Source organism: Haliotis cracherodii, unplaced genomic scaffold (assembly GCF_022045235.1).
Source record: "Haliotis cracherodii isolate W230 unplaced genomic scaffold, xgHalCrac1.p SCAF_1, whole genome shotgun sequence".
Taxonomy (NCBI): domain Eukaryota; kingdom Metazoa; phylum Mollusca; class Gastropoda; order Lepetellida; family Haliotidae; genus Haliotis; species Haliotis cracherodii.
In genome coordinates this window covers 26272400-26416578 of record NW_027266264.1, presented here as the reverse complement: position 1 = coordinate 26416578, position 144179 = coordinate 26272400, and the positions used below count along the sequence as shown (strand labels likewise).

Here is a 144179-nt window from a genome sequence, read left to right as displayed (position 1 = left end):
ATCATTAAACATATTTAATCCTTAATGAAGGAACAGTATTGATCATGCGACCATTGCGGGTTGTCACACTTCAGAATATTGTTGCCCAAACGCTGCATGTTTCTCAATCCGTCATCAACAGATTGTCGGACCAATACCAACAAACACGTAACGCATAACGTCGATGATCGACGCCGCTCTGGAAGTGCAAGGGCAACAACTCCAGCCCAAGACGGATTAGTCAGAACGAAAGCATTACGATTTCGGTTGCAAGCAGCCCTTCAGACAAGGGACCAGTTGCAACAGACAACTGGTGTTAGAATGCATGTCCACTCGGTGCGAAATGGTCTTACAGATGGCATTTGCGTGCACGACGTCCACGTGTCATCCCACAACTTTTATGCACGTCATTTGAATCAGAGGCGGCAGTGGAGACTTCCTTGTGAGCCTTTATATGAACGTTAACGTCATGGCCGAACTGCGCTCCATCTTGTTCATGGCAGGTTAACAGGTCAATGTTTTCCCGACAACATCATTGTATCCCTCGTGGTGCCATTTGGACAACATTTTGGGCATCTTACAAGATGCCATGACCTTCACCCAGTCCTGACCTTTTCCCTTTTGAACACGTCTTGGACGTCATTGGCAGACGTGTACGTCAACGCTAAAATCCTACCACTCTCAATATACTTGGTGTTGGTTTAACCGATGAGGAGGCACGGGTGGCCCAGTCGTCTAAGGCGCCGCTACTCGCTGTGCAGTGTTGCGTCCCTTGGGCACGCCAGAAACCTATAATTGTGGGTTCGAATCCCAGTTCGCCCCGATTATGTTTCTAGGTTTGTCAGCACCATACCCGTGCTCGTGGGTTTCTTCGAAGTGTTAAACGTCTGAGACCTGCATCACTTCGGGCTTTCCTCCCACATTAAACTGACACGCCGCGATATAACTGGAATAATGTTAAAAGCGGCGTTTAACCCAACTTACTCACTCTAACCGATGAGTGGAGTCAAACTAAAATCGGTCCACTCATCAGAAGCATGCCTCGAAGAATTCGTGTATGTCTGGTCAACTAGGGTGATTTTACCTGATATTGGCTGCAAAATGCAAATTTCGAATTTGACCCCGACCTCTTTAACGCTAAAGTGCACCACAATCTCTTCACACCTACCATTAGAACTCATTAGAATCTTATCGCCTACTCCCCAGCAGATATGATCATATCATTTCCATTTGCCAATACAATATAGAAGATATGTCTTGATGGATATGATTCCCACTATCCCCTGCTTTTTTGGCATTGTATATTCACCAGTATTAATGTAGTATTGGTTTGTCGACAAGCGTAAGATTATTCTCCGTGTTGAATACAGGAGGGAGGCGAGGTGACACGGCCTTTTCTTGCTTTGGAATGAAGTACTCTTATAAATCATGTTTTAGATATTAATTGGGGTCTAAGCAAATTTATGTTTCTTTTAAAAATTCTTACATATTCACGATTTGAGCCAATACACGATCACAGCGCAAAGACATACAAACTAAGAAATATAAAGTTAAAAATGAATGATTGACTGAGTGAGTATGGTTTCACGCAGCATTTATGAGTATTACAGCAATATTCCAGCAAGGAGGGGCACAGGAACACCATAACACATTGTACCTGTGTGGGAAATCGAACTCGGGTCTTCGTCGCGACGAGCGAAGGCTTTATCCTCTAAGACTAAACCAAAACCCTTTACACAATGAAATATACACCATGAAATCAACCACACAGTGTTTCTCTGTGAATGGCTGCAAGATTGCCGATGCGGTGTACTGCAATACTCACTCACTAAAACTATGGAATGTTATAATATCCGCATTTTCAGAATCACATAAGTCCTTTTCTTTGTTATCTTTAAGTGTACTGAGGTTAAAGTAACCTTAAGACTGCACACATTGGATTGCCACAGATTTACACGGTCAAGCACTGAAATGTACTGTAATTATATATAATATTATTTCGCACGTATACAGGTTTTGCATTATCGGCTTTTGACAACGAATTTCATCATTGTTAGCATAGTCTTGTAGAGGTTAGGTGAGGTGAGGTGAAATTGGGTTTAACGTCGTGTCCAAGATTATTGCACTTATGAAGCGACATGGATGTATTTAGACTTACATAATATAAAAATAGTCTACACGGGCAGGTCTTGTACACTGATCACATGTTCCTACATGTGTATATTTGTTTGTTTGTTTGTTGTTTAACGCCGCACTCAGCAATATTCCAGCAGCATGACTGCGGTCTGTAAATAATAGAGTCTGGACCAGACAATCTAGTGATTGACATCATGAGCATCGATCCAAGCAATTGGGATACAATACCAAGTCAGCGAGTCTGACCACTAGATCCCGTTAGTCGCCTACATGGACAACATGGTCGCCTTTCACGGCAAGCATGGGTGGCTAAAGACCTATTCTATCCCGGATCTTCACGGGTGACATGTTTATAAGTATTACAGGATTATAACAGTAATGTCAGTATATGATAATCACACCAATATGTTTCACGCTACACATGGAATATCTTTTTTATTATATACTTTTTGTGTATCATATTTTCATACAAATGTAAAGCATTGAATCGTCTAAAACTTTAATCGACTCGTGTTGATTTGTTTGAAATCAAAAACACGAGGGTGAGAATCCTTATTTGAACGGTAGGCTTTGCGGCTTGTAAGTGATCTGCTATATGGGGTCGAATAGCCTGGACTCGGGTTAACCTTGTAATTAAATTCTGTCAGGTTGACCGGTTCTGGGACCCGTCCCTCTCGGCCATCGTACCCATCGGGCACACGTGCACTTTGCTGTGCAAGAATAGACACGGGGGAAGACACATATGTCAATGTTTATATGTTAAGAGTGTAAAGAGTCGATATCGATTTTCATCAATTGTGAGATTCATATTTAAGCAGTGTTACATGTAGTTAAGGTAGTTTTATACATGCAAATATTTTTCCCTCAGAACATGTATTCATGTATTGGGAATTGTATCAATTTGGTCAAACAGTGCGAATCTCGGTATCTACATGTACATTATCTCTACCCATGCATATGATGTTAACCTGGCAAAGAGTGAGTGAGTGAGTGAGTTTTGTTTTACGCCGCTTTTACCACGACTGTAGCAATATCAAGTCGGAAGACACCGAGGAAGGGCTTCACACATTGTACCCATGTGTGTAATCCAACACTGGTCTTCCGTGTAACGTGCGAACACTTTAACCACTATACTACCCCACCGCCCCTTCTGGCGTAGAACTCGCCCATTTGCAAAGCGTGGTAATCTTTTGAATCCGAACCGTATATGCGGTTGTGTCGCTCGATTTCTGAAGGTTTGTCGTGGGAAACAAAAACAGAGGAACCAAAGAAACTATACCTTGTTGATTTTATCATACGCTTCACTTTCAATTGAAAACCCCTTAAGTAAGCGGTATTATATCCAAAAATAAACTGTACTGGCGCACTTGTCAGCACTCAAAAATACATCTAAATGGTTATATTTTTATCTTGATTAAAATATTTTAGTGATATTTTTCTTATACTACCCAGCTGCTGATGGTATCCAGGATACATCTTATCTTTGAAAATCAATAAATTTGCTTTTTTCGGCACAAATTTACAACATTTCAATCATTGTGATGATTATGTGAATGCAAGTTCATATCTTACTTTTGTCTTCATTAAATCCATTTCTTTTTACAAACTGTTGGCGGAATGTGAGATTGTTAAATAAACTTCATCAAATGTAACAATAGTTCTTTCAATAATCAATTCCATAAAACCGGTATACTTTCTTTGTTCCCAAAGTTTAGGATTATGCCCCATGGATCAGGAACAGTAAACACCTCAGGACGAATGAGTAGGGGATTTTCTTAAGCTTCACGCCCGTAGCCTATTGACACGTAACGGCGCACATTGATTGTACTAAGTTAGAAAGTACGCTGATATACCCGTGTGCGTACATGCCTGGTGTGTTTGACCTTATTCAGGTCACGATAGCTGCGGATTCGTAGTTGTAAGTTAATTGTAATGTTAATGAAGTATTGTGTTGTGACTTGGAAGTCCGCATTAATCTGTGCCAATAGACGTCGGCAGCGGTTTTTACGTTTATACCATATGCGCAAACATATATTTAGGAGATAAACTAAAGACATCTAAATTATAGTACATTTGCATGGAGGCTTCGGAGATTTTATAATATGTATGAGAGCCTAAAACAATTAGGAGATAAACATACTATGTTTTAAATGTAGAGCTAGGTTATCTGTAGATTTAACCGCGTTAAATTTAATTTGGAACCGAACGCGCAGCGTGAGGTTTCAAATACTAAATTTTGCGTATACTCACGTGCAAATAATCGGAACTACGAGGGCTGGTCAAAACGTTCTGAGCCAAACAAACACAACCAACAATTGTGATAGTGTTTGTAGTTTCAGTTATCACTTTATCTCCCTGCTTTTCAATACACGATAGCGAAGCTTTTCAATTCCAGTCAGGAAGAAGTTTTCTAAGGCTACCCTGAAAAACTCATTCTCGGCAGCTTTGAGATCATCGTTGTCGTCATAGCGCTTTCCACGAAGGTGTTCTTTCAGATTAGGAAATGGGCGGAAATCACTTGGTGCCAGGTCTGGCGAGTATGGAGGGTGAGGAAGCTCTTCAAACCCACATTGTCGCACAGAAACCTTTGCAAGTCGAGAGGTGTGAGAAGAGGCATTGTCGTGAATGAGTAGAACTCCAGCAGTCAGTAATCCTGGCCGTTTTTACTTTGATAGAATCTCTCAGGCGTTGAACCAAAGCAGCTTAGTATGCACCGGAAAACGTCTTTTGACTTTCCATGTATCAACAAGGATCACAACCTTTGCATCCCAGAATACAGTGGCCATAACTGTCTTCGCTGATCTTGAAGGCTTGAATTTCTTCTGTGCCTGAGAAGGGGAATGGTGCCGTTCCATAGATTGACGTTTTGACTCGAGATCATAGTGGTAGACCCATGTTTCATTATCAGATGCCAATGTCGTTTTGAATTTGACGAAATCCTCCTTAATTAAATCTAAATTGTCTCTAGCAATGCCATTCTTTTTTCACTTATGATCAGAATTTAGAAACTTTGGCATCAAACGAGTAGTAATATTATTCATCTGTTAATGTTCATGAATAATAGTTTCAATGGATCCATGGCTTAGGCCCGTGTCTTCCTCAAGTTCAGCAATGGTAATACGTTTATCTGACAGTATACTAGTATGTTTTTCTAACTCCTTGATTTAATCTTCATTGATGGAGGTTGAGGGACGTTCTCCCAGCCTTAAACATAGCTGCCCAACGTTTATCAGTGGAATAGCTAGGGCACGTATCCTTATACACTTGTGACATGCGGCCATGAATTTCTTGGGGAGTACTTTTCTCTAACGTCAAAAACTTGATGGCTGCTCGGTTCTCGTTCTTTTCCATTTCTGTTTCCATTTGGACCCCTATCACGTTCAGCTGGCTGTCACCAACCTGTGAACAGACCAAATACACTTGCAATAAACCTCAAACAATGTACTACAACCACTAGTTCACTTTGTTATGGCCTATAGTTGAAAGTTAGTCATGCTTTGAACTTTTTGACCATCCCTCGTCTTATTGCGTGTTACATGCACGAGTAATTGTGGATTACATATCCTCAATGAAGGTAAAGAGTGCGTTTCACTTGGGACATATAATCCAGAATTGCGAGTGTCGAGTATTTGTTATCATTATCCAAATATACATGGCCTATGTGGACATCTGAAGCCATGTCAGAATCGTCAACTTCAAATAAAAGCGACAAAATGTTTTCCATAATCAGAAGAAATATCTGCTAAACCCCCCACCCAGGAAGAAGGTATACAGAAAGTCTGAGGGGAGACTGCTGCGTCTGAAGGAGAGGTTATATGCACTTGTCAGAAGACTTCTTGAATATTTGGATGAAGTTGGACATTTGCTAAAGCTGGGTTGAGCGATATGAGTTTGGTTCTCTGTCATTTGTGTAGGGCTGTTCCGCTTTACCCTGAGGTAAACAGCTAACGATCACAAGTGCACTTAATCAAACCTAATCCCGGTATAAGTCCGTCTGACAATTGAGAGGTTACAGGTCTGTGTACTGTTGGACATTGAAGTGTATATGACTGGATTATGTCATGATGACTATGTGTACACTGTGCGGGCAATTAGACTGTCGTCTCTATTTGAGTGGATAGTGCATTGCAGTGCTCGATTTGACTTTTATACCTTGCAACAGTGCAATCTGTTATTGAAAGGTGTAACTTGATAATAATATCTACATGCACTATGTGCATGCCGAGGGAATTCAAATACTTACTTTTCCACACAACAACCTGGTGCAACGAAGTTTTCATATTACCATGCGCCTGGTGCAAGTTAAATCAAGCTCCTTAAATCGACCCCTGTATTGAACTGTATGACTTCGATACCACTACCTGAGACTTGACTGCAATTGATGTGCATACAGGTAAGTGTATGTATGCAGTGTTTAATATGTATCTAGTCTTACCTGTCATATTTGTTTGCACATATACTGAATGAGCAATCTGACTATAGTCCATGTGATTGGATGATGGAATGTTATATATTGATGGCGCACTTCACTGGATAGTGTATGGTTACTGATTGTATGAGTAGGCAACAAGACTGTGGTTTACTTGAATGAATTGTGAATTGAAGTGTTTGATGCTGATACTGGAACCTTATATTGAGTGAAAGATAAGACTGCAACTGATATGTATACAAACAGGTGAATGTAAGTAGCATATAGATGTATATGTGGCATGGCCTTTCTTGCATGCACGTATACTGTAGGAACAGTCTGATTACGGTCCATATGATTTGAAGATATACAGCAGGACATTGACGTGTGTATGACTTGATTTAGTAATGATGGCTATATGAATACTATTGCTTTGATGTACATTGTGCGGAAGATTTCACAGGTTTATTGGAATGGATGATGTATCAGACTGTATGATTCAGACACAAAAACCAAATATAGAGTAAAAGATATGACTGAGGCTAAAATGTCAGCAAATAGGTGTATTTATGTGTGTGGTATGTACATGCATATCTATATGCCAGTGTCTTACATGTGTGTACGTATACTGTTAGAATAATCCGATCACGGCCCATATGATTGGATGATGGTTACGTTAAAATGTGCACAGCCCGGGCTTATAGACTGTGGTTTATTTGGAGATGATGTAACGATTTGTATGACTTTGTTCATAAATTTGTATCATGTACAAGCAGCTTGTAAAAAGGTTGGTCGTAACAGGGATTGGCTCTGTGACTTAGCTGATTATATGACGTGCTGCTGGCACCCAGGTGACGCAGCGTTCGGCAACCTGTTTTTCCTAGATCTAATCTTACAAATTCCTGATCCGAAGTTTTAACTGTTCTTCGCACAAGCTGTTGTACAAATAACGTTTCTGTAAAGTTGAGATTCGCGAACATGGTCTCAGATGGGCAAAAGGATCTTTTCATACATACAACTGTTGAAATAATCATATCAGGAACAGGTTCTATAGCCTGAATAATGCGAGCCATGTTTTCCCACCTCATCTCCAGACGTGTAATGTCGTTGGCAAACGGGAGTTAGTGGGTAAGTGAGTGATTGAAAGTTGTTTTACGCCGGACTTGAAACCATTCCAGCTATGTCACTGGAGTGAGTGTGTAAGAGACCTGATACCTACATATTCAAGCCATATAATAGCCGGGAGGATGGGGCGATATGAGGGTGTGGGTGCACTAGAAATTGGCATCACGCATTGTACCCATGTGGGCAATCGAACCCTGGTCTTCGGCGTGACGAGTCATTGCTTGAAGCACTAGGCTACTTTATCGCCCCTAACAGTTGCTATTACTGATGCTTGTATGTGTTACTACAGATGTATGGGCATGACGACACGCGGGCATTAGTCGGTGCAGCAAAACACATGGTGCGAATTACCGTTAGCAGAACGGACGTCCTACAACACATAAAATGTGTCAGATATAAGGATGACAGAGAAATCAAATGACGAAGCTTCTATTTTAAACGAGAACGACACTGTAACAACCTTAACGATCAATCAAAGTAGTGTTGGTATTAAACCGATATAACCGATATAACCTTGGTTAGAAGGAAGGAATAATCCATAACATCTACGCGCATTATTTATTAAGACGGTTTATCTTTGTAAAATGAGGCGTGCAGAGTTAACTGTTTCTCTACATCGCCTAGCGCAGGGAATTAGTGTCGTAAGCCTATCGACTACAATAGACCGTTGTTGAGTATCCATGACTTAGGAAACTCATATCGGATAAACGTTTCACCCTTTAAACGTGTGCATGGTCCTTTGGCAGTGAATGAGAAGGCAGAGATACAATGGCAACCTCGAAGACTGAATCTGAAGAAACATGACATAAAGGTACAGATCCTGGCAAGTTAATTGTGAGAATATCTAGTTTCTGCTTTTACATCCAAAAAGTCATCAAATATACATCGTTTCGGGAGTTAAAGATCATCAATGAATTCACCAATTGCACTCCTCTTCTTGCTGATCTGTTTCTTTATGCATATGAATCAGACTTTCTGATCCGACTGGCAAAATAGAAACAAGATAATTGGCCAAGAAGTGTAACTTAATTTCAGGTATATTGATGATCTAATAATAACCATCAAATAGACACCGAAACTAGAAACAAAGGGGACCAGTGACACCGCTTTATTTGTTTCCTATTTAGATCATCTATGCATAAAGATTCAGAGTGACAAAACACTCTCCACAAGATTGTTTGACAAGGGGGGATGACTTTAAACATTTCCAATAGACAACTTTCCCTTTATGTCGAGCAATATTCCCGTAGCTCCAGCTCTTGGTGTCTGCATTGCACAACATTTGAGGTACAATCGAGCATGCTCTTTCTACCAAGATTTCAAAGTGCGCCACGCAACTCTTACTCAGAAGTTGTTTGATCAAGTTTACAACATTCATGGCCTCAGTTAAGCTTCAAAACGTTTCATAGTAGACATGTGGAGGACATTTCCAAAGACTTTACACATCAGTGACAAGAATGATGTCCAATGGAATACCCTACTTCGACTTGTACCAATGTTCCCGTGTTTATAGGTGAACAATTGCCTTGCCTTTGAATGTGTTTGTGACGGTTGCCACCGGTGGGGCAAGATGCTCTCATCTTTTCGCGAACTCCTGATATCATCACAATTTGATAATAATTCATAAACACATGCTCATATAGTAGGAATCATACAATCGACTCAGTGATTTCTTAAAATATGGTTTTGTCGCTTTTATTGTTCAGCGTCATTCGACTCACGCTAAAATGTTATTTGATCAGTTTCATCATCCATGGCCTTAGTAAGGATTTCAAAACGTCTTATGGTGGTCACGTGGAGAGCATTTCCAAATTTAACGCATCAGTGACCCCAATGGAGTCAGATGCAATTCCCTATTTTGACTTGTATTTGTGACGTGTGCCACAGAAGGAACAGGCGATACTCACCTTACTGGTAGTTATACGTGAACACATGCTCATGATATAGTTTGAATCGTTAAACAGACTCTTCTGATTTATGGAAAGGTTTTTGTCGGCTTTACTGTCAATGTATTTCCTTGAATTTAATGGACAGTCATCATTCCCAATTACTAAGCTAACATATCAATAAAACTTTGAAGTCATGTAGTATGCTGATTAATTTGTATAGAGAGAATTAATTTTAAATGCACTCTGGTTCGTTGACCTGAGTGAAAGTGCCATTGACTTTGAGCATAGTCCTCCCCTATTCACGTTATAGTTAGTGAGTGAGTATGGTTTTACGCCGTTTTTAGCAATAGTCCAGCAATATCACGGTGGGGAATACCAGAAATGGGCTTCACACATTGTACCCATGTCGGGAATTGAACCCGGGTCTTTGGCGTGACGAGCGAACGCTTTAACCAGTAGGCTACCCGATCGCCCCTATTCACGTTATGAGTTACACATTATTCATATCTTTGTCTATATCACAGTATTAAGTTTAAAACCCGATGTGTCCCTGCCGCCTTAGCTGGTTGCTCAGATTCTCGATTGTCAGTTGCTGGATGAGTGATGTCAAGTCCAGTTAATGCTGACCTCCCTTTACCGCGGCAGTCCGACGTACCGAATAGTCTCATAGTAGGTACATTTACGCTTATGATTTGTGAAGGCATTTTAACCGGCCATTGTTTTAGTGCACTTCTAATTATACAACTTGTTGTTTACAGGAACACCATAGCACAAGTAACTGGGCCGCCACGACAACATGGACCGCGATGTCGTAAGGATAAGAGAGGTATAATAAGTACACAATATATATAAATAAATAAATTAATACATGCATATTTATATTGCGTCTTGTCCATGGGCCGCCACGACAACATGGACCACGATGTCGTAACGATAAGAGAGGTATAATAAGTACACAATATATATAAATAAATTAATTAAGACATGCATATTTATACTGCGCCTTGTCCATGCCCTAATCATGGCCCCACGGAATCTTTACCTCCAGTCAATGGATCAATAGTCACTCAAACTAATTCTCAGCTCCCTGGGGAGTACACAAAATTGACAATGTATGTGAACAACGCTAACCTATGATGATGCCGTATTTCAAATTGCCATTCAATGTATGCTCGGGTACAAAACAATTTGTGATCATTTCAAAATATTTCGAACAAGCACAATGTGAACAACGGAGATAGTTCTATGGATATATTTTTTTTATTGCAATGAAGTACGTTTCAGTGTAGATACAAACACCGTTATCACTTGCTTGTTAACGTGTTAGTATCTACACCATAACGTCGCATTTATTGCAATAAAGAAGTTGAATATTAATAGAACTATCTCCCTTGTCCATCACACAAACTTGTAAATACCACTTGGACAAGTTAATCATAATGTGATTGATAGGAAGGTAAACTAAGTTAGTTTTGTAAATAGTTAAAGCATGTTCACCCTACGGCTGAAAGAAGGAACCGTTGTGCGATATTAATACTGTTTACTGGCGCTCAAGACTTCAGGGAGCGGATGGAGTGACAGAATAAAGCCGTGTTTGGGACGGTAGTGTACCGCGAGGGGAGCCAGCATGCAGTCGTCCTAAAGCCTAAAAGCATTGATATTTCAATGGGAACTTTCATGAATTATTGTCATAACGTGACTTTTCTTTTGCGTACAGTATTTAATCTAATGTACTGTCTGTTTGTGACTGCTCCAAAGCAATGGTGACTTGACTACCCAATCAAGTGCTTCCTCTCATTCTATCCACAATAGTATATAACAGTTTGTGCAACAATATGGAGAAACATAAAATGTTCATTCAACTACTTTTCAGTAATGCCAGTGGAATATCAGACATTTACAAAAATGAAATATGTTTTATATATCGAAAGTCGATACTTCAAAACATACACGGAAGTTCGCGATATATATGGATACAGAAGGTGGATCGCGTCACCCTTTTCTTGGTGTATACATATTTGTGACGTGTAAATAATAAATAGAGCATTTGTCCCAATGATTAAGACTTCCTATATGCATCACTTTCTATCTGTGTGTGTTTTAGGAGCCTCAGCTGGACCCTGAGGCATTGTACAGACGGTATGTTATTGACAGTAAGTAGATGTCATCTGATATTAATTGGGGCAGTATCCGTAATAAAGTAACATATTAGCAAACAAAGTGCAACCGAAATGTAAAAAAGTAGGGGTTATATACTGGTAACTAGTTTCGAATATGGAGATAATCAATATTATTTGATCTGAAAATAATTATTGATAGTTCGCTTTCAAGGATATATGTGTGTGTGTTTCAGAGGTGAAGGCCGGGCTGTGTCTGGCAGTACGCAACGGCCACATCCGCATCACGGCCGACAACATCTCCCCTCTCCTCAGCCTTTTCAGCATCAACACCTGTGACAAAGACGTCCTTGACCTCATCAGAGATGCTCTCATTGACAGTAAGATGTAACACTTAGCGACTTGAAGTTGGATGTGCCAATGTCCAAGTGGCAATTCGTTGTGCAGAGATTCTATCCGATTATTATCCGTTGTCAGTCACCACGCATAAGCTAACACGTGTCTTCAGGCATAGATGTATCCGCATGAAGCTTACCCGTGTGTGTCTTCAGGCATAGATATGTCCGCATGAAGCTTACCCGTGGGTTTCTTCAGGCATAGATATGTCCGCATGAAGCTTACCCGTGGGTTTCTTCAGGCATAGATATGTCGCACCTAGCTAAACCGTGGGTCTCTTCAGGCATTGATATGTCCGCATGAAGCTTACCCGTGGGTTTCTTCAGGCATAGATGTGTCCGCATGAAGCTTACCCGTGGGTTTCTTCAGGCATTGATGTATCCGCATGAAGCTTACCCGTGGGTTTCTTCAGGCATAGATATGTCCGCATGAAGCTTACCCCTATGTCTTTAGGTGTAGATGTCCCCACATGAAGCTTACCTGTGTTTCAGGCATAGATATGTCCGCATGAAGCTTACCCGTGGGTTTCTTCAGGCATAGATGTGTCCGCATGAAGCTTACCCGTTGGTTTCTTCAGGCATAGATGTGTCCACATGAAGCTTACCCGTGGGTTTCTTCAGGCATAGATGTGTCCGTATGAAGCTTACCCGTGGGTTTCTTCAGGCATAGATGTGTCCGCACGAAGCTTAACCGTGGGTCTCTTCAGGCATAGATATGTCCACACCTAGCTTAACCGTGGGTCTCTTCAGGCATTGATGTGTCCGCATGAAGCTTACCCGTGGGTTTCTTTAGGCATAGATGTGTACGCGTGAAGCTTACCCCTATGTCTTTAGGTGTAGATGTCTCCACATGAAGCTTACCTGTGTGTTTCAGGCATAGATATGTCCGCATGAAGCTTACCCGTGGGTTTCTTCAGGCATAGATGTGTCCGCATGAAGCTTACCCGTGGGTTTCTTCAGGCAAAGATGTGTCCGCATGAAGCTTACCCGTGGGTTTCTTCAGGCATAGATGTGTCCGCATGAAGCTTACCCGTGGGTTTCTTCAGGTAAAGATGTGTCCGCATGAAGCTTACCTGAGTGTCTTTAGGCAAAGATGTGTCCGCATGAAGCTCACCTGAGTGTCTTTAGGCAAAGATGTGTCCGCATGAAGCTCACCTGTGTGTCTTTAGGCAAAGATGTGTCCGCATGAAGCTTACCCCTGTGTCTTTAGGCAAAGATGTGTCCGCATGAAGCTCACCAGTGTGTCTTTAGGCATAGGTGTGTCCGTATGAAGCTCACCAGTGTGTCTTTAGGCAAAGATGTGTCCGCATGAAGCTCACCTGAGTGTCTTTAGGCAAAGATGTGTCCGCATGAAGCTCACCTGTGTGTCTTTAGGCAAAGATGTGTCCGCATGAAGCTCACCTGTGTGTCTTTAGGCATAGGTGTGTCCGTATGAAGCTTACCCCTGTGTCTTTAGGCAAAGATGTGTCCGCATGAAGCTCACCTGTGTGTCTTTAGGCATAGGTGTGTCCGTATGAAGCTTACCCCTGTGTCTTTAGGCAAAGATGTGTCCGCATGAAGCTCACCTGTGTGTCTTTAGGCATAGGTGTGTCCGTATGAAGCTTACCCCTGTGTCTTTAGGCAAAGATGTGTCCACATGAAGCTCACCTGTGTGTCTTTAGGCATAGGTGTGTCCGTATGAAGCTCACCAGTGTGTCTTTAGGCAAAGATGTGTCCGCATGAAGCTCACCTGTGTGTCTTTAGGCAAAGATGTGTCCGCATGAAGCTCACCTGTGTGTCTTTAGGCAAAGATGTGTCCGCATGAAGCTCACCTGTGTGTCTTTAGGCATAGGTGTGTCCGTATGAAGCTTACCCCTGTGTCTTTAGGTGTAGATGTCTTCTCATGAAACTTATCTGTTTGTTTCCTCGGGCATAGATGTGACCGCATCGCATGACGCTTATCCGTGTGTGTCTTAAGGTATAAATGTGTCTACATGAAGCTTACCTGACAGTGTGTGTTTCATCAGGCATAGATGCATTCGCATGAAGCCTGTGTCTTCAGGCGTAATATTTTAGTGTCTTTAGGAGCAATTTAGCAATAACATCTTGTGCAATAATATTTTTGTAATCAACACTTCATCAATGCTTTACCAACTAATCTGTACATGATCTATCTATGGTCCTGCTTCAGCTGGAGGAGAAATTAAGACAGAAGATTTTGAAAAGGTTGTTCTTGAACGAATCATTACGAATGAAGAGGAGGAAGAGAAGGCGATAGAAGATGCCTACCGTATCGTAGATGTGGACGGTGATGGAATCATTACCGCTGCTGACATCTACCGGTTGATGTTGAACATGGGGGAGGTAATCAGTGATGAGGAACTCCGGCAAATGCTTAAGATGGTTGACAGTGATGGAGACGGACGAATCACATTTGAAGGTAATATCCTTTCGATATTTGAGCCTCTCAAACGGCTGATGTAAGAACTTATAAATGTTAATAAATAACGTGTGACGTGTAAGGTTAGTTTGTCCTTGATAATATTGTGCATGAAAATATAGAAACATTGAAAATTTGTGAATGAAATAAACGTTACAATCCTGTCAGGTTCGCTTCTGACTCGTAACGGTTCTCCACTTTTGCCTATATCAAGAAAAAAAGGGTAATTTTCAATATAGCATACTTTATTTCTTTCAAGAGTTCAGGAAATTCATTCTTGGCGTGGAGGACCCTGATAAGCCAAGTGAAGAACTGGAAAGCACAGATAACGCCGAACCAGAAGAACCTCTAGCTCAATCGCCTATCATCTATAAGCCGCCCCCTGAACACAAGAGGAGGAGGAGTCTGTTCACATATGGTAACATGATTACTAAACAGTTGTCCGTTGTTGCACAGATGAAGAACCTTGTGAGTTCAGGTGACCATCAGACAACAGACGAAGGCACTAACGACACTAAGACAGACGATGAGAAAACAACAGACGAATACGTTAAAGACACTTCGACAGAGGAAACAGACGTAGGCACTGAACACATCAACGTAAAGAATGGCGAAAGGGGTGTGGTAAGAGACTCTGGTGAGGTCCCAGTTGACACACTAAGTATTGACACCAACAGGCATTTGCATAACTATAATGATAACAAGGATTGTCAAATTAAGACAGATATGTGCATGGCATCTGTCGTCACGGAAGACACACGTACAACCAAAGAAGAATATTTCTCCGAGGAAAGAGAAAAGCAAAACGACAATAATATAGATCTGGACGAGAAGGCTAAATTGGGGAGCACCAGAATAAACATACTCTTTGGTGGATGTTCTGAAGCGTTTATGGCATCATTAGAAAAGCAGCCTATAACAAAGGAATATTCGAAAAATACGGGAAAAGACGACAACAATCGTACTATGCTACCAACTCAGTGTGCTCCTGGAGAAGAGGTGACAGAAGAGGCGATACAACATATAGAGCATTGCCAAACTCCAGTTGTGTCTGTGAAGAAGGAATGTCCACCGACGCGTTATAGTGAAAAGAGTCCATATTATGGTCGTATAAGGCCTATAGTTTTCAGCATGTACCCTTTACCTGAAATAGACAATAGTGGGTCTCAGAGAAAGGAATCGTTCTGCAGCAGCACCACTGAAAATACTGAAAGCGATATAACACCAGTCGATCATTCAAATGGAAGTAGAGTTGTCATCATGGTTGATAAACAAATGCAGACAACAGAACAATTTGATGAGAATATAGCAGAGTTTGTTCAGACGTTTAGTGTGATTGTGAACACCAAGGATGACATTGAATCACGGCTTGATGACACTCCATCGGGTACCTTGCCCCTCAGGCGTGACAGTGCTACCATAACAGACGTCCATGGAATACCAAAGCGGCTGCGGAAGATGAAATGTTTGGAGAATGCTATTCTGAAGCGTAGAAATACAAGTTCTGAAATGTTGAGAACACTGTCAGAGGACAGAGTGCAACATCGATTGTCTTCAAAGCCTCTTCTGAAAAGAAGCCCTACAATCCATCATTTACAGAGGCAATCTTCATCATGCGGGTTAGTTAAACAGCTGATAGACCGTTCTCCTCGACAGGCTGTGGCCTTTGCTGAAAGACACCCTTGCCATATTGAAAACAGAGAAGAAACACTTTTGACACCAAGTTCTCCAAAGACAGGATTCAGACGTTTCCGTATATCAACATCTCCGTCAGACAGCATGCATGATATTGATGATTCAACTAATTTCAAAGGCATTAGTATCATTGATGTTTCCCAAAACATAAATGACGAAAACCTGTATGAACCTGATGTGAAGCGTTCAGAAAAGCATCACGGGTTCAAAAGTATACGACCATTAGCAAGGGTTATAATGGCCTTAAAGTCAACTTACGATGCGAAAAAGGCGCCATCAGAAGACGTTACTTCTATATCCAGGTTTCTGGAGGAGAATGGAACTCCCTATGCAAGGACAAGTCCTACGTTTGAGCGTAAGGCTACTGTCATGAAACATAAAACACTGTCACGATCTAATACCCTCCTAAACCTCGAGCTACCCATGGAGAAAGCTTTCAGGCCAAAGTTAAAGAAAGCATCAACTTTGACACGTATTCCTGTTGATAATGGGGACAAACATAATCTTCCTCTGTTCTTGGGATAATTTCATTGGAATAACGTACCTAAATACTTTGTTAATTAATTGAGAAATTGTACTGCCTGACCTTACTTGTATTGCTCTTTGAAAATACAGCATTTGACTTAAGGTCAATGTATCATCAGCCATTTATGAGTGAGTTTGGTCATACGCCACCGTTAGCAATATTTCAGTAATATCCGGGAGGGGAAACCAGAAATGACATCAGCCGTGAAGATATGAAAAAAATACGAGTTTTGTAAATAAAAGCTGGAACAATATACATGGGACAGAAAAGCCTTATAGTCAAAGTTTATAATATTCTGATATGGTGTGACTTATGGTCATGTATCGTGTGTTTGCATGTGTACATGATAAAGTTGTATAGATATTGACTCAGTGTCCCGGTACTTAACCCTATCTTAAAAGATGGATCAATCTGTAAAACAAGTAAGTCCATATCATCCAAGTTATAACTGAACATGACACATGTACATTTTGAGAATTGCTGGTAATAAAATTGGGCATTAAAAGTTATCGCCGCAGTAAAGACTTTTGTTGAACGTCACCGCTTCAGTTATATCGCGGCGTGTCGGGTTGATGTAGGGAAAAGCCTGAAATGATGCATGGTCTCCGACGTCCACCACTTTGATGACAAACAGCGAAACATAAGCAGGGCGTACCGGAGTTCGAAACCACGATGCTGGATTTTGGAACGCCTAAGATATGCAGCTATGTACAGCGAATAGCGGCCCCTTAGTCGAGTGGGTCATTCATTCCCCTTCCGCCAAATGGCATTGATTTGTGTTACAACAATACTATTAATCACAAGATATATTTAAACGTTACCAACGTTAAATAAAGAAATATCGAAATAAACTTTGTTCACTTTGTTTATGCTGGTGGTATATGTCAGAGAGTGAGTGAATAATGCTTCACGCACTGTTGTCTTAGCCAGGACAACCAGTGGTCGATAACATGAGCCCCGATCTACGCCGTCTGAGGAAGATGACACACAGCAGGGTCACAAGCAAGGAGGCCTATTATACACTTGTGTCTTCATGCTGATGTCTTTAAGATCGGATATTTTTCACAGGGTTATAGGAGACAACGTACTGTCCAGGTTTCTTCGCGAATGATCCTCAACCGTGTCGTTTCAAGTATCTATCATATATTTGCAAAGAAATACAAAGAAACGACCATCCGTACATCAGCGACCTGAACGTCGAAGGGGAAACGTCGAGATGTGAATACTTTGATAATGAAAGAGCCAAAAAGATCTACAGCAAACAAACCCTATCTTTTGAATTTATGTCTGAACACACTTATTCACATGAAAAGCTGCACAAGTTGTCACAACTTATAGATTTGCATGTATGCATGTATTTACAATTTATACATTGATTGAGAGAAGAAAAATTGAGAAACGTCTTTATTTTACCAATGCTCACTCGAACCTTTCTTTGATCATTCTTTGGCCCAAGAGGCAACTAAACGTGGTGACCATAGAGATAGTTACATCCTTATCTTAAAAGGTTCAGGACAATTTGAGGAAAATGAAAACACTAGTCATCTGAAGTTTACTGGGAAAACACTAGGTGAAATGCTGGACATCCTCATTGATAATATACTTGTAACATTTGGGGACAGAATATTTAAGCAAGAGGTAGGCTTCCTAGTTATAGACTCCCCCATTGCTGATCTGTTTATTTATGCATATGAATCGGAATTTCTGCTCTGATCGGCAAACTTAAAACATAGGAATTTCGCCATGAAGTTTAACTTAAATTTCAGTTATAACGATAATCTGATATCCTTCAATACTGGTCATATAACCAATTCTCTTTCACTGATTTATCCCACTGAACTCAAAATAAAAAATACCAGCGAAAAAGCCTGTTCCATTTTTTTATCTGTGCATAACGATTCAAGTCTGTATGATAAGTGGGATGACCTAAACTTTCAAAAAGTCAACTTTCATTTTATGTCGAACGGTCGAAAGATTTCAAAGATCGTCATATGACTCTTGCTCAAAAGTTGTTTGATCAGGATTACGTACTTTTGCGAACATCTGGTAACACAAACACAATCTGGTGAGATGGTATGAATCGTACGATGGATTCTGCTTTCAGCAGAATCTTTCAGAGATTTCTTCTGACTATGGAAATGGTGTTATTTACATATGTATAAGGTGTTTTCTTTGTTATGAATATGTGATACTGCATTGCCAACTAGTATCAGAACAGACGTATTTCATTTTTAACTAGTGAACTATTAACTCTGGATAATTCAAAAACTATAAAAATAAAATGAGGTTTTACATGGTTTGCCCAATCGGCAATTTTTAAAATAAATTTCTAAATAAACATTTTCTAATTACATGTACATGTAATTTCATTTAGTGCTTCTCACTAATGTATTCGTGTGTGATGCAGGTTCTTGTGGGCTACAAATGTAAATACTTACTTAATCGCCAAGTAATCATTAACATTATCAGGACCCTGCTCTTCAGCGGGAATATGTTCAGTCCCTCTGCTTCTCAGCGGATGGGAACCTTTTGGCTTAACTTAATTCATGTCTGCTTTTTTCAGCAGAAACTTAGTATTTTGCCGCTGGCAACATAGTTGCCCCTTGCTGCTGCTGCTACTGCTTGCTGCTTGCTGGTAACTCAAGTTGCCAAATATACTAGTAACTCATCATAATAATAGCTTAGGGCAGCCCACAAGTCCTGCCACACCTATGACCTTGAACCCAACATACGCCTTTCTTAGTGCTCTTGCCTTGTCAACTTTGACAAGGCAGGTTACTTTGCATGGGGTGTTTCAATAAATCATACTATATTTAAAAGGCACTATCACCATAACTTCTATAATCTTATTTCTGAGACCATATGAGAAATAGGGTGGAAATGAACCAAACGTTCTGTGAATAGAAGCGACAAAACCCTTTCCATATTCATAAGATATCTCCCGATTGTACGATTCCGAGTAATCATGAGCATGTGTTCATGAATCACTATCAAATAGTGATGATACCAGGTGTTTGCAAGAAGGTGAGCACATCCTGCCCTGCTGGTGTCACCCAGCACAAACACATGCAAAGGCAAGTCAATTATCTACCTGAAAAACAACAACACAGGAACACATGATATATGTAAAAACAGGGAACTGCATCCGACATCAGTTTTGTCACTGATGTGTCAAATTTGGTAATGTCCTCTACATATCAACGACAACACTTGTTGGAAGCTTTAGTGAGGCCATGAATGCTGTAATCTTGATCAAACACGTTCCGAGAAAGAGTCGTATGACGCTCTTTGACATTTCGGTAGAAAGAGCATGCTCGATTGTACCCCAAAAGTTGAAGTGTAAACACCAAAGGTTGGAGCTGCTGGAATATTGCTCGACATGAAGGGATAGTTGACTACTGGGAAGTTAAAGTCATCCCTCTTGTCATACAGCCTTGTGGAGAGTGTTTTGTCATGTATAGATCTAAATATGAAACAGATGAGGCGGTCTCACTGATCTCCTTTATTTCTAGTTCAGTTGGGTAAATCAGTGGAAGGGAATTAGATATTTGATGGTTATTGAACGATACCAGATCATCGATATACCTGAAGCTTAAGTTAAACTTCTTGGCCACATTACCTTGTTTTGCCTTTGCTAATCCGAGCAGAAATTCCGATTTATGTGCATAAAGAAACAGATCCGCAAGAATGGCGACACAACTGGTGCCTATGGGGATGTCTTCTTCTCACCTAAATGTCTTACCCCCAAATTTTACAAAGGTGTTATCCATGAGGAAGTTCAGCATTTCACATATTGTTTATTCAATAAACTTCAGATGTCATTTGCTTCATCCTGAACCTCTGAATATACTGTATCTGTAGTCATTACGTTTTGTACCAAAAGCCCCATTGATCAAGGGATGAAGTTTTTCCTTAAGTTTGTCATGTGAGATAGTGGTTTACAAGGCAAACCTTTTGAGTTATAGAGAATCCACATGGTATTAATTCCACTTGTCTCAAATACTTTCTGTGAATATAAAGAAAGTCCTTCCTTGTTTGTATTACAGAAGGGGATATAAATTGGTGCCTACATCTTGCCTAATGCCTTAACCCCAAATTTGACGTAGAAGTTATCAATATTGCTTTCTCAGTAAACTTCAGATGACATTTGCAATAATTTTTGACATATTGTCCTGAAGCGTTGAAGAGAGAAACGTAACAGTATTTGTGGTCCCCACGTTTTGTAACAAAAGCCCCATGGATAAAACAATAGCACGAATATTGGTACTCGGCAACATACTTTACACTCATGAAAGAGTGAATGAATTGAAATTAAAGTGTCAAATGTTCTTAAAGTGAAACACAACACTAGTCTCTGAGAAAACGGCATCACAAGTCGTTAATTCGTGTGTGCGCCATGTGCACGTCGATACATGGAATGGATGAGGCGGTTGATGAAGGCCATAGGCACTTGAGCCCACACTCTGAGGAACGCCTGACGCAGTTCAGCTGCAGTTGTCGGCCTTGATCGGACGTCATTCATCCGTCTTTGAATCTCGTCCCACGGGTGCTCAATGGGATCTAAATTGGGACTGAGGGCAGGCCACTGGATGGTTCTGATGCCATTCTGCTGGAGGAAGTCTCTTGTTGTTCTCGCAGTTATTATGCTGAAACTCGTGGTTGCGGCGACGTCAAATGAGGTGTGGCGTGTGGTCCCAAGACTTGATCAATATACCGAGCTGCTGTGACACCACTGCCTCTCCCTGAACCAATGTTCTGGAAGACCACAAGGCCGACCCTCTGTGCAAGACCAATTCGAGCAGTTTCCGCAGCAGTAACAAAGCGATCTTGAAGATGCTCTCGAACAATCTGACGATCCTGACGTCGGGTGGTGACCCTTGGTCTTCCACTACGTGGTCGGTCATCTGTAGTGTTGGTGGTCTGGTATCGTTGCTGGGGCCTGCATATGGTCCTTACGTGGACGTGAAATGCATTGGCTTCTTGCCGGGCGGTTGGCCCAACTTGCAATCGTCAAATGGCTTCGTGTCGCTGATTTCTTTTCAGTCTTGGCATGTGGTAGCAATTCAATAAAGAATGAATGTTATTCGATCTGTGTGGATTTTTATAGGGCAAGAACTGGGGGAACGCATGTGCATTTCAATTTGCACGGAACTCACGCGCATCGGGTTACCATGGCCGTTGTCGTGATGCATTTGGGCGATCGGTTTTATTGTCATCTGCTTTGGGTTTTTTAATCATCAAATTTCATATTCCGGACAAGGTAATGTCAAATTTTAGAAACTAAACTGACAATTTTTCATGCAATGTTACTTGGGGTGACGTTTTTTGCGGTTCAGTATATGATAACTATCCAGATTAGAGTACTTTTTGACATTCATAATTACTTCATAAAGACAAGGAGTGCTATAGATAACAACTTCCTTGATATACATATATATGTACAACGCTTCAGCGACACTTCTTGTCCCTTTATCTGATGAATGACAATGAAAATAAATATAAGGCATGACACATTTTATTTGACGTTTAAAAGATATGAAAAGGTACGTCAGAGTGCAATTAATTCAAAATACGAATTAGATTTCCTAGGATTAAGAATGTGAGAGTTGGAGACCTTGATATACACCATGTCTCCTGCGTTCAGTATCTCATGGACTGTAATATCGCTGTATCCATCACAAGGCCAGTCGTGACAAGGGGAGGCTGATACAGTAGTTGACTGCAGGATGGTCTCCGTCTGTGATGTCGCGTCGTATCTGACGACGTGGTGGGAAGCCTGGGTTCCGGAACTGACCCGTGGGATGCTGTAGTCCAGGTGACTCCTGATGCGGTAACGACCTGGGCTGGAGATTACCAGATGCCCAGAACCATCATAGTCCACGTTCTCTAGGAAGGTGAGGCTGCTCTCTTCATCCCAGTGTCGTAGTGTGCGAGGACCCATTTCTGAAACACAAGGCTCATTCTGTGTTTGCTCTTTAAAGGAAAACTATTTTATTTTGATGGTCTGTTACCTTATTGTCACTGTTCGGATGGTTTTTATTTATTTCACGGTTACATTAATTTGTGGCAGAGTTCAATGTCGGAATACACCTAATCTGGCCAGAAGAGGACTCATAATGTCACGTTCACTTGAAAGATTAGAACTATCGATTGTAAATAAAATTACTAAATTAATAAAAAGTCCATTGTACGATTCCAACCTTATCATGACCATGTGTTCATGAATAACTATCAAATAGAGTTATCACCAGGTGTTCGCGATCGGTGGCACCTGTCACAAACACATGCAAAGTCGATTGTTCACCTTTTTTGTCAGGATGTGGCGCCCGTCACAGACACATGCAAAGGCAAGTCAACTATGCACCTTAACCAGACAGGGTGCAAGTCAAAACGAGCAATCTAATTTCAATATTATACAGACCCTTCTTCTCATTCACTCGTTTTAGTCCAGACAAATGAGCCCCAATGAATGCATCCTGGAAAGAAGGGCCTTCTGAAACATGAAACAAACTATTAAGAACTGTCTAATAGTTGATTTAAAATTTGAACTTAAAAGCTGAACTTGGTACCAAATGTCTCCATCGGGGAAGCCCAGAGAGTACTATCGTCAAACTGTTTCAAGCTTACCTCTTGTGCAAGTCTCTGCCTGTTCGTGGACGGACGCCATTACTCCTATGTCAGCCTGTTTGGAAGAAAACAATGATCAATGATAAAGGTGTTAATCTATGACTTAACCATCATGTATGTATTTGTTATTTAAACACACAAAACATGTATCGTGAGGTATAAACTGAGGATGTATGTATTGCTGTATCTCTGTGTTGCTCAATATAAACGATTTTAATGTTGACTTATCGCTACACAGAATTGGGGACTGTCCCATACTGTTTTCCTAATAGATTTCCGATCCAAATCTGCTTCACGCTTTTTCTACTTGGTAAAGGGCATGCGTCCTGATCTATCGACAAAGTTAACAAGAGTCACCTTCTGAGACATTCGCTTGAAACAGGAATACTTATATTTCAGATCGTGCAGCAATATATTTACTTTGAAGCTGGACACGTAAAAATTATTTATGGTGATGGCGGCAATAATTTTCCCGCCCGATAAGGACATAAAAAATTGCACGATCAAAAATATATGTACGCATATTTGAAGGCAAGTGATTTAAGACGCGAATCGTGTTGCAATTTTCGTGGGATTACTATTTATGTATGTTATGGCAGTGGGGTTAGTGCGGTATGTTCCGAATCGGGTATCCGTTTGGGCACTCCGAAGCTCTGTGTAGTCAATATAGAAACATTTTATTGGGAGCAGGACAGAGATACGTTTATCGCAGCTACCTCGCAAAAGTAATATGTACGTATAGATATACGTCTTTATATATTTACTAACGACATATAACATTTGATCGTTATTGAACGTCTATGGAAATTGCTGTTATAAGTTGTAGCTGCCTAAAAAACACATATACCCCGAGTGATATTGATACAGCGAATCTATTTTACCGATAAGTTTCAATCTGCCATTGTAAAAGAATTAACCTAATTCAAAATTGATTGAAAACGCGCTTCGATTGAGCAGAAGTTAACTTGTGCTGTGTCACGCGGTGATATTGACTCGTAAATAACGATTGGAACGTTTTCTTTGCTTCGTTGGGGTTTGAGGGATTTATTCTCCCACTCAGAAATTGATTTCACTTTCAGGCGAAATATATAGCATTTTATCCCGATCACGTGAACCTATCAGATCACAAGACGTAATATACTCATCATTGTACAATTGCTGGATATGTGCCAACTGATGTATTTGTCACCCTATTCTGTTATCGTTTTAACGACCTTACTTAGATTAGACATAGTTCGGGGACCGACAATCACGGACAGACTATGAACGCGTGAAGGATGGGTACACCTTACCAAGACACCTTGTAATCCCGTAAGTAATTAGTGTCATTTAGCCCTACATATGTAATACTATTCATATGAATAACGACGAATGGTTGATGATTTGCTATCTGTTGTACCATTTGGCATGTGTAAACATGTTTGTTAGAAACGAGGTGATACATATATACTTCATCAATATGAATGACTGCACGGGCGCTGTCGTATATCGTGACATATCTTAATTTTTAATCTTATCCATTAATGAAAAATATAATTCTTAACTCTTTTTTCGCGAAAAACATAATTGGCTAATTACAAAGTGTTAACTGTCAGTCCAGTTAAAATAACTAACAATCATCTAAACCTTTTGAAATATCTGACTATAGAGAGGACATGGATAAGAACACCTATATCACACCATGTCATAGTGAGTCATAAACACATGCTCATGATATAGTCGGAATTGTACAATGCAGATTTCTTATGATAATCGAAATGTTTTTTGTCTCTTTGACTTTTAGACACTACCTACTGGCATGACTGACTCATTCGACGATTCCTTACGTTTAACTTTGTACAAGTGGTTAGTTAGTGACTGAGTGAGTAAAAATTTAACGTCGCAACATTATGTCAGACATATTGCGACGACTACAAGTTTCAATGCACGATCATGTGTAAAAGCGAAAGTGCTCGTCGTGTACAGATTAAAAGGTGGGATAATTTCTCGTTGACTCAAGGATATTGGAATAATTTTATGAAATTGTGACCACTATAGTCGGGTTGCGGGTTTTATAACAATACTCTTTCACCCTTAGCATATAATTCAATCATATTGAAGCAGTAGCAGATATCCACCAATGTACATTTTGTACCACTGATCGCAGCTGTTGCACCCAGCCTTTTTAGAGTCAACCTAAAGATATTAATAAGCATATTTAGCTTTACTTTGGGAGAGTATTACTTTGATATAGATATGACTTACTATTATGTGTGATGGCAGAAGGATCAGATATAGAGGAAGGGAACGAGCGCCCATTGTTCACTCAAAATGGCGGCACTCGATTCACAAAATGCATGTATACAGCTTCAGCCTGAAGCTATCCTCTTTTTTGTCAACAAAGCACCATGATGATTTGGTTGAAATAATATGCTTTTAATTCATTTGAAATGAAAAATAGCTTTATTTTCCTCCTTCAGTGTCGCGTCACGTTGGTTCGAGATATTAGGAAGGCGTGTTCGAGGAAATGACGTCACAAAATATAATTATGTACACATGAACAATATAGTACTCGCAAACTGGACAAGACCTTGCCATCACGGAGTAAAGGTCTTATATTTACCTTTTTCTTTTGTTTGATGATTCAGATTTGACAGGCGGTTTTATAAAATTACGACAGTGTACAATTACATTAATTGCTAGAACAACTGGAAATGACGATGTCGTCTTTCAAAGTATCTACTAATTCATTAGATTAACATATATTCTTAAAGTCTAGAATATTGACAGTTGATTCCCGGTACTTGCTGAGTGTGTTGAATCATGATCCGAGGTCTTTCTGCTGTCCTGACGTTGATGCCAGATGGCGCTGGAGGTTGTATATGAACGGTTGTTGTTTGGGGCAAGATGCAGCGTTGTGGGGTGTCTTCTAATGTTAATGCTCGGCGAGTTAAATGACCTTCTTGACATGGGCTGGTTTCATTTGAGTGTTGTCATATTGAAGTTCTGCTCATTTTAGACCTTATAATAATTTCTCTGTGGACTTGACAGACGTGTCACGTTGCACATGTGCTGGTCTAGATAATATTCTCGTCGACTATTTCTATCATACGTAGTGTCTTTGTCAGCTTTCACGCCGCTTTTAGCAATATTCCAGCAACATCACGGCGGGGGACACCAGAAATGGGCTTCACAAATTGTACCCATGTCGGGAATCGAACCCGGGTCTTCGGTGTGACGGGCGAACGCTTTAACCACTAGGCTACCCGACCGCCCCATGTAGTGTCTAAGGGAATATTGCAATCTCATTAGTTCCCCAGGGTAAAGGTGGTGTAATGATTGTTGTGATTGTCAAAGAACGCCTCGGGTCAATAGGCTCAGGCTAGTGGGCAATATCTGTAGTCTAATTGTTGAAATGGACACTTTGAAGTCCGATATGCGCCATTGGAGTTTGGGTGCCCTTACCTACTTATACCATGGTCAATATTCATTGAAGCTAGGCACCTCACATGTTTAAACACCATTGTTTTGATAACCCTATTTGAACGATATTCACGAACATGTTCACAAGAACAATGTGCGAGTCCCCACTCAATACACGTGAAATATGTTCCTTGTGTCTTTCGCTATTGCACTTCTGTGGTTCTGAAATTATGCCCGTTCTTGTGCAAGTATAATGATCGGTTATATTTACAAAGGTGTGTAGGCCAGCTTCCCATATCGCATAGTGTTACAATAGAAAGACAGTGTTATTTTGTCCTATTTCTGCAGTTTCCTAGTTGTGTTGACTTATATACATGCTTATTTAAAATATCTTCGTTTTTACAGGACACGGGCGTATTTCTTTTATTTATAGAAGGATTGACACATAATGTTGATGGTATATAACAATTCCTGGTGGAACAAGGATATAATGGTACTCATCTTTAAGATACAATTTCTTACACAGTAAACATACTGTCTCACTTCTTGTCTGTCTTGCAGTATCTTCCGGTTTCAATTCTTGACTGATGGGAACTGCATCTAAGTTTTGAAAGACAATTTCTTAGATATATTTACAGTAAACTACGGTTGTAACGAACACGCTTATAACGAACTGATGGATATAACGAACTTACTTTTTGGTCCCGACTATTTGCTGTAGTTATGCTGTATATATGCTTATAACGAACTACGGTTACAACGAACTAAAATTAGTAGTCCCTTTGAGTTCGTTATAACCGTACTTTACTGTATTATATTCAGATACATTTCTAAACCAAATGACGTTCATACAAAGAACAATCTCAATAAAATCAGATCTTAGTTCTCGCTACCGCTAAACAAAGATTTGAGGTCATCACATTTTGGGTCACGTCAGAACGACCTTACATCCAACCAATCAGAGCGTCGCTTACCAGATCATGAAAGTGACAGTCAGAATGTGATTTCTAATCATGCAACCTCGAAAACTTCAAGACGGGTAATCCGAACGATAATTACGGGCTTAACGACTGAATCCATTCAATCTAGACTATCTATTAGTCATTCCAGAATGTTCTTTTGTTCAGGTTTCAAATTTTAATCGAGAATTGTCAAACTATGTTTCGAAGCGTACTCGCCAATTTGAAATTAGTGCCGTAAAGCACGAGAAAGCAGCCTTCTGATCGGCTAATGTTGACTTCTTGTCAGCCATTTCATTGGTCGGTCAAAGTTCTCGCAAGGTCTGTCTGACATGACCCGTAATGGGGGTGTCCTCAGATCTTTGTTTAGCGATAGCGAGAACTAAGATCTTATTTTAATGAGATTGATACAAAGAATAACTACACGCTTTTTGAGTTTTAGAGGCGCCATGCCAATGTAGTTTGTTGGAAGACTTAAATAGAAATATAAATTCTTAAATGACTGAGAATGTAAGGACACATTGGTGTTCCCAAATATAACCAAAGCCATTGCAGTAGAGCAGATGATTATATTCATTGGAATTCAATGCGGACTTCCCTAACCACTTTGGGTGGTGTGAATCAACATGGTATTAATTCCACTTGTCTCCAATAATGTCTGTTAATAAAAGAAAGTCCTTCCTGGATTGTATTACGGATTGTGGTTGATCTTTGGGGCAGGGATTTTGTGGTACATTTGCTGGACCCAGCAATATATCGATCTTTGTACGGATTTAATGGAGGCTTTAGAATCCAGTACAAAAGGGGAATGGACAGGTTTTTAAGTTAAGTCAAACGTTGATGGGCAGATTTCTTCCTCAGTTAACATACTGGGCCTTGTATGCGGCATTACTCGATATGTCATGTTTGTTTGTTGTCTAACGCCTCCCTCAGCAAATATTCCAGCTATTCCATGGCCTGTCAGCTTATTGTGGGAGGAAAGCCCGAAGTGATGTAAGCCTTAGACGTTTACCACTTCGGTGAAACCAAGGAGTACATGTTTTGTGCTGACAACCCTAGAGACGTAATAGGGGCGAACCGGGATTCGAACTCAGAATCATAGTTTTCTAGCGTGCCCAAGGGACGCAACTATGCACAGCGCATTAAGGCGCCTCAGACGACAGGACCACTCGTGCCCCCTCCTGTCCGAGGACATTGTGATGTGACGGAATAGTGGTTTAATCTTGACACACAGAGAACACTATTATTATACAAGAAAATAATAAGGACGGCGGATGGCACATGACAATCTCACAAATCATAAACGTTATAATGTTTTGTTTGTTGTTTAACGCCGCACTCAGCAATATTCCAGCCATATGACGTCGGTCTGTAAAAAATCGAGTCTGGACCAGACAGTCCAGTGATTGATATCATGATCATCAATCAACACAATTGGGATACGATGACATGCATCAACCAAGTCAGCGAGCCTGACTACCCGATCCCGTTAGTCGCCTCTTAGGACAAGCATAGTCGCCATTTACGGCAAGCATGAGTTGCTGAAGACCCATTCTACCCCGGAACTACTAACGCTATAATGAACAAAAGCAACACGAAACGATATAGCAATATATTTTTATCTCCATCTCCCCGATGGCATGCCCTGTGATATTGGAACGTATGCTAATGCTTGAATGCTATATATACAACTGATGAACATGTTGCAAAACTTTTTGTCTGACAAACACAAATATATGCCACACTGCACGAAGCAATACCACATGGTACAAAAATATAAATACAAGCAATGCATGTTGCAATGGCAAGGTATTGAGCTGTGTCCCTCAAATGACAAGATTCAGCACTTTGATTCTATATGATAGATACATTTCATTATCTGGTTCATAATGCTGTAAGAGTTGTATCTGGATGAACAGTGCCATCTTATGGTGTGTGGTAATGTTTGTTTGTTGTTTAAGGCACGCACTCAGCAATATCACAGCTATATAACGGTGGTCTGTACTGAGTGAGTTGGGTTTAACGCTACTTGAACAGTATTCCAGTTATATGGCAGCGGGTCAGCTTAATGTAGGAGGAAACCCCGAAGTGATGCAGGTCTCAGACGTTTACCACTAAGGTGAAACCCACGAGCACGGGTATGGTGCTGACAAACCTAGAAACATAATCTGGGCGAACAGGGATTCGAACCCACAATCATAGGTTTCTGGCGTGCCCAAGTGACGCAACTCTGCACGGCGAATCGCGGCGCCTAAGACGACTAAGGCACCCGTGCCCCTAAAAGGTGGTCTGTAAGTAATCGAGTCTGGACCAGGCAATCCAGTGATTGATATCATAAGCATCGATGCCCCAATTGTGATACGTGCATCAACCAAGTCAGCGAGCCTGACCACACGAACTTGTTAGTCGCCTCTAACAACAAGCATAGTCGCCTGCTATTGTAAGCATGGGTTGCTGAAGGCCTATTCTAACCCTATGTGGTAATGACTGTGATAAGATGCTACATACAAAGTGTAGATCTGCTGTATAGTATAGAGGACTAGTCTGCTGGACCAAACCAATGGATGTTTTGTACTTGGATTTGTGCTTCGCAATTCTATACAGCATGGATGTTTCTGCATGAAATCCTAATAGACCAGTTGGTTATCGGTTATCTTGTGTCTTGCACTCTTGGAAATTATGACTGCTTTATTAACTATAGGCCAAGTGAGTGAGTGAGTATGGTTTTACGCCGCTTTTAGCAATATTCCAGCAATATCACTGCGGGCTTCACACATTGTACCCATGTCGGGAATCGAACCCAGGTCTGCGGCGTGACGAGTGAACGCTTTAACCACTAGGCTACCCTATAGGCCAAGAAGATAGGAGCATGTGCCTCTCTTGATGAACGTGCCTCACTTCCATTATTTGTGAGGGAGTTTTACGCTGCTTTTAGCAATATTCCAGCAATATCAGGCAGGGGAGACACCAGAAATGGGCTTCACACATTGTACCCATGTGGGAAATCAACACCAGCATGGGTGGGGGAGCAAACGCTTTAACCACTAGGCTACCCCACGCCCTCGATTCATTATTTGTTATTAAAAGTGTAAATTGATTTGTTTCTTATTTAATGCAATAAAGCAAAATTATTTTCGTGAGAGATCTCTTCTAAAAGGCAAGTCCAGTGTTCACTTGACTTAATGCCGAGTGCCAGGAGGGTAACAAGAGGTACCATCATTTACGCTGCCGTTGTTCCAATCCCAGACCTTCTGCTCTACCACTAGAGTGAGTGAGTGAGTATGGTTTTATGCTGCTTTTAGCAATATCACAGCGGGGGACACCAGAAATGGGCTTCACACATTGTACCCATGTAGGGAATCGAACTGGGTCTTTGGCGTGACGAGCCATGCTTTAACCACTAGGCTACCCGACCACCCCTCTACCACTAGACCATAGAGGCAGTCCATATATGAATGAAATAAATAGATTGCTTTGAATGTATCCCAATACTAATAACACAAGAACCAGAACTCTTCCATTATTGCAGCTAAGTATGTTCACCAAAGCATTCCCTCATCCTGCATAATCCAGTGCATCATATCTCTATTTCATCTTCATAAACACCCTGGGTCCATTTACCACAATAGCCTCATAACAGAAGTAACATCACTTCCTCCAGAGATCTTATCTCTGGTACAAACCAAAGCTTTCCATGCCAACAAATGGTTCCAGGGTATTTATCATGGGAAACTTGAGACACAAGATACTGCATAACAGAGGAGAGCATTCCGACAAAGAAATTGTTAGCAATTACACAGAGCAATGGGCACGACATTACCTTCACATAGAGCCTGAAGCTGAGGATATATATTCATGCATCAGTACTTTACATTCTGATGACAGTAGAAATCTGAATGTGGTTGCTGTAAATAACAGTGAGTTGCTGCAATCTATCAATCAGTTCACACACAATTTCACTGAAACTATTGTAAACAATGTTCAGGAAAATTTTGAATAAAATCAGTAAAATAGATTACAGATATAGTCCAGTCCAGATAGTCCAGATATACAATGAACACTTTGTTGATATGGTATTTCCATTGTCACATGCGCACTTTGCCTTTGGGTAAAAAACCCATCGAGACTCACTTTGGCATGCACATCCCTCAATAAAGCTGTATATTTTGGAAAAAAAGTGTGTACTAAACTCAAGAAAATAGGTACTTTCCCCTAGTGTCTCCTTAAAGCAGCACCAAGTACCATCTTGTTCATGAAATGCGTGTGCAGTACACACAGGCGTGTAGCCAACAGTAGCATGAGCAGACGCGACAGGCATATCAGGATATACATCCAATGTACTCTGAAAGGCGATCCCTCATTGACCAGAAACATGTACCTGTGTTTTCATGCAGAAATATATAACACAAACACAGTCTTGATTATCCCTGGAAAAACGATTCCATTGGACTTATAAGGTAAAATACAGGTGAAAATTAGATGAATGGATCACTGAAAATTAGTGATGACAAAATGGATCACTGAAGATCAATGATGACAAAATGGATCACTGAAAATCAGTGATGACAGAAATGGATCACTGAAAATAAGTGGTGACAAAATGGATCACTGAAAATCAGTGATGACGACTGGTGTTGACGAAGAGCAAGTGCAACTCACACAATTAGGAATGATTGGGATCTTATAAAGTTAATATCTGAAATTCAAACAGAACATCAAACAGACTAATGTTATTACAGATATAACCTGATAAGGAAGATGTGGTTGTCAAATAATGATATACAACCAGGAGTTAACATATATCGCACCAGTAACATTCGTTGTACTTGTTCTAGGATTCGTACATACAGCAATATCACAATGTTTGTATGCAAGAAAAGGCTCTAAAAGTAAGTACATTGGCGTTCTTTACACTGAAACATGAACAGGACAACACTCCTACAAGATATCTTGAAGCAACAAAATGTAGTTTAGGTTTCTGTTGACTGATTCCTCACTGAAGGCAAAATGTATATAATTTCATTAAAATCAGATCTTATATTAGTTCTCGCTACCACTAAACAAAGATCTAAGGACATTACATTATAGGTCATGTAGGAACGACCTTTAGAACCTAGATCCAACCCATAAATGACCAACAAGAAGTCGCCATTAGCCAATCAGAAAGCAGTTTTTCAAGCTCTGTGGCACTCGTTTCAAACTGGCAAGTGTGCATGGAAAATATTTTGTTCTCTATGCAAAATTTGAAAACTGAACAAAAGAACATTCTGGTTTGTCTAATAAATGTCCGAGAATGTAAGGCAGTACTTCCCACGGGCAATGCAAAGTCTCTTCCGTTCAAGTGTTTATACCATTAAAGCGAGGTCCACAATGATTTTGACGGATTCAGGTGTAAAGCCCGAAACTGTCATTAGCAGTACCCTGTGCTAAACTTTTCAAGGTTGCATGATTAGAAAACACATTCCGTCTGTCACTTTTCTGATCTCAAGCTCTGCTTAGCCGGATGAAAGGTCGTTCTGAGGTGACCCATACTGGGATGTCCTGAGATCTTTGTTTAGCAGCACTGAGAACTAAGATCTGATCTGAGATTGAACGTGACCATGCTGACTCTTCGATGGAACTCACCAGTACCAACACTTCACAAGTCATGACCAGATAGGCAACTGTCGGTCACTTTCCAGGCTCTTCTCTGAGCAAGAGCTAAACTAGGAACATTTACCATTTTCCAAATGAACAAAAACACAAACACAACAGAAAGTAACAGCAAATACTGGCAAGCATATGTCATCTGAATGTTCATGGAATGGTATAAAATATAAATTTAGATGGTCGTAATCTTCAGCAGCATACAATCAACATGATGTCCAAGTCCTTGGCACTGCCAAAAATGGCCAGCTCCAAAAGGGATAGCTCACAGCAGTATGTGTGGCCAGTCATGACTTAAATCGCATGTTGAGTATTATTTGTGGTTTCAGTCTTCATCCAGAGATCCTTTGATCCTTGTACGTATTGATTCTGCACATAAACAGTCAAAAGCCAATTTTATTGTCTTTCAGGGCGATGTCATGATCTGATATTTATTTGTGACTCCACACTTCTGTTTCAAAAGGTCACATAAACATCAGATTCGTCTTCTTAATAAACCGCAGTGCGCATCCTTGAACATGAGTCATCTCCCCTTGCTTCGTCTTATTACACATCTTCATCTGACACTTTCTGCACTTCATATTTCCGATTTCCAGTCGTTGTTACAGTTATGATGGGATTTGTATTGTGGTTCTTTTGTATGGGTGAAGGAATGTCATCGCCTCGATTCAGAGGTTCAAATCGTGTTGGTAGCCGTGGTGATGAGGGCTTACATGTAGGTCTGTACAGTTTGGTGGGGTCGGTTACTGGTGTGACTAGAGAGGACTTGAGTATTGGTGTAATGACTGGCTTGTCTAGGACGATGCTGGCAGAGTGGGGTTCGGCTGCCGGAGTACCGAAGGAGCCTCGTCTCCCATCAGCCATCTTGTCTGCAGGCCTCATGGGCCCGCTGTAGCTGTGAGCACGCGGTCGCCACTTTTGAATGTTGGGAATAGCTACCATAGAACTGGGCTGTATCACATACCTGGGGAAGCCAGAAAAAAAGAAAGATGCAGTTAATACAACAGAATTAGAGAAGAGGTGAATGGGGTTTAACGTCATGTTCAAGATTGTCACACTCATAAAGTGCCATCCATGCATGTATAGATGTGGCTGCTTGTACTATTTGGTGCTGGTCCACTGAGATACCATGGATACACTACTCAGACACAGCATACTGATTCCATACCAACCAGTCCATGTTTTATCCCCATAGTGCTGAGTGCCATGCAGGGTAGCCACTAGTACCATCTCTTAATGTCATTTGGTATAATCTGGCCAGGAGATTGAAAAAACAATTTTCCGTTCTCTGAGAGGATTCAGCTCTACCAACTTGACCACAGAGGCGGTCAACGGAATGGGAGGTTGACTAGTGACCTGCCAAGGGATCACAACACATGCGATCACACCAAGGATAAATTGTAACACTACTGGCAACCTTTAGGAAAAAAGTTAGCGATGGTGTAGGAGGTCATACACTATATCCCCTACTTTGAGGCGGCGTTTAAGGGAAGGGTTAGTGATGGTGTAGGAGGTCATACTCACACTATATCCCCTACTTTGAGTCGGCTTTTAAGGGAAGGGTTAGCGATGGTGTAGGAGGTCATACTCACACTATATACCCTACTTTGAGTCGGCGTTTAGGGGAAGGGTTAGCGATGGTGCAGGAGGTCATACTCACACTATATCCCCTACTTTTAGGCGGCATTTAAGGGAAGGGTTAGTGATGGTGTAGGAGGTCATACTCACACTATATCCACTACTTTGAGTCGGCTTTTAAGGGAAGGGTTAGCGATGATGCAGGAGGTCATACTCACACTATATCCCCTACTTTGAGGCGGCGTTTATGGGAAGGGTTAGCGATGGTGCAGGAGGTCATACTCACACTATATCCCCTACCTTGAGTCGGCGTTTAGGGGAGGGGTTAGCGATGGTGTAGGAGGTCATACTCACACTATATCCCCTACTTTGAGTCGGCGTTTAGGGGAAGTGTTAGCGATGGTGTAGGAGGCCATACTCCCACTATATCCCCTACTTTGAATCGGCGTTTAGGGGAGGGGTTAGCGATGGTGTAGGAGGCCATACTCACACTATATCCCCTACTTTGAATCGGCGTTTAAGGGAAGGGTTAGCGATGGTGTAGGAGGTCATACTCACACTATATCCCCTACTTTGAGTTGGCATTTAGGAGAGGGGTTTGCGATGGTGTAGGAGGTCATACTCACACTATATCCCCTACTTTGAGTTGGCGCTTAGGGGAAGGGTTAACGATGGTGTAGGAGGTCATACTCACACTATATCCCCTACTTTGAATCGGCGTTTAGGGGAGGGGTTAGCGATGGTGTAGGAGGTCATACTCACACTATATCCCCTACTTTGAGTCGGCGTTTAGGGGAAGTGTTAGCGATGGTGTAGGAGGCCATACTCACACTATATCCCCTACTTTGAATCGGCGTTTAGGGGAGGGGTTAGCGATGGTGAAGGAGGTCATACTCACACTATATCCCCTACTTTGAGTCGGCGTTTAGGGGAGGGGTTAGCGATGGTGAAGGAGGTCATACTCACACTATATCTCCTACTTTGAGTCGGCGTTTAGGGGAGGGGTTAGCGATGGTGTAGGAGGTCATACTCACACTATATCCCCTACTTTGAGTCGGCGTTTAGGGGAAGTGTTAGCGATGGTGTAGGAGGCCATACTCCCACTATATCCCCTACTTTGAATCGGCGTTTAGGGGAGGGGTTAGCGATGGTGTAGGAGGCCATACTCACACTATATCCCCTACTTTGAATCGGCGTTTAAGGGAAGGGTTAGCGATGGTGTAGGAGGTCATACTCACACTATATCCCCTACTTTGAGTTGGCATTTAGGAGAGGGGTTTGCGATGGTGTAGGAGGTCATACTCACACTATATCCCCTACTTTGAGTTGGCGCTTAGGGGAAGGGTTAACGATGGTGTAGGAGGTCATACTCACACTATATCCCCTACTTTGAATCGGCGTTTAGGGGAGGGGTTAGCGATGGTGTAGGAGGTCATACTCACACTATATCCCCTACTTTGAGTCGGCGTTTAGGGGAAGTGTTAGCGATGGTGTAGGAGGCCATACTCACACTATATCCCCTACTTTGAATCGGCGTTTAGGGGAGGGGTTAGCGATGGTGAAGGAGGTCATACTCACACTATATCCCCTACTTTGAGTCGGCGTTTAGGGGAGGGGTTAGCGATGGTGAAGGAGGTCATACTCACACTATATCTCCTACTTTGAGTCGGCGTTTAGGGGAGGGGTTAGCGATGGTGTAGGAGATCATGGAGGTGGATCTGATGCTTCTCTCACAGTAATCATCTTGACTGAGGTCAAGACTCTTCAGCCGATTCCTGATGACATCAGCAAGGTTCAAGTGGTCTGAGTGTTGGAATCCAACAAAGGGATTCTTGTGGCTTGAATGACTCAACTTTCTTGTGCAACTGTTTGAGCTAGTCTGAAAGACAGAAAGATTTCAGATTTACATGTAGTTTGGAGGAATCAAACATGACAGCAACTGAAATACACTTCCCTTCTCTACTTGTGTATAGGTTTGTTCTTATTCTCTTCTCAGGGCCGACCCGTGAAGATCCGGGTTAGAATTGGTCTTCAGCAACCAATGCTTGCTGTAAGAGGCGACTATGTTTGTCGTAAGATGCGACTAATGGGATCGGGTGGTCAGGCTTGCTGACTTGGTTAATGCATGTCATCGTCTCCTTGCGTGGATTGATGCTCATGATATCAATCACTGGATTGTCTGGTCCAGACTCGATTATTCATATAGCAGAAATATTGTTGAGTGTGGCGTTAAACAACAAACAACAGTTATCCATCATAAGTCTGCAAAATATTAAGTGCAATCATTTAATCAATGTAAAAAGATATGTGGCTTCCAGTATCAATGTAACTTACGTCCGAAATGTCATCCTTTGTCTTCTGTCTCTCTGTTCTATAAATAGCAATGGGGATTTCCCCTGTGGCTGTACACAAGCCTTGGTATAATTCTCCATATGTTGGGAACCGTGTCACAGTGGTGTGCCGAACTCGAATCTGAAATTATCAGTTCATTATCAGTAACATACAAAATTTAGAGAAAGGTTTTCATCAAAATACTTCAATAAGAACTGGATTTGTAGCAACAATAATTTGTATATGTATTATTCATGATAAATGGCACCTTGGAAACTGAGGCTTGTTAGTTATGACATTGAACAAGTAAAAGAATAAAGTGAGTGAGTGTGTGAGTGAGTGAGTATGGTATTGCGCCACTTTTGGCAATATTTCAGCAATATCATGGCAGGACATGTTTCACGTACCACACTCAAAAAATTTTTTTTCTTGTGGAGTCTCCTAAACAGGAGACAAAGGCTGTTGTATTCTAGAGGTAGAGTTTAAGCCAAAAAGAAATAATTTATGATCCAGAAATAATGCTTTTGAATATTGATCATATGAGAGATATGAGCCTCTTAGAAAGATGAAACATTCAATATCAAACTCACGCTAGAGAGATGTCCGGAGTTCTCCTCTGCATCGATGCCCAGCAACAATCTCACAAATGTGATCAGGTAGCCTTTCACGAAGGTCTGAAAATGCAATAAAAAAGGTTACATTTCCTATGGACAAAGACAGGTCGGCATATTCTTTTATACCATGGCTGTAATGTTCATATATATCAAAACCAAATTTACCGTATTCGACGTAATAAGCGCCCAGGGCGCTCACAAAATTAGAAATAGGGTGAAAAAAAAAAAGAGTTGAAAGATAATAAATTTCATGATTTATGTTGACAGCCTGAAATGATACATAAGAAAAGTGTACACGACAGATATATTTTTCCAGAATTTAATTGCCCCTAATAATGGGTGCATATAACACACAAGTGCGTATTATACACGAATAAATAAGTTTTGTGTACATTTATCAATTGGAAGGGGTGCTAATTGGGATTGTTCACAAGCCAATATATTAGCATATGTCGCCGTTGGCGCTTTTTACGTCATATACGGTAATTCCACTTGTCATACAAATACAGGGGAACATAAGGGTAGATAACTGACAGCTGAAGGGGAAGGTCACATTACTTAACCCAATTCCAATTGCTCTAACCTGAGTGAGTGAGTGAGTGAGTGAGTGAGTGAGTGAGTGAGTGAGTGAGTGAGTGCCATCAGTCAGCTATAGCACAACAGCCTGTAAATAACTCTGGACCATGTTAACCAATGACCAAAAACATCAGCAACGATCCTTGCCATCAGGGCATGACATCTGCCAAGTCACATCCATATTAGTCAATTCTTACTAAAAAACAATTGTACCCCAAGGAGTGCCTTGTGCATGTTGCAGAGATCTTGCCAGAAATGTATAAATGAGAGGAGGTCCCTACTCTGAGTTCTAGAAAGGGGAGATTTCCATTCATAGTCATAGCGAAGATCATAGATGTGTTTTTTTTAACATACTGTCAGTACATACTGACATTGATTCTGGTTATAAGCAGATTGATGTTTCTAAATATATTGCAGGAATTTCCTTGAAATCATTCACTTTCGTTTTAGTAGTGAAAATAACATTTGTGAGAATCAAACTAGACTTCACAATTACTTTACTAAAGACAAACTACTTTGTGATTCATTTACTTGCACTAATATACTCTGCAAAAAACATAATGCAAAAGTAGTAAAATCGTAAATATCTGACAGAGTGTTGCCGACATCCTTACAAAATTGATACCAAAAATGAATTGGTTACTTCTGCATGGATTGGGATTGATTTGTGTTGATGTGAATACAACAGAAATGAGGTACGGCAGAAATTTGGTGAAAAGATGGAAAAATCGCAAAAACACAATCATGTGAGAGCCTGGTGCCGAAACACACTAACATGACATGCATGTGCAATATGATTTGTGGGGCTATAAAAGCTTTGGGTATTCTTTTTTTATGCTATTACAATCTGACATCAAGTGAACAGCGAAAACATGCCACGACTGACGGAAGTCCAATGGAACAGCTGACTGCAAACTGGAGAATCATCTTAAGCAACAGCTGATTACCATCTGTTGATAATTGATATGATGAATAACATATACATCGAAAATCACTTTTGCGTTTCTTGTTTTGCAGAGTATAGTTCCAGTATATAAAAATATTGTGCACTGTGAAATGTGACTTAGATTATTTTTCTTCGCGATTTTACACACACAACTTGTGATTATAATTAAGTTAGGATGCATCCCACAGTCTCGGGCCTGGCATTATCTCTGGAGTTGGGTATACCTGGTATAGCAATGTGTCCAACATACTGGCACTGAACACCTGCCCAGCAGCAAACGGAAGTCGGAAGATGTGGCTCATGTTCGACCCCATCGTCTGCTTCAGCTTCTGTAATAACAAGAACAGGTTTCAAGCTGTGGTCATCGTCCAGCATCTTCAGGCATGTCAATCAAACAGCATGCACATTGGCTGCATAACTGATCCCTCTGGACATAGTGAGTGAGTGAGTATAGTTTTATGCCGCTTTTAGCAATATTCCAGTAATATCATGGCGGGGGACACCAGAAATGGGCTTCACACGTTGTACCCATGTCGGGCATCAAACACGGGTCTTTGGCGTGACGAGCAAACGCCTTAACCACTAGGCTATCCGATGGCCCCCCATCAGGACAGTTGTTGGTCCATCGTCTTCAGTCAATCACAAGGATATTGGGCAATGTATGCAACGGATACAATCCAAGTGACCTCACCAAACCTCAAACAGCAATTGAAAATTGACTTGACCTGCTTGTTTGCTGTAAGGCCTATGACTTCTGAAACTGGTCAGTAATTATAAGCAAGATTGTCTACATCACTTCCCCACCTCCAGTGGAATATTTCCCACACCACCTACCTGTTCAAGACGTGAGACTCTCTGGGAGTATATATCATGGGCACGGAACTGCATGAACCTCATATTATTGGCTTGATTCAGCTCAGTAATAATGTTGGCATTTGGAAATAGCCTATAAAAGGAGAAGAGTACATATTATCATTACAATCTCAGCATAATTAGGAGGAAGACATACTGAGTTTTCACTGAAGAGCTTGGTTTTGTGTAGATTTAACCACTCTAACTTTCAACAATGTTATGGCTGTCAAATCAGGTGTTCCAATCAGAGGCGGTTATTGTAAATTTTACAATAAATTGTATATTTATATACTTATCCTATCTCACACTATGCATTTCTTCTTTCCATCCGATGTGGAAATCTGCCTGAACAAAGTTTCCAGCTTCTTAAAAACAGTTCACCCGAACACCACCTAGCATCCCCATGGTCACGGCCCAAACAAATAGGTCACGTACTGTAATCCCATGCATAGCGACCTACACGACCTGATCACGTGATTACCCCTGCCACATCTCTATCACAGAGCTAACAGTCTAGAGGAGCTGTGATACGGGGATAGTCGAGAGAGCATAAAGCATGTGAGATAGGATAAGTATTCAAATATTGCATTGAATATGTATTGTTAAATGTATGTTTTTTATAAATAATCCTATCTCACAGTATGCATTTATCCCACGGTTGGATGGTGGGGTGCTGATGCCCTAGCCTGTAAGAGACTACAGCCATGAGACATACATGAGGGAGATGGTGTTAATCAGCGAACTAAAGGTTCTATAACACTGCCCCGACAAGAACGTGCGAGCGGGAACACACACCATAACAAGTGATACAATCTCTGTATGCTAGTCGGACATAACAGCATGAAATACTTAGGAGTCAAGACAATGAAAACAGAGACTGATAAAAGTGCCATTATCTGACGATGTCTCTGTTTTACTTTTGTGGATGGTCTCCATACCTGAATATTGTCTGCACAGCCACAATGGTCTGAGCATCACACAGAGTTTCCTCCCCTTCCTTCTGGTTGGGAGTTCTGTTCACAACCACCAGGTGGCTGGCTTTGTTGATACCAGCTTGCAGCAAGTCATCAACACTGAAACAATTTGGAAAATATGTCTTGTTCTATGAATTTTGCTCAAACATGTGAAACAGGTATCACTGTGTATCAGATGACTTGTGGAGGTTAGATGGGGTTTAATGTCACTTTCAGGATTATGGTACTTTTATAGAGATGTAGTCTAGACTAATACCAGGTTTATAGAGCTAACCCACTGAGATACCATGCCTCAAGCACAGCATACTGACTCTGAGCAAGCTGGTGCTGTTTTATCCCCTTAATAATGCCGAGTACCAGTGGCTGGGATTGGAATCACTGGCCTTCCGCTCTCCAGCCAGATGCTTTAATCCAGTAAACCATGGAAATGTTTGTGGCAAAATATAAGAATGGTTTTTAGACTAGTTTGCGTGGAATTGACAAAAATATAAATGTTGTAATAAGGGATGAGTACAAGTGATGCCCTTGTTTGACTTTTGTGCAAAAATTTGATCACATCAGCACAACGATACATACCTTGTAATCCGTCCCTTCATCCAGTACACTAACGGAAATTTTGATATTGTCTCAAGAAATATTTTGCTGGGTCTGAAATAAACATCATCACATACATTATGCCAAAGTCAATATTAATTTGAGTGAGTGAGTTGTGTTTAAACTCTGGTTTGAAATTTAAAAAAAATTAAATCACAGCATCTAAGATTGTTGTGGGTGGAAAGCATGAAGTGATGCAAGTCTTAGACATGTGCCACTTTGGTGAAACCCACAAGCATGTGTAAGGTGCAGACACAAAGAAACCTACCAGTAAATACACGCACCCACCAAACACAGCCTAGAAACATAATCCACAAACACAGGATTCTGGCACACCTAAGGGACGCAACTCTCCTTAGACGACTGTGCCACCTGTGTCCCCTAATATTTATTTCTCAACAGCCAATGCTTTTAGCTGTTAAGGTTGAACCCACATATTGGATGACTGACGATAAGATCTGACACAATCAAATGAAAGACAGTAGCTTGTACAAAAACAACAATATTGGAGGTCTGAAATCACTGGCATTATAAAATGCTTTTAATGCCAAATCAATAATCTGGCTGCAATGGCATAAAACACACAACATATACACCAAATTCCATTCTGTTCGACTTATTTTAGAATGAGTCACAAATTGGACAAAAAATATAGATACCATATGGTGGCCATATTGAAAATTGGATTTGAAGTTTGTGAGCAAATTGAGGTGCCATCATTAGTATCAGTGTCAGTTTCAATGGTCCAGTGGGTTCTGAGAATATGTTTACAGCCATGACATAAGCTCATTTGACTCTCAGTCATGCGAGCTAGATATACAATAACAGCTCAGGATAGACTTGTCTGTAAATAGAATGGTCTAATCTTTCTTTACAGGGGCGGTCAGGTAGCCTAGTGGTTAAAGCATTCGCTCGTCATGCCGAAGACCCGGGTTCGATTCCCAACGACCCGGGTTCGATTCCCAACATGGGTACAATGTGTGAAGCCCCTTTCTGGTGTCCCCCGCCTTGATATTGCTGGAATATTGCTAAAAGCGGCGTAAAAACGTACTCACTCACTCTTTCTTTACAAGTATCTTGTATTTCACCTAGAGTTGGAGGGCAATCTACTTACTCTTCTTCAACAAGGAGGATGATGGGGCTAAGGCCATTCATGCTGATGAAGTTGGATCGCAGCGGGACGATGAAGTGGTAGATGCCGCTACTCGCCTGCTCTGCAGCCAGGATGATCAGTTGATTGTGCCAGCGATCGTCATTGGCCGTCTTGTAGCTACAGTGCTCACACGACTGAAACAGCACAGATGCGTTGGAATATTTACAATTTCCAGTCACGTAAGTTTTGTACCCATGTGGAGAAGAGAACATAGGCTTGAAGCAGAAATGTGTGAAGACACTAGGAAGTGGCAGCTGAAGGTGGGAAGAAATGATGCCTTAAGCCATAGTTAGCAATATTCCAATATTGTTAACATCCTGGTCAGGCAAACCAGTGGTTGACAGTATGAGCAATAAGTCATACAATGAGGGGATACAATGACACTGACTGACTGAATATGGTTTTACGCCGCTTTTAGCAATATTACAGCAATATCACGGCGGGGGACACCAGAAATGGGCTTCACACATTGTACCCATGTGAGGAATCGAACCCGGGTCTTCGGCGTGACGAACGAACGCTTTAACCACTAGGCTACCCGACCGCCCCGATACAATGACAAATATTCTGCCAGGACACACAGTGAAAACAGATCCTCAAATTAGGTCTCTTTTACAAGCATGGGTCTGATGTGGACCTATTCTCTCTTTAAAAATACTGATGGACACTGTCTGTCATGGGCCTACAACTGAGCCTGAACAGTGTAATCATGAACAAACAGCTGGAGGATCAGTGATCAGTCTTTGGGTTTGTGAAAGGATGGGGTTGTTATAGAGGTTAAAGGATGGGGTTGTTATAGAGGTGGGTTTGTTAAAGGATGGGGTTGTTATGGAGGTGGGTTTGTTAAAGGAAGGGTTTGTTATAGAGGTGGGTTTGTAAAAGGATGGGGTTGTTACAGAGGTGGGTTTGTTAAAGGATGGGGTTGTTATGGAGGTGGGTTTGTTAAAGGATGGGGTTGTTATGGAGGTGGGTTTGTTAAAGGATGGGGTTGTTATAGAGGTGGGTTTGTAAAAGGATGGGGTTGTTACAGAGGTGGGTTTGTTAAAGGATGGGGTTGTTATGGAGGTGGGTTTGTTAAAGGATGGGGTTGTTATAGAGGTGGGTTTGTTAAAGGATGGGGTTGTTGTAGAGGTGGGTTTGTTAAAGGATGGGGTTGTTACAGAGGTGGGTTTGTTAAAGGATGGGGTTGTTGTAGAGGTGGGTTTGTTAAAGGATGGGGTTGTTATAGAGGTGGGTTTGTTAAAGGATGGGGCTGTTACAGAGGTGGGTTTGTAAAAGGATGGGGTTGTTATAGAGGTGGGTTTGTTAAAGGATGGGGTTGTTATAGAGGTGGGTTTGTTATAGAGGTGGGTTTGTTAAAGGATGGGGTTGTTGTAGAGGTGGGTTTGTAAAAGGATGGGGTTGTTACAGAGGTGGGTTTGTTAAAGGATGGGGTTGTTACAGAGGTGGGTTTGTTAAAGGATGGGGTTGTTATAGAGGTGGGTTTGTTAAAGGATGGGGTTGTTACAGAGGTGGGTTTGTAAAAGGATGGGGTTATTATAGAGGTCGGTTTGTTAAAGGGTGGCTTCCACACAGAGGTCGGTTTGCTAAAGAATGGGTTTTATATCATGTTATGGAGCAAATGAAAGAAACTCACAGTTCCCCACTTGAGGCAGCAGAATGGCCTTGACCCCTCAACAATATGACACAGTGTTCGCCGAGACCCAACGTACATCGTAATAGGAGGAACACCTATTGTAAACCTGGAACAGACTTTATTGAGTCAGAATAATGTGAACAAAATATGCAAGGAACGATTACCAAAAAAACCTCCTGTATGTGTGCTCAACTGGTGGTATGTGTTGCAGCCATCATCATGTGTCTGTTGATCACCCTTATAAGGACTGATAGGTTGGTCTGTGTTTATATACAACATCCCTACAACCTTTGAAAACTACGAGTCCACTAGCCAGAAACTACTAGTCCACTAGCCAGAAACTACTAGTCCACTAGCCAGAAACTACTAGTCCACTAGCCAGAAACTACTAGTCCACCAGCCAGAAACTTCTAGTCCACTAGCCAGAAACTACTAAGCTGTGCTGAGGACAAGGAAAAATCCAGTAATGCTAGTCAGCATCTGAGGCTTTAATTCTGAACCTTTTCTCAATTCTTTAATTTGTAACAAAATTGAACTGAAAAAAAGTGCATGGAAAATGTAAACATAGTGAACATTTTTGTCTTGTTCAAGCAGGACTGGCTACAGATGGAGGACTAGTGAGGACAATCGTTCTAAATCCATAATGTGTATCAAAGTTCCAGTCTGGACACTAGCTAAGTTCAGTATCAATCATCAGCATACAAACTTTGTAAATTCAGTTGGTCGATTTCAAAATTAAGCTGATACCAAATAAGTACAATGTTGATGTTTTTATTAATTTAGGTGAATAGTATACATAAACTATAACATCATAAAGTAGACACAATTAATGGATAACAACTTCAAACTAATCAGTCCTGCTTGACAACAGTATAAGGATCTATACCTAAATGTCGCCTCTACGGTATTAAAGAAGTTGTTATCCATAAATTGTGTCTACTTTGTCATCCGCCAACTTCTAAGTAATGCCTATCAAACAATATAACATCATACTTAACAGACAGATGCATATTGACCTAATCAACTTACTGTTGATTACATAATGACTACAAACATATTTCTTGCAGTTTTACAGCTGATGTCATATCCTTTGCTCTGTAGTTAACCTTTCTTGAAATGATTGTTATTTTCTGGCTCCCACAGGAGATATCTGTTTGGTGAGAACAAGCGATATCTACACTGTAGATATTGCTGCAATGAAATTACATCACAATGTTTTGCAGACCATTGTGACATCACTGGTTACCATGACGTCACAATCAAATGACATCACTAATGGCTCTGCTACTGAAGCTGTAAGCAGTACTTTTTACACTGAAGACACTGCTAATTATTGTCTACAAATTGAAAAAGTTGGAAGAATGATGTTGGATGATAAATAAAATCTCACCCTCATGTCTTTTGATATGAAATATATCAACACTCGTTGATATAAGTGGCAAAAATCCTTGGCAAGCCTCAGAATGTTTTATCAACTTGTGTTGATATATTTGATATCAAAAGACACTTCTGCCAAGTCTGTTGGTGTTGAAGCTCACCTCTCCTGCCCCATGTCACTGTAGAACTGCAGCACCTTGCCGGATCCTGTCCGGTGGGACACGCCATCCAGTGTATCCTGTGGTGTTTCATTGATGTTAATAACATCAGGAGTCTTCTCCACATTTATAAAGTCATCACTGCTTTCATTGTTGTTTTTGTTCTCTTTCTTATTTTGAATGAGTTTTGTTATCTCCTGGCCCATTAGGCTGGTGATGGTGTCGAACACACTCTCACCATCGTCATCCTCTTCCTCCTCCTTCTGGTACTTCTGTAGGGCCAGTGCTATTTGTTCTGTTGATGGAGGATTGAATTTGTCAAGATTCAAGATTATCTACCTCATTCAGGGGCATAATCCCAGAGAGTGAGTGAGTGAGCTGGATTGAACGTCACTAACAGAATCTCAGTAATGTCAGGCACAGTAGCTTAATGTGGAAGAATAGTAGAGTTGTGTTTAACGCTGCTTTGAACGGTATCATAATTTATCACAGCATGTCAGCTTAATGTGGGAAGAAAGTGATGCAGGTCTTAAGTGTTCACAATTCTTATGAACGATCAGAATGGTGCTTACAAACCGAGAATCTTAGTCAAGGCAATTCCAGGAGTCCAACCCATGATTCTAGAATTTTAGCCTGCCTAAGGGATGCAACTTTACACAGGGAACTGTGGTGTCTTAGACAAGTGGGCCACCTTTACTACCTAAGAACAATTTCAAGACCAGTTCACCCCCAGACTGATCTGTATAGCAAGTTTCATCTAGAAAAATTCAACAGTTTTGGAGTACTGCTCCGGAGACATCATGTAATCATGAAAAAAATAGAACAAAAATATAAAAAAATCACAAATCATCAAAAGGCACCAGTTCACCAATAGACTGATCTATATAGAAAGTTTCAACAAGATATATTTAACAGTTTTGGAGTTCAGAAAACGGACAGCTAACAGGCAGGCAGACATGATGATCGCCATATCCCAACGTTTTTCTATCTGGGTGGATAAAAACGACATTCACATATTCACAAGGACTATCTGAGAAGTGTATGTAAGTACCCAGGTTCTTGGCAACTCTCTCTGACTTGGGCACCTCTTGTTCCACGGCCTCTGGGTTGATACGGGAGTACTCCTCCTTGGTGACGCTCATGTAGAAGCAGTAGTCCGTCTTCTTCAGGATGTGCTTGGGGCCTGGGTTCAGCAACAGCTTGGGCTCCTTCTCTGTCGGGTCCAGGACGGCCAGCAGAGCCACACCGAACCTGAGAGACAAAGGCCAACTTATATAGAATATGAAAAGTAATCTCTAAAAGACACTGAATGGCAAGTGTCTAATGTCCTTGTTGGTACCATGCTGCTGGGGGCTTGATTCCTAACATGTGTTGGTATCGTCCCATTGCTGGTGTCCTGCTCATCAGATATTTGGCCATTGATAGAACACTAAGAGTGAGTGAGTGAGTTGTGTTTAACACCACTTTGAGCAATTTTCCAGTTACCGGTATATCACAGCATGTCAGCTTAATGTGGGAGGAAAGCCTGAAGTGAGGCAGGTCTCAGACATTTACCACATTGGTGAAACCCCATAGCACAGGTATGGTGCTGACAAACCAAGAAACATAGTCGGGGCAAACCAACAATCATAGGTTTCTGGCGGGCCAAAGGGACGCAACTCTGCACAGTGAATTGAGGCGCCTTAGACGACTGGGCCACCCGTGCCCCCGATAGAACACTAAGAAATGTGTCCAGTTTGCAATTACGGATAAGAGGAAAAATTCCACTTTCTTTTGAATTGTTTATATTATGAAGATCTTAGGAAATTTATCTGCTGGAAAGTTTCTCAAAATATCCTAGCTTAAATACCCTTAAGTCAACTTTGGGGCACTAACAATAAACATTCATTAAAAGATTTATCACATTACTTAGAATATGCTTATGAAAAATGACAATCAGTTGTAATGAACTAACAGAGTCCTTGTGAGTATGTATTTATGTATTTGTGTATCCATGCATTGTATCACCTACTTGCTCTGGGTATATGGTTCTGTATAAGGGATCAAGTCCTTCATGCCAAACTTTTTCTTCTTCTACTAATCAAATCAATTACACTTATGGTAGACTGGATTGAAACTAAACAAGAGTACTGAGCAGATTATAGTGGTTTCATCATGAGGGTTTTATAATATGAGAAATATCACCCTAGGATCAGTTAACTGGTATTTACCAAGTCTTTAGTAAGGCAAATACCAATTAACAGGATAAGGTTGAAATCACATATTAAAAATATTATTTTGAATCAAATACACAGAATTTCTGAATCTTACGATACATTACGTGTACAGATACACTGATGCCTTAGCCCTGTGAAGCGACACAATTGATTCTATAACTTCCTTTGGAAAATAGCATAAATTAGTATGAGTCAGGATATGGTAAAATAATAAATTCCTGAAACTATTTGATAAAACATAACTGAACAATGTGTTGCAGCACATGCTGAAAGTGTGTGCTGATGTAAAAACTGCTTGTTATTACTTTCGGTAATAAATTAGTTATAGGCATGTCGCCTGCAGACTATCTGTGACAGTTAACTTTAAAGTTGACAACATCAATCTGAACCCTCCAATGTCAAAGTGAAGTGAAGTGAAATGGGGTTTACATCGTGGTCAAGATTTTTTCACTTATATAACCATGTGTGTGCGTGTGTGCTGCTGGTACTAGTCCGGACTGATGCTGATTAATAGTGCTAGTCCACTGAGATACCATGCCACAGTTTAACACGAATACCCCACTGAGACACAGTATACTGACTCCGATGCCGACCAGTCCTTGTTTTCGCCCCTTAATGCCGAGTGCTAAACAGGGTAACAACAAGTACCATCTTTTAACGTCTATTGGTATGACTCGGCTGGGGATCGAACCTGCTCTCTGGGCGGACACTCTTCCACAACACCACTGAGGCGGTCACAATGTCAAAGGTATCCATGTTGTTCAATTGGTTGCTTTGGGTAGACAAGTGGTTTCAGAATTAGATTAGATTCCTGGCATGGCTACAATATGCAAAGCACATTCTAGGTGTCCCAGCCATGATATTGCCAGACTACAGCTATAAGCAGCTTAAATTAACAGACCATCCATTTCTCATTTCTGTATTAGGAAACTGACCTCTGGTGTGCATCAGCGGAGGCCTCAGTGAACTTCGTCCCGCTGTACTGACTGAAGAAGATGCTCTTCTGCACCTGGATGTGGTAGATCTCGTTACCTGCATGACGCCCGTACACCTGCTGCCACGTCTCCGAGGCGATGTCCCCCTCGCTGCAACACAAGCAACATCATCAACTGCTTCATCTTCCCCACAACGTATTCCGAAATCTTTCTAACCCTGTAAATACTATCAGGGATTTATCTAGACTTACACAGGGGTTGATATTTGGCCCCAAGTCAGTGGCAAAAAATATCCATAAAAATGACCAAATTGGAATTTAACCTTTCCCTGTTCATGTTAATACAGTATACCTAAAGTTATGGCTTTGTAGAGGTGATCTGCACTGAATGCAGTGCGAAGTAAATGTTAAAATACTTTGGAATTAAAAAGCAATATTGATCCAATTGTAGACAAATAAATGTTTTGCCAATTTGCTTGCCAAGGGCATTATGAATTAGTTTAGAATCCTAGTAAGTTATTTCCTTGAAAAAACAAGCATGAAATACTCCTATCCCCTGCCAATATGACATATCTGGTGGTGTGCAAGGCAAGAAATATCGTCAGTTTTCAAGATCTGATCCGGATTTGAGCACATCCGCCATTTTCAGTCAGTCATTGCTATGGTAACTCAAAAAGTAATTCTTTTACAAAAATCCTGAACAATCAAAAGGCACCAGTTTACACTAGACCTATCTTTGAGCCAAATTTGGTGAAGAAATATTGTATGGTTTTCAAGATGTGATGAGCACTTCCACCATTTTCAGTTTGAGTAAAAGTCATTGCCTCTGAAACTCAAAAAATAATTTTTTCACAAATCCTGAACTATCAAAAGGCACCAGTTCTCCACTAGACCTATCTATGTGCCAAGTTTGTTTAAGATATGATTTTTGAGTTCTGCTCCGGAAACGAAACGTGACGGACGGACAGCACCATTCCTAAAGTCCCTTTCCCCTAGGTGGAAGAATGCCTACAATGCAACCCCTGTTGCTGTGTGACGTGGGAGTATGTAGGGGACTCACATGCCACTGGAGGTATGCACCAGGAGTGAGACCAGGGTGGACAGGCCAGGGTACAGACAGTTGTTGGCTAGGAGGGCGTACTTGAACTCATCCTCACACACTAAGTGCTCTGAAACAATCATACAGTGTACCGTAAATCTTGAAATAAACGTGAGCATAAATTAAATGCGAAAAATGCTAGCGGTCTTTGCTCGCATTAATAACTTCACATTTATGTCCCCAAATGACTATCAACAATAAGATGGCTTCACTGCACACTTTGGATAGTGGAAATACCAATTTGAATATAAACACAAACACTGTTTAATGAACAGTAACAAGTATATAACAATGTCATTCAAAGAATAGGAATTACACAATGGGCATCCGGTGAGTTATCACTGCTGGGGTCAAGAGTTCTACCAACTTCTCCGCATACCAATCAGTGAACTGTTGTTGATTCAATTATTTTATTACCTTTTGAGCTTCCTTAATGTCAGTCAACAGAGTAAATATATAAACTGTGTGTTGTTTTTAGGAAAACGCTGTTTATTGTTTTTACGGAAGTGCTCTACTTAGCGCTAATAAGCGATGCTATTTGCTGTTTGACTGGATTAAGGTAACGATATGTATCATTCCACTTGGGATGGGGTGGGGGGAGTCGCATTGATATTGAGTCACATTTTTGGCTAGGGGTCACCAGTCATATTAATTTGGAGACTCATTAATTTCAAGATTAACAGTATAGATAGTAGGGCTGGGACTGGTAACTCAGGTACTTGGGCCCGGTGGGTACAAAGTAGGATCTGGGGATCGAACCCTTGACTTCTGCTCTCCGGCGGACACTCTACCATTAGACCACGGAGGCGGTACAAAGTTGATCAAGTAAATCTACACACCTCTACTTCTAATATTAGAATGAACCCACCAGCAAACTTGACATGCATCTTGTTCTTGGCTTTGAAGAGCTGGATGTACTGTTTACAGTTGGGTGCAAAGTCTTTAACTGCCCATGACCGGAGAATTGTGTGTTGATCCTGAAGGTTGACAAAACATTTCATAGGCACGGAACATGTAGTCCATGTACAAGATGTATTCATCCACATAAAGCAACATGTCGGACAACTGGGGGTAGTGTATTATCCAACTCTATTGCAATATTATACAGTCAAGTCCCATCAATCCGACATTGTTGGTTGCATATGATGATGTCTGATTAGTGAGTATGTCCGATAAACGAAATTATTTAGTATCAACATTCGTGATCGATAGATAACAATTCAAACATGTTGTAATAAAAAAATAAAATATTCATATTGTTGTGTTACATTGTTAGCAGAATATGTTTTCTAATCATGCAAACTCTAAAGTTTAACACAAAAGTACTTTACGGACTGTATGACTGATTCAAAATACTTTTTAAAGCATAGTCTGGAATGGAAGTTACCAATTTGAAACTAGTGTCGCAATGCCTAAGAAAGCTGCTTTCGTAATGGATAATATCGACTTGATGTTAGTAATTTCATTGGTCGATGAAATTGGTCAAAGTTCGCGAAAGGTCATTCTGACGTGACCTATAATGGGATGTCCTCAGTGGTAGTGAGAACGTGTATCCGATATCAATGATATTGAGGTAATCTAGGCATGTGATTAATCCTGTTTTGTTTATTTAAAGCAGTAATTGTTTATTGTTAAGCAGGTTTATCTGCAGCCGTTGAAATATGCAGCTACTCGTCAACTCGTCTCTCATCAAAACACAGGGCTGTGTAATCGCGGGCAGATGACCACGGAGTACGCTGATCACTGTGTTAGATTAACGAGACTGATTAATGAGTGATTTCAGCAATTTTTTGCAAATTAGGTGTGTCGGAGTCGGAGTGCGAGAAGGTCGGATTAACGGATCTAAATAGCACTGATTTAATCGGTTCCCATCATTTGTGTCGGATAAAGCCAATTGTTGAATTAACGAGACTTGACTGTATATGTATTAATAGTATATTATCCAACTCTGTCGCAATATTATATATTGCCAGTAGCTTCACCTTCAGTAATGGCCAAGAAGGTTGTGAATATCAGCTTTCTATTATCTCTGTTGAAACTATTGATAATCTAATGTGATAATGATCTTAAAACTCATTGATGTAATGCCACAGTTCAAAACAATTCCAATTTAACATTGTTTTACATGCTCAATGCATCTTAATGTGCACAGTCAAATTAATAGAGTGTCACAACGGTCTCTCTCAGTGGTGTGACTATATTGAATGTATACTGACATATGATGATGATGATGATGATGATGATGATGATGATGATGATGATGATAAAACTTCTTTGTTCTAATTTATCATAAGAAATGTACAAAATCTGATGAAACTACCATTTAAAGTACAATCAGTATTTCTTTGCTAAAATTATCAACATACCGCTTTGGCTTTGTTGACGGCAGATCTTGGAGCCAGGAAAAAACAGGCATCAGCTTGATGGATCCTAAAACAAATTTTCAAAAGCATGAAAAATGTGAAATATTTTCAAATTATAAAAGTAGATACATCTTGAGTCCTGTGCACGTTTATGATAGGAGCTCCGGTGACTTCTCCATCTTGAGGTAAATAAAATTTGTTCAAATGCAACCTTTGACCTGGGAATGATGTTCAAAATCTGGTCAAGATGTCCCCTTGACATGTTATCATATATATTTTTATTTCATAATCCAAGATCTGACCTTAAATTTCAGCCTGTGAGTGTTTGTTGTTTAACACTGCACTCAACAAAATTCCAGCTATATGCCGATGGCCTGTAAATAGTACAAGATATGATACAATAACTACCAAGTCACTGAGTCCGACCACCTAATACATTAAGTCACTCTTACATCCAGCATAGGTTGCTGGAGACAGTTCTACCCCGGAATCCCAACAGGGCCTTAAATCTGTAAGTAAGTTTTGTGGGAAACTGTGTCGGATCACTACCAACAAAACGATATGTTCTGTTTGTCAATGCAGTTCCTGCCGACTAAAACGTTACCGGCATCTTTTGAGATCCAAGTCTTTGAGTGGACTGCCCCTCATGTAGATGACCCTGTGGGTCCACTTGGGGTCCTTCAGTATAACCTGCATGCTGTTGTCCAGCTCCCTAGGGCTCAGCAGTATCACCATGTGTTCCTGTGACAGAGAGTTATCTCCCTTAGTTCAACTCCTTCAAGAATTTAAAACCAAAACCTTATGCAGCAAAATAGTTGGGATTTCAACCCTCATTCGTAACATCACAAATAGAACAACTGAATTTACAAGATAAATAACACTGTGTCATAGTTTTAAAGTTACTTAGTGTCACACAAAGTTACCTCCCTTGATGTGCCCAGGCACTAGGGTCCTATTGGCAGATCAACTGGTTAATATTACAGATATCCTCCAAAAGAAAGAATATTAAAATTGCAGAACTTCTGTAACAGTATTTCAGACATACGATATAAGACTTAGAAACTACAGTTTTGAGGGAGAAGTCAGTAATTACATATTCTGAAGAAAAGAAATGTCGCACTTCCTTTAACATGTGGAAATCTGCTTTCATCAATTATACACTAAATTTGAATTTTGTTTAATCTCTCATATTACAGAAGATGCTCAGCTCAGTTCCGTATAAACAACCATCCCACATCAAGTACATACTGCTCTCTCCTTCATAGCAGTGATTTTAACTCTACATTCTGCCCTACCCTGTAATTCATGGTGTGCTGCACCTACATACCCAAAGATGTCACAGGTACAAATGTGAATGACCACAAACCTTACTTATTAAGTGAGTGAGTGAGTGAGTGAGTGAGTGAGTGAGTGAGAATGGTTTTATGCCGCTTTTAGCAATATTCCAGCAAGATCACGTCAGGGGACACCAAAATTGGGCTTCACATGTTGTACCCACGTGAGGAATCGAACCCGGGTTTTTGGCATGACGAGCGAACACTTTAACCTCTAGACTACCCAAATACCCAAACTGCCCCTCAAGTCTGATGAAGTGTGCTTATTTTCATGAGATTTTCTGTGGTTTGGTATCTATTACATATAGGACATAACACAAGACTGACTTCCTGCTTGAACAATGTATTGCTTTTGCTCTTTCATTTGTGATGGGTCTCATTCCAAAAGTCATTCTCAGCATTAAGACTGTTGTAAGTCTGTGTTTAAGCATAGACTTAAGACAGTTGCAGCACTAAGATCGTGTCATGGTACATGGTACATGGCCCAAACTAAATAAATTATACCTTTAATTTCCTCTTAAAATCCATGTTGACATAAATATGAGCATCTGATCTGCCACATACATTCACTGACCAAAATTAATTAATATCTCAAGGAAAAAACGTCATGAGACAGTGTTTTATCTTAAGCAGCAATATTGTTAAACATTTAAATTAAGAAGCTCACAACATGAGAAGAATTTTAATAAAACACAAAAACTAACACAACATTGTATGCACTATGCAGCCTACGTAGCACTAGGTCCTCTGTACATGCCTGTCTAATATATATGCAGTAATAGTAATAAAAACAGATAATTACTGAAGTTTGAATATCACTGCACATTATTCTATATATGAAAACTACAGCATTACAGGGGTCTATCTTGAACTGCTAAGAGGCCGATATTTGGCCCCAAGTCTGCAGCAATTGTCATTGAAATTTCTAATTCATGTTAATATAGCTACAACAAATATATGGCCTTGTATTTCACTGATACTAGGACCAATAAAGAAGAAGAGTCATTATTGAATTAAATGTAAATACACATATCGAATGTTAAAGTAAAGAACAATAACTTTTAGAAAATCCAATTTTGCACAATTTGCTTGGAATTGGTTTGGAATCCTAGATACACCCCTGTACAACATTTACATGCAGTGTAATATATGGATGAATTGCAGGCCAAGGCATTTACACACAATCATGCATATAATGTACTCCAGAAGAACTGTGAGAAAGTGCATACATATGGAAAAACATGGCTGACAGCTGCCAACAGAGAACTGTAATTAAGAGACTTCATGCATTTAACGACAAAAGAATCTTCACTTTCTTTATCCTAAATTGGTGCAGTTAATGTGGTGTAATTGTGAGGGGGTGAGGGGAACAAATAGGGGTTGATGCTGCAGTGCACATGTGGGTGGGTGAGCTGATGTTGCAAATACTTCCCAAATTGACATGTTTTACAGTGAGACATGGGTGTGTTGGATGGAGTGGAGTGGAGTGGAGTGGAGTGGAGCGGAGTGGAGCGGAGTGGAGCGGAGTGGAGTGGAGTGGAGTGGAGCAGTGTGTGGTGGAGTGGAGTGAGGCAAAGTGGAGTGGAATGGAGCGGTGTGGGGCAGAGTGTAGTGGAATGGAGCAGAGACATGTGGAGCTGAGTGGAGCAGGCAGAGTGGAGTGGAGCGGAGTGGAGTGGAGCGGAGCGGAGTGGAGTGGAGTGGAGTGGAGTGGAGCAGTGTGTGGTGGAGTGGAGTGAGGCAAAGTGGAGTGGAATGGAGCGGTGTGGGGCAGAGTGTAGTGGAATGGAGCAGAGACATGTGGAGCTGAGTGGAGCAGGCAGAGTGGAGTGGAGTGGAGTGGAGTGGAGCGGAGTGGAGCGGAGCGGAGTGGAGTGGAGCGGAGTGGAGCGGAGTGGAGTGGAGTGGAGTGGAGTGGAGAGGGCGGGGCCGAGCGGAGTGGAATGGAGGAGGGTTGCGGATGCAAGCAGTTCTTTAATCCATGCAGGACATAGACCATCATACTTTAACCAAAGGAAAGGACTATGCATCATTAAAGCCAATGTACACTGTTGAAAACACATCTAGGTCAAAGGTGAAGCACATGTCAAAGTGTGAAAGGTGACTAGGTCAGAGAATGTCGTAGGGTATGGATTACTTTGTAACATAAGGGAGGGCAGACATGTCACCTGGCGGTGCTTGTGTCCAGGCATCTTCTAGCAAACAAAATGTGAGAAAAAATGTCCTTAGCATGGAAAGATTCTAGCAAACAAAGTGCTAAATTAATTACTTCCTGTTTTTATCTACACCATTATTAAAACTATATCTACTTCATTATTCAATAAGTGTAATTTTACATTTATAAAATTCAAGAAAGTCCTTTTGAAATGTTAATCATATTCATGTATAACTTTTCAGCTTTTCAAACAGAACTATTACCTGGCATGAGAACCAGTCTGCCATATATTACAGCACCACTGCGTCAGTCGCTAAAAAGCTGATCCACCCATGATGCACCTATGATGTTTGTTTGTTGTTTAACGCCACACTCAGCAATATCCCAGCTATGTGACATCTGTCTGTAAATAATCGCGTCTGGACCAGACAATCCAGTGATTGACTTCATGAGCATCGATCCACGAAGCTGGTATACGATGACAAGCATCAACCAAGTCAGCGAGCCTGACCACCTGATCCTGTTAGTCGTCTATTATAACAATCATAGTTGCATTTTGACGGCAAGAATGGGTTGCTTAAGACCTATTCTACCCCGTATCTTCACGGGTCTGTTGCCCCTATGACAAGCAGTGGGTAAATGTCACCTGACCTAACTAAAAATCCCAGTTAGTTTTGAATCAAGTGGTTGAGTGACGTCTGTTCAACAGGAATGAGTTAATGAGTGAGTATGGTTTTACACGGCCGTCAGCAATATTCCAGCAATATCATGGCAGGGGACACCAGAAATGGGCTTCACACATTGTACTCATGTTGAGAATTGAACCCGGGTCTTTGGCGTGACGAGGGAATGCTTTAACCACTAGGCTATCTGACTGAACCGACAGTAATGAGGGAGAAGAATCTACAATCTTGTAAATACAAACACAAAACATGATAAAGTTGCTGACTATCCGGGATCCTAATCGGGGTGAATATGGGATTCGAACAATGAACATGGCTTCCTGGCAGCACAGCAACTGGGCCACCTATGCCACCTCCTTGATAAAGAAAATGTGTGTGTCAGATGTTGAACACCTCACTGGCAATGTGACGACAGCTTGTATATTATCTGGACCAGACTTTCCAGTGTTTAATATAATGGGCAATGATCAATTCTGTCGGGTAAGTTGACACGCTATCGACCAAGTCACCGAGTATAACCACCTGCTCTACTAGTAAGACACCTCTTATGACCAGCACATGCTGCTGGTAACCGATTCTAACCCGGATTCCCCTACGGTGCTTACGGTGATAGCCTCAATGACTGGATCACGGCTGATGCGGCCATGAACATCATGCACAGGTCATGCATTCACCCATACAAGACATATCATCCAAAACACATGCAAAAACAAAATCATGCATCATGCAAGTTTTCATACACATGGGATATAAATATCAACAACATGATAAACATTAATAAAAAAAAGGCATCATAACTACAAAAATATTTGCAAGGTTTTCTCTGTCTACAACATATTTGAGGGGAACTGTCCTGTCTTAATGGTCATGTGTCTCAACGAGATCATGCATCAGGCAGTTTTCTTATGTATGGGAAATATCATTTATGAAACAGGCGTCATGACTACAACATATTTGTGGGGAACTGTCCTGTCACGTGTCTCAACGAGATCATGCATCAGGCAGTCTTCTTATGTATGGGAAATATCGTGTATAAAACAGGCGTCACAACATATTTGAGGGGTCTTACACTGATTAGTGTACACATCATCGTGCCCACTGACCTCTGAACTAGGGATAGCAGAGGCGCGCTCCTGCAACAGGTGACAAACATCACGCACACTTCCTCCCACCCATGCTGGCATCATAGTGGATGGCAACATATAGTGTTCCGTTAGCGTAATGCCTCACTCACATGGGTACACACTATTGGTCACACACAGGGTTTTATCTGACGCACAAATGTGTGCCAGAACTAACAAATGTTGAGATTGGATTCAGAGAAAGAATATATTGCGTCCTGAGGGACCCACAACATTCATTGTACCTACAGCCCATCAAGAGCAGTTATGGGTGTCAGTCATTTCATCCATCAATCATGACCACTGTCCACATGATCATTGATTTATTCCAGGCTCTTAAATTTATCAAAATATACAGTACACTAGACCATTTCATTACTTTACAGGACCTTATATTGTCTGCAAGGGCCCTAAACATTAATTAGTGATTTCAGACTGGTGTTTTGACACAAGGCATCCAAATCTGAGCCTCCATTGTTAAGGAGGTAATAGACTGTGGAAAGGAAGAACTGAAATGTTTAGATTTATTCCAGACACATCTTGCAGATGATTTTGAGTGAGTGAGTGAGTGAGTGAGTGAGTGAGTGAGTGAGTGAGTTTGGTCTGACGCCGCTATGTTTAGTGTGATACACACAAGCAGGGACCATCATCAACTACAACAAGGACCTGATGGCGCTACAGGTGCATCATACATACCGGACTCATGGCTGCATGAAACAAAAGCTTCCATGAACACCACATAATGAAGCAGACATCATCACAAGAGCATCTTCGACTGTCCAGGGCATATATCTCCATTCTAATAAGATAAATTCCCTGGACCTATTCGCTACGTTTTCGGAAGCGGGGATAATTCTAGGGTGGTGCCTTGTGTTTTTAGCCCCTAAATTAAAAAAAAAGTAAATTAAAAAAAAGGCCCACATTTTCAAATACAATGGTGTATTTTGATATTGTGCTTTATTTTCATATAAAGGGCCCATTTCAGAAAATTCCTAGAGAGAACCCTGCGGAGGTGACATCACCATCCCTCCTGTCTCTAAACATAGCACAGAAGTTCACTCTCTCGTTCCAGTTACTTTACTAGGCTGCTATTTTTAGCGTTGTTCTATTTTAATCGGGCACAAAACCAAGTTATGGAAGAGAATGGCTCCTGGGTACTTATTGTAGAATGGACAATCTATACTCTGGCTAATCGAGGGTGTGACAAGAGTGTTAGTAACAGAAACTCAACATCACAGTGTAAACAAGAACAAGGCATCCAAATCTGAGCCTCCAATGTTTAGGAGGTAATAGACTGTGGAAAGGATGAACTGAAATGTTTAGATTTATTGCAGACACATCTCGTAGATGATTTTGAGTGAGTGAGTGAGTTTGACGCCGCTTTTAGCCATATTCCAGCAATATCACGACGGGGTACACCAGAAATGGGCTTCACACATTGTACCCATATCGGCAATCGCACCCGGGTCCTCGGCGTGACAAGCAAACGCTTTAACACTAGGCTACCCGATGGCCCCCGGATGATTTTGAAGGTTGAAAAATCAAAAGACATGTTTTGTTGTTGTTGTGTATATCTTACACTGTGTAAATGTAGTGGTCTGTTAAATGGGGAAGTAGCAAGAGATGAACTGTATTCAGTTCTAAGTTGTGTCAGCTTACTGTTGGTGGAATGCCTTACAAGACTGTAGGCATTTTGTTGAAATCCGCAAGCACAGGTATGTTGCTACATGAAGGATCATTATTAGAGTGAACGTGAGGCCTTAGATCACTGGACCAGCTGTGTCCCTATTGTAGGAGAATATGGAGTACAACTAATAAGGAAACTAGCTACAGAGAAACAGATTTAGGCTGCCTCATACTTGTTAAAAAACATGCCAAAAAAATAACGGCTCCGAGGAAAGAATGGGAGAATTGGGTGTAACTCTGTTGTGAACAGTATTTCACACACTGTGTCATATTCAAGCTTAGAGATCATTTCTAAGAAGTTTACCACCTTAGTGAAATCCACAAGCACAGGTACAGGGCAGACAAACCAAGATAATTAGGCCTATTTGGATTCAAAACCATCAGCCTAGAATCCTGCGATGTGTACGACTTGGCTCATCGTGACCCCACAGACAACACTGAAACGGGCCCTAACCAGGACTGTACCACATTACAGTATTTCATTCCAAAAAATGAATTCATGGCAAATTTGTGTGGCCCTTATTTACAGAATAGAAAATTTCACATTGAAAAATTCCATCCTATTTTAGTGGTTTCAACAAGATGCAAATATTCCATGTGTTCCAACAGTTCAAATAAATGGGTAAATTTTAAGTCTACACTGCTGTGTACGTAGATGCTAATGCTTGTTAAATCTGTCATGGCAAGTGGGTCTCGTTAGACCTGTTTCTACAAAGAGTACATCCCAAGCCATTCTTCCCAAAAGCAAAGTATTATAAAAACGCCATTACTTCCTCACTTTGCTTTTCTGTTAAAAAGGAGAAAATTGCAGACTTTATTAATCATTACTATCTATTTATGCATTCAAAACATTAAAATGGTTGAACACAAGTGTATTTATTCTGTAGTCTGCTTTTGTTTTTTCTCCCATCCAAAAAGTGTTTGATTAAAAAAATAAAAAAATACTGTACATGATTTTCTAATCATGTTTAAGTTTGATTTGGTACAGTAGGACAATTTAGTGTTGGAAAAAGTTCATCCATACAAAAATCCTCGGGATTTGTTTTATTGTCAAAAAGATCTTTACCATCGGTGTTGTCATTCCAACTTATTTTTTTTCTGAATTTTTTATTGTTAAGTCGCTGGATTTGTAAACCAAGAAAAAAAATGTAAGGCCTTTTTAATCAAACAGCTGTGTAAAATCCAACTGGGACCAGTGAGGGAGTGAGTGAGTATGGTTTTACGCCGCTTTTAGCAATATTCCAGCAATATCACGGCGGGGGACACCAGAAATGGGCTTCACACATTGTACCCTTGTCGGGAATCGAACCCAGGTCTTCGGTATGACGAGCGAACGCTTTAACCACTAGGCTACCCGACCGCCCCCCAACTGGGACCAAGAATAGCTCTATTTCAGGCACATGTCACTTTTGGGCTTAATGCAGAGTAAATTCCCATTTTGCACTAAGCAGTATAACTTTGTCACTTCACATGAAGCTTACAATTGGACTGGTCTTATACTTACAGTGTTTTCCAGCAAATAGTAAACCCATCAGGAACCACAGAAAACATTAGTTAACTCCCAAAGAGCATGAAAGTGTCAAGGGAAAAGACAGTAGATAAGGTATCAAGAGTGAATTAATTTGTTAATAACAGATCATACCCATGCTGAAAGTGTTGTATCCAATATGAATTATTTGTCAAGTGTTACTTATTGCCAGATATTTGAAAGATTACGTCAAACAAACTTCTTCCTGACACAACTTACCATAAGCTTATGTATCTAATAATTTGTCACTTTGTTACATTTGTATCATTAAATGAACAGAACAGCAAGAAGTTGGGGATTGACTTGTAGGATAATGGCAGCTTCAGAAACCACTGGTGGTTGTCCAGTGGCACATCTGAGAACAGCTACAAGCAATACATGCGTACCTCTAGTTTTGGATGGGCGTAGAACTCGTTGAGGAAGTCCATGATGGCCTCAACGTTGAGGACGCTGGAGCAGACCACCACGTGTTTGTTTCGGGACGCTGCTCGCTGACTGTACTCTCCCCCAGCCTTCTGCCGCTCGATCCACGTGGAGGCAATCACTTCAATCTGATGAGGAAATAAAGATGAAACATTGCAGTAATTTAAGCTCAGTTGTTTCATTCAGATCTGAAGCTCTTTGGCTTAAAGTTTGTTCGAAAAGTATTAACACATAATAATATCTATAGCTTGTGGATAAATCAGTGTTAAGAAAAACTCAGTCATCTAAGAAAACTGTAAATCTTAATCAATGACTTCTTGAACACGTCGAGATATCTGACTCCCGTCTTCAGTGACGATAGAGCTTATGCTTTTTGACTCAAATCTTATGCAAAACCACTACTGTGAAATTAGGTTGGGTGATTTTCTTTCTAAATGCCTGATCTTAGAAATATCAAGAAATAAAAGTCCCCAGCAACATTTGCTTGTAAAAACTGACTACATGGATCGGAAGGACAGGCTCAGTGACTTTGTTAAATGTAGATCATTGTATCGCACTGGCTCGACGGTCATGTAATGCAATCACTGGATTGTTTGGTCCAGACATGATTATTTTCAAGCCGCCGTCATAAAGCTACAATATTGCTGGGTGCTGCATTAATCAACAAACAAAACAAATCATCTAAGAATCTGAAACAATGAAACCAAGGGACATAACTCATGCAGGAATAGCAAGCTCAACTCTCCATGTGTGAAACCACTGCTTCCCTTCATCTGCTGTTTGCCGACCACTGACACAAACATTCAAGTATACAGCATAATTATCAAAATCACATTAACAAACAAACTGTATCTTCAACACAATACCTGGTTGTCACCAGTTGGTGAACTTCATGGTATATAGATTTCAACCAATAGTGTCTCTTAACATGGCCCAGATTGTTTACAAATATACCCATGTTTGTTTTCAAGTAACATAACTCATGCGTACTTGATGAATGGAAGTGTATGGCTGTTAAAGTCATAAACTTGAGGCAACAATGTGTCAGCTAAGATCTGACATATGCATACATCCCTACTAAGAGCCTGGAGGGTAGAGTGGTGTGCAATCTTGAATGTGACTTCAGGAAAGTATCTTTCATCTCAAAGCAGTAACAGATACTTCATGTAAATATATTGCTGATGCAGTACACTTGAGAACTGAGAATATTTCTGTAAGTTCGGTGATTGTTTCCATGGTTACCTGTCTGGGTATGAAGGCCAGAGCGATGCATATCATGAGGATCATGAAGAGTTGTCCCAGCCAGATGTCCGGCGAAATGTCCCCATAGCCGACTGTTGAGAATGTCACGATGACAAAGTATAATGACTCGAACATTGTCAGCGGTGTCTCCGAGCTGCCTCTCTGGATATGTTGTATTCCGCAGATTCTGGGGAGAAACGGTACATCAGTATCAGAAATGAGGAAAATAAACTCAAAATATGTTCACATTTTAACCTGACACTTGTATATTTGAAGATTCTTGATTGAATTTGGAACTAAGTGAACACAAAAGACAGGCTCAGTCTATCATTTTGAGTTGGTTGCCATTAATAAAAACACTTTATTCACATGCATGAGAGACAATCAAAATTTGTATACCAGATACTTTGTAAGCTGACAATGAAGCAGACACCCCCAAAGAAAATGAAACTAACCTTTAAACGTTTACTTCTAAACAGCGTTTTTTCACCTACATTTGCTGGTATTTGAAAGTACATTCTCAAAACATGTTATTGCCTGGGCACAGGTGGTCCAGTCGTTTAAGATGCTACAATACCTGTGCAGTGTTGCATCCCTTGGGCAAGCCAGAAACCTATGATTGTGGGTTCAAATCCTGGTTTGCCCAAATTATGTTTCTAGGATTGTCAGCACCTGGAGTTCTGTTCAAAGCAACATTAAACCCAACTCACTCACTATTGCAGTGATATGGTATTTGAATCAGAGGTATGCTGTGACTATTTGAAACCTCTGATTTATCAAACAGATTCCAGCTGTGTGGGCTGTAGTAACACTTTCACAACTCACGTGGTGAACACCATACAGATGAGACTGGCCACCAGAAGCAGGATCTGCTGGGACAAGGTCACTGAGATGGTTTGGAAGCGTGTCCGGGTCAAGTGAAGGTCATTCTAGAAAATCAACACAATTTCTACCTTTACTTTACATGGAAATAGTAATAATGTATTTTTTAGAGGAAAAATATCATTTATTCTTATCTGGACCCATGCTTCTTGCTTATCTCATCTCATTTACTAAAGGTAGTGGAAACCTCCTGAACAATGTTCCCAGAGAACAGAAAAACAGTTCACCTGAATGCATCCCTGAGCTTCATGTTGGCACCAAATCTCCTCACTCTCTCATTAGTGTATGTGTCAGGATAAGTAAAAAAGATATTTTTACTCTAAAAAAACATATTTTTACCTTATCCTGACTCATACTTATTGCTTGAATCTTAGAGAAGAAGGTGGGTTCCATAAGGTGTGATTCAGAATGTGATCTGTTCATACAACCCCATGGGTACTTGAATCTTCTTAGTAATATATATCCATGCTTTATCACTAGTTGGAATGGTTCCGAACAGAGCATCTATTCTGTTGGTGATGGTTTGGATGGCCTGTCTACATCTTCCCGAGGCAAGAGAGTAAACTGACTATAAAAGTCCAGTTTCCACCCTTGCCATCTAGGCTGGTATTATGGAGTTACATTTTGTCTGGACTAATGAGTCTATGCATAGTCCAATCAAAATCGTGCAGATTTCGATCGATTGCAGGATTTGCAAAGCATGTGCACCGCCAACTTGTTGTCAGCAGATATTTTCCAAATCCTTTCATGTTTTTAATCTAGGTGCTCACGTGATTTGATGCATTTCGCGATGTAAGACCTATTTTATCACAATACAGATATTGATTATCGATCAGATCGTCCTGACTGGGAGCCACCATTTTGTGTGATGCAAACGCAAGTGATATAAGAGGTGGAATCTGATTGGTCCACAGGAGAGGTTTAGAAGGGACATAATTGGTAATAGCCACTGGTGGCGCAACGATCGAGCCCAGTAATTCCGGCCTAGTTCGGCAAGGGTGGAAACCTTTATTCTGAGATTCAGGCTGTGAGACTGTACAGTTGGAATGTTAGTCTCAGAAGGGTTGCTGATCTTGTCATTCCTCGGAGATTTATGTAGAATGTGACAGTTGACTTGTCTGTTCTTATCACAAGGAACTTGTTTCTCAACTGTGGTGCCCAATGCGCTATTGCTTGGATTACTGCCTCGGACTCTAGGTGGCTGATGTGATAGAGCTTTTCCTCTGCTGACCATAGCCCTGATGCTACTTCTGAGCATCTAGTATGACTTGCCATTGGTTGAATGGTATCTGCTTGTGGATGGCAGCTGTAAGACAGCTTTCAATCTTGCTAAACTGATCCTCTGGTACTTGAATGAGTTTGTTTTATTAGAAACCTGATGCCGAGAAACTTCAGATTTTGAGCCGAAAGTTGGGACATCTGGCTGTATTCTCTCTACCGCTGCTTTGACCAGAAGTGTGTTGATTGCTTCTGTTAACATGGGTTGCAGTACATCCAGGTATTGTAGTATTGGAGGGTTGAGGGACAGAGGATGATACTCAAGTACAGCTTGACAGTAACTCTTTTTGAGAATATCTGTGATAAAAGGGTCGTTCAAATGTCCCAATTCTTCCAGTTCCTTGCCAGCCTTCCACCTACTCTTGATTTCTGTACATGGACATGGAAGGTCCCACTCTCTCATCAGCTCTCCTTCATCCATCCTCCTGAGGCAACTGATTATAAAAGTCCAGATTCCACCCTTGCCGAACTAGGCTGGAATTCCAGAGTTACAGTTTGGCTGGACTAATGAGCTGATGCATAGTGCAACCAAAATCGTGTAACGAACTAAACATCCGGTGGGTAAACAACATGGAATAATCTTGCTTGTGGTCTACTAAAATCAGACGTCTTGCCTCCTTTGTAATTAGATGGCTTGTCCTTAGCTTCTGAATTCAAGAAAATCTGCTCTTGAACTGTAACCTTTGCATGGACTGTTTGTACATCGAATTCAAGGTCTGGACAGATTAAATCAACATCAGGTCCTTTGAATCCTGTACTTGTTGACATTCCAGATACGTCCATCAAAGATGGATGTAGATTCCCAGGGTGACGTAATAAGAGATGATAATGGGCTATTAGACCTTGACGATGCAGTGGAGTAAGACCTGCAGAAGCTGAGCTGATATGATCTGAGACGAATTTTTGATTCTCTTCTGATCTCGCTGGTCAAAACTGTCCAACTACACAGTTGGCGCGAAAATGAGAGAGTGACGAGTCTACTGGCTTAGTCACATAGCATGCTTCCTGTGCACATGTGCAGATGTTTTCTGTTCTCTGTGAACACTGTTCAGGAAGTTTCCACTACCATTTGAAAAAAAGATAACACAAGCAAAAAGTATGAGTCAGGAAAAGGTAAAATTATACTTATTTTGCAATGCACATACAAGAATATACTGCTGTTTCCAAGAATTATGGTTTTATGTCTCTGAATTAAGAAAAACAAATACAGATGCTCAATTGGGTGGATAACTATGAATATCAATACATATTTTCTGTAGCTTAAAGTTATGTCTAGTTGTCCTTGACTCTTTCAGTTTCCCATCACCTAAAAGACTGGCATCAGTAGAGTAGCTTAAGACACTTACAAATATTCTTTCCAGTGCCAGTTTTGCCAACCAGCAGTTGAGGAATCCCGGCACAAACAGATGCTGCATCAGAGGAGGGTAGGCTAACTGCAATTGTGAACAGACAACATTACATAATAGAGTGACTGTTGTTTATGTTGTTTAGGCCAGACAAATCAGTGGTTGATAGCATGAGCATCAATGATACAACCAGGGTCTAATGGCGTATAATCAGGCAGCTCACACACTGTAACCGGATGATTACCACTGCAGCCAGGCACTTAAGTTTGTTTGTTTAACGTCACACTCAGCATTATTCCAGCTGTATGACGCGGCCTATAAATAATTAAATCTGGACCAGACAATCCAGAGATTGATATTTTGATCAATGATGCAATGCACCAAGTCACAAAGACTCGGCACCTGATCCAATAAGTCGCCTCTCACGACCTGCATAGGTTGCTGGGGTGCTAACCCGGGATCTCCATGGGGAGCCAGGCATGAGGTACTGGGGTGCTGTCACACCCTTGAAGGTCTGGGTGGGAGCACGCTCAAGGAGCATAGATTCCACCCCACATGAAGGCAATTGTCTGGGGTAGTTGGTTTGGATGAGAATGAATCCTCCCATCACAAACCAAAACATTTAATTATTAGCTGATTTCTAATTCAGGGTTCATACAGATATGGAACACTAAGATTCATGGCTTTTAAACTTTCATTTCTAAGGCTTTTTTAGTTTCGGTAAATATTTTCTTTAAAAAAACCAGCATATAAAATAGTAGCTGTAAGACATTAAAAGCACATCACATGAACATCACAAATCTTCCAAGATGTATTTTCACAACCAACCAACATAATAAATTATGTCTATCATGAATTTTAATACCAATATTAACAAGTGTATGTGATGCTGGACAAATTTAAGGCCTCTCAAGCTATTTTGGAGATTTTCAAGGCATTTCAAGATTGGCAACTAAAAACCACAGGCGTTTCAAGAGGGACCATACAATTCATGGTCCTGTCAAGCCTGTATGAAATTTGTAATTGGTTGTATCAAATCTCATATTTTCAGAGACTGATTTTAAACACATAGCATACATTGCAGGTGTGTTGTTTCACTTTATCATGTTGGCTGATTTTGGTCAAATTATTGTAATGATTTCTCCCAGCTTGTAATGGTTGCCATGTGTGTATTAGCTGTACTTACTGTGAGGAGATAGGGCGTGCTGCAGATCACCTCCAGGAAGAAGTTGGACGTGAGGATCTGCTCCATCCTGTGACCCTGGGACAGAAGTATATATTGTGTCAGACGAGATCGTGTCAGACATAGATTGTGTCTGATGTAGATTATGTCAGAAGTGAATTGTGTCAGAAGTGAATTGTGTCTGGAGTAGATTGTATCAGACGTGAATTGTGTCAGAAGTGAATTGTGTCAGAAGTGGGTAGTGTTAGAAGTAGATTGTGTCAGAAGTAGATTGTGTCAGAAGTGGGTAGTGTCAGAAGTGGGTAGTGTTAGAAGTAGATTGTGTCAGAAGTGAATTGTGTCAGAAGTGAATTGTGTCAGAAGTGGGTAGTGTTAGAAGTAGATTGTGTCAGAAGTGAATTGTGTCAGAAGTGGGTAGTGTCAGAAGTAGATCATGTCAGAAGTAAATTGTGACAGGTATAGATTGTGTCAGAAGTGAATTGTGTCAGAAGTAGATTGTATCAGCAGTTGACTGTGTCTGAGGTAGTTTGTGTCAGAAGTAGATTGTGCCAGAAGTAGATATTGTCAGTCCTAGATTGTGTAAGACGTAGATAATGTCTGATGCAGTTTGTGTCAGTCCTAGATTGTGTCAGAAGTTGATTGTGTCAGAATTAGGCCCTAAAGATGGTGTAAACTCTCACCTTGGTTGGGATGTACACCAGAATTAAGGCCTGATAACGGTGAGAAGTCTCACCTTGGTTGGGATGTACACCAGAATTAAGGCCAGATAACGGTGAGAAGTCTCACCTTGGTTGTGACGTAGACTAGAATTAAGGCCTTGAAGATGGTGACTGCTGAGAGGGAGACTTGCATGATCCACAGCCACAGCGGCCGACGCACCCACAACAACACGTACCTAGATGCAGCACAACAAACAACGTACATGCGAGTCACACACGACACGGATACGTCAACATGCCAATAGGGATAAATCATGGGGTTTTCACAGAAAACATAATGTCTGAACGAAAACCAAACAAATTCACTACGAAAAACAAACAAAACAAATATTCACACAATAACATAGTAAACATGCTCTATTGAAAAAAATCTCTTGTGCGTTATTGGAAGAACTTATCAAAGTGAAAAACTGATTGCATGAGATGGATAAAGATTACTCCTTTTCCCATAATATAACACTAGTTGCCCTACAAGTCCCTTGCACACAGACAGGTCGAGGGTCGTGTTTCGCCACAAAATCGCAGCAGTAGTTGTAGAGTTGATATGACTGAGACGGGGAGAAGTACCTGCCCTACTACAAGTCCCTTGCACACAGTCACGGTCAAGGGTCATGTTTCACAACAAAATCACAGCAACAGCTATATTTGTAGATTTGACATGACGGTGGGACAGGGACAAGAACCAGTTATGAAATATCTCATCTGACTTGTAAAGATGTTGGGCAGTGGTATCAGAAATAAGAAACCGTTCTAGTGTCCATCAGCCTCTATTACGAAGCCCGAGTCTAGTAAAAATCTGTTCTGCATAGAAGCTCAGCTAATGATAGTTCATATAATAACACTACACTATCTATTAACTTATATTTACCGACACAGTAAACTACGGTTATAAAGAACTCAAAGGTACCAATATGTTTTGCTTGTTACAACCGTAGTTTATTATAATCGTTTCAACTAAAGGATACAGCAAATGGGACCAAAAACAAGTTCGTTATAGCCATCACTTTGTTATAATCATGTTCGTTATAAACGTAGTTTACTGTATTTGACTGAAGTACATTTGGAAATAGATTATTAATGGGCATATTTTGTGAAAACAGGACCAAGGAATGAGTAAGTTCTCCTGTTAGTGTTCTATCACCTATCATGCTCACAGCACATCTATCACACACAGACATGGCGAGTATATCACTCGTTTCATGCAGGTCTGATGGGTGACGTAACACCAGAAGGGGAAACCCACCAGTTGATGTCTGTGGAAGAGAACAGCATTTCTCCATGCTCCTCGTTGGTGGTGTTGTTCCGGCTACATGGTGCTGCTCTGCCGTTGCTGGAAACACATGACGGGGCAAGTTACATGTATGTCATAAATAGAGGGATGACTACAGAGGATAATGCTGTAAGCTGACGTTCAATAGGAACAGTTTTCTCAGATTTACTTTGGAAAGCTAGAAAGGTGTTTGCAAATACAGTGATTTTGACACAAAAGGATCCATATAGGTCAATGACTTGGACCCAAGAAATGTAAATGGCTAAGTCAATAAGTCAAATAAACGAAAGTGGGGGATACAGTAGCATTTCGAAGATAAATCAGTACTTTTAAAAAATCTGGTATACATCCGCGCACCAGTTACCTGCTGGGTCTGGGAGCAAAACTGTCATAAACTTCGCCCCCCCCATCCCCCCCTCATTATAGTGCAAGTAATCGCGATAGAGAACATATGATGTTCGAAAGCCTATGATAATATTATTGTATCATGTACAATAATACAGGTATGATGAAGAAAACTCTGATCGAAAACAGGACAATATATTACTGAACATTCTCAGAATGACACAAAACTTTATGAGAGCATTTCATTGGTCATAAAAATCGATACCATAAGTAGGAATAATCTTTACCATTTACTTTTAATCATGAAATTATGAAACGTGTGATGCCTTGCTTAGCATTTCTATCAGTCAAATGTAGGACAACTTAAACAAACCATCTGTCAAACCAAACATTTATTGGTCTATGACCGGAGCCCGAGAGCCATCTGAAACCCTGAAATACTTGCAGTAACTAAAGCAGACCCTTGCAACCATCAGATTTATGAATATCTGTCAAAAAAGGCATTGCCGTATGAATAACTATCACTTTGACCTTGGCCTTATGCTTAGGTCTCTGATGATCTTTTCCAATCTCGGCCCCACCCCAAGGACGATATGTACAAGTTTCAATGAACTACAGTAAGTTTTTCTCCAGTTTCAGGCAACCTTGAGGATGACCTTAACCCTTGACATGGCATATCGATTAGGGTTGTAATGATTCACCGATACCTACGATATCATCAACACTTAGGTACAGATGATACTTAAATTGTCAGTTTGTGAGATCATGCTACACAATAAATAGAACAGGAATTGATATAGAGTTACCAGCCATACTGGCAGAAGTAGCACCACGCCACATGTAACCACGGCTGAACACGAGGACATGGCGGTAGAGGATGCACTCACTAACTATTACATTTAATACCCATCCCTTCATTTAAAACTGTTTTGTTCTTGTTATTTGATAAGAAGTTTTTGTTTTTGAGATAATAATAAATACATGTATAAGGCAAAAGGTTGTATTTCAGAGATTTCATCATTTCTTACTATTTGTTGTGGAGTACCTTCATACCACTGGTATCGTCAGTCTGTTTGATGTATCGTATCACAAGATACCAGGCGATACTCAGCTCTAGTATCAATGTGTTAAAATACCATTCCAGGGCTATAAAATAGCTATACAAGATATAATATCCTTGAGATGTCCAAACACCACAAGGCTTCAAGAACGACGTGAGATAGCAGAGGTACCTACCATGCGTACAGCGACGTGAGATAGCAGAGGTACCTACCATGCGTACAGCGACGTGTCATCCACGTGAACACGTGCTATGTAGATCAGACATATCACACAGCGGATGATCAGATCAAAGAATGTACTGGCTAGACCTGAAACACAGCAACAAATATCTGTAGGTGCCATCTAAATCATCTAGTCAAACTTATCCAAACCTTTTTCTTATTTGAAGAGCTGCAAAACTAATCTAAACTCAGAAGTGATAATGTGTGTAGAAAACTTTCATCTATTGAAACATTAGCATAAGTGACTTCACATGAAATCAAAATTTATAATATCTAAAAATACAAACTGTGATATATCTAACAACAAACTGACTTCTTACACTTTAACTTTAACCTTGGGTCAAATTTGCACACAAAAACACCAACAATTAAAAAAAATGTACAGCCTTACAGTTATAAACATGGATTTGATCATTTGGAAATCTGTATGGTACAATATTCCCTAGCCACATACCGTGAACATGGTTACATCCAGTGAAAGAGATGCGTTATATTTTGATTGTTAAGAAAACCCAAATTTTCGTTTCACGGGAGCACAGTCCGTACTTAAAAGAAGGCGGTCTATGAAATAAATCAAACATAAAAATATCTATTTTATTATGTATCCCGCTAGAAATATAGAACCTCAAATACAACAAAAAATGTCATAAATAAATTTCATGTCTACATCACTCTCAGTGATTCAAGAAATTGCAGTTTTAACTCCCTGGCAGAATCACTTTCATATAAATAAATAAAAAAAAAAAAATAAAATAAAAAATAAAAAAAAAATAAATAAAAAATAAAAAATAAATAATTAAATAAATAAATAAATAAATAAATAAATAAATAAATAAATAAATAAATATTTGACTTTCATTTTTATTTCTAATTTGACTGACAAACAAAATATCAATATTTTCAGAACAAAACAGATGGGTGAGGCGACACCTACGTGATGAAGAGTTCCGTATCAGGAGTCTCCGCAGCCTCCCTCTGATGGACAACTCGTGGGTAAAAAACTTGACTGGCGCGATCCTGAAATAAACAATCCCCACGGTTACCACAGGTGACATTAGCTCATCTCTACCTGTAATCAGAACATTGATACTTAGTAACCTCATACCATATACCCTGCAAACACCTCATACCAGATAACCATCTCATTTTGGGTGAATATTGTATACAATTATAAAGGGACAATCTGATGTGTGATATGAGCCAGTTAAACTGGCTGACAATGGCAATACACCAAGGCATTGATCGCGATGATGTCCATACCATATTCACCGTAACAAGCATTCTGGGTGCTTAGAAAATTGACAAAGGGTACTCTTAATATAAACCATACACAAGTTAAATCTGTTTTCCGAGTTCAAATGTCGGAGAAACTATAATTTAAGATAATAGTCAGAAGGCAGTTATTCACACCAGTGCTGCTGATTCCTGTAAAAATATCTGTATTGTACATACGGACTGTCATGTAAACACAATGCTTTTGTAGGGGGTTGCATATTAAGATTACTACAGATTGGTTTAGGAATTAGTCAGGGGGAACTCAGGGGGCACAGAGTGTTTATATGGGGAAAATGGTATACGTTTGTTCTTCTCTGACTAACAAACTTTCTAAGAAGCCGCTAACAGAAGACACAATGTTTCAAACACCACACATGAAGATCACATCTCTTTTATTCAATAGAGCAAACCTGTGCCAGTCATCAGGGTCAAAGTTTGGGTCATCTTCGTCGTCACTTTCAGACTGCCACCCAAGGTCAATTCTTTCACAGACAGGAATCTGTTCAAAGTCCATTGCTGTAAGAGAAGGAATCACATTAACTAAAACCAATCACAATCCATCAGAGAGACCTGGCCGAGACACAATGACCAGGCATGAACTGGCTGCAAATTATTGTGCCCTTTATTCACAAAAACATGAGAATTAATGCAAATTATCGCATTTGCATCCTTAAAACTAGCATATATATACATTGACTTGAACTGACATTTATTTTCTGACAAGAAATAACTGTCTATGTCCATTTTCTTTATTTTAAAAAAGCATTGACAGTCTAAGGGAGAGTCATAAAAACAATTCATATGTATTTGAGGGTCATCATGAGTGTGAGTGTGAGTGTGAGTGAGTTGGGTTTATGCCGCTTTTAACAGTATTCCAGTTATATCGCAGCGTGTCAGCTTAATGTGGGAGGAAAGCCTGAAGTGATGCAGGTCTCAGACGTTTACCACTTAGGTGAAACCCACGAGCACGGGTATTGTGCTGACAAACCTAGAAACATAATCAGGGCAAACCGGGATTCGAACCCACAATCATAGGTTTCTGGTGTGCCCAAGGGACGCAATTCTGCACAGTGAATCGCGGCGCCTTAGATCACTGGGCCACCCGCGGCCCCCATTGGCTTCAGAGCGATGACATAACATCAAATGTTTGGGAAGTCAAGTCAAATGTACGATGAGTCCAAATCTGAGCCCCTAAGTGCATTTGATTATAAAAATGTGAGTCAACTGAGGTTTCCACATTTCTGGCAATTAGAGTCGATTGGTTACCCAAAATTAATCGAACACGAAAACGCAACCGAATACATAATATCAAATGGCTGGCAGCAGGATACTTGATATAGCCTTGTGAATTCAAATGATAAAACAAGATTATAAGAGGTTTAAAAACGTATTGTTGTCAAACAAAGCTGCCATGTTTTTCCATATCATGTATGTTAAATGAAAGCAAAGTTTACAAACTCAACATCCAAGTTTCATTATTGATTAAAAAGAATTTATAGCAACAAACAAAAGTGAAATTTCCCTGACACCTAACAGAATACATATTTACTATGCCTAGTTGATCATATGCATGAAAATGTGTTTATTCACGATTGATACAATCAAGAAAACTAACTTCACCGATAACGTCACATGGAGGCTGCGAACCAGAGAACTGCACCCCAGTGGGTTCAGTAGGTATGGGCAACTTAGGTTAACTGAAGTATGACGTAAGTAAATCAGTTAACATGTTCTAACACTGGTCAACAATAGTTAACTCTGATCAACACGTGTTCACCACGGGGGTCCAGGGTTTTGAAATTGAAAGCAAGCCGCGTATTATGATTCATAGAACGTAAACATTATTGATAAGAATATGCAAGACTTACCAATAGACAGACATAATTCCCTGAAGTACTGACATCCAAGGAATGCTTAAAGTGTGTATTGAATCATCTTGATTAATACATGATCAATCTCCACAAAGGGACTATCCATATATGGGATGATAAAGAGCACCACTTGTATCGCCAATGCCATGTTTCGGTAAGAACCGTACGATAATTTATTGCAGTACGTAGGGAAGGCACCATGTATGTTTTACAAACAGATCAGGGAGATTGTATCGATGTGTATCATATTGGACAGATTGTATTGCAACTAACTGACACATCAGTATATCATGATATCTCCAGAACCAGGAAACAAGAATGCCATTCTTTACTTTGTTTCAAAGAAGTATAATTATGAACACAGTTCAGTTCAATTGTTACATTAGGGATATTTTGTTTGTTTGTTTGTTTGTTTGTTTGTTTAACACCACATTGAGCAATATTCCTGCTATATAGTCACCATCTATAAATAATCAAGTTTAAAAAAATGCAATATAACAGTATTTTCCAAATCTATTGTGGTACATATTCATTGGTAATTGGTATTGGGTTTTGAAAAATGCAATATAACGTTTTTTTCCAAATCTATTGTGGTACATATTCATTGGTAATTCATATTGAGGTATACCAGTAATATCGCACACCTCTACTGGTGCATGCATGTAATCACAGCAAGCTGTGAAACATCGAGAGTCAGATATTTGGATTAGCCTGGCTTCGACAGAGCTGCTGATGGACTGTAAGCATACTGGTTAATAGCCATCATATCCAAGAAGTATCATTATTTTTCAAAACAAAGAAACATCCTTTTTTTCACTGTGTAGAGTGTTTTTATGCATCTGGAAATTATTTTATCACCTCTAATATTTCTAAATACACATGGCAAAGTAGCACTTTTTTCAAAATGTTGGATGTTTAGAATGTGCCATCCTCATACTGAAATACATAAACTTAAATCATTTATGTCCTGATGCAATTTGAAACTATTCCATCATCATGATCGTCATACGTCGTCTGCTCCTTCACATATTATCCCCCAGTCATTTGCAGATTCTTCCAAAGGGTACGTGGAAGTTTGGAATATATGCAGGGATTTTATCTAGAACTTCAAACTACCTTGAAAGGTAAATTGGGAAAAAACTAATTATCAGGTTGAAAATTGTGATTATATAAATAGATTTGTCACTTCTAAACATGCTGAAACTCAAAGTGCTTTTAACAAGGCATAACACTAAGTTCAAAAGCATTATATTGAACTCCAAGTCACCTCTACAAAGACACAACATTTAATGGTTGAATATTATGAGTTGCGAAATTTTATACTTGTAAGTCCTCAAATCCCTCCACCCAGAAACCAACAAATTTAAAATGCTTGCAAAGTAACTGCCTCTAAACTACAGCCATAAACACCTTTTTATTAGCAGATTCATAGCAGCATATATGCTCACAATGGTGATGATAGTCATAAATACAGACACAAGTGACAGCAGTATTTGTCAACTTTCAGAAAGTCCATGCAATAATTTCATCTGCTGATGACAAAGGCACAAAGCTAACCTCTTCCACTCCAATGTTATTGTTGCATGCATAACCAAGAGGCCCTGGAGCTGCACTGCCCTGGGGTTGTGCAAGCTGATTCATTCCCCCTGGATGTACGTGTTCACTGAAGTAATGGGCAGGGGGACAGGTGACCCTGCATGGGTACTCAGTAAACACCACCTCTCCAGGCTGACATAACTCAACGGGTTACTTAAGATTCTCAAAACAAGCGCAATGAATCTTATTGGTTTGTAACGACTCACTGAACACTGAACAGAGCTAGAGATTAACCTGTAAAGTCTTCTAGTTCTAGCCAATAGTGATACCTATAACATAGGCTAAAAGGTCAGACTTTACAGTCCCTTAATACTAGGCAAATATGTTAGCAGGCTGTCTCAGAGTTACTTTTGCCACTTTTCTATACTGCTTAAACATTTGCGCTACACAAAATGAGTATCCTTTTGATACAAAACCAGACATTATGTATACCCTATTCGACGTAATAAGCGCCCTGGGCGCTCTCAAAATTAGAAATAGGGGGCTCTTATTATCTAGAATATTATTTTGGAGTTGAAAGATAAATTTCGTGGTTTATGCTGACAGCCTGAAATGTTTATGTACGACAGATATATTTTTCCAGAATTTAATTGCCAATTATAAAGGGTGCACATGACACATGAGTGCGTATTATATGCGAATAGGGGTCGGAAGGGGTGCGAATTGGGATTGTTCAATAGCCAATATATTAGCAAATCTTGACGTGGGCGCTTATTAGAGCGGGGCGCTTATTACGTCGAATACGGTATAAGTTATTTTGGACATGGAAGGACATGGTACATTAATCATGTTGAAATGCTTGAAAATATATTCTAAAGTACCCTGATGGTATGAACATCAAGACTTTTCATCAAGCCAGATAAAGTTGACTCATGTTTGTCACTTTCCAATTTGCATGTATCACATAGCAAGGTAACTGAGATACGTATCCCATTGTGACATGTATATTGTACAGCCCAAGGTCGTACAGAAGCAGTGTACAATTGCAGGTGTCATCGCCACCTCTTCTCATCACTTGAAGTTGAGTGAATGAGTGAGTATGATTTTACGCTGCTTTTAGCTATATTCCAGAAATATCACGGCGGAGGACACCAGAAATGGGCTTCACACATTGTACCCATGTCGGGAATGGAACCCGGGTCTTCGGCGTGACGAGCGAACGCTTTAATCAGTTGGCTACCCGACCTCCCCCACTTGAAGTTGAACACAGCATGCTCTTTGGATCGCATTTTAAGGACCGGACATTAATCAAGATGGGTGGCAGAGGGATTCAGGGGAGGGTCACCAAAAAATATGACAGTCTAAGGGAGAGTCATAAAAACAATACATATGTATTTGAGGGTCATCATGAGTGTGAGTGTGAGTGAGTTGGGTTTAAAGCCGCTTTTAACAGTATTCCAGTTATATCACGGCGTGTCAGCTTAATGTGGGAGGAAAGCCTGAAGTGATGCAGGTCTCAGACGTTTACCACTTCGGTGAAACCCACGAGCACGGGTATGCTGCTGACAAACCTAGAAACATCATCGGGGCGAACCGGGATTCGAAACCACAATCATAGGTTTCTGGCGTGCCCAAGGGACGCAACTCTGCACAGTGAATCGCGGCGCCTTAGACGACTGGGCGACCCGTGCCCCCCCCAGTGTCATCATGAAGAAATGGACAATGTATGATAAAATATAAAGTGCTTTGGCATATTTGTCTTTTCAGGGAGGATAGACAATTTAATGTACAAGGCCATGGGGTCAGGGTCACCCAAAATTATGCATTGGGTGAGGGTAATTATTTTCAGTACTTTAGAAGACATCATCATAGTTCTAGGGATTATCCTCAGTAACAAGTTTTGTATGTTTTGAGAGCAGGATGTTGACTAAGTCATACTCCCTTGGTCCAAGAAATAATTCCACAGCTTCCAAACACATTTGTATGAAAACAAAAGCATGGCATTAAAACTCTCAAAATCAAATTACATACACCTTCTTGCCTTCAAAAATTATAGTTTGATTTATTCTCATCATGAAACAAATTGTTGCAACATTTTGAATGACGAGGACGTTGGTAACTTTCAAATTGTCACCAGGACAGTTAATATTAGCATGCATCTGCATTCCTAAAGCAAAGTACATACCCCAATACAGACGCTTTTTCATTGTCATGATGAATATTCCAAATCACACAAAGAAATTCTGGTAATGTCCAACAAATTCTGCCACAAAATTTGCCCCTTGCAATATCACCAACAATCACTGTCATCCCATTGTTAGTCAGATCCATGTAACTCAGAAACCCTGAGATCCACACTCAAAAGTGGGCCTGTACTCAATCCAGACCCAATACATGATGCATAACAGTATGTAACTCCTGGAGTCCCCCTCACCCCCATTTGGCTGGGAGAAAGAGAAAGAAACACACATGTTGCTAATGGATGACGGGCTTCAGCATGTTCAGTGAAACGAGTGGCTGGACCACAATAACCCCATTCACAAACTGACTCCACATTTCATAACAGCTGAGTAATAGGGATGGTGGAAAAGTTGGAGCATGAACACTGACACTGCATGGGAAAAATGTGCCAATCAGATCAGGAACACTTGTAACACAAGCAGTCCTTGTGTTGGGGCAAAAGACTCCCTCCATCAGCAACAAACAAGCTGCCTCTCTATCATGTCTATCAAGCAAATATCAAGCAAAGGGAAATGAAACTCGAAAGTGATGTCATCTGTCATGGACACTGACACAACTGCTGAGTTTCTCGACACTAAATACCTACACGCATGTTCCCTTGTAAATCCAAAAATTCATGTCCACACACGAAAAAGAGGAAAATGTCCTATTATCCACATCAGCACCAACCTTTAAAAGTTCATTGCATTATAGGGGCAGGGGTTTACCCAGAATTCCAAACTAAGTGCCCTAATGGCAGACAATTTGGAAAAAACAACAACATTATTTTGCTCAAAATTTCTCAGTGAAATACAACTCACTTCTATAAAGCCAAAACATTTTCAATTTGGGAATTCAACTGACATTTGCTGCAGACTTGGGGCTGAATGTCGTCCTCTGAGCAGGTTGAGATAATTTCCTGGTGTGAACTCCCCAAAAAGGAATTACTTAACAATTTTCCAGGTGTATATTAATCTTAAAACATTCAGCACTGTTGATTTTATAAACATGATCAGTATGGTTATGACTTGACCTTGAACAAGGACATGTTTCACTGACTGCTTTCCCCCCAAACCAACCTTCAAAATTCATGCTAGTCTGCTAAACAGAGACTACTAAATTGTGCAGGGGACAAGTAAAAATCCAGTGATGGTCGTCCTCCGATAGTGACGAGTAGCCCTTGAGAGCTATAATTTTGAATCATTTCCCAATGCTTCAATTTGCTACACATTGGAACTTTCTTAAACTGACAGAAAACATAAAAGGTAAACACTTTTGTCTTGTTTAAACAGGACCAGCTACAATATCGGAGGACAAGTAGAGTAAGATTTACACCAGTACTCTAGTAAGCATGGTTGGTTGGTTGGTTGTTTAACGCCACATTCAGCAATATTCCAGCTATATGACGGTGGTCTGTAAATAATCAAGCCTGGACCAGACAATCCAGTGATTGATATCATGAGCATCGATCCACGCAATTGGGATCGATGACATGCCTCAACAAAGTCAGCGAGCCTGACCACCCGATCCCGTTAGTGGCATTTTACGACAAGCATAGTCACCTTTTACGGCAAGCATGGGTTGCTGAAGACCTATTCTACCCCGGAATCTTCATGGGTCTTCCAGTAAGCAATAAGGGTGCTTGGTATTACCGGTATATCGGTATACTGAGGTTCACTCTTTCCACGATGCACATCACAATAATATTTTAATGTTCAGTATATTGGATGATTTAAAAATGCGAATTTATCATGTGTTTAATGTTATACACTTGCTAAATACAGGGAGCGTGCATCCGTGCATATTTATTAAATGAGTATGCAGTATTTTGAAAGAAATTAAAAAAAGTTTTATGCACAGAAAAAAATGACATTGTATCCCTTCAGCAAATTCAGGTATCAGTGAATGGGTGACAACAAACTTGGTTCAGTACAAATTTGCTATAAGACATCACTGGACATGTTGATTTACTGTTTAAATTGTAATTCCTGTTCTGTTAGGCATAATGTGTTACATACAGAGATTGAGTTTACTGTGTGTATTTTCTCGTGAGCTAAGCCGGAAACAGCAGTCAGCTTTTCACACGTTTTCTCCCAATCTCATGGCGATTCGGTTAAAACGACCAAATAATACTTATCAGGAATAATATACTCCAATATCATATTATTTTAGTTGCAGCTTTTACTGTACATATTTAGAATAATAATATCCATAAACTTTGCGCTTTGGAACAGTTGATCGCTATTGCTGGATATTTCTTATGATGGAACAATTTGACCAGTCACCACCAAGGCGCCCACGCTCTCGTTCTTAAAAACTTTATGTTGACATGTAATAGTCAAACTACAACAAATATGGCACTAATTATATATGTATCCATTATCTGTCAACTTAAGTTCGTTCAAAGCATCAATAGCGATAATCGGACCATGGTTGCTGTAAATAACAGTGAGATGTGTGATTTACCGATCACATCACACACAATTTCGCCAAAATATTGAATGAAACTTTGAAAAAAATACATTACAAACATAAATCCAGATATACAATGAACAGTTTTTTTTAACGAGACAGCGTAATTACAAGATTCAGTACAGATTTGTTGACATTGTATTTCCAGTGATAAGTGCTCAGGGTAATGTCTTTGCGTTGGGGAAAAACATCACAATTCATTATGGCGTGTATAGTGCACAAAAAAGTGCGCAATTTGTTTTTGTTCCATTTCTGAACTTAAATTCGTACACTGGTGTTTGCTTTTGAATTAAAAATTTAGAATTATACAATATATTATTATACGTATCACAATACGACCTTGTGCATCGTAAAATAGTGTGATACATTTTAACCTCCAACACCCATCCCCAGTAAACAATCACAAAAACATCCTAAGGCTGCTAAGTAACTGCCCCTAGGCAATAAACATAAACTCCTCTTTATTGGCAGATTCATAACAGGATATATGATATATACTGACTGAGTCATGAGATGCTAGTCATAAAAACAGTCAGAAATGTTTGCAGTATTTGTCAACTAAATCAGAAAGTTCATGCAATAATTCCATCAGACACAGACATAAATCTAACCTCTTCAATGTTATGCTGCATGCATAACCAGGGGTCTTCTGAGCAGATAAATCTTTGTGGGAGAACATCAAATTACTGATAGCACATGAAGTTTAAGACTGAATCTATTTCATCTAACAGTATATTTAATAACTGCTCCCTGAAACAGCAAATGGGTATTTTTTTTCAGGATAGTGACTGTGCTCTGTTATTGCTTCATGCTGGCTGCATATGTCCTCCTCCTACCATTCAAGGTAATGGCCACAGCTCAACTAATAGGACACACCATGCTATTATCGGGGAGGCCTGTTACTACCTTATCACTGCATTATACTTTCACGTCATTTATCACAACATCCAAACTGATTATGCATCCATATGAAGATATATATTCTTTTCATAACAACCTTTTAATTTGGTTGTCATGTTTCTGATAAATACACAAATGGATTCTTATTAATTGATGACAGATATCATTGAACTTCGATAAGAAAGAATCAACTTGCTTGCAATTGTGGAACAAAAAGACTTTTTATAGTACTGTTTACATAGAGACAATGTCTCACCCAGAAGTGATTACATAGAGGCCAATGTCTCACCCAGCAGTGATTACATAGAGGCCAATGTCTCACCCAGCAGTGATTACATAGAGGCCAATGTCTCACCCAGCAGTGATTATGTAGAGGCAATGTCTCACACAGCACTGAATACATAGAGGCCATGTCTCACACAGCAGTGATTACATAGAGGCCATGTCTCACACAGCAGTGATTTCATAGAGGCCAATGTCTCACCCAGCAGTGATTACATAGAGGCCAATGTCTCACCCAGCAGTGATTATGTAGAGGCAATGTCTCACACAGCACTGAATACATAGAGGCCATGTCTCACACAGCAGTGATTACATAGAGGCCATGTCTCACCCAGCAGTGATTTCATAGAGGCCATGTCTCACCCAGCACTGAATACATAGAGGCCATGTCTCACACAGCAGTGATTTCATAGAGGCCATGTCTCACACAGCAGTGATTACATAGAGGCCAATGTCTCACCCAGCAGTGATTACATAGAGGCCAATGTCTCACCCAGCAGTGATTATGTAGAGGCAATGTCTCACACAGCACTGAATACATAGAGGCCATGTCTCACACAGCAGTGATTTCATAGAGGCCATGTCTCACCCAGCAGTGATTTCATAGAGGCCAATGTCTCACACAGCAGTGATTACATAGAGGCCAATGTCTCACCCAGCATTGATTACGGAGAGGCCATTTCTCACCCAGCAGTGATTACATAGAGGCCATGTCTCACACAGCAGTGATTTCATAGAGGCCATGTCTCACCCAGCAGTGATTTCATAGAGGCCATGTCTCACCCAGCAGTGATTTCATAGAGGCCAATGTCTCACCCAGCAGTGATTTCATAGAGGCCAATGTCTCACACAGCACTGAATACATAGAGGCCAATGTCTCACACAGCAGTGATTTCATAGAGGCCATGTCTCACCCAGCAGTGATTTCATAGAGGCCATGTCTCAAACAGCACTGATTACATAGAGGCCAATTTCTCACCCAGCAGTGATTACATAGAGGCCAATGTCTCACACAGCAGTGATTACATAGAGGCCACTGTCACCCAGCACTGATTACATAGAGGCCACATCTCAGTCTCACACACCACCTCCTAGGCCATATAGGCAGTAAATAAGCACTAGGGCATGGAGCATGTGGTCTGGTAAATTATATACTTGAGTAAATATACTGCCAAATTAACAAATCATCTACAATGGATTAAATCATCACTTTGATAGTCAGGGTTTTACACGCCACAGAAATGTCTGTCCAGTACACAGCAATGTTTAGAATTGACGCTGACAAATACCCCGAGGGATGCACAACCATATTTATTGCACTTAATTCTTGACAAGAAATATACAGGTCCTGTAATTAAATTAATTATCAAATCTTACAGTACACTACACCAATTTATTACTTTAAAAGATCATCATATATCCTCCAAGAACCCCAAAATGAATTATTGGGAGTTCCTTCGAACCCCAGCTTTGTAAGTCAAAGTAAAACCCTGGATACACAGTTACGAAAGAAGTAATTCACAAAGCTATCTGGCTATGCAGCAGAAACTGTCATCTTGCATTGATAAGTGTTGACAGAGGAGGTTCTCAAGTGAGACCCCAGTGGACCCATGTAACAGCAGTAAATAAAAACTCTCAGCACGACAGAGGGCAACAGGGCTAAAAGTACTTTTCACTTATGGGTTGTTGATGATTCACATATGTATTGGTCATGAATTTACTTGATATATTACACGATGACATCAGTGTTTGAAATAATTTTAAAACCCATAAATGTTGTCTGCCTATCTTCAAAGTTACCTGTCCCTATCAGACACCATAAATATTTAAAAGTCACGAAAAATAAGAGACAAAATCACGTCTTGATTCAGTAGAAATACTGCAAAAATTACTTGGGAATCTATGAGGAGTCATAGTAAAACTAAATATGTAAAGTCTTAAAATTATCTGCCAGACAATTGGGCAGGTTCAGGAAAATTTCAAGCATCACGACAGAAAAGTTCCTAGCCACAGGCCGGCAGTTATTTCAGACACTGCATGACACATGAAACAACACGTCTACACATCATGACCAAGTACAGATTCACATCTTAATCTGTATTGACTTCAGTCTGCAACAAGTATTTGTCACAAATAGACGAAATGTCCCCCGCCTGTATATACACCATAGTAACAAATATGAAGACAATCCAGCGATTAGTACTTGAGATATTGCGGCAACACCGTTTTCCAACTCCAAAAGCAGATTTGCCTGCTGTGACCTTGAAAATGGGTTCAGGGTCACCCAAACCGACTGGTGTCTGCGGTGTCTGTATATACACCATAGTTCCAAATATGAAAACAATCCAGCGATTAGTTCTTGAGATATCGCGGCAACACCGTTTTCCAACTCCAAAAGTAGATTTGCCTGCTGTGACCTTGAAAATGGGGTCAAGGTCACCAAAACTTACTAGTGTCTGCAGAGTCTGTATATACACCATAGTTCCAAATATGAAGACAATCCAGTGTTTAGTTCTTGAGATATCGCGGCAACAAACAGGTGGGACGTACGGACGGACGGACGGACGTACGTACGGACGTGAATACTATATCCCCCGCTTCGCGCTTTCGCGCGGGGGGGGGGGGACAACTATAGACACTAGTCCAAAGCCCGAGTCTAGTAAAATTCTGTTCGGTCTAGTGAGCTCAGCTAATAATATTCATATGATAACACTAAAATGTACCAAACATCATGCTAAAAGCCAAGTTTGTATGCAAACATTTTGGCACAGAATATGATTTTCAAAAAGTAATAATTATATTCACGAAGTTTTCAATTAGCCAGCCCCTATTAGGCCCAAGCCTGCTTCACCTTACCATCTATCATGATTGGTTGGCTGGTTTGTTGTTTAACGCCGCACTCGGCAATATTTCAGCTATATGACGGCGGTCTGTAAATAATCGAGTCTGGGCCAGACAATCCAGTGATTGATATCATGAGCATGGATCCACGCATCTGGGATCGAAATGTATTCTACTGTGAGTTAGGCTTGAAGTGAGACTTTGTCCTTATAATTCATGCTATATTTAAACCATTTATGTGGTTAGCATATTACAATCCACATAGATATAGCTGAGTGTTGTTAATCCCTCGTCACTTGTCCAAATAATGATGTAAAGAGCAGCCTCTGTTTCCAATACATTCTGGGGTGTATATATAAGATCAGTCCAGTTTATGTTAGTACGCTTTTGTGTTAAGATATAACTGAGTCTGTTTAGGCCTGGCTTATCTGGACCCATGAAGATCCGGGGTAGAACAGGTCTTCAGCAACCCATGCTTGCCGTAAAAGGCGACTCTGCTTGTCTTAAGAGGCGACAAACGGGATCGGGTTGTCAGGCTCGCTGACTGGGTTGAAGCATGTCATCGATCCAAAATGTGTGGATTGATGCGGATGATCTCAATCACTGGATTGTCTGGTCCAGACTCGATTATTTACAGACCGCCGTCATATTGCTGGAATATTGCTGAGTGTGGCATAAAACAACAAACCAACCAACTAACCTTGCTTATCTGACAAGTGAGCTATCACTGCTTCTGTAAACAGCAGTTACATAATGTTCAGGAAGAATTATATGTTTTCAGAAGCAGTTTCCAGAAATTTGCTGGTTTCACTGAACAGCACTACCATATGTTACTAAAGAACCCCCGTATCACACGGCTAGCAATTAATATTTACTGTAGCCTTGTGGTTAAAGTGTTTGTTCGTCATGCCAGAGACACAGGTTCGACTCCCCACATGGGAACAATATGTGAAGTACATTTCTGGCGTCCACTGCCATGATATTGCTGGAATTAATTGCTGAAGGCGACGTAAAACAACAATCACTCACTCATTACGTTCATTAGTTTGCTAGACTAACATCTAGTCTCTGAAATTAACATATCTTACAAAAAAACAACAGTTGTTAAAGTATCTTAATAAAAATATAATAAAAAGGAGCCCAGAGACTCTCTTCATTTTCAGCCTGATACTGCAGTAATCTAGACTTGCCAAACATTATAGACTTGGATGGGCTGTATTGGATATATTTGTATCAGGGTCTGTATGACTGACTACTAGTTTGCATAAACAATTTGCTACAGAGCTGCCATCATTACCTAACAGTAATAGTTGTTTCCCACAAGGAAAGGTCACTTTTAAAAGTCTTTCTCAAATTTTACTGGTCTGGGAGAAGCAGACTTTTGATCCCTGTACATAGCTGCATGTTTCAAGTACATCTTATGAAAGAAGCAAACAATGGCTGAACATGTTCATCTTGTCCACAACCCACAGTGCACTGAACAACTTTCTTACCTTTATCGGACATCTTGTTCTTCCCCCTGAAAGATGCAAACAGAACTTTCACCTTTTCAGGTTTTTTTCCAGATCTTTTAACATCTTTGCCACTTTCCTTCCCGCAAGTTCCTTGAGTTTCCACATTCTCCATTCGCCTCTTCTTACTATCGTCACATCGGACAGAATTAGGCCTGTCGTCAACACAGGCCTTAAATTTCCTTTTCATTTTAATGCTTGCACTCTCTATGTCCATGTCTGTGGATTTCTTAGTCATATTTTCACAAAATGTATTGGCTGAAGTGCTTTCATTTGTGAAGTCTTTCAAAGAAGGTTCCTGCTTGTCAGCTGACGTTGAAGTACAGTTGACATGCCAGTGGTGTGTCTGCTCCTCTTCATGCCTGGCATCACCAACTCTGTGTGCCTCACACTCATCATCCGCCTCACACTCATTGTTCACAACATCTGTGGAAACATGTTCAACTTCACTGGAAATGTTTTCACCATCTGTTGGCACATTTTCACCATGTATTGGACAAATTTCACCATCTATTGGAGAGCCTTCACCATCTATTGGAGAGCCTTCACCATCTTTTGGACAGATTTCACCATCTACTGGACAGATTTCACCATCTACTGGACAGATTTCACCATCTTTTGGACAGATTTCACCATCTACTGGACAAATTTCACTATCTGTAGGTACATTTTCACCATCCATTGGACACATTTCACCATCTACTGGACAGATTTCACCATCTTTTGGACAGATTTCACCATCTACTGGCCAAATTTCACTATCTGTAGGTACATTTTCACCATCCATTGGACACATTTCACCATCTACTGGATCAATTTTACAATCTGGTAGTACATTTTCACCATCCATTGGACCGATTGCACCATCTGATAGTACATTTTCACCATCCATTGGCACATTTTCACCATCATTTTGAAAGTCTTCACCATCCTTGTAGTTATCTTCCTCATCCTCTGGCAAGTTTTCATCATTCTTCAGAATGTTTTCACCATCCTCATGAAGGTTTTCATCATCTTTTGCCATGTTTTCACTGGGCATGGAGAAGTGTTCAATATCACTACCACCTTCACCACAATCACTACAAATGTGGTCACCAAAACTGGAAAGGTTTTCACAGGAATTATTTCCAAATAATCCAGTCATACAGTTTCCTGAAGAGGTGCCTGCTTCATCTTCTACACTCTCTCCATCTATTTCACTTTTTACGACCTTAACTTCAGACAAATCAGGACCAATATGACTGACTTTGTACCCACTCATCACTCTGGATTCACACTGGACACATGGAGTATGGTACTGCAGTAACTGTACTGCGGGACTTGCTATCAAGTATAGCCACCACACTCTACACTGCTGTGATGGAAGTGCTGATGCTGAAGTCAAGTCCACCTTAATCACTGTCACCTAACAACAATAATCTGCAGACTGTAATATGTTTTGAGAAAGGAACAGTGCAGCTGCAGTCAGACAACAGGCTTTTCTCTACAAGAGGAACCACCTCACCACATTGGTACTTAGTACTCTTACTCTGTAAAGGATTCAACTGGACATCGGGCAGCTTGTTGACCAATGCAGGTGTGTCCAGTAGCAATGCTTGCCCATCTAACACTGTCCTGTCTCCCACACTGTCAAGTCAACAATGACTGTCATGAACCAGCTCTCACCTCATATATCCAAATCAGAAAAAACAAATAATCCCCAAAACACGTCAACAGACAATAAACCAAATGTGTCTGTTATCTATGTTCGTGCCTACCTCATCAAAAATTTCTACAAAACTGAGGTCATCATAATGATCATACTGCACTTGTAAACATCACAATATGATTTATAACTATCACCCGTTATCCAACTTAATAGCATTAAACTGAAGCTTATGCAGCACTTGTCATCACTCAGTTAAAGAAAAGACCTCATTATAAGGCATGTTTGAGTTTATCATCTGACCACAATCAAGGCCAAACATAATGATACACTTTAACAAATTCAAACAATCATCCTGAGATAATAATCATAATATGTTTACTATGATTGTATTTGTGAGTGTCTCCCATACTTGGTGTTATAGTGAGGAAAGGTCATGACTGTTGCGTGACCTGTGAAGTGGTGGTTACATAATCGTTTATGTCAAGGAAGAAGGACATGCAAGGTAAAATAAACTAATCACCAGGAACTATTAATGTTGCTTATCTGTAACAGTGGATAGTCAGCTTGTGCATTCTGCAATTGTCTGGCAATAGTAGCATTTCCTTAAAAAGATGCACACCTTAAACATGTTAACGCAACTCTGCCACGTCAGGGACATTCGGTAGTTGCACACACAAACATATTTGCATGCATGGATGTGAATACTTGCACAGACTATAATAGAACCTGCGATTGGGTCCTACAGTCCTGGTGTAGTCTGTTGTTCAGACCCAAGAGAATAAATTCAAAACAAATACTCAAATCTAGAAAGATTTGGCAAAAATGAAAACTGAAGTCTAGAATGCTTTGGCAAGTCTAGATTGACGCAGCTCTAAATTTAGCACTGTTCTGCTCTCTATTAAGAGTTTATTTATTCTTTTGAATATATATATATTTTGTAGATGTAACTTTATTTCTGGGACTCAATGTCAGCCTAGTCCTGGAGTAACAGAGCTTGAAACTGGGGTCCCCAGAAATACTAAATCATCCAAAGATTTATCTAGACCGGCTAAGAGGCCGAGATTCAGCCCCAAGACTACAGGAAATATCATTAAGAATTCCCAAATTGGAATAACCAAAAAAATCTCTAAGAAATCCTTTTCATAATATTTCTAACTTATATTTCACTGATAACAGGGCAATAAGAGGTTTTATTGTTTAGCTTTATAATATTGCATTGAGTGCAATCTCAAATTATAATAATAAAATATCTCTTAAGTAAATAAAACTTAAAAAACAAAGTTACAATTTCCCCCTAACTTTGCCTGGCCACTAAGTTTAAATTCCCAGACAAAACCTTGATCATGTAAATCTAGAAGTCTAAACTTGACAAGGACCCCTTAATTGCAGGATTAATTTTCACCCTGTTTAAGGCCTCAGTCAGTAACATTTCAGCTTTATTATGGAGGGATACATTTGAGTCTTGACCAGACCAGGCAAAACAGTAACTTCTTTCAGTGGCATTTAGAAGTTGGTGTGAATAAAAAAAGACAAGTTCTATGGATGAACAGCTCCCATGGGAAGGCCATGTGTCTGTTGATGGATCTTGTCTTGCCAAGTAGGTGGAAGTAATGCCAATGGCAGGCCCTCTACATCTAAGAAAGAAGACCCAGCTGGTGTCGTATATCACATACAATGTGACTGTGGCGACTCCTATGTAGGTGAAACATCCAGGCCCCTACCCATTAGAATAAAAGAACAAAAGACCTTAGCATGCTCAGTACAAAAAAATGACTCAAAATCAGCCATCCCCGACCACACCCAAACCCACCCTGACCACAACATCCAGTGGAACAACATCAGGTCCTGGCCAACAATCAGTCAGACTACAAAATCAGAAAACTCCTAGAAGCCATCTACATCAAAAGGATCCAGCCAGCAATGAACAGAGATCAAGGCTACTACATCCCGCCTGTTTACCATCACCTAATCCCTATGTCCAACCAATTAATCCACTGGCTTCCAATTATCTTCATCAGCCCTCTTTGTCAATCAATCAATTTACTGTATGAACATTGATGTTAATAAGTATATATACCTATGTTGTTCAGCACTATCCATCACAGACCACCTTCGCCCCTTTCGGAAACACATTAAAAGGCCTGGCCAGGCCCGTGTGCGAAATACGCATCAGTCGGAAAGCGCATGTTAAATCTCCAAAGTAAGTAAGTAAGTAAGTAAGCACTATCCATCACTTGCTTGATAAAGGTGTTACGATCTACACCAAAACGTCTCAATAATTGTAATAAAGAAGTTGTTCTTCCATAGAACTTGTCTTTCTTCAGACAAAACAGTGATTGATATTTTATCATGTTATATTATTATGGTGGCAGGTGAGGTACTTTGACGTGCAATTAAAAGTTATTTGATCATGACAAATTATTCTCCTTTTATGACAGGCAATGGATGGCTGATCCTATTCTAATACAGTCTTAATATTGAACACTATGAAACATGTTTTTAGACCTGAATAAAAAAATAACAGAACTTTGCGGAGAAATAAACATTATTTCGTACCGATGTGGCAAGATGACATGAAATATAATGGACTCGACATGCTAAAGGAACAATTGAGGCTGAAAAAATTCATCGTATTAATTTCCGTTTTTTAAACAGTGGAACTCACCATGCTCACTGGCACATGCATCATGTTGATGTTTGAGAAGCGTATTGCTATGGATAGCTTTTCATTTGAGTGACGAACACCTTGCTGGGATTCCAGGGCAGAATCAATCCCTTGAGCATCCCATGCTTGTCCATCTTCCCATGGCAAGAAAGTTAACTGGCTTTTAAAGTCCAGTTTCCACCCTTGCCGAACTAGGCTGGAATTCTTGGGCTCGATCGTAGCGCCACCAGTGACTATTACAAGTTATGTCCCTTCTATGCCCCAATGATCAATCAGATTCCACCTCTTGTATCACTTGCATTTGCTTCAAACAAAATGGTGGTGCCCAGTCAAGTGATCTCATCAATAATCAAGATCTATATTGTCATAAAATGAGTCTTACATCACGAAGTGCACCAAATCACGTGAGCACCTTGATTAAAAACATGAAAAGATTAAGAAAATATGTGTTGACAACGAGTTGGCGGGTGCACATGTTTTGCAAATCCTGCAACAGACCGAAATCTGCATGACAGTTTACTAATCAGATTTCGATTTTGTTGCGCGATTTTGGCTGGACTATCCATAGACTTGTTAGTCCAGCCAAAATGTAACTCTATAATACCAGCCTAGTTCGGCAAGGGTGGAAACTGGACTTTTATAGTCAGTTAACTCACTTGTCTCGGGAAGATGATGCTTGTCTGATGTTTGTTTGTTTGTTTGTTCATGCGTTCATTGTTTATGCCACACTAAGCAATATTCTAGCTATATGACGGTGGTCTGTAAAAATCCAGTGTGGACCAGACAGTCCAGTGATTGATATCATGAGCATTGATCCACACAGTTGGGATATGATTACATGCTGGATCCTGTTAGTTGCCTTTAGCGACAAGCATAGTCGCCTTTTACGGCAAATGAAGACCTACTCTACCCCCGATCTTCATGGGTAGCTTGTCTAGTGAGGAACGGTTTAATGAGGATGGGATGGCTACAAAGTGAAACCTGGTACATGTCATCATTCCCAAATGGCATGGATCACACTTTCAACTACAAGTTGGCTTGACCCGACTGGATTATTTATTGTCAGGATATTGCGGCAAATTGCTCACAGTGTAAAACAAAATTCATATTCAAACTTAGGGATAAACCTCTCTTCAGTAGGAAATGGTATACAAAAGCTGGTGATCGTGTCAAGAATGTGTACCAGGGCAATCGTGACTGACAGGGCATCTAAATCCCTTCATTACTTTTTCATCATCGAAATATGATAAACAGGACAAAGCAAATTTGTCTCCAGGAATAAATGATGCATTAACAGGAAAGACCATTTAACTGTAATAATACTTTTGACAAATTTAGTCCTCTTTTCAAACAAGCCATGGGGTGATACAGCAGTGACTTCAATATAAAGATAAGCCAGCTAAAAAAGCACATATGAAGCACACATGTAATAAGACCTGACACACTCGTTCTGTGGCATTGCTGACATTGCAGACACCATTGTTGTTGTAAAACACTGCAGACACCATTGTTGACGTAATTGTGGATATGCTGACATCATTTATTGCTGCAATGCACACAATACAGACAATGTTATTCAGTAATGACCTACACACAACACTGTTGACACGGATGACGTAATACAGACATCGCAGATGTAAATGTGAAATGACATCACCATAACCACATTTTATCACTGCTGACAAACAAATTTCTGGTGACGCTACTTTGTCACAACAGCTCCTACTTTCATTGTGGATGACCTGTAAATATGGAACTTCATATTTAGAGAACAGAAGTTGAAATCCATGAGTTAACTCTAGTCTTCATTCATACTACAGCTTCTAAAAAGGTGTAATCATAATCCACTCAGTTGTTCGTATCTACCCCTCCTATAGTGTGACATGGTGTGGGGATTAAAGTGTTCGTATCTACCCCTACTATAGTGTGACATGGTGTGGGGATTAAAGTGTTCGTATCTTCCCTCCTATAGTGTGGCATGGTGTGGGGACTACTGTGTTCGTATCTTCCCTCCTATAGTGTGGCATGGTGTGGGGATTACATTGCTCGTATCTTCCCTCCTATAGTGTGGCATGGTGTGGGGATTACAGTGTTCCTATCTACCCCTACTATAGTGTGACATGGTGTGGGGATTACAGTGCTCGTATCTTCCCTCCTATAGCGTGACATGGTGTGGGGATTACAGAGCTCCTATCTACCCCTCCTATAGTGTGGCATGGTGTGGGGATTACATTGCTCGTATCTTCCCTCCTATAGTGTGGCATGGTGTGGGGATTACAGTGTTCCTATCTACCCCTACTATAGTGTGACATGGTGTGGGGATTACAGTGCTCGTATCTTCCCTCCTATAGCGTGACATGGTGTGGGGATTACGGTGTTCCTATCTATCCCTCCTATAGTGTGGCATGGTGTGGGGATTACTGTGTTCATATCTACCCCTCCTATAGCGTGGCATGGTGTGGGGATTACTGTGTTTGTATCTTCCCTCCAATAGTGTGACATGGTGTGAGGATTAAAGTGTTCGTATCTTCCCTCCTATAGTGTGGCATGGTGTGGGGATTAAAGTGTTCGTATCTTCCCTCCTATAGTGTGACATGGTGTGGGGATTACTGTGCTCGTATCTTCCCTCCTATAGTGTGGCATGGTGTGGGGATTACTGTGTTTGTATCTTCCCTCCTATAGTGTGACATGGTATGGGGATCACAGTGTTTGTAACTTCCCCTCCTATAGTGCGATATGGTGTGGGGATTAAAGTGTTCGTAACTTCCCTCCTATAGTGTGACATGGTGTGGGGATTACTGTGCTCGTATCTTCCCTCCTATAGTGTGGCATGGTGTGGGGATTACTGTGTTTGTATCTTCCCTCCTATAGTGTGACATGGTGTGGGGATCACAGTGTTTGTAACTTCCCCTCCTATAGTGCGATATGGTATGGGGATCACAGTGTTTGTAACTTCCCCTCCTATAGTGCGATATGGTGTGGGGATTACAGTGTTCGTAACTTCCCTCCTATAGTGTGACATGGTGTGGGGATTAAAGTGTTCCTATGTACCCCTCCTATAGTGTGACATGGTGTGGGGATTACATTGCTTGTATCTTTCCTCCTATAGTGTGACATGGTGTGGGGATTAAAGTGTTCCTATGTACCCCTCCTATAGTGTGACATGGTGTGGGGATTACATTGCTTGTATCTTTCCTCCTATAGTGTGACATGGTCTGGGGATTAAAGTGTTCCCATCTACTCCTCCTATAGCGTGACATGGTGTGGGGATTACAGTGCTCGTATCTATCCCTCCTATAGTGTGATATGGTGTGGGGATTAAAGTGTTCCCATCTACCCCTCCTATAGTGTGACATGGTGTGGGGATTACAGTGCTCGTATCTTCCCTCCTATAGCGTGACATGGTGTGGGGATTACGGTGTTCCTATCTATCCCTCCTATAGTGTGGCATGGTGTGGGGATTACTGTGTTCATAACTTCCCTCCTATAGTGTGGCATGGTGTGGGGATTACGGTGCTCATATCTTCCCAAGGGTTCCCCCTAGACTCCATCTGAGAGTCACCTTGACTCAGCCTATGAATTTTGGGAAGTCAAAAATATATTTTGAGGGTCAAATGTTTTATTGTATGATTAATGAAATTTAAAGTGTTCACAGTTAATGTTACACTTAAAGTATCTTTTGAATATTATATGTCTTTAGTTTAAGTTAACAAGTGCTAATTAATGTTCTCAGCTGATTGCACTACAGAGAAATAAAGGATATATGAATGAAAAACAAAGTTTGTTGGTTTTATTTTTTCACAATCTTTAATTACTTCACAGCTCATGAAACAATTTACAGAGACACTAATACAGGATGAATAAATAACATCAGTCTCAAATGTGAGACATAATTTTTAATCATGGATGGATATTAAAATACATTTCATGTCAGATTATAATTTAATACCACTAACTCATTTACATCTTTTATCTAGATATCTTGTATTATCTATCAACAGTGAAGTTGAACTGAAAAATTGTGAACACTCGTAATATTTTCCGGTAGAATACAGTTTATTAGCAACAACAAACACGCCCAAAGCTTTATATTTCATACATACCATATTTATTCGTGTATAATACGCGCCCCTAATTATGGGCAATTAAATCCTGAAAAAAATATCTCTTGTGTATAATACGCACACACTTTTCTTCAGTCTCATTTCAGGCTGTCATGATCCGTCATCGGAAATAGCATAACAAATCCGAATTGAATTACGCAAGTTAATCCTGTTGTTACACTATCTGGTAATAAAAATGTGTTCTCTGTATATCTGACCTTTATGTTTGTGATCTATTTTATTAATTTTATTTAAAATTTCATTCAATAATGTTTGCCTAAATTTCAGCAAAAACATGTGTCCCTTCGATACTTACAACCTCAGTTTACCCCGTTTCATAGGTTCCGCTTAACCACATACTGTGACCGAGCCAAATCACATTATTCACCGCAACAATGATAATATGTTCTTCTGTTTCATTTTTTACGAGTCTACACAACTAGATAAACATATGTCATGGTTAACTTTTAGCGAGAAAATATGCCAAAACGTGAAAAACCTTGTCCATTTGCTGAGTTTTCCTTTGTTTACATCACATGCTGTCATCGAAGCCACACGGAGACAGAGTGTGAGAGTTACGTTCACTTTGATGAATAAATATATTTTGCCGTGTACCTCACAGTCGCACAGTTTTAGGAGCATATCTATATAATTATGCAAAACAATATGTAAAGCCCCCGGCTGTTCTGATTTTAGAGTTTTGTTTAATGAGAGAAAAGTCTGGTCATGTGACAGGCTATGCAAATTAGCCTGTGGCAGTGGTGTTATGCGAAGTTATGTAACTTCTAAAAACAATGAATAATTAAAAACTAGACGTAAATTTTAAGACGTTTGCATATATTGTCTTCAGAAAATGTTTATAAATTAAGTTCAGGTTAGTAGTTGTAATATTTTCATTCCAAAGCTGGTAAACAACAACATAGATATTTTGAAATTGCGTCAGTCATGACGCAGTCATTTAATTCTGGGCGTATTTTTCCTTAATTGAGAGTCATATACGCAAGAATTCTGCGTCAAGGGAAACCCTGCTTCCCTCCTATAGTGTGGCGTGGTGTGGGGATTACAGTGTTCCTGTCTATCCCTCCTATAGTGTGGCATCGTGTGGGGATTACAGTGTTCCTATCTACCCCTGCTATAGTGTGATATGGTGTGGGGATTACAGTGTTCCTATCTACCCCTGCTATAGTGTGATATGGTGTGGGGATTACAGTGTTCCTATCTACCCCTGCTATAGTGTGATATGGTGTGGGGATTACAGTGTTCCTATCTACCCCTGCTATAGTGTGATATGGTGTGGGGATTATAGTGTTCCTATCTACCCCTGCTATAGTGTGATATGGTGTGGGGATTATAGTGTTCCTATCTACCCCTGCTATAGTGTGATATGGTGTGGGGATTACAGTGTTCCTGTCTATCCCTACTATAGTGTGGCATGGTGTGGGGATTACAGTGTTCCTATCTACCCCTCCTATAGTGTGATATGGTGTGGGGATTACAGTGTTCCTATCTACCCCTGCTATAGTGTGATATGGTGTGGGGATTACAGTGTTCCTGTCTATCCCTACTATAGTGTGGCATCGTGTGGGGATTACAGTGTTCCTATCTACCCCTGCTATAGTGTGATATGGTGTGGGGATTACAGTGTTCCTATCTACCCCTGCTATAGTGTGATATGGTGTGGGGATTACAGTGTTCCTATCTACCCCTCCTATAGTGTGATATGGTGTGGGGATTATAGTGTTCCTATCTACCCCTGCTATAGTGTGATATGGTGTGGGGATTATAGTGTTCGTATCTACCCTCCTATAGTGTGATATGGAGTTGGGATTACAGTGTTTCTATTAGGGGTGAAACGATACAGCAAAGTCATGACACAATATGTATCACGATACATAGGTCACGATACGTATTGTAATACACATACTTACATCAAATCACGTGGAAACTTCTTGACTGGAAATATTTTAGAAGGGGTTCAAAAGGTTAATCTAGCTGTAGACATGTTCGTAGCGGCCATTTTTAGTTGTGAACTTGAACCCCTAATAACATCACACTTCGTGATATTTGACAGATAGAAATGCATGGTGTCATGAAACAAGTAGTAGGTTATTTCTTTTAGCAAGTGAATCATCTTGTATTGACACAGAAAAAAACTTATAATGTATAATATCGTCGCAGGAACACTCATTATGCACCAGTGCACCGACGTATCGTTTCAAATCTAGTTCCTAATCTACACTCCTATAGTGTGACATGGTGTGGGGTGACTGACTGACTGATATTGGAGATTTAACGTGCGCTTTCCGACTGCGTATTTTGCACACAGGCCTGGCCGGACCATTTAGTGTATTCGGAAAAGGTTGAAAGTGGTGTGTGCAACCCAAGAGGGGGCTTTTAGGGGTTGCTTATATTGAATTTTTGGAATTTTTAAATTTGGAATAAATGCCGAGGTGGGTGGAGGAGGGAACTAAGGGAGCCGGGTGAGGTGGGTGTTTGTATGTTTATTGGATTTTGGATTGGTAGATTAATTAGTTTTTAGATGCGCTTAATTAGGTCTGTTTTGATTAGGAATACGCCTAGGGCCTTGACGTTTTAAAGTTTATTTTGAGGGTTTAGTATTATGGTGTGGCGATTACAGTGTTCCTTATAATGCACCCCTCCTACAGTGGGATATGGTGTGGGGATTACAGTGTTCCTTATAATGCACCCCTCCTACAGTGTAGCCTGGTGTGGGGTTTATAGTGTTAAGTGCTAGGTCAACTATCACTGTATTAACTGCTCAATCTTCCAGTACAAACAAACAGCCGTAGTACCTCCAATATGTTCCACAAACACTGGGACATGACATGCTTTATGGCCGTGTGTCTTATGGCAATATCATTATAATATTATACAGTTCCCCTTCTTCACAGGAATCCTGTCAAGTATCCCCACTGCATAAATTATTTTCAAGATTACTTCTGAGAAAGTAGTTGTCCTGTTTCTAAATCACACAAAAGGTGCGTTTTTGTCTTTTGAGTGTGTACCTCTTACATGCCCCCTGTGAAGATACTAGAGCAATTATCGAAGGTATTGATACTTTGCAACTGAATTATAATATTTGAAAACCCTATTGTGATATAATTGTAATAATGCAGCGATAGAAATTGGCACTAGTCCTTTAGTCCTTGCCAAACTGCCCAATAGTTAAGGTATTATAAGGACTAGTAGAAAATTGCCATTATTAAGGATTATGCTATATGTTATCATCATAAGGACTAGTGGACTAAAACTGTTATTTTCTAACACTGAAAATGGTAATAATCTTGCGATAGGTTGGCAAATACCTCTTACGATTATAGCATTTACTTCAAATCCTGGTTGGCCCTGATTAAGTTTCTAGGTTTGTCAGCACATTAGCCCTGCTCATGGGCTTCACCAAAGCTGCAAACGCCTACGACCTGTATCACTGAGGGTTTTCCTCCCACATTAAGCTGATACACAGTGATATGACTGGAATACTATTCAAAGTGGCGATAAACCCAACTCACTCACTCACTCATAGCGTTTATCAATGACAAAGTCTAACTCATCTGCTAAGTCCTAGGTTTCTACAGAAGTTGTTGAGCATTAGGGATGTGCCTTGTATCATGGGTACTGAACAATATAAATTGCAATGACAGAACAGGAATACTGCAGATTGTGATGCATGATTAATAATAAAAAAACTCCTTGATATGACTTTGAAATGTATACAACACAATGTACATAAGGCTTTTGAATTACTTGGTTGGTTGGTTTGTTGTTTAACGCCGCACTCAGCAATATTCCAGCTATATGATGGCGGTCTGTAAATAATCGAGTCTGGACCAGACAATCCAGTGAATAATATCATGAGCATCGATCCACGCAATTGGGGATTGATGACACGTATCAACCAAGTCAGCTAGCCTGACCACCCGATCCCTTTAGTCACCTTTTACGACAAGCATGGGAATTACTTGGTACAAGCTATGTGACTTTGGAGGTGAGTGACAACAATAATAATAATAATAATAACAAAGCATTTCATAAGTGCTGGTTGAGAAAACTACTCAAAAGCTCTGAAGCACTATTCCCTTTGTGTACATTATTCCCTTTGTGTACATTGTACTTTAAAGCTTTCTTCCCTTTGTGTGCACTGTACTGTATTTTCTTGAGTACCCAAGTATAATGCTCAACCCCCCACCCCCCCCAGCAGATTCAGTATTTTGGAAAAACATAAATTTTGAATATTATGCACAGAAAAGAATTACACCGTACCCCTTCAGCGAATTCAGGGAAACATACGGATGATAAGAAACTTGGTCAGTGCAAATTTGAAATTTAAGATAAAAGGACACCAGGCATGTTGATTTACTGTGTAAATTGTATCTACTGTTCTGCTAGGCATTATTACCTTGTGTATTTACTCATAAACTAAGCTGGAAACAGCAATCAGTTGTACACACATTTTTGTTTAATCTACCAGTGATTCGGTTAAAACTTACGCAATGATATAACTTTAAAGGATTTTGATGCAAGGGTCGTGAAAAATTGTATCTGAAACTATTTTTTTATCAGGAATAATATATTCCAATATCATGTTATTTTAGCTAAAGCTTTTACAAAATAGATTTAAAATAATAATAACCCTAAGCGAAGCACTTAGGTGCAGCTGATCGTTATTGTCGGTTATTTTCTTTCACATGGAACAATTTGACCAGTCACCGTCGAGGCTCCCGTGCACGTGATCACGAGAACTACATGTTGACATAGAATCGTCAAACTACAACAAATATGACTTTTAACAAGTCAAAGTATGGCACTTGATATATGTTACCATTCTCTGAGTTGTGCAATCTTCCGATCGCTTCACACACAATTTCACCAAAATTAATTAAAACAATATTAAAAGGAATTTTGAAGTTAATGAAATAAGTTACAAACACAAGTCCAGCTATACAAAGAACACTTTTTGTATAACCAGACACTGTAAGTATAAGATTACATTGTGTACTCAAGTATGGATTTGTTGACATGGTATTGCCATGTTACGTGCTCACGGTAATATCTTTGCGTTGGGGGAAAAAAACATCAAAACTCATAATGGCGTGTATAACATGTATAATGTGCACCCCCTTTTACACACCGTTGGGAAAACAAGTGTGCAATATACTCAAGACAATTCGGTACTCTAAAGCATTATTCCCTTTGTGTACATTGTACTCTAAAGCATTATTCCTTTTATGTGTATTGTACTCTAAAGCATTATTCCTTTTGTGTGTATTGTACTATAATGCATTATGCCTTTGTGTGCATTGTACTCTAAAGCATTATTACTTTTATGTGTATTGTACTCTAAAGCATTATTCCCTTTGAGTGTATTGTACTCTAAAGCATTATTCTTTTGTGTGCATTGTACTCTAAAGCATTATTCATTTGTGTGTATTGTACTCTAAAGCATTATTTCCTTTGAGTGTATTGTACTCTAAAGCATTATTCCTTTTGTGTGTATTGTACTCTAAAGCATTATTCATTTGTGTGTATTGTACTCTAAAGCATTATTTCCTTTGAGTGTATTGTACTCTAAAGCATTATTCATTTGTGTGTATTGTACTCTAAAGCATTATTCCTTTTATGTGTATTGTACTCTAAAGCATTATTCCTTTTGTGTGTATTGTACTATAATGCATTATGCCTTTGTGTGCATTGTACTCTAAAGCATTATTACTTTTATGTGTATTGTACTCTAAAGCATTATTCCCTTTGAGTGTATTGTACTCTAAAGCATTATTCTTTTGTGTGCATTGTACTCTAAAGCATTATTCATTTGTGTGTATTGTACTCTAAAGCATTATTTCCTTTGAGTGTATTGTACTCTAAAGCATTATTCATTTGTGTGTATTGTACTCTAAAGCATTATTCCCTTTGTGTACATTGTACTCTTAAAGTTGTACTTGTAGTTCATGATGTCTTCTCCTCTATACAACAAACAAGGAGCAGAATGTGCAGAATCAAGGGGTGCTACTTGTCATCCATTTCATTTTTTACATTCTTTAAACCGGTGTGACTGCCAAAGGCACAGATCTGTAACTCCCGTAACCACGGTAACACATCAGACAGGGTCAGGGAGCATACCTGCATGCATGATCCCCAGTTTCTGCACTAGCATTTTGACAGTTTATTCACTGGGGACATCAGGTGTTGACATTCTACACTTAGGACATTGTGTCACAGTTTCAACTTCAAACAAGGGTGCAGCATTAGAAATTGGCACTAGTCATGTATGCCTTGCCAAACTGCCCCAAATATCATGTGAAAATATGACAGTAATATAAATATATATGTACTAGTAATGGTGTGCAGAATTTGTCAGCACTAAAAATCCATAGGAATGGCAAGCCATGATGCTAATTAGATCTAACCACTAAAAGTATATGAAGATTAATCTATGAGCCCAATGCTTCTGTGACCCAGATCTTGCTGTGACCTTGACATTTGACACAGCAGAACTTAAGACAGCGTAAATGACCAAGACTCAGACAAAGTGCATAATCCTGACAAATAACTTTCAATGAATGATGCAACCTCTTTCCCTGAGAGCCCTTACAGCAGCCTTGACCTTGCCACTGACTAAGCTTGTCCTTTGATGTTGTAAAACCTGTCCATATATACAAGGAGTGAACAGTGTTACAAACTGACACTGATAGACCATGTTTTACACTAACAAGGTTGGTTGGTTGGTTGACGCACTCAGCAATATTCCAGATATATGGTGGTGGTCTGTAAATAATCGAGTCTGGGCCAGACAATCCAGTGATTAATATTATGAGCATCGATCCAAGCAATTGGGATTGATGACATGCATCAACAAAGTCAGCAAGTCTGACCACCCGATCCCGTTGGTCACCTTTTACGACAAGCATAGTCACCTTTTATGGCAAGCATGGGTTGCTGAAGACCTATTCTACCCCAGAATCTTCACGGGTCTACACAATCAAGGAGAACGAGAAAAGTGACTTTGACCAAATGGCTGAAATATTGACCCATTTTGACCAAAACAAGGTTATATCATGGAAAAGGTATCACAAATTTTGGTATTAAATGCACAAATATGTTTTGAGAAAGTGTCAGTTTATATGTTTAATCTTTATTTGTTTTTAAACAAGTAGGGTTGGTAAAAGAAGAAACAAAATCAAATACACTTTTTTTCATTTAGCAGTTTAGTGATTCAGTGTTTACATGGAAGCAAAGCCAGATACTTCTAGTGAAGCAATGAATAGTATTTGTTGTGATTAATGATTAAATCTCATGCTTTGAGTGAACATTAAGGTGAGATGAAAGGGGGGTTTAATGTCATGCTCTAGATTATTGCCCCTTTTATAGCTATGTGTATGCATGTATGTCTGGTTGCTTGTAATAGTCTGGATTTAACCCTACTCTAAACATAGATATTCATTTAAGCACTCAAAATATTGACACTGAAGTGAAAACCGCTATCATATAAAATTCAAACCACATGTTTTATTCAAATTGCACATCCAATCTTCATGGAAATTATAATGACTACTATCATTAAAAAATAGATGCCTGCTTTGTATATATGCATGCAAGACATCTATGACATAAATGAACTGGGTGTCTATTCAAGGATTTACGGTGGTGAAACGTGATTCTGGTTGACATTGTTAGCAGACTGTAAATGGCATGTACAAACATAAAATCTGTCACAGTGTGTTGGAGATGAGTGCAGCATTATTCAACACATCTTCCCGTGGCAAGAGAGTTAACTGACTATAAAAGTCCAGTTGGTATTATGGAGTTACATTTTGGCTGAACTAACGAGTCTATGCATAGTCCAATCAAAATCTCGCAACGAAATCGAAATCCGGTTAGTAAACTGTCATCATGGTCATGCAGATTTTGGTCTATTGCAGGATTTGCAAAACACTTGCACCGCCAACTCGTTGTCAACAGATATTTTCCAAATCTTTTCATGTTTTTAATCAAGGTGTTCACCTGAGTTGATGCACTTCGCGATGTAAGACTCGTTTTATCATAATATAGATCTTGATTATCGATCGGATCGTCTTGACTGGGCGGCGCTATTTTGTTTGTAACAAATGCAAGTGATACGAGATGTGGAATATGATTGGTCGACAGGAGAGGTTTAGACAGGACGTAGCTTGTAGTAACCACTGGTGGCGCTACGATCAAGCCCAGTAATTCCAGCCTAGTTCGGCAAGGGTGGAAACTGGACTTTTTAAGTCAGTTAACTCCCATGTTTGGGAAGATGGATTCAACAAGAAAACACATTCCAGTGTGACACCATGCTTCCATCTGTACTTCATACCCACAATATATTATCAATGTCCTCTCAACCTTTATGTCACGCAACCACAGGTGTCACACAATACAACGACCTCTCCGCGTACAGTGCAGTGTAATATATATAGCTCCATATCTTACTCCACTGATAAATATATACTCAGAGGTAGAAACGTTATACAGCATGAGAGGTTATTGGTTCAAGAAATTTATTTATCACGAGACGAACCACAATTTTTGTGAAGTCGTCGAATGTTTGTGGTCCTGTAAGTCAAATTCACTTCTAGTCATGGAATATAGAAAAATAATTGAAAACAGTAATTTTTTGGTAATGAACCATCAACCTTGAACTTAATCCAGAATAACTGAAAACATCCATATTGTAAACATAAATGCTGTTAACCTGGTGAGCTACAGCAGGAATTTACGTGGATTCTAAACCAGGTGCCCATGTCAGGCGAATTGGAAAAAACATGTTATAGTTGTATTCAACTTTACAAAAACTATAAGCATCAATTAATACCTCTTCCTCTTTATTGTTCCCGTTAACGAATACACAATACCTTTTAGAAAGTGGTCTAACGTAACAAATGTTACAGCTGGGATTACATTTTCTTAGTAAAGTACAAACCCTGTTTACAGTGAAATACAGGTTACCTCTACAAAGCCATAAAAGTTATTATTATGTATATATTAACATGAATTTAGATTTATTAATTTCAATTTGGGAATATCATATTGACATTTGCTCACACATGGGACTGAATCAAGGCCGGTCTAGCCTAGAGAATTCACTGTAAAGTGCAGCAGCCACTAAATAGGCCTGTATATTTTAGGTGTTAATTTGTAAACACTTAGGAGAGAGTGTTCCCCAACATGTTAGTTTTTTTTCATTATAAAACTGTGAGTGCACAGGCAATGTAATGAAAAAAAAGAAGGTGGGGCGAAGAAAAGGGGCTCTTGCCAAAAAAACAAAACAAGACTTAAGGTAGGTCGGTGATAGTCCAACCCCCGGGGTAATTCCAATACTCGTAATAAAACTGTTTTATTGTCTCCCATTGTCTTGCTGAATGTTATTTGTTCCGAAGGGTAAAGCCCTTTCAATAAAATTGCATGGAACTCACAACAAATCAGATAGGGCAACCATGTGGTCTAAGCACATCCTCTGCTTCAACGTCTGCTATGAAAAACTTTCAGGTAAGGACCACATCAGACATCCGGGTCCTATCCATTTCTCACCAACATAATCCCATGGGAAAACCATTCTTTGACACCATTAACTAATAAACTTTATTTACTTGAATTAAAAGTTGTTGCTAGTTATGATGTAATTGACATTTTTGCCGACGTTTTTCAGAACTTAATTTAATTCAGACCGGAAGAATTTCATGTTTCCTGATATATATTTCCTGGAGAAATTTTTAATAATTTAAATATGCAACTTGCAACTAAAGTAATTAATAGTTTCAGTTTTTACAGTATTAAAGACGTTCTTATTCATAAAATTGTGTCTACTTATGCAGTTGCTATTATGATGGTCCACGAAAACTTCCATCTGTAATGTTTGGAAATTGTTTTTGAAATTGTTATTGTTCATGGTGAAATCTGTTATTATCATTTTCTAAGAATCATGAATACTCAGAGATGAGTTTTGAACAAGTGTATTTTCGATAAAGCAGTATAACCATAATATATATAATTCAGCGTTAGAAATTGGCACTAGTCCTGTAGTCCTTACCAAACTGCCCAATAGTAAAGGTATCCTAAGGACTAGTAGAAATTGGCCTGTTTTGAGGGTTTTGCTATATATTATCATTATAAGGACTAGTGGACAAAAACCGTTAGTTTCTAACCCTGTATATACCGTATTCGGCGTAATAAGCGCCCCACTCTAATAAGTGCCTACGTTGAGATTTGCTAATATATTGGCTAGTGAACAATCCCAATGAGCACCCCTTCCGATGGATCAATGTAAACAAGACTTATTCATTCGCGTATAATACGCACTCCTGTGTTATATGCACCGTTTATTATTGGCAATTAAATTTTGGAAAAATATATTTGTCGTACATAAACATTTCAGGCTGTAAGCATAAACCACGAAATTTATCTTTCAACTCAAAAATAATATTCTAATAAGAGCCCTCTATTTCTAATATTGAGAGCGCCCTGGGCGCTTATTACGTCGAATACGGTATATATATGAGAAAAGCAAATGACACAAAAATATTACATTAAAACTGTTTGTACGTGCATTTTACATGTGGCATAACTATTTTTTTAAAAACACTTGGATGTACAAGGGGTCGGAATTACCCCAAAATTAGTTGATGCGGTCTGAAATTTACCGAGTGGAGTCGGATTTACACTCATACACCTCGACCAAATTTGAATATCCTGCTGTAAGCAAATTTCACGCCCTCCCTTTCCCGGCGGGTCTTGGCAACTGCTTTGACAGCTGCATTAAAAATTACGATAGGCTTCAGCGGAATAGTCGAGCTCGCTGACTTGACCCTCCCTTCATTTCCTCCTTAAGACTTAGAATGACACTTCAAATTCTTTTATGAGCACTTCGGAGACGTTTCAATCATATTTTTGTATTATTATTTCAAGATCATCTGAAGATGAAACGATGAATTTGATTCAAATAAACTTGATCAGATGTTGATCTTTGTGACTGTGAGGTTTAGGCCTATAGGCTCAATCTACGTCATCAAACAGGGTCTTATTCTGTAGACTAGGCATCATATACGAATCCACGATAGACCAACCGTGAATAGAAGTTAGAACGAAATAAACGATGTCAACAAAGCATTTGTGGTTGACTTGTTGAATGTCAACTCAAAGACCTTTTGTCACATAGGCCTGTAACTTTTTATATTGTTCTTCACGGAAAGAAAACGACTTACCTTTTAATATTTATCAAAATGTCAGACGATGTGATTGCATGTTCTTCATCAACTGTTGATACGACCGGATCCGATGAACTCGTCATTTGTTGAAAATGTCCGGAAACAAAGGGAGTGCCCGGACCTGACCTCGTCGCAAATGTGGTCTTATGTTTATTTCGCCCGCCTTCAGTGTAATAAGGGAGGTAACTCTTTGTATCATGTGCGAAAAGGCAGACATTAACAGAAAACAACGTTCCTGTCAAAACTTGAAAATATTCAAAAAGAAAAGTTTTTATGGGAAAGTATTCTATTTACGAAGTAAACGACGAGGGGAGTCGTTTATCATTACATATACCACGCCTCGTTCTTCATTGTTCTTTGCTAGATTGGCCAGATCAAGGACGTACATATATATTTTTTTCCTATCATATTACCATTCTATTTTTAAATATGAGATATCTAAAGATCTGGCCAAAGACGTATACATGTATATACGTAATATATACGTCTTTGGCCAGATCTTTAGATATCTCATATTTAAAAATAGAATGGTAATATGATAGGAAAAAAATACACATTTATTCTACAGGTAGTAATTACATGTACCTCATTGAATTGTGGCACATATATACATTGAGATACTGAAATTGATCTTAGGAATTTTTTGAAATGTAATATATGTTCATCCTATCTAGAATTTTATGGTTTTATCAGAAACATTAAACAACACCTTAAATCTCTTGGTTATAAGGTTCCTGTACAGTTTCCGTGGAGGACCAGCGCTGTGTGGTTAATACTATTCGTAGTTCCAAGTCAGGAACTTTCTTTTCATTGGTTTCTACAAAGCTAAAAACTAAAGGGCGCGAAAAGATTGAATTACAATTTAAAAACTTAAATTGGAACAATATCAGTAATAAAATATGCAATACAACACAGGATGTAAAACTGCGTTGGTTTCAATACAAAATTACCCACAGAAACCTCACCACTAATTCTTTTCTGTATAATGAATTATGTTTAAAATGACCCGTGCCCCTTCTGTCACAATTAAAAGGAAACAAGTACTCACTTGTTTTGGGACTGTGGAGAAAGGAAACAATTTTGGGAGGAAGTGTCAGTGTGGATAGAATAGTGTGTTCATGGCTATAATATGGCATTTTGTGCAGAATTGATACTTTTTGGAGTTAAAGAGAACATAAAAACACATTATTACTTTTTTTTACTTATTGCAAAATTCTATATTTTTAGATGCAATTCCAAAATACAAAACCTTATTTTCATGTTTATAAAAAGGAAGCATTTTCACGATACAAAATTGAAAAGAGATATTTTTTTCAAGACAGGTAATCAGCAGAAATTCGATGGGGCTTGGATGCTGTATCATAAACTTTTCGAAACTGAGTGGCAGCTTTCATTTTAATTTTAGTTTTATACTTAAGACTTTAATGTTTGAGCCCATGTACATTCCTGCACTGCGATATGATATATAAGCATTAATAATTTATGCATACTTGATATATGCAGTAAATTTGTAATACTAGAATGAATGTGTGAGTGAGAAGTATGTTATTTTCGGTAAAATAAATCTAAGATGTACTGGTAAGTTGTGATATATGTCATGAGCTTTCTGCCACCCTGGGGGAAAGCCCATTTTATGTAACAAGATGTACTGGTAAGTTGTGATATATGTCATGAGCTTTCTGCTACCCTGGGGGAAAGCCCATTTTATGTAACAAGATGTACTGGTAAGTTGTGATATATGTCATGAGCTTTCTGCCACCCTGGGGGAAAGCCCATTTTATGTAACAAGATGTACTGGTAAGTTGTGATATATGTCATGAGCTTTCTGCTACCCTGGGGGAAAGCCCATTTTATGTAACAGGTACTTCTACCACCCCCCCCCCCCCCCCCCCCCTCTCTCTCTCTCTCTCATATGAATAAATATGACACATCTAACGGAAGCTAACAAGCCAAACTCATACAGAGCATGATGATCGTTCACGCATACACATATGCACACGCACACACGCACGCACGCACACACACGCGCGAGCATTCTTGTGCTCGCAAGTTATTGTCCCTACCCGTCATTTAGGCTTGTACGGGACCCCGTCAACAGTCGCTCCGTCTCCGATGGCGATAACTGGTCCCTACAAAAAGACAGAATAAGTGCAGCCATTTAGAAGTTTGAGTTCTAAGTAAGGATAAGAATTTATGGATGGACAACTTCTTTATAACAATGAAGAGCGACGTTTTGGTGTAGGTTCTAACACTTGTTTGATAACGGTGTTAGAACCTACACCGAAACGGCGCTCATCACTTGCTTGATAACGGTGTTAGAACCTGCACCGAAACGTCGCTCTTAATTGTAATAAAGAAGTTGTTCATCCATAAATTCTTATCCTTACCAAGTGCACCTGCACATGCATATGGATGCATATATCGTGTGTACATTACAAAACGTAATTGTCTATGTTATGGTCATCATGCAACTACATATTTCTATGACACAAAATGTTCGATCTAGCATAAAAAACTATCACATCCTACTCAGTTTAGGGACCCGTGAAGATCCGGGATAGAAAAGGTCTTCAGCAACCCATGCTTGTTGTAAAAGGCGACGGCGCTTGTCGTAAGAGGCGACTCACGGGATCGGGTGGTCAGGCTCGCTGACTTGGTTGATGTATGTCATCGATCATAATTGTGTGGATCGATGGTCATGATGTCAATCACTGGATTGTCTGGTCCAGACTCGATTATTTGCAGACGGCCGTCATAAAGCTGGAATATTGCTGAGTGCGGCGTTAAACAATAAACAAACCAAACTAAACCTTAATTCAGGAGATATTCAGTATCACCCCATCGTTTTCTTACTGTTTGTGTCCAAATGATTTCAGAGAAGACCGCCATACCCACGCCATTGTTAAACAGTGAGACGTCAATATTTAAAGTTAGACATTTGATGACATATTTTGTTGCGGTAGGATATCACACAATTATCCGAATCATTTTAGATAGTGATTAACTCTTTATCTTTTGTTAATATTCCTTTATATCAAATTTGTTACAACTAATATGGTACTAGTAAATTAACACGATGTGCCTTTGTGAGAACCTTATACCTATAAGTTCAAGCATACAAAAGTCCTTCATTGTCACACTGCCAGTTAAGTTATAACTGGAACACATCACAGCATATAAATGGTTAAAGACAGCGACGGGCTTGTTATCCTATAGGCACTTTGATAGATAACTGCAGTAGGGCAATATGTCGCACCTTGTCATGAAGCGATATTGCCCTCCTGACTTAATCTATACCTTATTTGTGTGTCATCAGTGAGTGAGTGAGTGAGTTGGGTTTAACGCCGCTTTTAACAGTATTCCAGTTATATCACGGCGTGTCAGCTTAATGTGGGAGGAAAGCCCAAAGTGATGCAGGTCTCTGACGTTTACCACTTCGGTGAAACCCACGAGCACGGGTATGGTGCTGACAAACCTAGAAACATAATCGGGGCGATCCGGGATTCGAACCCGCAATCATAGGTTTCTGGCGTACTCAAGGGACGCAACTCTGCACAGCTTAGACGACTGGGTCTCCCGTGCCCCCGTGTGTCATCAGTGCAATTGAGGATTGGGTCTTGCGGCTAGATTACCCATAACAGTTTAAAATCTGACGCTGGGGGCTTTGATTTATAGTCATCCACACACTACCATGCTCCACTGAGTCTGTTTGGCTATTTCAGGACATTTGAGAATCAAGTCTGACAGCAGCCAAGTTGTCGTGTTCTAATATGAAACCCCAGACCCCACTTTACCGTAATCTGCTCGACAGTGAACTGTACGTTACCTTCCCCGAAGACAAGTCTCCTTCTATACATTTGTGCTAGTGTCGTTTTGTGTTTCTAAAAGAGAATTCAATAATCTTAAACCACTCCTTACTTAAAAATATCACGTCATCATATCATATAATATCCCATATTTGATTTGGGGTCAAGGATTGTGTGGATAAGGTATGCTACTATGCACCATACAACCATTTGTCGATATGCTCTAATTTCCTTTTGGTATACTGTTATATAATCAATCGGAAATATGTGATAATGTATTGAGATGTACTGATAAGAGCGCTAGGTTTCTAACTAAAATAATGATATAAACACAGGGGCAAAAGAAAGTATACACGCACGTTTGATGGTGGCTAAAATGACACAAACAAAAAGAGGTAATTCGATGGTGATATATTTGATACGGGTGTCATAGTTGTGTTTTGCACATTTGCGGTGTTTCGGGCGTTGTTTTCAGGTGAAATGCGGTTTAACGTCGCGTCCAAGATTATTGCACTTAAACAACAACGTGCATGCATGTGTGTGTGTGTGTGTGTGTGTGTGTCTGTTTGTGTGTGCGTGTGCGCGCGTGTGCGTGTGCGTGTGTGTGTGTGCGCGCTTTCACTCGTCCGGACTGATGCCGATTTATAGTGCCAGCTCACTGAGATACCATGCCGCAGTTTAACATGAATACCCCACTCAAACACAGTATACTGACTCCGAGCCGACCAGTCCTTGTTTTAGCCCCTTGATGTCGAGCACCGCACTGGGTAACAACAAGTACCATCTTTCAACATCTTTTGGTATGACGCGGCCGGGGATCGAACCCCGGACCTTACCACGGAGTTGGTCCTTTCGGCCTGATGACGTTTTGATCATGTGTAGTGTTTTGGTCAACTCCAATTCAAGTATATGGTGTCTGTTGCCCGGCAGTTTAGTTCGGCCTGTCTGAAGATGCTTTTGTGACATTAAACTTGAAATAAGGGAGATAATAAATTATTTACTGTCGCATGACATGCTCGAAGCTCCATTCGAAAGCATTTATATAAAATTGGTAAATGAAAGATAATTCCTCAAGTCAAATGGATATATACAGATTCTAATTTTGTCAGAATATGCCAATAAAATGTTCCAAGATAATGTGAGTGAGTGAGTGAGTGAGTGGGTGGGTGGGCGGGTTGGTGGGTGGGTGAGTGAGTGAGTGAGTGGGTGGGTGGGTGGGTGAGTGAGTGAGTGCTAATGCTGGAGACAATAGAACCCCGGTCTACGGCGAGACGAGAGAACGCTTTGATCGCCAGGCAACCGCCCGGTCATTACTGGGAGTTGGTCAGCCCACCACGTGAAGATCCGGGTTATATTAAAACAGGTTTTAGCAACCCATGCGTGTCGTAAGAAACGACTAACGTGATCGGGTGGTCAGGCTCGCTGACTTGGTTGATCCATGTCATCGTATCCCAATTGCGTGGATCGATTCTCATGGTATCAATCATTGGATTGTCTGGTCCTGACTCGATTATTTACAGAGGACCATCGTATAACTGGACTGTTACTGAGAGCGGCGTCAAACAACAAACAAATCATTCTGCGCAGCTGCATGTGTGTGAGAAATTGAACATAGACTATATGCATGGTAACTAAACGTACACCCCACTGGGCTTAACCGTCGCCATTGATAATAACTCTAGCTAGCCATTGATATGAGCAATAGTTGTGCACTTGCTTACCTTTCTATAACATTCCACATCCTTTCCCGGAGCAACCACGCCTCCTTGCTTAAAGTGTTCCCTTCATCGCTGGTTGTCTTGGAGCGGGCGCCTTTCTTCTGGGACTTTCCGTCTTCCTCATCGTTCTCATGTTCACGTTTACCAACATCACTGTTCCCACTTGCAGCTCTAGAATCTCCGTTTTCAAAGTCCTCTGATTTACCTCGAAACCTTCGATCAAATTCTTCAAGAAACTGCCGAGACACTTTTTTAATTTGGCTCTCATCCATTTCAGTATTTGCATCATCAACATGACAACTACTGTCCGCGTCACTGTCCTGTTCCCCGTCCTCGTCACGGGAACACGAGTACAAACGCTTCCTTGGATTATGGGTTAGAGATTCCTTCTTCATTTCATAGTGGCAAGTATCCCCTCTTCCTGCACTCTGAACACGGAAATTCGCAGATCTGTAGTAAAATTCCATTGCCAGTTTTACCTTAATATTAAAAACAAATGTTCCACGACATTTAAATAATCCACAGATCATACAACAGAACGGTTTTCGACAGGTGGCTGTGGGGTAGACGTGTGTGTATACACATTTGTAGATGGCTGGTATATATAGCTGATTTCAAAAGATTTCAAAACACCAACATGTGTACACATGTCCAATGACCACTATGTGGGTCTGGGTATTCTCACAGTCGTGTGCTAAAAGGCAAGCTCTCCACTCGTGTGAACAGTTAAAGTATGGAAGTTAAAAGTATCGATATACCATAAAGTATTGATTTTTCAGTCATACAGCTCTCATGTAGACACAATGTCATGCAGGTAAGTTATGTTACACTTCACGACGTATTTATAGCCACCGGCATCAAAATATGCTTATCTAAAAATGACTGCTTCTGTACGACAGAAGGGCATTAAGACATGCTTAATCAAAGTGTATCGACAAATGTGACACACAAACTATCTCATTTCGTCATGTAGTTATAAATGGCAAAGTACATTCTCAAAGGCATACTGTAGACATGTTTCTCATTAACAATAATCAGAATTTTAAAAGCAAACTCAAGCTTCTTATTTTTGAAAATTTTAACTGTACTGGTGTTAAATTCCATGTTCGAATTCTGACGGGTACAAAAGTAACAGTGAATTGTCTGTTAATAAAATATATTCCTCATTAGAAATGTCTAGCGGTCTGAAAGGCAAGGAGATTGTGATAATATTATGACAGCATGTATACATTTAACATTGATCAGTCTGTAAAGCCCTGGTCTTGAACGGCATTTAGAAGTAATACACATAAGGAAGAGAATTTGTGTATTTCAGTTTCTTTATTATGAAGAACTCAACGTTTCGGAGTATATACTTACTCCTTCATCAGGTTTGGGCTTGTGTTCCTCATAATAAAGAAGTTGACATCCATACATTTTTCTTTCTCATTACTTGTCTGTTATTAGTTGAAATATATATGATATCAGTGTCATATACATGATATATATTTTGCCTTTGAGTAATCGTCGTAAAGGCTGTTATGCATACGATAGTTTTCATGTGTAAGGTAGGAGACTGTAAATGTTTAAACGCTATGCTGTACGTGTATACCACAGTGCGTTTCAATCTGATATTACATTCGTCAACAGTCACTGTGTGATAACTCTATAGTAGGCACTGACTTTGAATAATATATAGCTTTTAATTACCCTTTTGAATACTGTACTCCGTCGTCACTGCCCACTCACATTTATCACATATTCCTGTTGACAACGTTCATTCCACAATAACTATTCCAGCAATGTGCGAGCATAACAGCACAATACACTGAACCTTTAGAGATCAGCGGTATACCGTTATACACATATATACCGTTATCCAACACGCTTCGTAGTTCAGTTGAACGGCAAACAAACCCACGTGAATCGCTATGCAGTGATGATCTGGTCTATACCGCCACTAATACCTCAACAATCCGAGAACCAGACCAGCGTGGGTGAATCAAGGTTGACTGGTTTCCTACAAGCGCCATTGGGTCTGTTGTATGGCCTCAAATTGGAGATACGCGAGCCATGTTGACGAGTTAATACCACGGATTGTTTTGTTGTATCTGCCACCAGTAGACGCATACATTGTACTATTGAATGCCCGGGTAAAATAATCCTATTTTTGTTAAACCGAAGTTTTAGAATGCAATCAGCACCGCATAAAGGAGGTCTTGTTTCTAAGGCTGATGTGTATTTAAAGCGTAAGTCTAGCTATAGTAATTAGTGTCACGTTACATGGATTCATTAGCTGCATAGACAATCTTAACGATAACGAACAGTTAATTCAATGTAGCAGAGTAGCTTGCTTGTAAACAGTTTATGTAGAACACCAGTAAACATGTACAAACGAAATCTTTGTTTTATGTGTTGTATAAATGTAAAATTACTTATGTTTGGATTCTTTTTGACTACAGTCTGCTCCATAACCAAAAATATCAAATAATTTGATTATGAAACTCAAACACTGGACAAATGTAAAAAGCTGCTTTAGACCAAAGAAAAAGAAGTATTAATTGACATAACCCTATTTCTTTCTAAGGTTTAAGTGGTGAGACAAGCTAAATAGATAGTATTATGTGCATTGAATATTAGCATGCAGCAAATATATAATCATACAAATGATTGTATTTTGGCTCGAAGCTATTACTAAATGGGTCTCACTGGATTGTCTGGTCCAGACTCGATTATTTTCAGAGCACCGACATAGCTGGAATATTGCTGAGTGCGGCGTTAAACAACAAACAAACAAACCAGTCATAATGTATTACCAGGAATGTGATGTGACGTGGTCATTTTGGAGAGCACATGGTTCAAATATCAGCTGCAAGTACAGTAAACTACGGTTATAACGAACTCATGGGGATGACTAATTTTAGTTCGTTATAACCGTAGTTCGTTATAAGCATATATACAGAATAACTACAATAAATAGTCGGGAACAAATAAGTTAGTTCGTTATATCCGTCAGTTCGTTATAAGCGTGTTCGCTATAACCGTAGTTTACTGTATGCAATCTCAACCGTAACAATGGTTAGGTCTCCGAGGACTATGTTGAGATGTATTCATGTTTCTATGGCGCCTAAAAGGCTGCTTGGGTTGAATACCTCTAAGGGAGTTGAGAATGTAATGATGGGGAAAATCATGCGCTTGGAGCAGACGTAGTGTGGATTCTTGCGCGTTATAACTGGAATATTGGCTCCCGGCAAAAAGAATATTTCTTTTAAACATGTTTAACGACATACACTTGGTATAATCCCCTTTCTACTGACGCTGTGATGTCGGGGATCAGGTGGCTTCGCAATCACAGTCAACAGTGGGTGGAAATTTCACACTTTCACTGTAAACACAGACTGTACGATAGCTGTTAAACTAACTCAGCGATGTCTATCTAATAGCATGTCACCTTCTGTCATCTGATGTGTTGCATTATGTGTATTGGGACGCTCTATACGAGCTCATAGACATGTATGGTGATCTCTATAAACGGGGTGTTAATATAATCCTTGGTTACCTAAATGCAACAGTGCAAGAAAAAATCTTACCGCAGACTTGTCGCAGAATTGCAGAAAAATCGCGGAATTTCCCCTTTTCAATCAATCAATATATTATTTTTCTTCTTTTTTTTTCAAACTTTTCCATGGAGTTTTGCAATCGAATTATGCCAAAACATTAAAACGAAATAACAAGTTCTCACTTTTAAACGTTCTTGTCAGGTACTCTGGCTTTGACGTATATTTAGTTACATATAAATGAAGCGCCATAAAAGTACAACACAGCATCATCGAATGTCAAGTCTGGACAGTTGCACAGTTGCGCCCCTTAGTCACACAAGGATGCAATGTTTAGGGCTTCGAATACCATTTTGGCCTGGAGTATGAGCCCAAGAATGTCAGCAGCATACCCGTGCTGTTGGGTTTTAAACACAGTAAACGTCTACGACCTGCCTCATTTGAACCCCCCCCCCCTTCCCACACACACACACACACATACACACACCCTTTCCCCCAACACCCCATCCCAAACCCCTCCTCTATCAAAACTAACACTTGATGCATTGGTATAACTTAAATGTGGCTTAAAGCGACATTAAACACAACTCATTCACTCATGCGTGCACCTACAATCTCTGTGCACGTCCTTACAGTCAAGAAGACAGATTGCTTCCTGGTATTAATTGAATAGCAATAAATAACCGCCTGCCTGATTGTGATTTATTTTAGGAGCCCGTGTCGAGCGGAACAGGGGGCCTATCACTTAGTACTTGAACATGATAGTTAAGACTACTACAAGAAAGAGACAATAACTGGTTTCCTGGCTACACAATGAGGTGTTTCTGAGACATCGCTTGACGTGTACAACTTGGTTCTCATTTGAACGGTTCCGGCGCTTCAATGTTTCTTACGTACTGTCAATATTTGCTGTATTTGTCTATGCATTTGAAAAACAAACACATGTCGTCATTTTATGTGTCTAATGTAAAGTTCTAGGACTTACTACAGTGCGTTACTTTTGGGAAGCATTGATACACTTAGGTAGATAACTATTTGCTGTTGCTTCATACCCAACATCAACAAACAATATCATCGATACACAATCTATCTACATATTATACCTACATACTATACCCGAAGGGCTCCGCACCAGGAACAGCTGGTCGTGGGTTCGAATCTCCTACATTCCCCCTGATAGTTATGTACACTTGTGGTAAGTTACAGAGAGCAGAGCCGTTAAGGGGTCAATTGCCTCTTTCATCTAATTTGCAAATCCTTACCATGTCATGTTTACAAACAGAAATAATGGTAAAGAAGCTGTAAATATAGCCTATGTTACACTGTAGAAATAGTATTGGGAATCTATGACTCCGAAAAACTCCCAACTATAGGATTATTATAATACAACCGTCGACAAAAACTGAGTGAATATAGATTCATGAAGACTATGTCTCACATAATGTTGAGAATCGACCCCCTATCGTGGACATGACAACTGACCGGTAAATTACTAGTAACCACTGGGGTTCCCAATCCCAATCTGCAAGGTTCGACGTCTTCTCCATTGCGATTGTAACAGAGTTATCCAACTATAAACGTTCAGAGGCAATGTTTTTCCTTCGTGATACATACATTTTTTGCTGATACCAAAATGCGACGTTTACCCATGATCGAAAAGTGGGTATGTTGCAAGCATTAATACATGTACAAGTTAGCTGAATGTTGCTATTTTTTAGTTTCAACACAATACTCTGTGAGGTCCACGCACGTGGCTCGTCCTGGATCCCACTGGTGTGGAAGGTTTCGTCCTCGTGATGTAAAAGGTCCTTCATGGACATAAATGTAATTCATCATCATTTGCTTAGTGCTTGCCAGACAGGTCTGACGACGCCAAATCTGGTGAGTACGCAGGATGGTCAATGAATTTAAAGACGAAGTCATGCATTGAAATCATGTCGACAACATACTTGTCATGGCGGAACAACTCATCTGCAATGAGAACCCACTTCGCCGTATTTGGAGGGGGAGACGTGGGACGTTTCCACTGCTTTGACTGTCATTTAGTCTCTGGCTGTTAGTGGTCAACCCTAGACTCACCCATGATGACTAATCGCTCAGAAAAAAACATCTCAAAACGACGCAAATTCTCACGAGAGATGACGCACCTGGAACGTTTCTGATCAGGAGTCAGAAGCCTCGGAAACCAGCGTGACAAACCCTTGTCACACCCTGTTCATTCCTCACAATGTTCGGAACTCTCTCATGAAAGATGCCATCTGCATTGGCTGTGTGACGTGTGGTGTGTGGTCGATCATCATCACGTATTTTATCAACATTTTCCTCAGTGGTTGCAGTTGAAGGTATTCCGGATCTTGGATAAGTTTTGAATCTCCCTCTTTCCTTCTTGAACTCTTCTGTTCTCGTAACGGTGGTACAGGAAGGAACGTATTCCCCCAAAGTTGACACCATGTCGACATGGACGGCTGCTGGAGTTAGCCCTTTCAGTTGTGTCCATTTTCATCTACAGAGAATACGTAGTCGTGTGATGCCTCCACAAACATGCTGCCTGCTTGTATATTTGATTTAACTGGAACTTGTAAGCATGGAAAGTATTCTGCTTAATACATGCACACTGTTAAGGGTGTACTTGACAACCTAAAGAACGTTCCAGCTACCCCTCGTATGTCCGGCATGTTTAGTGTGTGAGAGTTTGGTTTGTCGTGACTTTAATATTTCAGTTATATTACGGTGTATCAGCTTGATATGGGAGGCCCTTTGTAATGCAGGTCATTGACGTTTACCACTTTGGTGAAAGCCGGACGGGATATGGCTGACGAACCTTGAAACACAAACAGGTGAACCGGATTCCAGCCCCCGAACACTGGTTCATGGCACGCTCAAGGGACACAACTCTGCACGTTCTAGAAGTACGCCGAGGGGTATCGATTAGGTTCGTCAATTACACCGTTCACGTTCCAGGCAAGGCACAAGGCTCTAGGCTCTCTCACTGTCGGGTCCTGCTCTTGGACAGGTTTCGAAACTGTTTATCGAAACTATTTGCCTCATTAGCCAATGTTAGAAATATGAGGACTGAACAAATGTATACGTGGTTGTTTCACGGTGATAGATTGTCCCATTGGTATGTTACGTACATAATCATATTTGAATATTTTATGTAATAATGAGCACATTTACCACGAAGCGCTTCTCGCATCATAGAATTTGCTCATGTGAGTCATTGCCATCAGTTGATGAACGCCCACAAATACAACTACTTCAATCCTTAAATGATATACATTCTATCGCTTTATTTGTCATCGTGTTTTCCGGAGTTAAGATGGGCGGTGTTAACTGTCTTCTCTGAACACCCGCCTCTAACGACCCCTCGCTGTGGTCGTATGATTCATGCTTGTGTTGGTATGTATCCATTGCAGCAGTAGAATGCTAGCCCATGGACATTCTACATACACAATATGCTCAGGCAAATCGGTAGACACCGCTAATATAAATCACTTTTTATTTGAACAATATCCTCAATATCAAAGCTTTAACTGAGAACTCAGTAATCATTTACGGTATGTCACTCAAACTCAGTACATACCCGCGATTTGAAAAGGTTGTGATGGACCTTGTGTGAGACACGTATCTGATAGGAAGGTAATGGACATGCATGTTTGTATGTACTGATTTCTGTGGCCGTCTGAAATGGCACAGTTGGTTATACCAGGGCTTCCCGTAATATCCACAAATCAATGGTGAGTGGGAAATGATGAACACTGTCGAGGTAGGACGACGCTCAATCAGCCAGGTGAGACATTGTAACCGTATCCTCATTTTAGTCGGCTCTTGCGAGAAACATAGGGTAATGGGGTTCAAATCGAGAAAGGCAAGGACATCTTTTTTGCAAAAAATCTTTATTGTGAAATTACGTTACATTTTTCATTATTAATTTTCGATATGGCTGAGATGAAATATTGATATTTAATCCTAGGACAACAGATTTGATAAAACGTTTTCTGAACGACGTTTTGCAACCTTAACATATTCAGCATGTCTTTTGCTTCCGTCTGTTAACCAAGTTGGCACGTGTCAACAACATTATCTATATAGCAGGTCAAAATTGTCAGCTCGTTCGCGGCCCTCATTTCTGATAAATAACATTATTCTAACTCGGGTGAGACACATATATTGTTAATATCCATATTGTGTATCAGATTTTCCGCCCGTATGCATTTTTTCTTCAACAACGGAGAAGAACGCATCTTTTAGATGAAAAACCTGGGCGTCTTGTGCGCATGTTCGGAAGCGTAGAGAAGGCGCAGAGCCATATGGGAAAACGTACAGCAGGTGGAAATTGCACATTTCATCATGAAAATCAGATCTGAAAAGAGATAATAAATATGATAATTGTTGAAATAGAACAAGATTATCATTTCTGGTTATATTTTTATGTATAATTTACAAGAAAAACACTATCTACTTTTAACCGTACACGTTATATGGCAATATGAGAAACGAGATTGTTAAGCGCAAAATTGAACAGTACTTCGGTAATATCCCAGATACATGCTTAATGTTTGTGGAAATCCCACAGAAACATGGTTTGTAGACGTATGCAGTGTGAACCATGAGCGCGGATATGGTGCTGATAACCAAGAATCAGAACCAGGGATTCGAACCCACGATCAGCGGTTCTAGCTGAGCCAACCCAGTGAAGTGTGGTGATTTGATGCAGTATTTATCACATATGCTGCGTGAACCTAACTATGAAATACCCACCCGAAGTTCACAGGTTTTGACTGAAGATTTTCATAGTAACACCTCGAAGCCTGAAATAGATAGCATCAGTGAGAAATAATTTCGGACGTGGGATAGCAAGAATACTTCAAGGCTTGCACACTACATGTATAGGTAAGGCAGAAATGTGTTGAAAAAGCTTATTTAAGAAGTCTTCAGGAAGCATTTTTGTGATATTTGTCTTAGGAGCTGGAGCTGTAGATAGAAAACAAAGTAAAAAAAATCAAGTTGTGTAAATGATGGCTCCTGGTAAGATTTCCATTTGAAGTTGGAAAACATGCCCTTTTCGCTCATTTAACCCACTCGATTGTTCTTGAGTATGCCAGAAGTCCAACAGTTTCAAATGTAAGAAAAATGTAAAGGTTGCTTGAATTTGTCTTATACTTTGCATGGAAAATAAAAATCATATTTGCTATTTTCATACACAGTATAAACAAGTAATTAAGATATGACTCACCAAAAAATCTCCATTCCTTAAAATTTGTTTCGTAAAACTACGATGGACATTCTGAAAGAGTGACAAAATAGTATTAATAATAACTCGTGGATTATTCACTGTAAGTAATGATTTTTATATAAATGATCATTTAAATTAATGTATTCAGATTGATTTCAGTTTATTTGTCCAATGTAAAGATGATAATTGTTTCACAAAATATGATTATGGACCTTGCATTATTTCTAGGGACATCAACATCACCATTAACATCATTCCATATGTAGCATACCTCTGGTGAGAGTGGTCTCCCCTCCCCAATAAGTTTCCAACCTTCTTCAGAAACTGCATAACCTTCTATCCAGCGGCCTGAAAAATTTGATAAGATTTGATGGTAACATGAAACGTCATTATTCAAGAACACCATTCATTTGTCACCTATATCATACGCAGCGATGGCGGTGTGGTGAAATGGGGTTTAATGTTGCGTGCTTGTGACCACGGAGGTAGTCTGCAGCAACCAAAGGCTCGCTGTATTAATGACTCAAACACTAAATGTCTCAGTACAATGCCGAGTCGTTAAGTCAACACATGTACGTATTTGATATAATGACCCAGTGCACCCAGTGTTGCATGGTGTTATGGTGTTTGAGATTACATGCATATATATTACATGCAGACCACTGATGTATGTTTGCACAAATGGATGTTCCACTTTAAGAAGATGAACGATTAATTTGGACATTTTGGTACTCACCTAGCCTGTGGGTATGGAGGCGGTAACCAAGGACAAACGCTGATTGGACAGAATTCCATGGACATGCACTCTCAGAAACAAAACCTGAAATATATTTGAGTAAATGAAAACCTCCTTGATGTTATAAATTGAAGAGCGTGGTTTTCGCAACACTATGATGACTTCAAAAGTAAATAATGCACACATGAACAATTACAAGGAACCCCGTTGATCAGAACTGAACAGGTCTTTAGGAAAGCGTCCTGATTAACACACTTCCGTACTAACGGATCATGGATGCGGAGCTTCTGGGTAAAGAGTCTTTCGCTGTACGGGAGAAAGACTCACGTGGTTGCTGTGGAGGGATGAAGCCTGTGTTACCGAGAATCATCAGACCAACCTCAAACCGAGGCCTGAAAGTAAAACACCAGGATATGATAATTTTACCTCGAATTGTCAATCGTTTGTACATAACCATATTACTTTCATAATCGAGAACAGAGTTCATAATGTCATGGCAATCATTATATGGTTTAGTTACGAGGGGCGATTGATATCTTCCGAGCCTCACGTTGATAGACTTGAACTGAGGACATTAACATTTCAACTTACTCCCGTTCCACATGCTTACACTGTTGTCAACTGTGTTAGAGGGATTTTTATCACAGTTTCGTTCTTATCTTGGTTGTACCAAACGTCCCCCACAGCTGCTATGACATCATTGCTCGAGTCGAATTGGTTACCGGCTTGAGATTTCTTTATTTGGTAGTCTGATGGTGTGACATCAGGAGAATTAAGGTGGATGCTGAATGAATGATGCTAGATGAATGATAGATTGAAGCCACATGCATGGCAATGGCTACCGCATTGTCCTGATCAGCAAATCTTTTCTCACCTTCCCATATCTCTTTGTCATAATTTCATCACGTACTTGCAAAAAGATGCAGCATTATATGCTCCATTTATTGTCTGGCCTTTCTGAAGATAGACAACCATGATGACACACTCGGCATCCCAGAACAAGGATGATATAATCTTTCCTACTGATGGAAGCGTCTTTGCCTTCTTTGGCGTTGGTGGTGTCAAAAGCCACCACTGTTTTCATTGTTGTTTAATCTTGACCTGCTAAGGCCAGCTTCCATCCACAGTCACAAATCGTTGCAAGAACCTTTCTGGCTCAGCTTCAAACAGAGCTAGAATATTACGAAACATGTTGTGCATTGATTGTTTTTGATCAGACGCCAGACGCTTTGGAACCCAACGAGCCAAAACTTACTTCATTGGTTCTGTGATAATAAAATGTACTCTTTCCTGGGAAATGTCCACTGAACTAGCAATATGTCGGTCGATCATTTCCGTGCCGGGGAGTCTCTGGATCAGTTCTGGTGTTGCTGACGTCACAGGCCATCCAAGTGTTTAGTCGGAATTATACAATCGACTCTGCTTTATGCAGAGATTTCCATTTGAAAGGGTTTTGTCGCTTTATTTTCTTCAAGGCTCTCCTTGCCACGCTTACACTCTGTTGCCAAGGGCTTTACGGTGGCACAGGAAGGGGCATCTGTCCCTAATGTTGTTCTAATAATACATGCATGGTTTGCCTATGGTGTTAAGCCCCTTTAATGTTAGTACTTGATGACTGCAAATTCCTCAATTTCTGCTAATTTTACTGACTTTTCATAGCGAAAGAATTTGTTTAACTGATTCAAATTTTTGTGGATATACCCTCTATGAAACCATACAATGTCCACAACAAATGATTTCACTTCGCAATTCCGTCATTTGAGGCCCAGGAGTTATCAATCAACCCTCGTATTTCTTGAATCCATTATGGAGACTTTACCTGCGAGTGGTGACATGGAGCTTGACTTCAGCGTAGTGTGGGTGGGACGACATCATTCTATCTGTAATACATACATCTAACTTATCACGATACCCAATACATCTAACAGTTTTCAGCAAGGGATGGCGAAACTATATATGCCTTCAATGGAAGTCAGTAATGAATCATACAACATACTAGGAATAATTTGTTTGTTAGTTGTTAAATGCCGTACTCAGCTATATTCCAGCTATATGACGGCGGTCTGTACATAATCGAGTCTGGGCCAGGCAATCCAATGCCTAACGTCATCGAAATTAGGATACGATGACATGCATCAGCCAGATCAGCGAGCCTGATCTCCCGATCCCGACAAACATACGCCAAACATGAATTGCGATCTTCACGGGTTTCTATGAATGAAAAGTATTCTTTTACACATAGGCTTAAGAAGTTGTCATGATATTTTTGTCTGAAATTACTTACATCAAATTCTAGAATTTCTATTAACCAAGTTGGACATAACCGTAGATACAAATGTAAGTACAATTAAAACTACGCATATACTTGTTTTTGGAACCATCCAGCTTCCATACATGTACATGCATTTAAAGCTATCGATGGTACGACGCTATCAACCATACAATGTCTCTATCATTTCACTTAGACATACTGTTTAAGTCGTGATTACCACATGTGAAAATAAAATCACGGTTTAATCATAGATTGAGCAATATGCTTGAACCAGTGCCATTTGAGCTACTTTACTGTGTAACGAACTTACCTGAATGACGTGGCTTATGTATATGTGCCTGAAGCACGATGAAGCGTCCACCAGAAGCCCCGCCCACTGGAATTGCCGTATCTGTGAGGGATAGGATTAAGCCGACCTTAGAATTAAGGTAATGCAGACTGCAGCTTGGCATTGTAATATATACAGCGCGAACACCTGGTATCATCACTATTAGACAATGTGATTCACAATGAATCATCAACACATGACCATGATATAAACGGAATCGTACAATGGACTCTGCTTTTAGAAGATATTTCTTATGATTATGGAAATGGTTTTGACACTTCTATTTAAATCCGACAAGGGCTGCATACTCTGTAAAATATGACTTCACACATAAATTAAAAGAACGTCAACGCCAGAGAAATGGTTTTGTCGCTTCTATTTTAACACGTAGGAGTTGCATACTCTGTAAAATATGACCTCCTACATAAATTCAAACGTCAACGCCAGAGAAATGGTTTTGTCGCTTCTATTTTAACACGTAAGAGTTGCATACACTGTAAAATATGACTTCACACATAAATTAAAAGAACGTTAAAGCCAGAGAAATGGTTTTGTCGCTTCTATTTTAACACGTAAGAGTTTCATACTCTGTAAAATATGACTTCACACATAAATTAAAAGAACGTTAACGCCAAAGAAATGGTTTTGTCGCTTCTATTTTAACACGTAAGAGTTGCATACTCTGTAAAATATGACTTCTCACATAAATTCAAATGTCAACGCCAGTAGTCAGCATCACGAGCAATGATCCCCGTCATCGGGTCCGAGGATCAATATGTCACATTGTGCATTAAAACGTGCCTTTGTGTATAATTAATCGTTGTCAGAACTATTTGAATATTTGTATTAACACAGACGTGATTCAACCTGGTACTTTCGGTGATCGTTTAACGTTGTTTTGGAACGTACCTGGTGGCAGCCGCCATATTGTAGAGTTCAAGCCCCACACATAGACAGGTCTAATGTCTCCAATACATCCGGGGACGCCATCGCCGCATGACCTAGGGGAGACAACCGTGTATAGTTGTATATAAATCAAGCACAGTACACTTAAACCTCAATACAGTATGAAATTTCTTTTGGCAAGGATGACGTAATGCCACGAGGCGCAAAGCAAGTACCAAGTAGCTGGGACTATAATTAACGTGATAAATAAAGCAAACTATTGTTTCATCATAATCCCTTTATTCGAGTTAAGTGTAGTTATGCAACTCCGGATTGACTTTTAAAGTCAGTTAACACCCTAGCCTCGGGAAGGTGTACATTACCTCGAGAGAAACATAGCGTGAAATAAAATCCCCTTACCACAAAAGTTCATGACTTGGAATATCATCGCACACTTGAACGCTGAGGTGAAGGACGCGGGACGGGTCAGCCTTCGGGTCAAATGTTACTGTTATAAATATAGAATGTATAAATATAGACATATCAATAGCAATACGTTTGAAACAGGTTGTTCTTAAGCTCATATGTACTTCAGAGAAATCCGTATCAGAATCTGTAAGATTATTTCTGTACCTTCTACGATCTTACCTATGTACTCTTCATTGTCCTTGTCGAGTGGTAGTGCAGTACATGTGTGTTCTTCCTAAAAAATAACAATAGTCAAACATTATCATAATTTGAAAAGACAGGCAGAATGAGTAAGGTACTTTTCTCGGATTTACCTCTGTTCACCGAGCAGTGAAGTAGTACCCGATAGGGTGAAAGGGTAATGCGACTGTTAACCTTCTCACGTGGGTTATATACACCCTTGGGAGCTGGAAATGAAATTCGAGTGCACATCATCATCATCATCATCATCATCATCATCATAACCATCATTATTTTCACAAGTTTAAGTGACTATATTTTGTAACATGTTTTCCTTGGGACAACGCTTTCTCAGTAAAGAACAGATTCTGGTACTTTTTGGGTTGAGTCCAATCTGGGATTCAAACCCACAATGTCAGAGTGTGCTGGCGATTAGGTGCCGCACTCTGGCAATGTGGGTTCGAATGCCGGATGGGACTCAACACCAAAAGTACTAGAATCTGTTCTTTACTGAGAAAGCGTTGTCCCAAGGAAAACATGTTACAAAATATAGTCACTTAAACTTGTGAAAATAATGATGGTTATGATGATGATGATGATGATGATGATGTGCACACGAATCCCAGATAAAACATTAGTTACATTTGACCACTTTCTAAATGGCATTCGTGTGTTCATGAATATTTTCTATTACTGATTTCCATGGACTTTTGTTTTTGTTTGCTTGTTGTTTCACATCGCCCTCAGCATTATTTCCTCTAAATGGAAGCGACCTGTAAGTAATTGAGCCTGGACCGGACAATCCATTGTCGTAAAACGTAAAAACGAACATTGGCATATGATAATGACTATGAGTGTACAATAACCAATATGACTTCCGTTTCCTTCGTCTTTTCCTTTTCTTTACATTTGTCTGTGCCACGGGCAAAGTGTACGAACAAAACATGGTCGATTAAAGGTCATTGTGGTTAGTTTCAAGAACAAAGGCAAAATCAGCGAAACAGGATACTTAGAAAGGACAAATAGAGGAAGGCATTCTACACCTGTTACTTATTGGCTGAAGACATGCGGTTAAAGCCTACTATCGCGTCGCCTCCCTACACATTACCTGTCTGCTGGTGAGCGTAGTTTACTGAGAGTGTTATAATTGGGATGTTGTGGAGTGTCAGGATTCACCCAGAGTTCTCATTATGTCAGCGACATCTAGGTAGAATGTCACAGATAATTAATGCGTGGAAGGTAACTGACAGAAGCTTGTCAAATCAGTTTACTAAATCACTTGGAGATCTGAAGCAAAGTCACCTTGAGCGTAAAAGTTCATTATTTTCATTTTTTTCACTCAGGTTCTGATATAATGATCGGTGTATAATTTCAACCGTTTGTAAAAGACTTTCCTACTGGAAATGGTTAGGGAACATTTTACTGTCAACATAGATAAGAGAGTAGACATGTTCATATCGCTTGTCGGTTTTTATTTTGAATTTATAACATGATTAAGTATGAATAAAATGAGTAACTATGTTTTTTCCACTTTCAAAGTTTAGTTTCTTCCTTTATTATGCTTATGCACAAATGTTAGAAACAATCAATGAAAAAGCTCAACTAAGTCATTATAAAACACTTTCGCCCCATTTCCAAAACATGCACCTGTTGCGAAGACAGAAATCGTCTCAACTATCTTGGTTCTAGTGGGGCCAGTTGAGTTCTTATCATAAGTGATCCTCTTCAGTGCACATAGCGCATACCTCATATCTACATCCATTTGTATCTGATAGTATGGTGTAATCGTCAGAGATCAGTATTTCAGTTACAGTTGAAGTTTCAGACATTTTCAAATTTGACGCATCAGTGATAAAACATGATATCTGATGATTTCCCTATTTTGACTTGTACCATCTGTTCCCTATTTTGACTTGTACCATCTGTTCCCGTGTTTTGTCTTGCAAGTGTTTGTGATAGGTGCTTCGTGATGAAGTGATGCACTGTAAAGAAACATCTTCCCTGTCCTAAGAGCGGTGTCCTATATGAATGAGCACAAGGACTCAAATTACCAATACGTAATCCCCGTGAAGATTCCGGGTTAGAATTGGTTCTTCAGCAACCCATGCTTGTCGTAAGAAGCGACAAACGGGATCGGGTGGTCAGGCCTGCTGACAAACAAACAAACAAACAAACAAACAAACAAACAAACAAACAAACAAATACGGAATGAGGCATTCATGTCAAACTAAGAACAAACCGGGATAAGTAGCACAACCAAGTAACACTGCCAAGGTATTATCCCAATTATAGAATATATATATAGAGGTGTAGCCGTTTTAAACACTATAAGAGTTACGCCACAAAGCACTTTGATACATTAAGGTCTGTGTATCTTTATTGTAACCAGGTAGCCATTCTGTCCTCGTCTTCTGTCCGTTTAACGAAAGACCATGTTATCAGGATATCCACGTTTTTCGCAAATATAGACACAATTGCACGTTAAATGAAAAAGTCAAATCCGATTATTTTGGGTTGGAACTCCAGGAATAACTGCAAAGTTCTGAAACTGCATGTCAGAGTGCGGACACTAGCAGTGGTGCCCACAACCGTTCATCTTAATCACTCACAAACAAAACGTGTGTCGACAGCAAGAACTAGAATAGAACGGGGAATCATTTTTGGACAAGGTTTACCACAATGATCCGTAGGGGACGGAAGAGATTAATACTACTGTCAATCATCCTCTTGTGGCTTCCTGTTCATGGCTACTCTCCATAGTGCTTTAAGTTCCAATAAAGACGTTAAAGCTTGTCCACAAGGCATCCGCGTCAATACTTGGTATGTGAACGCGGGATGTTGGCAGTACGGAGGAACAGTGATGCTAGAAATAAGTGTCATGGGAAGTGGGGGATATGTCATTTTTAACCATATATCTTCTCTGGTTTCTATTGAACATATCTCCCAGGACTACTTCCAGAGTATGGTGGAAATGGTGGTTATCGGTTTAGACGACCGGCTAGATTGATTATATTCAGTAACATATGTATACATGCAACATGTACTGTCCTTGTGGTACATGTATAGGCACGTAATGCTAAACTTATTGTGTAATACATGTATAGTTCTGCCATTTCATAGTTTTATGAGTGAGTGTGGTTTTACGCCGCTTTTAGCAATATTCAAGCAATATCACGGCGGGGGACACCAGAAATGGGCTTCACACATTGTACCCATGTCGGGAATCGAACCCAGGTCTTCGGCGTAACGAGCGGGTGCTATAACCTATAGGCTACCCGACCGCCCCCATTGTTTTATGAACATGTATATGTACATGACATTATCGTGTTATGAACATGTATATTTACATGACACTTTCGTTTTGTTATGAACATTTATATTTAATGATACTGTTGTGTTATGAACATGTATACCTAAGTGGTGCTTTAATTGTGTTGTGAACATGTACATTTAATGATACTGTTATGTTGTGATCATGTATATTTAAATGATACTGTCATTTTGTTATGAACATGTATATGTAAATAATATTGTCATTGTGTTATGAACATGTATGTGTAAATGCTTCTGTCATTGTGTTATGATCATGTATGTGTAAATGCTTCTGTCATTGTGTCATGATCGTGTATATGTAAATGATATTGTCATTGTGCTATGAACATGTGTATGTAAATAATATTGTCATTGTGTTATGAACATGTATATATAAATGCTTCTGTCATTGTGTTATGAACACATATATTTAAATGATACTGTCATTTTGTTATGAAAAGGTATATGTAAATGATACTGTCATTGTGTTATGAACATGTATATATAAATGCTTCTGTCATTGTGTTATGAACACATATATGTAAATGATACTGTTGTGTTATGAACATGTATATGTAAGTGACACTTTCATTGTGTTATGAACATGTTTAGGTACCGGAAAATGATACTGACATCCTATGTCACATTGAAGCTTAAATATTGCTTTACAACTCCTGTTGACTTCTCCTGGCCACCATCCATCACGACTAGAGTAGGCACGACAAGATAACGATACCGCTGACACACGACACATCTGATGGCAAAGAGGCGGGGGCCTGCCTGGAAGCTTAAAGATGTGCATGTGGATGTTTCAAATGAAGCTCATCAGCCTCGCCTGCCAACGCAATCAGTTAGGGGAATACAGAACACGGGCATCGTTAAGACACAAATTGGATATGCTATAGTATAGTCGATAATTGAATTACCTAGTATCTGAAATTAACACCTGTTGTTTGCACGTCATATTGGTGGCCATGTATACGTTTCTGGCTGTGTGAGTAAGTATGATTTAACAACGCCTATTACATTATATATATATATATATATATATATATATATATATATATATATATATATATATATATATATATATATATATATATACTAGCCACATAAAGAAACTGTGCACGGAGAAAATATATTCTGGTGTGAAATACAACACAGCAAGAACAAAATGAAGCAGACGCTGTAGCAGCTGAATGATCGGACCATAAGAAAATGTCAACGGGACCTGAACAACATCTGTTACGATGACGTCAGAAGATTAAAATGGAGTAGGGGGTCAAACGACAAAGTCACAAAGTCAATAACGGGTATGACCACCCTGTGCGTGAATCACAGCAGTGCATCGGCGACGCATGAAGTCCACCAAATGGGCATGGAAGGCCTGGGGAATGGCCTGCCATATCCTCCTCAAATCCTGTGCCAAGTCACGGACGTTATCTGGAGGATGTGGAAGACGACGCAGACGGCGCTCCATTTCATCCCACACATGCTCTATTGGGGAGAGATCTGGAGAAATTGCAGGCCATGGCAGTAACATGACATTGTTATTGTGAAGGAAATCCATTGCGACCCTAGCCGTGTGAGGATGAGCGTTGTCCTGTTGAAATGTCAATCCCGGACCATGACGTTGCAGGAAAGGAATGACCACAGGCCTCAGAATCTGATCTCTGTAGCCAACACCGGTGAGATTGCCCTGAACAACCACCAAAAGGGTTCGGTGCCGTGCTGTTATCCCACCCCAAATCATCACAGAGCCACCTCCAAAACGATTCCCCTCCATAATACAGTTGCGTGCATAACGTTCTCCCAAACGCCGGTAGACACGTTGGCGCCCGTCACTGTGGGAAATGTTGAACCTCGATTCATCTGTAAAGACAACATTTCTCCACGATATTCGAGGTTGGCGAACATGATTTCGACACCATCTTAGACGGCTGACTCTATGACGGTGTGTCAGGATGGGACGTATGGCAGGGCGTCGTGGTCGAATCCTGTACTGACGTAAACGATTCCTGACAGTGTTGGGATGGATGCGGCGCAGTCCAGGAATTGTCTGGGACGTCGTTACTGCCGTTTGGAACCTGTCGGAGATGTTTAACTCGAATCCACCTGTCCTGTCTTGGCGTCGTTACTCGGGGACGTCCTGAACGTGGGTGGTCGGCAACGTCATTTGTGTTCTGATAACGCCTCACCAATGCCGATATCGTGTTACGATGGCATTGGAAATGTGTTGCCACCTGTTGTTGCCTCATTCCCGCACGGATCATTCCAATGGCTTCATGACGCTGTGCAACTGTCAATCTTGGCATGATTTGCTTGTGATATGCTTGTGTCTGCGCCTGAGAAGTTTTGAATTTTTGAATGACCACAGATCATGCCTTCCAAAGTGACAGCGAATTTTGAGTTGCACATGCCGTGTACAGCTGCACAGGATGCACGTGCAGTAACACATTGCACGTCCATAGGCCCCCATCAATGACGTCATATCGCATGGCACGTGCATGAGCGTTTGAATGTCTCCAATAATTGCTGTGTTCAAACCTATCTTTCATATATGGACGGTGTGCCCTTATATCTATATTTTCTCCGTGCACAGTTTCTTTATGTGGCTAGTATATATATAACATTTATATATATGTATGTGTGTGCGTGTGTGTGTGTGCGTGCGTATGTGTGTGTGTGTGTAGGGGGGGGGGGGGGGCACATGTATTCCTAGCTTGTGATGAATGTCACTACACGCAGAGCACCATATCCATATATCTTTGGAAATACAGACGATGTTAGCAAACATCAGTTTTTGGCTAATTTTAGATTTACAACAACAAAAAAGGTATACTGTAGTTGTGTGTTTAGTTTAGTAACGGCACGGGTCGTGTACCTCTCAAATATCTAGCAATATGTAAAATGAAGGCACGTTAGCTCGAACTATAACAACCCATTCAAGACGAAGAGACGCTATGCTAACGTTAGAATCCGAACAGACTCCAGGTTTCACATCGAACCTTCTCTTGTCTCGAAATGAAAGTTTCACCTAACGTCATTTTGACGCGACAATACCATCGAATTTAGGTTCATTGTACGTGTAGCGACGGTGGTAATCTATTTCTGGACGTGTTGCTGACATATTGCTTATAATAGCTGACTGATATCTATAAAATACTGACTCATATATCATCGTGTATCCTGTACTCATTGCTGAGGATTCACAGTTATAGATTTCGCTAAACAGTGTGATCAGTCTTCAGCATGACATGGCGTTAACGACAATAACAGGAAATGGCGGAGACGGTAATCGCTACCTTTACGTCCCGATGAAGGTCACGTTAGTCAGTTTCCAGATGTATTGTTTCCCTTTTTTGTTGTGCAGAAAGAACTATGTTCAACTGAATTAAAGCACAGAAAAACCGCCTCTCTTGCCCAGAAACACCACAGTTGTTTTTCGGTAAGCTATTTTCATAAAGACAAACAAAGCTTATGTAATTTGGGTTTAGGATGAGGACACATATATGGGATGGACGGACATGATACCGTGTTCGACGTAATAAGCGCCCTCGGTGATATTTGCTAAATTAGATATAATTGCTAGTGAACAATCCCAATTAGCACCTCTTCCGATAGATCAATGTAAACAAGACATTTATTCGTGTATAATTTAATATTCGTGTGTTATATGCACCCTTAATTATGGGCAATTAAATTCTGGAAAAATATATCTATCATGCATAATACGCATAGACGTTTCTTTTGTATCATTTCAGGTACATAAACCTGGAAATTTACGATCTTTCAACCTTGTTTTTTTTCACAAAAAGAATATTCTAATAAGAGCAGCCTATTTCCAATTTTGAGAGCGCCCTGGGCGCTTATTATAGATTATAGATTATAGATCATTGTTATAGATGAAAATGATGAAACATTAATGTAATTTCCAAAAGACCATATGTATAGAAGCAGAGTAGACGGACGATAAAAAAGACCTTTTAAGCCCCACATCGTCTATCTGTCGAGGGTTTGTTACGAGAAAAAACCCATTTCCTTGTTGATGCCAAAAAACAGGATGCCAGCGGTTCAAAACGGGAAGCGCCGGATTAATTGGATACTGAAGGAGCTCAATGCCATTTCTCTTTGTTTTACTGATATCCCATTATCTACAAATGAGATCTGACGCGAAAGGGATCAACTGAACTGATTTTAGAAAACAACATAAAATTCTATTTTCGAACCCCTCGTCCATAAACGAAAGCCTCTCTCCCGCTGAGACTTTGCAAGTTTTGTGTTTGTGTAGATAGGAGATGCGGGGAGACAAATTTAACTAAACGATGATCTAGGACATGGTTTTAATATAGCATGTCCCTGATGCAACATGAAAGGTGGAACAGTTTAGCTCGGAGAAGCTTATCCATCATCCGAATACAATGATTACATTAATTGCTTTTCCAGATGTAGACAGATGTTACCCACGCACTCCTCACATTACAAAAAGGGCAGTGTGATGAGTTCTTGATATTAAATACCACCTGTCGATTACATGAAACGAATCCCTATGATTGATATGGCAAAGAACCTCGATATTTTACCTTCAAGTGTATTATGTTGTCTCATTATTGTGTTTCTTATCTAAAACACAAAATGGTGGGTGGATTGAAAATATACAGCAGGAGACAAGCACAATGGATAGTGCGTTCATTTTGTAAACGTTCCATATTCTTTTCCCAACATGAGGCCAATGTATTAAATCTGGCAGTGTTATGCCCAGTGGTAATACGACTGGAACTAAGCAACGTAGCAGACTTCTGTTTTCTCTGTCATACCAAGGTAACCGGTTTGGGCAAATTACGTTTACACGGAAAAGCACCCCACCCCCAACCCCCCACACACCAAGAAAAACCCAACTGACTTGTTTGTTTTCCGATTTGTGTTCGTCAATATGACTGAATCATCATAACAATCTTTGAGAATCAAATTCAGGTAATTTCAGTATCTTATTCGGGGAGGATGCTAATCTCAAAGGCCTAAACCAACATATTGACTTGCGGCTCTTCAGCAGATAATTGCAATAAATTGCACATGGAATTTTACAAAGAGAAGATTGAACGCTATTTCGTTAATTACCCTATCGCATCCTATCCGCGGGCTGTTTGGATTAGTTATAACTCGTCTGTATGGAGCACCTTACTATTATTGACAGAAAAAGGTTCTTCTTGCACAGGAAAAGGAAATGAAACCTTAACTTGCCCCAGGCTCCATGTTTTTGTGTATTTACAAGAGCTATGGATATTCTGTTATGATGGAATAATCCATTTCTATAAATGTTTTTATATCATTATCCGATTATGAAGGAATACAAAAATAAGTTTGAAACTTGGCCAAATCATATAAAATGCATAAATGAACTAACTAAAGACATTCGTAAACCGTGGGCCCGTGGATAAAAGTTTGATGATTTCACATAATCATAACTAATTTTCATTTCTTCGAACATATTACTCTGCGTTATTATGCTGCGATATAAACTTAATCTGAAGAGTGTGGCTGTATCCTGACATACAGAGGTAAGGTGAAATGGGGTTTAACGTCGCGTCCAAGATTATTGCACTTATATAGCGACGTGCATGTACGTGTGTGTGTTTTTGTGGCTGCTTGTACTAGTCCGGACTGATGCTGATTTATAGTGCTAGCTCACTGAGATACCATGCCGCAGTTTAACATGAATACCCCACTCAGACACAGTATACTGACTCCGAGCCGACCAGTCCTTGTTTTCGCCCCTTAATGCCGAGCGCCAGACAGGGTAACAACAAGTACCATCTTTTAACGTCTCTTGATATGTCGCGGTCGGGGATCGAACCCCGGACCTTCCGCTCTCCGGGCGAACGCTCTACCACTAGACCACGGAGGCGGTCCCTGACATACAGAACACTGTATATGCCGGATTCATGACAAAATGATGAGGTAGGTTGGCTAACAGGAAGCATCGTTATGGATATTATCGGATAAGTTCGAACAACTCGTGTCACGATCAAGATGTATGACTCACACTGTCGAAACCGAACCTTTTCTCGATCTTCAAGAGTACATCTGTGACAAACATGGTTTTATTTACAGAATGTATTGATCATGTCTTCCTCTACATCTTTAGTTTGTTGTTGTTTGTTGTTTAATGCCGTACACAGCAATATTCCAGCTACAGTCAAGTCCCGTTAATCCGACATTGCTGGTCGCATGTGATGATGTCGGATTAACGAGTATGTCGGATAAACGAAATTAGGTAGTATCAACATGCATGATCGAAAATCGGACAACTACACGTTAGATAACGATAAAAACACGAAATAAAAAAATAAAAATGAAATATTCATGTTGTTATTTTACATTGTTAGCGGAATATAATATCTAATCATGCAGTCTCTAAAGCTCAACACAAAACAACTGTTACGGACTGTATGACAAAATACTTTAAAAGGCATAGTCTGGAATGGAAGTCACAAGTTTGAAACTGGTACCGCAAAGCTTAAGAAAGCTGCTTTCTAAGTGGCTAACGTTGACTTCCTGTCAGTCATTTTATTGGTCGGTCATAGTTCGCGAAAGGTTGTATATGACGGCAAGACAATCCAGCGATTGACATCATGACCATCGATCCGCGCAACAGGGATACGATGACATGCATCAACCAAATCAGCGAGCCTAACCACCTGATCCCGGGAGTCGTCTCATACAACAAGCCTGGGTTGCTGAAGGCCTATTCTAACCCGGATCGTCTCGAGTATCATCAACATCTGAGAAGCGTGGATCAAATGAATAAAACATCAACGCCAGAGTGAGTGAGTATGGTTTTACACCGCTTTCCAGCAATATCACGGCGGGGGACACCAGAAATGGGCTTCACACATTGAACTCATGTCGGGAATCGAACCCGGGTTTTTGGCGTGACGAGCGAACGCTACCACGCCGCCCCTCAATGCCAGAGAGTAATCAGCCTCGATTAGCTGCTGAAGTAGATTCCATTTGGTGTAAATAGCAAGCACGTTGTGACAATTGATCACTAAAAATCAGTGACTACACCAGGTGTTCGCAAAGAGGGTAACTATGTCAAACAATAGAAAACAATCCCCAAACCTTGTAGTGAGTGAGTGAGTGAGTGAGTATGGTTTTGCGCCGCTTTTAGCAATATTCCAGCAATATCACGGCGGGGGACACCAGAAATGGAATACACACATTGTACCCATGTCGGGAATCGAACCCGGGTCTTCGGCGTGACGAACGAACGCTTTAACCAGTAGGCTACCCGACCGTCACCCCCCTAAACCTAACATAATCACTACTCCACGGGCAAGTGTCGACAAGTGTCCTTCTAACTCAGGTGAACACATCTGAAACTCTTCATCACAGTTTCCAAACATTAAGGACGTCTAGTGGTCTTAATAGGTCCCTGTCAAAACTTGTTCTTTAGAGTGAGTGAGTTGGGTTTAACGCCGCTTTAAACATTATTCCAGTTATATTCCAGTGGGAGGAAAGCCCGAAGTGATGCAGGTCTCAGACGTTTACAACCTCGATGAAACCTACAAGCACGGGTATGGTGCTGACAAACCTAGAAACAAAATCGGGGCGAACCGGGATTCGATCCAAAGTCATAGGTTTCTGGCGTGCCCAAGGGAGGCAGCGAATCGCGGCGCCTTAGACGACTGGGCCACCCGTGCCCCCTGTTCTTGAGAATAATCTGGACATGAAAAGTGTGCTAACAGTCTAATATTAGTTGAGCCATCTGCCCAGAAGCAAGGTGACTCCTATGTTTTAAATTCGATGGTTACCGTGGCAGTTTACTATCAGGTGAGTGAGTATGGTTTTCTGTCGCTTTTAACAGTATTCCAGCAATATCACGGCTGGGGACACTAGAATGGGCTTCACACATTGTACCCATCTGGAGAACTGAGCCCGGGTCTTCGGCGTGACGAGCCAACCTTTCAACCACCGGACTACCGGTGGATATCATTAGAAATTGTAGATAGTGCATCACAAGAATATTATTGTATGTAAAAACTCGTGTTTTATTTTTTTACAGGAACATAAATATATTCGTTTATGAAGCTACCGGTGAACATTTGATAGGTTTCAATTACACAAATAAACATTCGCATTTCAAAATGACGTCGCAAAGTAGTTGCATTCGGAAATCTTTATCATGAAAACCGCTTTCGTATCGGCTGTTCAGAAAATACATCCGCTTACAACGACGGAAAGAAATGCAAACTTAATGCTCGTCAATGTAATACTCCTCAGTGTTTAATTAGTTCCGTCAAATACCAGAATGATGATCATTAAACTGTCATGTCGTTCAGGTGCGTCAACGGCAGAAAATAACCAGTGTCAATTATTCAACGTAACAGATCCATTTGGGCGTAAACGAAAAATAACCAAAATGTTTATGAATGGATCACGGAAAATAAGTGATGACACCAGGTGTTCCCGAAAAGGGCAGCACCCGCCACTCACAGTTTGCATAAAAAGTGTTCGTTGCCTGGCAACACACAACCGTACTCCTGCCATGCGACGATGGCATATAAACAAAAACAATGAAGTGACTAACCGGAAATCCAGTCGCACGAAAACGCGTTTACTGATTTTGTGGAAATTGTAATGTTAATTTTGAATTCCGCTTGCTGTGTGCAAGTACATAGTTTCTACAAAGTTTCAAGTAAAGAAATCCGTTTAAGAAATATGTTCGTTTTGCAACACTCTGGGAGCAGTTTTAATGTGTTAACGGTTTACGTTAACTTCACATTTAGCATAGTTGTAGGACAAGTACTTTTGTAACTTTTCTTTCCATCCAAGTATTGCTAAAAGAGGTGTAGAAATATATTGACTTACCCCCTTAATGTCAACAAGGCGCATAATAGATTGGGGTACGAATCTATGTTTATTTGGGCCATGATATGAAACAGTTCAAGCAGGTAATATACTGCAAGAATTTGGTACTGATGAGTTAGATTTTAGGAACAACGATTCTTCTTATACAGAGGTAATGTTTGCGCGTTTGTTTGTGTTTGTTGACTATTGTACTGAATGGTAATATCTCCTTTATGTTGGTTGGTTTGTTGTTTAAAGCCGCTATAGTCCAGCTATATGAACGCGGTCTGTAAATAATCCAGTGATGACATCATGAGCATGGATCCACGCAATTGGGATACTATGACATGCATCAACCAAGTCAGCGAGCCTGACCACCCGATCCCGTTAGTCGCCTCTTATGACAAGCATAGTCGCCTGGTACGGCAAGTATGGGTTGCTACAAAAGCAATGGGTGATATACTTACTTATATGGCGTTTCTACTGCAGCCCCTGCTTGTCGCAATACACGACTAAAATGTGGATCGTGTGTTCTGCAAACATTACTAGACGGTATTGATCACTGCTCATGACATTAATCCCTGGTTTGCCTGCGACAGATTTAATTATTTGCTGGTTGCCGTGATAGAGTGATACTGTGATGAGACAACATTCACAGACTCACTCCTACGTCATTCTCGCGTTTCAGGACACACAAATCAACCGTGACGTAATAACGTACGAACGTGCACATATCTCTACCAAAGTTTCTCCATGTGTAAAGTTCAATACGCTTTTAATTTCGTGTACATTACATAATATCAGCTGGTTCCTGGCGAGCCTTGGCTGCGACAAATGCTCGTTATTGTACCTACTAAAGTCGATATATTTAATTTAATATCATAGATACAAATATGAACTTTTTGAGCTCGATAGTCACATGTCGTTGTACAAAGGCATTGAGAACTGTTCATTGTCATGTCACATAAGGCCACAAGGTTGCGCTGAACTCAGTATCTCGTGTGACCGCCCCGGGCAGCAATCACGGCTCTGCATCTCCTCGGCACTGACTGGATAAGTGTACGAATTCTGTCCTGCGGAATTCTACGCCATTCTGCTTGTAACGCGTTAGATAGTTGTGGGCGATATTCTGACGTTCATCCCAGAGGTGTTCGATTGGGTTGAGATCTGGAGATCTCGACGGCCAGGGCAAGTCGTTGATGTTGGCATTATGTGGGTAGTCTACTGTGACACGAGCTGTGTGTGGTGGAGCGTTGTACTGTTCAAACAGCCCCCTCTGGCGGTCAGTGATTGGAAGAAGGTGAGGTTGAAGAATTTGATTAATGTAGCGATTTCCTGTCAAGTTTCCCTGAACCACAACCAAGTCAGATCTCCTGGTGTAGGATATGGCCCCCCACACCATGATACTACCGCCACCGAAATTGTCGATTCACGTACACAATGTGGGACAAAACGCTCATTTCGACGACGATAAACACGTTGTCTTCCATCTCGCCGGTGGAGAAGAAATCGTGATTCATCGCTAAACCACACTCGTCTCCAGTTTCTCAAATTCCAAGGCGGTAGGGTATGGCACCAACGCAAGCGTCGCTGTCGATGGATCTGGTTTTTTTTCAAAACAGGGACGATAACTGGTCTTCTGGGTTGGATTCCAGCCTCGCGAAGATGGTTCCTGACAGTCTGGTCCGATAACCTCCTCAAACCAGGGATGCGTCCTGCAGTCTCCGTAGCTGTAGCATTGCGATGACGTAGGTGGAACAGTCGAATGTAGCGATCCTGTGCAGGGGTGGTAACTCTTGGCCGGCCGGTTCTCGGACGGTCTGCAGTGGAATTGAGCTGTGTGTATCGGTCCCAAAGGCGGCAAATGGTGCTATGGTGAACGTTGAAGTGGCGTGCAATAGAAGACTGCAAATCCCTTCTTTGGATACGTCCTATGGCGATGTTCCGATCGGTAGCGCTGAGTCTAGGCATTTTCGAACTTTAAAAACGTTGACAATTGAATGACAAATTATTGGCTTATGCTTGCCTTTTTATAGCCACTACCACGAGTTACGAATGCCATAACTTGCACGTACATTTTGCTTTACTGTTTTCCTCCATGACATTTTTGAACAAGTGTGAAAACAATGTCGTTTAAGACATTGCAAATCGACAATGGCTGCGTTTTGAATATCCGTTTGTCGAATATAAGGCCACCAACATTTTCAAATAACATATATCCAATTTATATACAGGATTATTTGTGTAGTCAGGTTCAATGCACCTGCACTCTGTAGAAAAAAACTAAAGGATAGGAAGTTTTTCTAGCTCAACATTAAATAAATACTGATATTCCATTTTTTCCAACTCTATGAATCAAGGATTAAAAAAGAAGCTGAAGTCTTTAAAAAGAAAGGAAATAATAAAAGTAATAACAATGCACAACGATATACAAAAAATACGAACTTTGATTAAAAAAAAGGATTTTGAATACGACCTACTCGACTGTCCATTTTCTTAACCGATGTGGTGAATTACGTTTTGCAAAGTATGTTCAATTACTGTTTTTTTATATCCCTGGTGGCACGAACACTGAAAGTTGCGTGACAGCTGATGTTAAACTATCGCGACCCTCCCTTTGTAGTTGTGTTGTCCGGAAGATTTTGTGTTCATGTATAATATACATAAAACGTACCCACGACCACACGCGATCGTCAATTTAATTTTGGATCTGCTACACGAATCTTTATTTTTGTGTGTTTAGATAAATGACGTCATATGCTTCCATTGGAGCGGAACCGCTTGGTTAACATAATGCAATCGCATTCTTGATTTTTCATAGTAAAGTAGTGCCAATTCTGTAATATGGCTGACAGGTTTGGGGACGAGAAGATGAAGCAACTATCGAAACTATTCACATGTTGGCTTGTAAATGATTCCTACGTGTAGGTGTCAAGTCGTCAACGCAGCATCACATTGTTTTGGGTGAGTGTGAGACATATCGCCTCCAACGCTTAGCATATAAACGATCAGTAAACTATCGGAATAAATTTATGAAAATGCCAAATTTAAGATATCCCATAAATGTATTAAAATGCTATTGCAAGGAGCTAATACTTTTAGGTGTAATTCGGTCTTAAAAGTCATACATTTCCTTTTTAAATTCGACTTTGGTTTTTAGTGGAAATCATACCTTTTATACCATAAAGTCTTGATGGGGAATTTATGTTAAGGCTGAAATGTTACAGGTGTATTCGGAACAGAATTGCATTTAAATAAAAGCGACAAAATCCGCCACAAACACATGCAAAGCCAAGTCAATTGTTCACCTAAAAATAGATGAACATAATTTATGGTACAAGTTAAAATAAAGAATCACGTCGGGCATATTTTTGTCACTGATCAAATTTGGAAATATCTCCTAGATGTCTGATTACCCTTACCGCGAACGCCGGGTGTCATCACTAATTTTCAGTGATCCATTTTGCGGATAATCGATCGTTGACGTTTTATATTTACCTGAAAACGTTTTGAGTGAGTGAGTGAGTTGGGTTCAACGCCGCTTTTAACAGTATTCCAGTTATATCGCGGCATGTCAGCTTAATGTGGGAGGAAAGCCAGAAGTGTGTCAGGTCTTAGATGTTTACTAGTTCAGTAAAACCCACGAGCACGAGTATGGTGCCGACAAACCTAGAAACATAATCGGGGCGAACCGGGATTCGAACCCACAATCATAAGTTTCTGGCGTGCCCAAGGGACGCAACTCTGCAAAGCGAATCGCGGCGCCTTAGACGACTGGGCCACCCGTGCCCCCGAAAACGTTTTGAAAGCTTTACTGGGGTCTTGAATGTTGCAACCCTGATCAAACACTTCTTTAGCAAGAGTGGTATTGGACTTTCAAATTTGATGTCACAAAAGCCTGGTGCCTTCACTGGCTGTACTAATGGACATTAATTTCATGACACGATCTTCAGAATGCAAACATTTACTTTTTCCTTCACGCTTAAATGTAAAAAAAGCGTAACTTGGATGATTCACGCAGCACGTTTCATCAAACACAGAGTCGTGTTGCAATTACTGACCTCGCGTTCCGACATATGACCATGATTTGATGAACAACGACCACCTGCAAAGGTTTATTAGATAATTGTTCGACGTCTCATGACCTTCACCTCTACGCAACGACAATGTGTACTTAACGGTTCATGTTAGCAGACACAAGGTCACATCAGAGACTGCTTGGTAGAATATCAACCAATGGCTTCCCAAAGGAATCTAAAATTTTGATTCTAATAACAGTGACATTACATATACTAAAGAGGCAACAGCGATACAAATGGAAAATGAAAAAAACCCCGCAGCGTTGCCAGGAAACAATATGGTAATTCCATTATTTGATAAAAGTCACAAATTCATTTTGCCTTGTATCCCTGATTTAAAATAGAAATCTCGTCTTTATGGCACTTATTTGAAAATAATCCAGTTAACGCGGAAACGAAGCTGACAAGAACAACGTCCATGGCGTGTGATACAAAAGGGGTCAAAACCTACAGTGAGTGAGTGAGTGAGCATGGTTTTACACCGCTTTTAGCAATATTTCCAGCAATATCAATGCGGGGGACACCAGAAACGGGCTCTACGCATTGTACCCATGTCGTGAATTGAACCCGGGTCTTCGGCGTGACGAGCGAACGCTTTAACCACTAGGCTACCCAACCGCCCCTCAAAACCTACATACATTACTTCTCCAATCTACTGTATAATGTTGACACCGGGCCCTGTAGTGTTCAGTACCCTATCCATCACCAAGAATTCACATACTAACAACAATATGTTTGAGTACAAAGTGTATTTCGGGGCGGTCGGGTAGCCTAGTGGTTAAAGCGTTCGCTCGTCACGCCGAAGACCCGGGTTCGATTCCTCACATGGGTACAATGTGTGAAGCCCATTTCTGGTGTCCTCCGCCGTGATATTGAAGGAATACTACTAAAAGCGGCGTAAACCCATACTCACTCACTCACTCACTCATATAGTGTATTTCAATTTAGTTTTCAGTTTTATTGCTTGTTTTAGCTCTGCGATCTCCATAGCGTTTACTTCTACTTAGGGAGCGGTCGGGTAGCCGAGTGGTTAAGCGTTCGCTCGTCACGCCGAAGACCCAGGTTCAATTCCCGACATGGGTACAATGCGGAAAGTCCATTTCTGGTGTCCCCCCGCCATGATATTGCTGTAATATTGTTAAAAGCGGCGTAAAACCATACTCACTCACTACTTCCACTTAGGCCTCAAGGATCAGTCATGGTGTCAATGTGTAGGACAGAGCTGTCAGTACTCGGGCAAATCGGACACTACCGTGTATCAGTTAACACCTTAATGACAGACATCCCAGCCTGTGGATAAACGCGGGAAGCAGTGGTCGATAATTATCTTGGTCCTCAGAAACATAGTCCGAGGTACGACGTATATGCTTTTAAAAACAGTGATATGTAATAAAACCACACTTTGTTAATTTAAGGGGTATATATTTATACCGGGGGTTGACTCAGTTTGTCACCGTCTTCATAACGTGCGCTGCCTAATTGTAAATGAAATGTCAGACTATGTTCCAACATTTGTCTGTTGACAACCATCCAAACTTTAGCCCGATCAAATATATATTCTTCATTACTCAGGCTGTTTTGTACAACTAAATATATACGAACTTATGCATTCTAACAATGAATCAATGAATGGCTATGATCTTATGTGTGTGTCCCAGAAAACATTTGTGCCTGTCTCTTGGAGTAACACGTTAATGGTGAATCCAGTGCAAGAAATGGTTCGGGCATTTCCACAATTCCCTATTTTGATATTTGTTTTTCGGGGGAACAATTGACTAGCTTTTGCATGTGTTTGTGAGGAGAGTCATCAATCGGACATGATACGCGCACCTCTTCACGAACACCTGGTATCATCACTATTTGATAGTGATTCATAAACATATGCTCATGATATTGTCAGAATCTGACTCTTGAATCTGGACAATGGACTCTGTTTTTAGCAGATGATGTAAATGGTTTTGTCGCTTTTATATCAAACTACATGTACATACCTTCGTTGTCTTTTTTATGTGCTGAAGCAAGTGATTATCACCAGAAATGCATTACTTACATAGGAAATCGTAAAAAATGGTTTTGTTTAATTTAATTCAAGTATATTCAATAATTCTGTATTGGTAAATCTGGAATTCGAAAACACACATGTACAACATAACTAGCGTGGGATTTCCCAAAATATTCAATCTAAAACAGTAAAAATATTAATATGGTGAGCTTTTATATAAATAACCTATAAGTAAATATGCACTTTTAAAACACAACATAAGAAACAATAGAATTACCTGTAAACTGTTTCCATAACCAACTCGTAGTGTCTTCACTCCTCTAGCATCTGTATGAGGAGAAACTATTCCCCAAATAAAGAACACAAGGCCGACACTGACGCGGGTGTACGAGAGCATGGTAGCAAGGCGTGTTCTATTGACAATGACGAGGATATGAATGGAAAGCGTGGGTCTCTGGCTCTCTCCGTTATCGCCACAGCCATCTTAAGGCGCCACGAACTCTTTGATCATGTCATCTAAAATTTCAACCAATCGATGCAATAATCGTACGTTGCTATAGTTACATGTTCCAATGTTCAATGAAGTTAGTCATGCCAAATGTAAATAGCCGAATTGCTATGAATCTCAGAACCTCGCCGGAAGTTAGAAATTTATAAAGTTACTCTGAAGGTGAATGAGTCAATTGTGAGATTTATGCCCTCGATCATAATCGCAGCAACCCGGGTATTTCCTATCAGAATTTCTTGTTGCCTTTGGTAACGCGCTGTTCCCGGGGCTACACTTCCCGTGTTAGGCGTAATTTACCATGAATCGTAAATCAAGTTGGACATAAACAATTTCTCAGGTAGCGATCTCAGACAATGGAGGTTGGCGATTCATTGACTCTGAAGACGCCCAACGCTGACCTTTAAGAAGTTTATCAATAATGAGTAGCATCATCTTTGTCACCGTGACAATTAAGGCGGGCAACATGAAAGCAATAATCAATGTATTAATCTCTTAAT

General features: G+C 40.2%; 4 protein-coding genes across 4 annotated transcripts; 1 reads left to right on the top strand and 3 right to left on the bottom strand.

Annotated features, from left to right (window-relative positions):
- The first annotated feature begins 10333 nt into the window (after window positions 1-10333).
- On the top strand, window positions 10334-16688 carry LOC139455017 (uncharacterized). Its single transcript, XM_071236607.1, has 5 exons — window positions 10334-10348; window positions 11642-11690; window positions 11891-12034; window positions 14220-14468; window positions 14728-16688. Exons 1-5 carry the CDS (start codon window positions 10334-10336, stop codon window positions 16686-16688), a joined length of 2418 nt encoding a protein of 805 aa, XP_071092708.1.
- A 15406-nt stretch (window positions 16689-32094) lies between these two features.
- On the bottom strand, window positions 32095-78119 carry LOC139475131 (potassium channel subfamily T member 2-like). The gene is made up of 29 exons (XM_071258393.1): window positions 78070-78119; window positions 72888-72993; window positions 72137-72219; window positions 71193-71289; window positions 69548-69634; window positions 68372-68480; window positions 67589-67663; window positions 66403-66489; window positions 63722-63825; window positions 62897-63083; window positions 61618-61782; window positions 56227-56253; window positions 53329-53465; window positions 52728-52791; window positions 51230-51338; window positions 50323-50431; window positions 49264-49413; window positions 47164-47363; window positions 46116-46407; window positions 44578-44683; window positions 42903-43075; window positions 41771-41842; window positions 41159-41293; window positions 40203-40314; window positions 39593-39697; window positions 37823-37906; window positions 37236-37373; window positions 36548-36780; window positions 32095-34287 (listed from the first exon to the last, which is right to left on the bottom strand). Exons 1-29 carry the CDS (start codon window positions 78095-78097, stop codon window positions 33870-33872), a joined length of 3792 nt encoding a protein of 1263 aa, XP_071114494.1. The 5' UTR covers window positions 78098-78119; the 3' UTR covers window positions 32095-33869.
- Window positions 78120-86006: 7887 nt separating this feature from the next.
- Window positions 86007-87134, bottom strand: LOC139455008 (mesocentin-like). The gene has a single exon (XM_071236596.1). The coding sequence runs from the start codon at window positions 87132-87134 to the stop codon at window positions 86007-86009; it is 1128 nt and encodes a 375-aa protein (XP_071092697.1).
- Window positions 87135-118750: 31616 nt separating this feature from the next.
- On the bottom strand, window positions 118751-143652 carry LOC139462459 (peptidylglycine alpha-hydroxylating monooxygenase-like). The gene is made up of 12 exons (XM_071244198.1): window positions 143452-143652; window positions 124932-124986; window positions 124704-124791; window positions 124308-124399; window positions 123381-123461; window positions 122618-122678; window positions 121126-121190; window positions 120799-120882; window positions 120334-120410; window positions 120063-120113; window positions 119588-119637; window positions 118751-119189 (listed from the first exon to the last, which is right to left on the bottom strand). The coding sequence occupies exons 1-12, from the start codon at window positions 143569-143571 to the stop codon at window positions 119000-119002; spliced, it is 1014 nt and encodes a 337-aa protein (XP_071100299.1). The 5' UTR covers window positions 143572-143652; the 3' UTR covers window positions 118751-118999.
- Window positions 143653-144179: the final 527 nt, after the last annotated feature.

Bases quoted from the DNA above. Each gene is read 5' to 3' on its own strand.
- LOC139455017 (XM_071236607.1), top strand. The intron at 12,035-14,219 runs GTAAGATGTAAC...GTCCTGCTTCAG, and splicing joins CAGAGATGCTCTCATTGACA to CTGGAGGAGAAATTAAGACA. The intron at 14,469-14,727 runs GTAATATCCTTT...ATTTCTTTCAAG, and splicing joins CGGACGAATCACATTTGAAG to AGTTCAGGAAATTCATTCTT.
- LOC139475131 (XM_071258393.1), bottom strand. From the start codon at position 78,097: ATGACAATGAAAAAGCGTCTGTATTGGG. The intron at 51,339-52,727 runs GTATGTTGATAA...GTCAACCTTCAG, and splicing joins CCGTCAACAAAGCCAAAGCG to GATCAACACACAATTCTCCG. The intron at 49,414-50,322 runs GTGAGTCCCCTA...CTTGTGTTGCAG, and splicing joins GTGCATACCTCCAGTGGCAT to CGAGGGGGACATCGCCTCGG.
- LOC139455008 (XM_071236596.1), bottom strand. From the start codon at position 87,134: ATGGCAAAAGATGATGAAAACCTTCATGAGGATGGTGAAAACATTCTG.
- LOC139462459 (XM_071244198.1), bottom strand. From the start codon at position 143,571: ATGCTCTCGTACACCCGCGTCAGTGTCGGCCTTGTGTTCTTTATTTGG. The intron at 120,411-120,798 runs GTGAGTACCAAA...CAAATTTTTCAG, and splicing joins CCTCCATACCCACAGGCTAG to GCCGCTGGATAGAAGGTTAT. The intron at 119,638-120,062 runs GTGAGTCATATC...TATCTATTTCAG, and splicing joins TAAGGAATGGAGATTTTTTG to GCTTCGAGGTGTTACTATGA.